The sequence below is a fragment of the Gobius niger genome, assembly GCF_951799975.1.
Source record: "Gobius niger genome assembly, chromosome: 10".
Lineage (NCBI taxonomy): Eukaryota > Metazoa > Chordata > Actinopteri > Gobiiformes > Gobiidae > Gobius > Gobius niger.
In genome coordinates, this window is record NC_136861.1 from 19,210,887 (window position 1) to 19,315,696 (window position 104,810).

Below are 104,810 nucleotides of genomic sequence, written 5' to 3' on the forward strand. Positions count from 1 at the left end.
TTTAGATCGTGTTCTAAATAGTTTAGCTAGAAGGTTTACAGCGGGTACGTGATCAGATACGATTATATAATTGGCTATGGCTACGTGCAGACGCATGATAGACATTCATAGAACTCAATAAACGGCTATGGACAATCGTAAATCACACCTCTCCTACGAGAAAATGAATTGGTGGTCCTCAGACTAAATAATAAGTGATATTATCACTTGTGATATTTAGTCTGGCGATAGCCAGGCTAGTAAAGCCCTAAATACAGTGCAAAATTACAAATCTGACTGCAAAATTTGACAGAAAAACACCTTGAAATCACCCATTTCCAAAAACTCTTCAACCCAAGTCCAGATTATTGTTTAGGTCAGGTTAAGTTTTCAGGCAGTGGGGCCCGAAGTGGCACCATCGGCCAAATGTGGTCCTTCACGGGCTTTCATTTAATTTATTTGTATTGAACAGCAGTCTGTAAATAGATGATATGGTGAAGCTAATGCTTTCAAGCACAATTTGGGGAAAATCCGAAGGAGTCTGTTTACAAATGATACATGCAGAACATCGTGACATCGACAGTTTGTGACCTTCCATGGAAATGAGCTTGGCCACATCTGTTTTCGGGGAACCTGCGCCTCTTTAACATTGAAAACACTCACTACTCAAAGAACAATTGAGATACAAAGAATATTTAGCCTTTAACTTTAACTGAACCTGCTCAGTCAAGGCTTTTCAAGAAAACAAATCCAAGACTTTAATAGACTAATATGCTGTTTCAGTGCTCTATAAACACCACGCTGCATGTTTCATTTTCTCCCATTGTTACTGTAAGCTTTTGGGGGTTAAAAACACTGTTTAACTCAATTCTGCAACTTCACCAAACATGTTCCCATGGCAACAATATCACTGGAAGAAAATAAACCCTCATCGAGTGTCAGTCTTTGGGTTTTTGAAAGTTCCCAGAGCGCATTTGGGCATGGGACCTGATGACTGATACGCTCATATTAGCATCCCCCCAGAAACAAAAAGGGATGACAAGTCGAAGGAACAATGGGCGCAGGGGGCGGGAAGACAAGGCAGGTTCTTGGCACGGTTTGTCGAGGCGGGGATTACCAGTGCTACTAAAACTGCCACTTTGACGGGAACATCGAGTGGTAAAAGAGACGAATGGTAAAACAAGCAGATGACTATTCAGATTGCAAATAAAGACTTTATGTTGCTCTTGGAAAGGGAGTCTCAAACTCTGGAACACATGGTACTAATGATACTGTGCAGAGCTTGTTTTCATTCTTTTTAATTCCATTAACCCCAGCAATGCAGCCTGACAGTCCGCCTCAAAACCATGGCTCAGGATACGAGAGATTGCAAGAAAAGTTCTTGCAAACCTTTTAGAAAATACAAATATTAACCGTTTGAAGGCACAAGAAAGACCATGTGGTAACTGCTGACCATGACGGGAATATCTTTTTTACACATTTTCTGTTTTTAAAGTTTCAGACCAATTATCAAATTGAAATAGTGGGCCAAATCTTCTGCCTGGCGCAAGGACAGCGCTGCTCTAAAAGTGCAGGTCATCTTCCATGGGTGCAGCTGTTGTGCTGTGAGCCTCAAGCGGTCGACTGAGGCGTGGTTTAATACACTGAGAGCGGTGCTCTGATGGGAGCCTCACATTCTTTCCTCGTTTACGTTACACTTTCTTGTGTTCTTCCTTAAAGCAATACTAAGTAACTTGTTTACCTTAATAAATTCTTTTCGTAGTCCCTCTGGGGGTAATACAAGTGTTAACAGAATGATTGGAGGGGTCTTTCATCTCCCCTTGGTGCCACAGGACCGGAGCAACCAATACACACTAACAGAATCACGAAGAAGAAGCTAACTGCGGGCTAGCACCACCTAAACAGTATTTACAGCCAAGTGAAAAAAGAGTGAAAAAAAAATATTTCCATTGTGTAATCGGATGTACAGTATCCCTTTCTCCCTTTGCTTTTTCTGTCAGTGTAGTTTTTATTTTCACGGACAATTAATAAGTTAAGAAATGGCAACTTGCTATGACACCTGCAGTTGCGCTTATGGCCTCTAGGGGCGAGAGTTACTTAGTGCTGCTTTAAGCATTATTGTCTCTCACAGGTCAAACTAAAAACTTTATCCCATCGTGAGTTGAATGATGTCCATGTCCCGAGAGCAAGAGATGTACAGCTGGTCCTGGTGAGGGTCAGCACTCACTCGGCTGTAATTGTGTTAACGCAACCCAAACAAAAGCACACGTTCACCCCAACCTCCTCCCCTCTCCCTTGCCCTCGCCCCTTGCTGGTTGCAGAGTCTGGGTGGAGGAAAAAGACAGTTCTAAATAACAACACCACTGGCCATCGGTGTTTCTCCAACCCACGTACTTCCCGCTTAACTGCGCCGCCAGGTCTGGAGCTGCAAGTTTTCACAGGGCGCTCCCACTAACCGCAAAAAGTGACGCTATAGTCTGCGTTTAGAAACACAAGATCAGGCCCAGTGTGTTTTATGGTCACCAGTTACCACGTAGCTGTTTAGCCTCCATCATTCTAAATTTCGTTTCGTCAAAAAGTGAATGATAAAAGCTATTACTTCCGTACCTGTTTCAAGCTGCTGAGGTCCATTTGGCCACCGCCTTAACCCTGGTGCAGACCCTTATAACCCCTGTGATCCTGTGGTCTTTAGGTTGGTTTTAGTTTTTCTGTTCGGTCTTGCCTTGGTTTGGTCCTGTCTTGAAACTTGTTTGAACAGTGTGTTTAATAAGACCGGTTAATCAGACATGCTCATTTTCTCTCATTTTAAGATGGCAGTCACTCAAATCCATGTTAAATTGAGAGGTATTTCAAGAGCCCCATTTTCAAGTATCGTGTAGTTCTTCTCTCTGTGCCCGGGGTGGTTTCAGTGCGAACTCCTCATTCTGGTTGAGGCTGTGTTCATCCAGATGAGGTCCTAAGCAACTTGTCAGTGATTGAGCGAGTGGCTTCCCCTCCGTCTGAGCTCAGGTCACATGGGGGTCGATCGGCAATGGGCCAATCAAAGACCAATTACTTTCTACTGCTTCTCTACAACAAAAGTCACTCTTCTTTTCCCAATAGCTTTAAAAGGCTATCTTGTCTCAAAATGTCAACTATCATCAGGCCAGTTTGTACCCTAAATCATTAACAAAGATAATTAAGATGTATAGATGTCATTAGCAAGTCACTTCCATTGGAAATCGATAGATACAGACGGCATCTCTGGAATCGCCCATATATGGTCATTTTTTAAAACAGTTCAGGGGGAAAACAATTTTGAAAACATGTTAATTTTCTCGAATTATTCAAAAACGACTGTAACAAACGCTGAATTATGAATATAGTTTTCTACTAAATAATGATACAAACACATGGGGAGGAGCAAAGTGGTTCAACAGCCCATAAATACATGAATAACGGAGAATGCTAACTTGATGCTACATATTAGCATCGGGCTAATGCTAACGGTTAGCTAGCGCTTGCTACAACTGCCATTTTTTCACTTCCACTGAACAATCTGCTGTGAGAAAATATCCATATGGGCCCGATTTACACTTGACTTTATTTATGTGATAAATAAGTTCATATTCCACCAGAAAATGGCTAAAAAGAGGGAAAATTGTGTTTCTCTAAAGATTCTATTTTCCCCTTCGGCAAAGCCACGCCCGCTTCTATGACGAGATGCCGTCTGTATCTATAGTATAAAACTAGCACACACACACTGAAGATTTAAAGGAACAGGCCACCGTTTTTCCATGCTGAGATATGTTCTTACCTGAGCTTAGACGAGTTGATGCGTACCTGTCTGGTCTTTGTGCGTGCCAGTGGAAGAGCTTGGTTGCTTCTAACTTCACCCCGTTTGGAGCTATAGGAATATACTGGGAATATACTAATAATAATAATAATGCATCAGTTTTATATAGCGCTTTTCTGGACACTCAAAGACGCTTTACATTGCATTATTCATTCACTCCATACTCGGTGGTGGTAAGCTACTACTGTAGCCACAGCTGCCCTGGGGTAGACTGACGGAACCGAGGCAACCAGTCTGCGCCATCGGCCCCTCCGACCACCACCGACCACTCACTCACAACATTCGCCAGGCTTCCTGGTGTTCCCACACGGTCTCCCATCCAAGTACAGACCAGGCCCTGCCCTGCTTAGCTTCCGAGGTCTGACGGGATTGGGCAGAGCAAAGGCGGTATATGGTCTTTGGTCTTTTTGCGTGACTGAAAGCACACAGTTCTTCCATACTGTGACATGTTCTTACCTGAGTTTAGACAAGTTTATATAAACATGGTCTTTGTGCGTACCCGTGGAAGAGCTTGGTCACTTCCAACTTCAAAACCGTTTGGAGCTATAGGAATATGCTGGGAGAGGCCAAATGCTAACAACATCGCTGGTCTTTTTGCATGACTGAGGGCACCCACAAAGACCAGACGTATCAACTCGTCTAAGCTCAGGTCAGAACATATCTCTGTGTGTAAAAAACGGTGGCCTGTTCCTTTAATGTGAAGTATGTTTCCTGTCAACTGGAGTAAGCCATTGTTTTCTTCCATTGAAAATGTACAGGTTTGTCAAGCAGCAAAATGCCCTTTACAAAACACGCATCTTGTAGCAACAAAGCAAGAAGAACTTTCCATTGATTTGTGCTTAAAGTTCAACACACTGAATTAGTTGCATTGTGATGGTCCAGTAGATGAAAGACCAATATTAAACGGCCAAGACTTTCTGTTTCTCGCATCTCTATAAAATTATGTAAATTGCTCAAACAAACACAAACTCTAAATAAAGTAGATTTGTATGATTTGAGTCATATGCTTTTCCATTGCTTGTGTTCTTGTTTTGTAAATAAGAAGTAAGCCACCCCTGGAATCTAAATAGCCCCCCCACTCCCATCAGGCCATCAGGCCCCCAGTAAAAACAAAAATAGCGTGGACATCTGGATTTAGGCAGCATAGGTTTTACTAACACCCTTTTCATTCAATCAACTTTGGAACATGCTCAAACCCTATTGCTTCAACATTGATTAATCCCAAAAATGTCCAACTCTGTATGTCCAGCTTTTGTTTATCCCCAAACTTTCAAAGCATCTTCAAAGTGCTGACTTTGACTTGAAGTGAACTTTTTTTTTCTCTTGTAGCAAACAGCACAAATGGTAATGAGGCCTAATATAAGCCCTCCAGCTGTGAACTTTTCAAAAACTCCAATATTTTTCCAGACGCATTCATTGGGCTGAATAAAAACTAACCCAGGGGTGGAACCGGCCCGGAGGCTGCGCTTTGTTCATGCTGCCATACCATCGTGGATGTTTATGTGAGTCGTGCATGAAGGCGATTCATTTTGGCCAACGCTCGCAGCCTTGAGCCAAGCACAAACTCGACCGAATCGACATAAATGTGATTGTTCATAAAGCCTGTAAAGATGATGCATACAGCTGTGAGCAAGCGGCGCCAGGGCCAACTATATAGCCAGTTTAATAAGCGAATATCAGCACAACGGCTATCCCTCTGGCCTCCCACTGATATGAAAAAGTGATAATAAAAAGCAAGGCTATTGCCGTCTGAGCAGGCTAGAGGGTCAGACTGTATCCCACTCACTCAACGCATGCAACAAACACTGCCAACAAGCTTCCATTTTTAGCAGCGTGTAGCATCCGCAAACGCCGCTGATGCTAACTTTGTGTATCCTCAGAGCTTGTAAGAATCAAATTATCTATATCTCCTCTCTCTCTCCCTCATTTTCTCCATGTCCTTTTCTGGTTAGCCGCCCACAGAAGGGAAAAGGCCAGGCAGAGTATCTCTCCAAGTGCACTAAAACACTGGAGAGCTCGTTCCAAGCGTGTTACAATTCAGCCCGGCTTCTTCCAGTCCCCTGCACTTGGACCCATTCCCAGGGGCTTCTGATGGATGCAGGCTGTGGCATGGAAGGGAGAAAAATAAAAGCAAGAAAACAAATGATTGCGGTAAGAAAAAAGAAAGAAAAAGGACAATAGCCCCAACAGTCCTCTAGAGACACTGCAGCCGCCCGGGGATGTACTATGTTATTACTTGATTAATCGCTTGTGTTAACGGGAGAAAAGGTGCAAGGAGTATTTGACCCTTTCAAATAGATGAGCAGTGGAGTGAAGGACAAGATATAAATCAGTCCTTTTTATTTCAGTTTTAGTATTTATTTTGCTTTGTTTTGTGTCTCTTTAAAGATCATTGTCGTACATCTTCAATAGATTGTGCTCACAGACAGTTCCGTTTCGACAGTGAATGCAGTGGTAGCTTCCTACATAGGGGGTGCCAGGCTGCCGCTGTGCTGTCAAAATGTGCACAGTCTGCACACTGTACAGCGGGTATTTAGCTTCATAAATTCTCAAGTTTGCCGTCTACAGGAATTGTAGCTGTGCTGTCTTGTCACTGCATTTCTATTTTAACAAGAAAGTCTTTTATCATTGCTTCAGAATTTGGTGATAGAGCGCCATTTTAAAGGGTTAAAGATGCTAACTCCATCCACGGAGGCGACCGGATTCTGATGCAAGAGGCCCAGCAGGAGGTCTCTGTATTCATGCTCTGGCCCAGTGCGTGGCAAAAGTGAGGGCAACATTTCAGTCAAAAGAAGTGATGGATCAGATTATAAGAGCAGTAAACTCTGAGGTCAAGTCTGTCTCTTGTTTGAGTCCACGTCTGTACTATATATTTAACACTGCGAGATACGACTGGTGCCATGATGGGGGTTGAGTCTGTATTGTTGGACAAAATTATCTACTACTTCTCTGTTTTGTGCAGCTCAAATACCGATTTTTCCCCCCACTCCTTTTATTGGTCAGCCTCAGACATGCTCTGAGTGAATGTGTTCAAATTAACCAATCACAATGGAGAGTATCCTACTGTAATGTAACGATACTAAGTCCACGTGAATTGCGATACCCTGAGGGGAAGTCCATTATTCTTGTACTGTCTTAGCTTTAGCCTCAGTCAAGTGAATTAGTGCGAGGGATTACGTGGGTATGCGAGCTACAAAGTTTCACTAAGCCTTTATAAGAAACACCTGGGGACAGTGGGTCACAAAAAGGCTACAGAGGAAAAAGAGAAGCACTTTGGAGCTGTAAAGTCTGAGCTAAATGTAAAACTATCCCTCTGTTTATGCTGAAGAATCATTTGCTTCATTTTGTTTAGAGAATAAATGGGTCCATTGTTGGGTAAAGGAAACGTAATACTATTCTCAAAACTGTATCGTTCATGACTCATTTAATCAAAAGGTTCTAATCTGCATGATTAACATGGTTTGTGTAACTTGATTTACGTGCGCTCTTGTGTACGTGTGGGTGTGTGTGTGTCTATTTGTGTATAATGTTCTCAATTTTCATCCTTTTATGTGAAATTCAATACAATGGCTGCACTGCCGGGTCAATCCCAGCCCGTCTAAAGTCAAAGACGATAATACTTAATACAGTAATGCTTTGAGTGCAACATATTGGCAAAATATGGGACATTTTGTTCACAATGCTGTCACACTGGGGGGAAACTAAACTGCTCCTAACTTCATCTAGGGGAGCATGATGGAACAACAGGCAGCTTACAAACATACACATTGTATTGTAAAAAATGGCTGATTCTAAATTCATGATGATTAAAATTCATGAATACGTTTGCATGCAGTGTTTTGTCTACTTTTGTCTGTCATGCACGTTCAGAACATCCTTCTATATAGTACATTTCTCCATTGTGAGATTATTAAAGTCTAATCTTATGGTTGTCTTTTTTTTCCCTTATGACAGTTTACAATTTGCAAACACATTTATCAGAGGAACAGCCCCTTGAGGTGAAGCTTGTCGTTTTCAAGGGGGACTCTTGCATTTACAAATCAAAATCATTAAAAGTCTTGGAAAAATGTGTGAGGTCAAAGTTCAGATGAAGGAGAATAAATGTTTGTCCTAATGGCACAGATGTCCCTCTCCAAACATACATGAGGTGCACGCTTCAGTGCGCACAGAAACGTTTGGTGCCATTAGAAAACCAGAGTTTGTTTGTTTTTTGTTTTTTATGGTGGAACATAAAAACCCGGTTATAATGGTACTGACAGTTTACGCATTGGTTTAAGTGGGTGGAATGATGTGCGCTTCATCTGGAAGAGTCTATCCAAAGACGCATAACGCATGAGGCAACCAAAAAAACCCACGCGTCCCACCTCCCCGTACAAAAGTGTTTAACCCTTTAGGCACATTGCATTATTACGCATTCATTTAAATGCACATCCCCTGTGGTTTACGTCTTGTGGGCTGTGCAGAGCTATTATTGGGATGTTCTTACCGTTTGTGCCCAACACAATTTCCAATGGATGTGTTCGTGGTGCCGTGGAAAGATGACGGCCAGGACATGCGAGACTTCTTCAGCCCGGGTCTGTCGCTCGTGTCCACGGCGTCCGAGCGCTCCATGTGCCGGTGCCTGTCCGTGTCGGAGTAGCCGCGGTGCTTGATTTTGATGGGGGTGCGCGGCTGCCTCCACAGATGCTGCGGAGGCTTGAGAGTCGCCTGTCCTTCCCTGGGAACCGGCAGCGCCAGGGAAAGGCTTTTTTTCGAGCATGGTGGTGGTTCCATCATAGTGCAATAAAACCAACAACACTGTGTTTATTTCTCCAAACTTTTGACAAAATGATATGGCTATTTGTTCTCAACGAAAGCAGAACGTCTCATGTCTCTTCGATTTTTGAGCGTATAATCAAAGTGACCAAACCCCACACAGTCCTCGTTTGAGTCGAGTTTTGATCAGCATCAAAAAATGTCACAGTGTTTGCCCGTCCTGTCATCCATAAAGCTCTTCTTTGTGGTTCATTCATCAGTTTGAATATTCTCTAGTCCTGGAGACACCAGTCCTGTTTCTCCTGAAGTTTGCCACCTCGCCGACCATTGCGCACGACCGGGTCTCTCCAGATGATTAAAGTGAATGTTTCTTTGTCGGCCACTTATTGTAAGACACGCGGATCTGCTATTGGAGCCTCCCTCTACTCTTATCCCCTCGCTTCTGTGTGAATATTATTGCTGGCAATATGTCTCTCAGTCGCTCTGAAAATCCCAAGCAATTTACATAAAAGTGCTCAATCTGTCAGGGTTCGTAGATTTATGGCATCCCCGCACTCCGCACATCTCTCCAGCATTTCCTTCACAGAGATGTGATCATTTTAGTCCAAATGTGAAATGTGGTCCAATAAGCCTCCTCAATGCTCCAGATCATCACTCAGAGAGAGGAATTCCCACATATTCACGCGCTTTGTTCTTCTTTGCTCGGGATGCATCAGGAGAGGGGGCGCACGGTAATTGCAGATGTTTTGTGCCATTATCTGCTCATCCTCGCGTTTGGAGTTGGAGCTTGTCTCCAGCGCATCTCCCTCTGTTTCTCTCTCTCCTCTCGTCCGGCGCAACTTGATTCTACTCTGTGGTTGGACGCCTGTTCTCCTCACTGATTTGTCAGCACCGGAGGCTTCTTTTGAACTATTCCGTGCACTCGGTTTCACTGCGCATTTCTTTCAGCATAAACAAATAAACACATAATGATTATAAATTGTTAAACGATGGTGCAGCGTTTGTTGGGAAGATGCTATATGGGCTGCGATCACATTTTATTGAACTTTTATGGTCGTAGCGCAGAGTATGGCGTGTGATGCATAAGCCTTGAACTGTGTGACACAACTGGGACATCAAAGAATTGATAAGACGAGCTCGAAGATTAACGCTATGGGGATCTGACAGCCCAATACAGACAGATGGGCACGTTGGATACATTTGACAAGACACATGACAGTGAGCTGACCACTGTCACTCCGCTCTTGGATCTTGGCTTAGTTTAGTGCTTTCAATTTGCATCGAAAATATGGCCATTTAAAGAAGGAAAAGTTTGTTGATCTTATTTAAACATAGACTTTTTCAAACAAGAAATATATAGGATATATCATTTTGTTTCAATGCTAAATTTGTGTAAATAGCTTACTTAAGAATTTCCACAAAATGTATTTTGTCTCCTTGGCACAGTGGCGTTTATGCTAAACTGATGCTTTTGTACATCAGTGTTTTTTTACTGGCCATGAAGAAAACAGCAAACAGCTAGCTGATGATCTTATGGTGGTCTTTGAGCGGAATTTAAGACCTGCAAATTCTTCTGAAACTCTGAAGAGGCACCAAGAGTCTAGCCTGGCATCCAGAATGATACCCCTCGGTATATTTTATACACAGGGGATATCAGTCTGGGCAGGGAGCTCGCTGTTGCTGCTTCTGCCAAACTCAAACCGATCCTTGCAATCAGAATCGTTCATCTATGGTCAGGGGTCACGTGTTGCTAGTTTTTTTGTTCTTCTTATCAGCAGTAAATGAGAAAAACACATCGGCAGTTGGTGCGTTTTGTGATTCATAATTGTGTTTGAATATTAACGCAAAATCATTAATAACGCCATTGACTGCCCTTCGCTGATTGGTTCACTCCGCTTCCTGTTTGCTTGCGAATGCTACGCTGTAGAAATCAAGTTGATGCAGAGTCTTACCAGAGTCACACCCTGGTACAGCGGTGAGTCTGGATTTTTCCAGGCTACCAAGAGTCCCCCATATCTGTAGTACAGTGGAGGCGTAACAAGAGGCGCTACAACAAAGAAAAACAGGGCAAACGAGGAGGTATCCGGGCAAGAATTGCAGCCAAGCCACATGATGGTGGGAAGGAGCCTGGTAGCCTCATCGGGAGTAAATCTTGTTTCTCCTTGTAACATCAATGTCAAGCTGTGAGACTTGATTGTCTGGAACTTGGAGTTTGCATGTCCTCCTAATGTCTGTGTGGGTTTCCTCCGCGGGTAGCCTATACCTCCAAAAACATGCTGGTCAGGTTGCCCACAGTGACGGCGCGCAGAGTCGCAGAGGCTCAGGACTAACCTAACATCGGATCTACACCATTTCGTTACACAATTCATTTTTTCATTCATTCATAAATACATTAAAACAATGCCTTACCAAAAGCACAACATTTTATTCATTATCTCTCCATACTTGGCAGTGGTAACTTAAGTTATTCTTGTAGCCACAGCTGCCCTGTGATAGACGTGACTGCAGTCAACCTCTCTGACCCTTCTCAATCACACACCAGGGTCAGACAGAGAAAAGGAGGGTGAAGTGTCTTGCCTAAGGGCATGACGACAGTATCGAAGATGGATTTGAACCCTCATAAACTATTCATAACCTGCTATTTCTGTTTTTATTGACTTACACTGAAGGGGATTGTGTTTTTTGATTAGTTAATCGGATGGTCACTAATGGGATGCTGAAAATGTCATGTAAACAACTGGAAAACGTTTGCTTATGAATCATTTATTGATATTTCATTACTTCAAAGGTCACTTGGGCTAAAAGTAGTGAGCTGTGCTAATGTATCGGTGCTGCGGGTGCTTTGTAAGAAGTTGATAATGGAAGCGTGTATTTAATGTTGCTAATGCTTCCCAGTTGTTTATAAGCGTTGGGCATTCATAAATCCTTTATGAAGCTGCCTGTAAAGTGGTGCTGCATCGATCAAAGTTACTGGGATTTATTCATGTTTAATTCATTTTGCAGACCAGATTTCATTGTTGTGCTAAAAGTTTGGGAATAGGCCATCTTTCTACTTGTTCAGTGACAAGAACCAGTCGCTCATGTTATAAGTGTTTGTTGCTGCGAATCCGCCTTATTTACTAAATGGTGCACTCGAATATAGGCAGTTTAAAAGTAAAAAGCAAGAAGTTCATTTATTTCAAAAGGTTACGTGTAAATGTTACTGAAAACTACTCGCTCTCTGCTCTTGCTCAAACAGTTATAATGCACTTTCACAGGCAGAGCTCCATGGTCACATCTCTCCAACTGTCTGTGTGTTGTTTTTTTGCTCGTAGGCTGCCTAAAATGGAGACTTCCTGAGAAGAGGGTGCTGCTGGGAAACGGGACATCTGCAGACCACGACACAGATAAGCAGCTTAATAAACAAATACACAAGGATAAACACAAGCGGATGTTTGGAAGAACTGTAAACACGCTAACACCCCTGCGCGCGTGCACCTCCTCTAATTAGGTCAAAAACAGTCCCTGGTGCTTGTGTGGAGGAGGAAGCATTTGTGACAAGAGAAATTAACTAAAGTTCACCTTTCTCTCGGGGTCAGATCGGCCTCGTTTTGCGTCACACTCGCGGTGACTGTAAACGACATGAAAGGACGTGACCTGGAGGAATGGCAAAGGAAACTATACGCGTTGGCTTTTCCTCACTTGTCTTTCTGGAACATGTCATAACACAGCTCGTGCGCAAAGAGTGAATCTCCAGATGTGAAAGGCCCTTAAAGCTCAGGGAAGGAAGGCGGGGAACTGACAATGTCAAGTTTGGACTAGAATTCACACTGTTTCAAAATGTAAATCTGACGAAGTAAGCTTGTAGACTTTCCATTTACTCCAAAGGGGACAGCGCCTTTCCTGTGGTCGGCGCCTAGACCCTATAACGCCCCGCAGTGGAGGGTTTTAAGTCTCGTCTTAAGAGCCACTTTCACCCCCTACAGGCTTCTAAAACCATGTGAGCTGTGGGGGCCTGATGACTTGATTTAGCCGCACTTCATGCTTTATGTTCAATGCCTGGATAAATGGCGTGAGAGAGGACATCTGATATAACAAAATAGATGACAAATCAATATGCAGCCTATAAAGCTCCTGGGGCGACTTGACTTGGGGTTGGTTTAACCTTTTTTGTCCCACGTACACCTTGAGGCATTCATTTATAGGGCCCGACCAATATATCGGCCGGCCGATACAAGGATATGTTAGACTTATCCTCTGCTAATTTCCATCTGTAATCCCTACATCGGTTGACCAATATTTCTATATATTTCTGTGATAGAAATCTTTACTATAATAATAAATGCTTAGCTTAAGGCTATTTGGGAGATTTTTAAAAACAACACATCAAATTAAATTACTTAAAATATCGGCCTTTATATCGGCAATCGGCCATGCCAACCCCCTTCATATCGGTGTCGGACCCTGAAAATCCATATCGGTTGGGCCCTATTCACTGGTTCTGTTCATTACCTTTATGGACAGAATTTCTAGGCGCAGCCAGGGGCCGGAGGGCGTCCGGTTTGGGAGCCTCAGGATCTCATCTCATGCTGTTCGCAGACGATGATGTTCTGTTGGCTTCATCGAATCAGGAGCTTTAGCTCTGGGGTGGTTTGCAGCCGAGTGTGAATGAGGATCAGCACCTCCAAATCCGAAGCCATGGTTCTCAACAAAAGAGCAACAAAAAAGCAACAAAAGAGTGACAGAAAAGTCACGAAAATTTTGAAGAAAAAGTTACAAAAACGCCACAAAAGAGCAACAAAAGCTTTCAAATTAGGCGTTACACTGGCCCTGTAGGCTATAAACATTCAGATTTGGGTAAAGCCCAAACTGGAGAAAATGCACTAGGCGGGGGATAAGAGTCATGTAATTCCAAGCACCCCCTGCCAAGTGCCCCTGGTTGAGAAACACTGGGCTAGAGCATCCACAAGGCCTAAGGTCAGCGGTTCGAAAACTGGTCCAAACTGTTGTGGTGCCCTTGAGCAAGGCACTTTCTCCACCCTGCTTGATTTAATAAGGAATGTGTGTGCGGTGGCCGGTGTGGCCATCGGCATCAACAGGGCAGCTGCGGCTAATAATGGCCACAGTGTAGGGATTTGGAGAAGCTTGTCAACTCAGGCAGTGATCGATTGACTCAGACGTATTTGTAATAAACAGGTTGGATGAGAAGAGTTTGTCTACAGTACAAATCCAGCCATCCAATCTCTTCCACTTTATCTGGGGCACAATACAAATGTGAGCCTAAAAAGGAGATGGCTGTCGAGGCAATGGAGGGAAAAGCCTAACTTACACTGTATTTATATTTTGAAATTAGGAAAACACTTATAATTAGAATTTCATGAGGGGAAAAAAAAGAAATTTTCTCTTTTCTTATACACTGCTCACAAAAACTTAGGGCACACTCAAAAAACACATCCTAGATGTCAATCAATTAGATTTTTCGGATGAAAATCTTTATTCATAGTGTAGGGCAATGTGTTTAGAACAAAATAACATAAGAATGATTAATGGAAATCAAATTCTCAGCCCCTGGAGGTCTGGATCCAAAATTATAGTCAAAATCAAAGTGACAAATCAGGTCACTGGTTGATCCAAATTCTGTAGAAATTCCTCAAAACGAGTCTGTATCATCCTCAGTCGTGTGTGTGGCCTCCACGTGCCTGAATGCACTCCCTACAACGCCTGGGCATGCTCCTGATGAGACCACGGATGTCCTCCTGAGGGATCTCCTCCCAGACCTGGATTAGAGCATCAGTCAGCTCCTGGACAGTCTGTGGTGCGACGTGGCGTTGATGGATGGACCGAGACATGATGTCCCAGATGTGCTTTATTGGATTTAAGTCTGGGGAACGGGCAGGCCAGTCCATAACATCAATACCTTCATCATGCAGGAACTGCTGACACACTTACAATAGGTCTGAGGATCTCATCCCGGTCCCCAATGCCAGTCAGGGAACCTCTGGCTCGCACATGGAGGGCTGTGCGGCCCTCCAATGAAATGCCTCCCCAGACCATCACTGACCCACCACCAAACCGGTCATGCTGGATGATGTTGCAGCAGCAGAACGTTCTCCAGGGCGTCTCCAGACTCTGTCACGTCTGTCACATGTGCTCAGGGTGAACCTGCTCTCATCCGTGAAGAGCACAGGGCACCATTGGCCAATCTGCCAATCGCTGTGTTCTCGGGCAAATGTCCATCGGGCTGCACGGTGTTGGGCAGTAAGCACCGGCCCAACTTGTGGACGTCGGGCCCTCATATCACCCTCATGGAGTCAGTTTCTGACCGGTCCTGCTGCTGGGTTGTTGACCTCGGTCGCCCCCCCCCAGGTCTCCTGGTGTACTGGCCTGTCTCCTGGTATCTCCTCCATGCTCTGGACACTGCCCTGGGAGACACAGCAAACCTTCTTGCCACAGCACGAATGGACGTGCCATTTTGGATGAGCATCACTCCCTGAGCAACTTCTGTGGGTTGTAGGTGCTCCTCATGATACCTCTAGTGGTGAGAACACTGGACAAATGCAAAAGTGTTCCAAAAATACGGTACAAAGGATGAAGACAGGGAAATGGTCTGTGGTCACCACCTGCAAAACCATTCCTCTTTTGGAGTGATCTTGCTAATTGCCTCTCATTTCCACCTGTTGTCTGTTTAATTTCCACAACACCAAGTGAAATTGATTCACAATAAGAGTGGCTTCCTAACTGGACAGTCTGATATCCCAGAAATTTGACTGACTTGGAGTTACATTGTGTTTTTTGAGTGTGCCCTAAGTTTTTGTGAGCAGTGTATTTCATTTGAGAAATTTGTGACGGCCTCCATTGACCAACCCCATGCATGCACCAAAGTGAGCATATCCCAGTTTGAGTAAGAGGAGCAGCAAAGGTCTACTACGATCATTTGCAGCATATTTTCAACGGCAAAGAAAAATCCTAGCAGAAAGAATGGTTTCTAATGCAGCATTATGAACTAAACCAATGCACTCTCGAGCCGACTTTGACCTCGAACATGCACGATAATGAGTTTGTCGAACTCAATTAAAAGAACCTCTTCATAGACCATTCGATTTGTGTTGGTTTTGTGCCCAATTCAGTCTTTCACAGTATTACAGGACTCTCCCGAAAGCAGTAAGATTAGCCTGGGTTAGCTGAATAGGAACTTGTTCAAAATTCACAAGGTGCAATTTACAGTTCATAATGGCTTCTTATTAGAAACTTTTCAAGCTTTTTTTCTTATTTATTCAGAGCTTTGCTGCTGACGTTAGGGCAAAGTGGTGCGCACGAAGCATTACAGCAGCTAAACACCAGACCATTCATCATTTTGTCTGTCCTTAAAGCCTTTAATTTAGAAGTGTGTCCTCAGCTGATGCTAGTCACACACTGGCAGTTTTATAATTAAAGGAAACTGAAAATGACCAAGGCACGATGAACATGATGCATCAAACAATATGTCAACTATTAACTCTAATTCAGCCGTGCAGTGACAAAGCCCTTTTGATTAATTATGTTGATCACGGCGGCTGCTTTTGCACAAAATCCATTGACCTCAGTTTCCTTGGGAAGGAATGAATAGTATGTATCTCCAGTGAAGGAGATAAAAGCTGTCTGTAAATAGCCAACGAGACACGGGTTTTCTTTCTACGCTGTACAGAGAACATGGTCTGTTCCCTGTCCTACACCGCGGCTTCGTGTCCAGTCCATTTGAACAGTGGAACCAGGTTTATTTGTTTATTTGCAGTGACGCATGCTTCGTGCAGTGCGTCACATCGAAGTGGAATAAACATACAAAACACTTTCTTGAAATAAGTATATTTTCCCCTTGATTTGAGTCTACTGCGCTTAAAATAACAATAATAGATCTTTTACTTGAAATAAGATGTTGTTTTCTCATTCCAAGTGCAAATGTAATTGTTCCTCTGGTAGATTTCTTCCCTGGGCGAGTCAGAATTCCTCAAATGAATATTGTTAATTCCAGGTATCACTTTGTAATTCAGTTTGCTTTGTAATTTTTAGTTTGCGCACACTGCTTAGTCTGTTTGCTTTCGTTTTCAAATTGTGTTTCACCACTATTTAGTCTTACTCAGGGTCATCTGCAATTTTAGACTTTATTCGTTCTGATTAGAGATAATTTCATTAATGATTTAGTAAGGCATAATTTAGTCCAATTCAGGTCTGTTTTAGAAACTTTCACATTGGTTTTAGTCACTGATTTGATCTTGATCTCAGGGGAAAATGTTGATGGTACTAAAAGAAAACTATTGATTTTGTCAATCTGACAAGGAGTTCTGACAAGTTAGTAAATACAGTTATCAAAAAGCTTCACACTTTGTCTCTTTCTTAGGTAACGGTGAAGAAAACCAATGGACCCACTGCATATCTTATATCTTCTCAAAGGAATGTATGTTTTAATTCACTGACGCACTGTTCGAGCAGATCTCGCAATTTCACCTTTAATTGAAAATCTCCATTGGCATGTATCCAATACAGCAAACATTTTAGCATTTAATGAAAGAAAAATACCATGTTTTAGAAATGCGCCCTGTGAATGCACTGGCCCAAGCAACTGCATATATAATGTTTCCAAATCTGGAGACTGAGGCAAAATGCCTGGTTCATTGGTCTATAAAAAACATATATCTCACATCATTGCCTGTTCTGATCCCTTGCGGCATCCTTGAAAATGGGCAGTGTGCCTTTTGAAACGGACAGAGAATCAAAGGAATGAGCAGAAAAACACATTTTTCAGAAGTTACAATGGAACAGAATATTGTTTTATTAAAAGGCTCCTCGGAGTTAAAAACATCTCCAGGCTGTTTATCATAATCACACATTAGAGAGTTGTTTTCCTGTGGATTAAAAAATAGGTATTTTTAGTCGCCCTACAAAGAATCCATCTCCACCAACACGAATTTATGCACAATTAAACACCTCGTTTAGCTGCTCCGGAGTCTGGGGGGGGAGCCTGTGGCGTGATTTCTGTGGCCAAAGAAATAAGTCTCTGCGTTATGTTCATTTCACTGTGGCAGCACCGTGTGTTTCACCTCGACACAAGAGCCGCTCCCCGGGAACAGCCTTGACCAGCAGAATAATAACCAGCAGACTGTGGGAATGTCTCATAACTGTAGACACGAGTTCAGCATATTTTAACGTGCTTACTCATAACTACACAGATACTGCACAGAGGGCGCTTCAATCTGTTAAATAGACGTAGAATTTAATTTTATTTAATTACGTTTTCCAACATAGGGATAGTTCGCTGTGGATGGCACAATAGTGTGGCGTCAGTGAATGGAGGATCGTGTCAGAAAGACATTTAAAGCAGAACTAAGCAACTCATGCCCCTAGAGGCCATAAGCGCCACTGCAGGTGTCGTAGCATGTTGCGTTTTTTTACTCATTAATCGTCCGTGAGAGTAAATACTACCCATCTCCAGATATGACAAGTCTAAGGTGGCGATGGTGGCGCAGATGGTAGAGCGGGTCGTCTTGTGATCGGAAGGTCGGGGGTTCCAAATCCCACTTCCTGAAAGTGCACACTGTCGTTGTGTCCTTGGGCAAGACACTTCACCCACATTGCTCCCAGTGTCTGTGTGCATTGGTGTATGAATGAGAGTATGAATGGGTGAGTGGATCCTTGCTGTAAAGCGCTTTGAGTGCCTAATGTAGGTGGAAAAACGCTATATAAGTTGAGACCATTTACCATAAGGTACATGTTTTTTGTGTGGATGAGGGAAACCAGTGGTAAAATCGGGAATGAAACCTGGGATCCTTGCTTGCCGTAAGGCAAATGTGGCAGCCATCAGTCACTATGAAAGAAAAATGATCTGGCAAAGTCCTGCTTCAGAGCTGATTTAGTCCTGGTTTATAGACGGCCTCTAGTTTTAGCCCTGGTAAAGTCCACAGTAAAAATACAAGCTGAAATCGATTGACTCTCTTTACTCTCTTTCGAAATTTGTTGTAGCCTACATCATTTTGAAGGGCAGAACCTGGAGAATTCAATCGCTGAGTTGTGTGTATTTTGTAACGCTGCGCAAAATGCCGCAGCTAGCAACAGTATGCTAAAGCTAGCGGGAACATGCTAATGCTAATGGAGGCTAATCAAGGCTGGGTCAGAAAGTCCATCCATTTTCTTCCGCTTTAGAAAGTATGATAGAAAAACCTATAGTTTGTGTTTTAGTTTATGAAATGCTGATGTGAGTAACTGACCTAACATATTAGTAATGCACAAGCTGTGATCAGATCACTTTATGTGAGCTCTTTATATTAATGTAAAATAGCCTGTCCCAAGGATCCTTGTTAAAACTGATCTCTAGCACCATAACATGAAAAGATAAGACTTTGTTGATCTCACACTGGAGAAAAGAGGACCATTCACTTTTTCACTCAGAGAAAAACACTTTTAAGAAAGTGTCTTGGTATCGGTTAAAGGAATAAGCCACCGTTTTTACATACTGAGATTGTTCCTACCTTAGCTTAAACGAGTTCATTTGTACCTGTCTGGTCTCTGCCCTCAGTCACGGACGCCGAAGTACTCCTGATATTATTGCGGCATACAATATAGTTTCCCTTTTAATCTGCTTAGAAAATCCACATATGTGTAAGCACATATCTCAGTATGTAAAAAACGGTGGCCTATTCCTTTAATTTTGGATATTCAAACCTCCGGTATCGGTATCAGAAGCAAAAAAGATAGATTGGCGCAACTCTAGTTTTGATGATGCATTTGCAGCTGGAAGTAAGGACAAAAAGCTTTATGTTGTAGGCCTATTATGTTGCAAAGGGTGAGCTGATGTTTTGATGGAAACTAATGCCACTGCAGTGCCCTTCGCCTGAGCTCATTTGTAACAAGTTATCACACAAAGTAGAACAACCTAAAAAACTTTCATAAAAATGCTTTGTCGGGTTAGTCTATAAATAATAAGCAACCTGTGTGTGTTGCTCGCCCATTTTCGACAAAGTATTTAAGCACTTTTTATTATTGTTGGTAAGTGGTTCACTGTAAATAACAGTATTAATCTTTTCGCTAAATTAAACACTGTCTTTTTATAATTGAAACCGGAAGCGCGTCCATCATGTGACCTGTTGATGCTAGTTTAAAAGAGCTAGGCCCACAGCCTCAGGGCAGAAGCTGTGGCGCAGTAGTCGGGCCGTGGCCTAAGCCTTGTTACATCTGGGACGTGTAAGTGTCGTTTTATCTGTGTATCCATGTTAACTTAATCCATAGTACGCTAAACTATTTTATTCTTTATTCACAGGGGACCTATGTTTACCTTTTCTTTTCTGTAAATATTTGAGCTCGAAATAAACTTTGAAAAGCCAACTGATTCTCCCTGGTGATTTCGAGGGGGCAACAAAATCTTGGTGTTTCTGCCCGGTCGGATTAAGTTTGTGGATGACCTGGATCGCTACCGTGGATTGTGGCTCCGGAGCGCGTGTGTGGACTATATTCGTGAGTGGAATACGCTACGAGAGACGCCAACACAAAGCTATCACGGAGCTAATGCTAACGGAAGCGAGGTCAAGGAAGACGACACAACCCACCGCAAGTCACGATCAAATCCAAGGTAAAAGACTTTCCAACCATGCCAGACTTTAACGAACAAGTGTCTGAATGGGAAAATATGCTGGAAGAAATCGAGGGAAAGCTAATTGCCTTACCTGCTTCGGAACTTCTTAAAATATGCACTACACTTGAAATAAATGTTGAAGATGAAGATAAAAACTCACCTCGCAAATTGAGAAGGCTAATTCTGCAGCATTTGGAGTGTGAGGATGTCACGTCGCTTGAAGATGGAGGAATGTCATTGTTATTGAAAATAAATGACAGAATTGATGAGCTGAGAAAAACGCTGTCTACGTCTGGTCCCACGTCGCCACGCCGCCCTCTGGCGGACACAGCTGGTACTGCGCCCAGCAACACGGAACCTGTGGTAAGACCACGCACCTCTGCCACCACGCTTACTGCCGTTAATAATTTGACTGAAAGAACTCAAACTGTTGTTCACCCAATGTATAGAAAAGACTTTAAAATTAATGGACAAATTGGTGAACATAATCAAACGGATAAGCTGGGATATGCAAGTCTAGAAAGACAAATTACAAAAGCATTAAAGAAGGGATATGATGAATGCGAAATTATTGATGCAGTCCTTCAAGCTATTATTCCAGGAACAAAACTGCGAAGTTATCTGGAAAGTAGAGATGATTTGTCATTGAAAGCTCTGAAACAAATATTGCGGACTCATTTTGTTGAAAAAGATGCTAATGAGCTGTACCACTCCTTAACTCGTGATGCACAAGATCACGGAGAGACTCCAGTCCAGTTTCTAGTTCGAGCTATGGACTTGAGGCAACAGATACTCTTTGCTTCAGAAAGAGCAGACACTGGCTTGAAGTACAGCCCAGAGCTCATCCAAAATCAGTTTTTGCAAACCATACTTACCGGACTTCAAGATGACACCATCCGTATTGACTTAAAGCCATATTTGCAAAATCCAAGAATAACTGATGAAGTTCTGCTGGAGAAAATGACCACCGCCTATAACCTGGAGATGGAGAGGAAGGGCAAGCTGTCAAGCAAATCCAGAGCCAAGGTGTTAGCGGTGAGTAATGATTCACATTTCACTGATTCAGAGAGCAGCAGTTATGACAGTAACTCTACCAGTTATAAAAAGCAAAAGTTTGAAAAACGTGACACATTGATGGAGAAAGTAGACCAGGGGAACAAAGCAATCTGTGAAGCCATTCAGAATCTCACCACTCAGCTGTCAAGCCTGCACCAGCCACCCGGACAATCACCACCATGGGGACAAGCCAGCCACAGCTACAACAGACCACCGCCAAGGACACGCCCCAACCGGCAGTGTCACCAGTGCCAGCGGACCAATCCAGGGGGGAAATGCGACCACTGCTACAAGTGTGGGAGCATAGACCACTGGGCCGTTGGTTGCCGCAGAGCGCCTAGGAACACCACAGCCTCCACCAACAAGATCGAAACCAGCGTACATCTTGGTAAGAACACAGACATATTCTGCACCACAGCGCCCCTCACTGGTAAACAACATCAAACTGCTAAGCTGGTGGGGAGGAGGTGCCTTGTTCGAGCCACAATGAACAATGTTGACACCAAAGTGCTGTGGGACACTGGCTCACAAGTGTCCATTATTGGAGATGAGTGGAAGCAGAGACACTTACCCCATGTTACTGTGAGGCCTGTAGAAGAGTTACTGGAAGAAGGAGGGCTGGATCTGTCCGCAGCAAATGGGACAAAGATTCCATACCAGGGCTGGATTGAAGTGAAGTTTGCACTGTCACAAGATGCTGTTGCTGGGATGAGTGATGAACCAGTAGTTGTTCCTATCTTAGTCGCCTCTACAGATCTGGAACGTCCTATTATTGGATTTAATGTAATTGAGGAGCTGGCTTTGGCAAATGAGGGTCTTGGAAGCTGTTTTCCTTCTGGTCACATGGTAAGGAGATTTTGTTCAGCACTTGATGTGGGTCAGGAAACTGCGAGGGCTGTTCTAACTGTTTTACAGAAGCCGTCACCTGAAAACAACCCCCACATTGCTCGTCTGGGAAGAATGCCAGTTACTGTCCCAAAGAGGAACGCCATCCAAGTGCAATGCAACTACCTACAGCAAGGTTTGCTCTGTGGAACTCACGTCGTGTTGGAGCCTAACCCGGAGACACCGTGGCCCACAGGACTCAAAGTAAGAGAGCAGCTCATTCAACATCAAGAGAATACGAGGATTAAGGTAACTGTTGAAAACACAACAGACTGTGATATTACTCTTTGTGGCCGCACAACGCTTGGCTGGTTACACAGTGTTGATGCTGTTTATCCACTAGAGCCCAAGTCACCAGAGGGCAGTGCCACATCCTCACTGGAGCAGCCCAGTCAAGCACCACAGAGGGAGCCCTGGGTCCCGCCTGTAGATCTGAGTCACCTCTCGGCAGAGCAGCAGCACAGAGTTCGTCAGATGCTGGTGGAGGAGGGTGACGTGTTTGCCAGAGACGAGTGGGATGCTGGTTGTGTCACTGGTTTGCAAATGGACATTAATTTGAAAGACTCTGTCCCTGTCCAGAGAACATACAATGCCATACCCAGACACCTGTATCAGGAAGTCAAGGCTCACATTCAGGATTTGTTGAGTAGAGGTTGGGTTCAAAAGTCCTATTCCTCTTACTCTTCACCGGTAGTCTGTGTCAGGAAAAAGGACGGCACTCTCCGGTTATGCATTGATTACAGGCTGCTGAATGAGAAGACCTGGCCAGACCGTCATCCCATCCCCAGGATCCAAGAAATCCTGGAAAACTTGGGTGGAAACTCCTGGTTCACCGTCCTGGACCAGGGCAAAGCATACCACCAAGGCTTCATGAGCGAGAAGAGCAGACCATACACAGCCTTTATTACACCATGGGGACTCTATGAGTGGACCAGGATCCCTTTTGGCCTCTCAAATGCCCCGGCTGCTTTTCAACGCCACATGGAGGGATGCCTGGGAGATCTGAGGGATGAAGTCTGTGTGCCCTATCTGGATGATGTCCTTGTTTTCAGCCGCACATTTGACCAACATGTGGAAAACGTCAGACAAGTCCTGCGGCGACAGAGAGCCTGTGGGATGAAGCTGAGAGCCGAAAAATGTGAGTTGTTTAAGCCACAAGTAACGTATGTTGGTCGTGTGATCTCTGCAGAAGGATACAGGATGAACCCAAGAGAGGTGGAGGCAGTAAAGGCGCTCACGTACCAGACCCCAGCTACAGTGAGAGAGGTGAGGAAGCTCCTGGGATTCTTGAGCTACTACAGAGCTTACATCCAGGACTTCTCCAGGACTGCAAAGCCACTGTATGAGCTGCTGGCAAAGCCCAAAGGTGAGCCAAAACACTGCCACAAAAAGGGGACAAAACATTCAGGTGCTCAGCTCCCACCCTCCTCTCCGGTTCAGTGGACAGAAAGACACAGAGCAGTTTTAGAGACGCTTGTGAACCAACTTACAAATCCACCTGTTATGGCATATCCAGACCTCGAGCAGCCTTTCATTCTCCATGTTGACGCCTCAGAGCAAGGGCTCGGTGCTGTGCTGTACCAGCGACAAGATGGCGCACTGAGAGTCATTGGCTACGGATCCAGAACCCTGACGCCTGCAGAGAAGAACTACAAGCTGCACTCAGGAAAACTGGAATTCCTCGCACTGAAATGGGCCATCACAGAGCGTTTCCGTGACTACCTGTTCCACGCGCCACACTTCACAGTCTACAGTGACAATAACCCACTCACTTACGTTACCAAGTCGGCAAAACTCAACGCCACGGGTCACCGCTGGGTTGCAGAGCTGGCAGACTATAGATTCACACTCAAGTACAGACCTGGAACAGCTAACACAGATGCTGACTTTCTCTCTCGCAGACCTAAGCCCATCAAAACCATCATGCAGGAGTGCACGGAAGAGTGTGAGCCGGAGGTCATGGACAGCATCTGTAAAGCAGTCAAAAGCAGCCAAACAGGTGAGATCAACTGGATTTCTGCTGTCACCTGTAATGTGGATGTCCTACCACCAGATGGCAGTGCTGTACCACCCCTTCAGCCCTTCTCCATCCAAGACATCCAGGCCCAGCAGAATGCAGATCCAGCCATCCAGAGGGTCTCCAACCTGAAAAGAGAAAACACTTACCTGAAGTACAGAGACAAAGCTGCAGAGAGTGAGCAAGTCAGAGTTCTCCTGAGAGAATGGCCAAAGCTGCAGCTGGGTGAAGATGGACTCCTGTGGAGGAAGACCAACAACAGGCTGCAACTGGTGGTGCCAGAGCCCTTGAAGCCCCTGGTGTACAAGTACCTCCATGAGGAGATGGGACACTTGGGTGCTGACCGGATGGTGGCCCTGGCCCGAGAGCGCTTCTTTTGGCCAAAAATGAGGCAGGAGATGGAGCACTATGTCACACGTGTCTGCAGCTGCATCAAAAACAAAAGGCCCAACAGAGTCACAAGGACACCACTTCAAAGCATTGAAACTTCTGCACCATTCGAGATGGTCTCAATAGACTTTTTACATCTGGAGAAAAGCAACGGAGGGGAAGAGTATATCCTGGTTTTAGTGGACCATTTCACTAAATACGCTCAGGCCTACGCAACCAAAGACAAGGCTGGGAAAACTGCTGCCAGAAAGCTGTTTGACGAATTTATCCCACGCTTTGGGTTTCCATCCAGGATCCACCACGACCAAGGGAGAGAGTTTGAGAACCAGCTGTTTCGGAAGCTCCAGGAATATGGTGGTATTCAACACTCTCGCACTACACCTTACCACCCCCAAGCTAACCCTGCCGAACGTTTTAACAGGACTCTGTTGAGTATGCTGCGGACACTGGAGGAGACACAAAAGGCCAGATGGAAGGAGCACCTCAACAAAGTAGTTCATGCCTACAACTCCACCATCCACGAGGCGACAGGGTACTCCCCTTTCTTCTTGTTTTTTGGACGTGAACCAACCCTCCCAGTTGACCTCTTGTTTCCCAAGAAGCTCGGTGACGCAGAGAAACAGACCCCTGCTGGCTATGCGGAGAAGTGGAGAGAGGCAATGCAGGAAGCCTATGCCATTGCCCTGACTAACATGAGGAAGTCTGCAAAAAAGGGCCAAGATTATTACAATCAGCGCGCCTGGAGCTCTACGCTGAACCCGGGTGACCATGTATTGGTGAGAAATCTCACGCCTCGAGGTGGTCCGGGGAAGCTCCGCAGTCACTGGGAGGACACTGTCCATGTGGTGAGGGAGAGCAAAGGCCCTGGAAGCCCTGTCTATGTGGTTGAGCCTCTGAATGCTGTAGGGAGAAGACGGGTGCTGCACAGAAACTTGCTCTTACCTTGTCCTTACCTGGTTGAACCAGCGCCTGTCGTCCCCAACCCTAAAAGGAGAAGCAGGAGAACCAGAACGTCGCCAGGAAGAGGGACAAGTGTTAAGTGCAACATCCAGCCTGCAGGTACAGAGAGCTCTAGTGAGGAAGACTACCATCTCGTCCTGCCACCCCAACCCGCTCTTCAGCCGCTCAATCCAACTGCCAGAGAGTTCCAACCTAGAGTCCCCACTCCAAGACAGCCGGAACAGGGAGCTGCACCTGCTGAGGAGAGAGCTGAAGTGGTGATCCTGATCCCAGAGGTTGACCCTGAGCCGGAGCCAGAGCCAGTGCAGGAAGCGGATTCATCTGAGCGAGAGGCATCCTCCTCAGACTCCTCGGAGGGATCTGCAAGACCTGTCAGAACCAGACGGCCCAGGCGCTTGTACACCTACGACCAGCTTGGTGAGCCCACGGTCCTGGAAGTGCAGACCTGTCCTGTCGGTGTGTCCAAACCAGCGAGGGTCCGAGACGGCTTCTTCAGCACCTCGGCCAACCTATATCCTTTTTAATTCCCAGTCGTAATGCAGTAGTAACATGCACTTTATGTACCTGCTAATTGAGTTGCACTTTGCACTTTGCACTTTAAAGTATGTGGCTTGTGTGCAATAGAGATATGTGCAATAGTAGTAAATGTACTTTAATTATTGTTTCAGTAGTACATGCCATTTGTTTAGTTGGTTTGCTATGCTGCTACAAAATCTTGGGTAGAAGGTATTTTCCTTGAGTCAATTCTGAAGATTCTGGGGCCCACCAATGCTTCAACGGACTATCTACCCAAATACGGAAATGGACCTTTAAACCTGCGCGTACCGCCGTGCCAAAGGACTCTTGGATGACGGACACTATTCATTTAGCCTGGACTCTTTTGTGAAGTATTGTTGTGGTTCAAATTGTTTATTTACTACAATTTATGGTTTAAGTCAAGTAAGACCCCCCAGTAGGATTAAGGGAATGTTGGTTTAACATTATTTTTAGTGGGGGAGGGTGTTGCTCGCCCATTTTCGACAAAGTATTTAAGCACTTTTTATTATTGTTGGTAAGTGGTTCACTGTAAATAACAGTATTAATCTTTTCGCTAAATTAAACACTGTCTTTTTATAATTGAAACCGGAAGCGCGTCCATCATGTGACCTGTTGATGCTAGTTTAAAAGAGCTAGGCCCACAGCCTCAGGGCAGAAGCTGTGGCGCAGTAGTCGGGCCGTGGCCTAAGCCTTGTTACATCTGGGACGTGTAAGTGTCGTTTTATCTGTGTATCCATGTTAACTTAATCCATAGTACGCTAAACTATTTTATTCTTTATTCACAGGGGACCTATGTTTACCTTTTCTTTTCTGTAAATATTTGAGCTCGAAATAAACTTTGAAAAGCCAACTGATTCTCCCTGGTGATTTCGAGGGGGCAACATGTGCGTGAAGATAAATGTTCCCGTACCCACCTGCTGCTGCTGCTCGCCGACATAAGTTTTTTGATTTACTGAAACACTCCTCGATAGGAAACAGCCCGTCCCGCAGCTTTTATGAATAGTGAGCGACCACATGACCAGACTGCAGCTCTCGCCTCTGCTTCATACAATGCCCCAATCTGATTTATCTTTCCCCCACAATCCCAAACACCTCTGTGGGTCATACATACATATTGCGGGGAATAATTGGAAAGGCCGAGGCAATACGTGGATGTGAGTGTAAGGGGGGACTGTAAGTGAGCCTTTTGCAAATGGTCAATTTTATTTACTTTTTCCAACTACGGCTTTCCCCCTGTGGTTAAAATCGTGAACAACACTGAAACATGTCTGGAGCGCTGTCCATCAGCCGCTGCCTGTTCGCCCCGCAGCCCCACGCCGACTCCCCGACGGCATGGGAGGGGTGTGGGGGAGGCTGCTGGGAAACAGATCCACTTTTGAGTCAGTGGAAGGTGCATGAAATATTAATTGACACCTCTTTTCCCGACAGAGAGGGAGCATCTACCTGACAGCTAATGTGTGTGTTAGCATGTGTGAAAGTACAGGAGGAGATTAGATGTGAACGCTAACAGATTTCCAGAAGGATACAGTGGGTCTGGGCAAAAAGAAAAGAAAGAAAGAACAAAAACGTAATTTCGTAGAGTAGTAGAAACTCCTGTACGACTGAAGGCCAACACAAACATGTCCCTGAGTCTGGTCAAATGACTGTTGCCAAGTAGTTTAGATCATAATTATGAGATTATCCAATGCTTAATAGTAAAAAGAAGTGTGTTTTACAAGACATATTACATATTAAGTTCTTATTTGGGTCATTGTTTGCCTCACAGGGCGACGGCTGGTCCCGACGTCATGCCACCAGTTGAGAACCACTGCAGTGAGCTATATGCTGAGTTGGAATTAACAGGCTTCCTAAAATAACTCCAGGTTGTCTCTTTCCTTTCTGTGGAGGTGAGCTCGTGGGGGTGGACCGAGCTCCTGACCATGTTTAAAGAATGACACACTCTGCAAAAATCCTCTGCGTTTTCGACATAGAATGAAAAAGAAAACTTATCTGAGATGCGATGAGAGCAGATGGCCAATGTGCACTGGTCAACCATAACATTGTGATCCTATGTGTTTTCAAAAGACTATTCATTGCAGCACAAGCAACCCACAACCTATTCAGTTCTTCAGCTTTTAAGGACCAAAGATGCACATGCCTAAAATGCCATTTCCCATCTCGGTTGTTGGAGGAGTCATGCACGGAAAGTAAAGAAGCCCCCTTTTTGAGCCCCCTGGATCGAAAAACGGTGCAGTGAAAAAACGAAAGACAATACAGTTGATCTCCCTGAGGTTTCTTTTTTCTCCCACTGGGTTTTTGAGTTTTTCAAGGACAAGGGACACTCACGCGGCTCGTCACCACCTGCTACCAACGCTTATTTCGACGTTATGTTTGCCTGGATACTTAATTTGCCTGAACTTTACATTGTTTACACTGTTTATTCTTTTTTTTTCATTGCTTTAAAGCAGTGCCAAGTGACTCATGCCCCTAGAGGACATGAGCGCCACTGCAGGTGTCGTAGCAAGTTGCAGTTTTTTACTCATTAATTGTCCGTGAAAGTAAATACTACACTGACAGAAAAGACAAAGGGAGAGAGGGATATTGTTCATCCAAATACAGAATGGAGATATTTTTTTTCACTCAAACTTGGCTGTAAATAATGTTTAAGTGGCGCTAGCCCGCAGTTAGCTTTGCCCATTAGCCTGTTAGCTTCTTCTTCATGATTCTATTGATGTGTATTGGTGACTCCGACCCGTAGGCAGTGAAGTTGCAATTGTGGTTTTCTGGACAGAGGCAACAGGGGGAGATGAAAGACCCTCCAATCATCCCATTAACACTTGTATTACCCCCAGAGTGACTACAGAAAGGATTTATTAAGGTAAACAAGTTACTTAGTACTGCTTTATAGCAGTACTAAGTAGCTCTTGCCCCTAGAGGCCATAAGCGCAACTGCAGGTGTCGTAGCAAGTTGCGATTTTTTAACTTATTAATTGTTTTGGAAAGTAAATACTACGCTGACAGAAAAGGTGAATGGAGAGAGGGATATTGTACATCCAATTACACAATGGAAATATTTTTTTTCACTGAAACTTGGCTGTAAATACTGTTTAAAGTGACGCTAGCCCGCAGTTAGCTTTGCCCATTAGCCTGTTAGCTTCTTCTTCGTGATTCTTTTAGTGTGTCTTGGTTGCTCCGGTCCGGTGGCAGTCAAGTTGCAAACATGGTTTTCTGGCCAGCGACACCAGGGGGAGATGAAAGACCCTCCAATCATCCCATAAACACTTGTACTACCCCCACAGGGACTACGAAAAGGATTTATTAAGGTAAACACGTTACTTAGTACTGCTTTAATGTTTGGTGCAGCCTTGTGAGCCTTGTGGTGATATTGGGCTATACAAAACAATGGATTGATTGAATTGTGCGGATTTAGTCTTTCTATTTTTTTTTTGCAAAACATGCAAACTTCACCTTGAAAGGCCCTGTCCGATTAAACCAAGGACCTTGATGTTGTAAGGCAAGAGCGTGAACCACTGCGCCACCACACTACTTTATCATGAGTTATATAATGCATTAGTCATGTATAGCGCTTTGCTCAGCGCTCAAAGTTACTTTACATTAAATTATCCACTCACTCCCCACATGAGGCACTGCTGCCCTGGGGCCGGCTGACGGAAACATGACTATCAGTCTGTGCCAATGGCCTCTCCAGCTACTACCAATTACTCACACACCACATGGAAAGACATTGTGGGTGAAAAGTCTTGCCCAAGGACATCCAATAGCCCTGCTTTGTTTTAAGACAATTACTCTACATGTTTCAGTGCTTTTTAGAACCTTTACATTAAGAAGGTTTCGAAGAATGTGTTTCATTTATTTTACATATCCATCCATCCATCCATTTTCTTCCACTTGTCCGTTGCCGGGTCGTGGGGGCCTAGGACCTGTTTGCCTGTTTGAGACCCTACCAGGGGCATGAAGCCCCCGACAACAGAGCTCCCAGGATCATTCGGGTGCTCAAACCCCTCCACCACGTTAAGGTGGCGGTTCCAGGATTTTATTTTATTTTATTTTACATATATATTACTTTATTTAATTCAATACTTCTTTGTGTTAAAAGTTAGTTATTCTTTCCAATAAACATTTGCTTTTTTTGTGTGGTGATGGCTATTCTCCTGAAGTATAGAATTACAGAATATAAAACCGGGTGAAGCTGAAATCCTTCCAGTGCCTCGCTTGGAGAAGGACAGCGAGGCAAACTGCATGAAAATAGCAATTGGTTAGCGGCAAGCAGCAGACAGGCTAACGAGAAATGTCAAAAGTCAACACAAAGCGGGCATCTGAAATTTATGTGTTGTTTTTTGCTGAAAATTGCCTACAGTTAAACTCCAGCTCAGCTCTAAGAAATCGCCTTGACTTGTGCTCAATCAAGCCTGTATGTGTGAAGAAGTGTGATTACATTGTGCAGTTTGGATCCGTATCTTTAAATGTTGGCCAGTAAATTCAGTAAACTGAAATTAGCAGCCATAAAAGCATTGGGTCATTGTTGTGCACTGAAAGAGGAGGAGCTAGACGGGAAAGCGTGTTGTTCTGTGGAAGTCGGGCAATGTTTCACTGCTGGGCGACGCAGACGACCAGCGTGATCTCAGATGATAGTGTAACTAGATTTGGGAGAGTCTAAAATATCCCACAGATAAAGTTGTGGAGCCGGAATGGCGATGCAGGCCGGGGTTGGATTTCGGAAAGACCAAAATGTGTTCCTAATTTTGCACAGGCCCAAAGAGTGGTGCAGGGCTCATATATTTCTGTCAATTGATCTTCAAACCTAAAACCAACCACTTGTTCCTTTAGCAAGCGCTTCCTTTTTTCACTTTTTTTCTTGTAGTGGAAAAGAGCACCTGGACATTTTTTTGACACAAACGGTTGACATTTGTCCAAATCGGTCCTTCAGAGCCAAAGTTAAAGATAAGATAAGTCTCAAAATGTCAACCTTTTGTGTCAAGGGACGTCCAGCACTTTTGATTTACTGGACTGATTATTTACCAGTATTTGAGCCTTGTTGTTTGTTGGAGTCCAGTTTGTTTGTCCTTCAGTATATTGTAAAAAAAAAAAAAAAAAACAGACAAATCTTATTGTAAAGCATTTTTATCGCCCATGAACCAGCTGGTTGGTGGCATTATTGCTCCCTGGACACTGTGAAACGTGCTTCTAAAGTCATCCATGCGGAAAATTGGGATTTTATTTTAGAAATGTGTTTTGAAAGTTAGGAATAAGTTGGACCACATTTAATAATTGAAAATGTCTACACTCCCACTTGCTTGTGTCCACTTGATCGTAAACCAAAAAGAAAAGCAAGTATAGAGCCTTTAAAACAGTACTTGTTTACCTTAATAAATCCTTTTCGTAGTCCCTCTGGGGCTAATACTGTACAAGTGTTAATGGGATGATTGGGGGGTCTTTAATCTCCCCCTGGTGTCTCTGGCCAGAAAACCACAATTGCAACTTTGCTGCTTACAGGTTGCCGGCACCAATACACACATACAGACGGCATCGCGTCATGGAAGGGGCGTGGCTTCGCTGAGGGGGAAAATATAATCTTCTGGGAAACACAGTTTTTTCACAGTTTTTACTTTTTAGCCATTTTCTGGTGAAACATTAACTTATTTATCACATACAAATAAAGTCAAGTCTAAATCAGGTTCATATAAATATTTTTCCTACAGCAGATTATTCTGTAGACGCGGAAAAAAAAACGGCAGTCGTAGCTAGCATTAGCAATAGCCCGGTGCTGACATTTAGCATCATGTTAGCATTCTCCGTTATTGATGTATTTATGGGCTGTTTAACCACTTTACTCCTCTCCATATCTTTGTATCTTTATTTAGTAGAAAACTACATTCATAATTCAGCATTTGTTAAATTCGTTTTTGGATAATTAGAGAAAGTTTAGATTTTTCTCAATTGTTTTCCCCTTAACTGTTTTCAAACATGACCATATGTGGGCGATTCCTGTCTGTATCTATGGAATCTCGAAGAAGAAGCTAGCAGGCTAACGGGCAAATCTAACTGCGCCCGAGCGCTACTTAAACAGTATTTACAGCCAAGTTTGTGTGAGAAAAAATATCTCCATTATGTAATTGGATGTACAATATCCCTCTCTCCCTTTGTCTGTTCTGTCAGCGTAATATTTACTCTCACGGAGAATTAATGAGTAATAAAACGCAACATGCTACGACACCTGCAGTGGCGCTTATGGCCTCTAGGGGCACGACTACTGCTTTAATACACAAATTGCTTCGAAAATCATTTTCTTTCTGGGAAAAACACAATGTCTAACTGAGACGCACAAAAGATGAATCAAGTCTTGGATGCATTTACGAGGAGGCATCTTGTAACATAAAATTGCTTTCATGTCAAATTGGTCAACAAATGGAACCTTTCATCCATGGCCTATTTTTATTTCCGACTTAGGGCTTCAATAGAACATGCACATATTAGGAATAATGATGTTGACATGAGCCTTTTATGACCATACTGAGTACCATTTATGGCCATTGTCTCTATGTAAATGTATGTAAATGCCACAGAGATGAAATTGCATAGGAAAAGATTGGCAGGTTGTGTGTCATATGCTGAACATAACGTTAATTGTAATAATATTAAACTTGTCTGGGTGTGGAATATTCTGCAAAGGATCTTTTCAGCTTCCATGTTTGTTATTTTTTCAAAGATACAGGTTAAGAAAAAGGCCAAAGACTGGGTAGCTTTTTCATGGGCTAGCAAGACATTTTATACTTGGTTTGTTGTGGGGGGAGTGGGCTGCTATGACTAATCCAGCTATAAACGGCGCTTGTGACAGACTCGATTTAGTTACACTATGTTGGTTCTGTGTTGAAATAAAAGATGGATTTGACCAAACACTATTTCCCTCATTGCACTAGTTCGAATGCATGTAAGACTTTTATCTTATTTTTAATTTTAATTGTGGGATATGTGACAAATGGTGCGACAGTGATGTGCTGTCCTCCTCCTGGTGCTTATACAGTCTGTTTTGGAGAATTGCAGGTTTCGGCAGTGTTCACAATTGGCTGCGCTGGGTGACCGTGTGGGTGGAGAATGAAAGGAGGAAATCTAAATGTGCGCTACACCAGAGCTGCGGGGATCCTGTAGAGGGCGCTGTGGAGCCTGGAGCCTGGAGATGTTCAGCAGCATGTTCGAAACATAATGTGCAAAATAAAGACATGACACTCCGACATAAGTATGTGACGGATATTAACACGGTATTTGGCAGTGAATAATAATCTGTATCTTTCACGATTGATGGAATGAATTGCAGTGAAGAGCTTTTTCCACTCAAGATACAGATGCTCTAGCTGTGCAAAGAATTGAAGCCGGCGGCGTAGCATTTCATCAAACATATAGAATAAAATACTAACAATTTTAAACTTCGTAACGTTCATTGTGTCTACTTGTGTTCTAGTATCACTTTTTAGGTTCCTTTTGCCAGACACTAAGGTTAGAGATCAAGATCTTTTACCTTTAGCCTACATGTTTCAGCCGCCCTCTGCAGGCCGTCATCAGAAGTATCTCCGGCGTGCGGTGACGTGTCACTTATCAGCTGTTCTTCCGAGGCGTGACCAGTCAGGTCCGACAGACTGGCCACGCCCCTGCCGCCCGGTGGATTCCAATGGCCGCTGGCTGCCCTGCTTTTTGACCACAAACGTGGGGGCCGCCATTGCTCCGCCGTTGCTGCAGTACCTCCATATCGCCGCTAGGCCCCCATTGAAAAGCATTGGACTTTAGACACGTTAAAAACTACTTTAAAGCCTGGTCTCAATTGTTTCAACACTAGACTAGGCTAGATATTCCTCCTGAGATAACGCTGGGTTAATAACAATATATGAAACCAGGCTGGTTTTCGTAATATGAATTTTTGAAATCTCGGACTTAATGAGGCTCGGACTGTTAGCATTGGAGCAGCGCGAGCTACACGTCACGCAAGGGCCGAGTCTACGGTGAAAATCCCGCCCGTATGTCCTTTTGAGGAACATGCTTCGTCAGAGCTGGGGAAGGGGAGCCTGTAAATCCGCCATGAATTGCCCCACGGCCGTGGTCAATCTGGTAAACGGGGAGGAGTGAGCATAAGACGTCCATTTTTTTTTAGAGTCTATGGTGGATTCAGGGCGACAGGGGGCGTAATCATTGGAGGAGGGTGTCCCAGGTGTGGGACAGGAGAAACGCTCCTTTGTCACGGTTGATGGTGTCGGTGCTCCGTTTCCTGATTTCTATGGCTTCTTTTATCCAGCGTTTGAATTTATTGGTTTCCGATCCAATGACCCGAGCCTCGTCCCAGTCCATGATGTGGTTGTTTCTTTTGCAGTGGTCCGAAATAGCCGATTTTAAATTCTCCTGTTCTGAATCCACCGGGCGGCAGGGGGCATGGCCAGTCTGTCGGACCTGTTGGGACCGTCAGACTGGTCACGCCTCGGAATTAAGAACAGCTGATAAGTGACAGTCACCGCACGCCGGTGATACTTCTGATGAGGCCTGCAGATGGCGGCTGAAACATGTAAAGGTAAAAGATCTTTAACATCTCTAACCTTAGTGTCTGACAAAACGAACCTAAAAAGTGATACTAACAATTTTACTTTAGGTGTAATGTTCCGGGAGCGGGACATCACCTGTTTGTCTGGATGTTGCTTCTTCCTTCAGCGCCGGCTCCAGAACAACCTGACTGAAGAACGGTGCATTTAAAGTTTGTGAAGGAAGTGTCCATCGTAGAAAAGGTTAAATCAGCAACTGGACTGGGTTTAGGTAAAGCTGAGAACGTTTCGCTTCTAGTCACAGAAGCTTCTTCTTCGCTCTTTAGGTCATAAAAGAATAGCACAGCACCGCAGGGAAAACAACAGTGGTCCACAGTCAGTGGGCTATCTCCATCTCAAAGCCACTAACCACACTTTTGAAGACAAAGAGGTAAAATGCTAGTGAGGGAAGAGATGATACGAGAGGGGAATAAAGGAAGCCATCCTTGTAAAACACAAAATCTCAATCTCAATAGAGAAGGTGGATTATAATGGCCTATTGGAATCAGGTGAACGACCCTCTTTTGTTAAAGGAACAGGCCATCATTTTTTACATGAGCTTAGACGAATTGATGCGTAACTGTCTGGTCTTTGTGCGTGCGCTCAGTCCCGCACAACGACCAAAGATGTTGTTAGCATTTGGCCTCTCCCAGCATATTTCTATAGCTCCAAACGGGGGTGAAGTTGGAAGCTACCACGCTCTTCCACAGGCACGCACAAAGACCAGACAGGTACGCATCAACTCGTCTAAACTCAGGTAAGAACATATCTCAGTATGGAAAAAACGGTGGCCTGTTCCTTTAAGGCTAATGGGACGTCTACGCCCATTGACTCAGCAGCAGAGCAGAACAAAGACCTGTCAAGTGATACTGTAAACAACTTGAGCATAGGGAAGTTTGGCAGTTTTGGTTCCCTCCTCGTGGGAGGAGCCTGGGTCCTAAATAGACCACTCCAGTTTGGGAACAAGTGTCTTTTATGACCTAAAGAGCTAAGAAGAAGCTTCTGTGACTAGAATCGAAACATCCTAAACTTTCCCTAAACCCAGGCCAGTTGATGATTTAACTTTTTCTATGATGGTGCTTTTAAAGGTGCATTGTGGAACTTTTTATGCAAAAAAAAAAGAAAGGTTAATATTAATGCGTATTTGACCATCCAGTGACCCCGCAGCTTTATGGGTGGTCAGCATGGTGCCTTTACTTCACATCCCGGTGGCCCGCAGAACGCAGGTTTCTGGTAGGTTTTCACTGCTAATGGAGCTGTCTCCATGGTTACATATACATTCCATCCAGAAAACTAAAAACCATACAAAATGAAATTGATCCTGTGGCATCTGATGCCACTGGGATGGAAAGCAAACGCATACAACCACTTGAGGGTGAATATAGAGATCCTCATCATTAAAATACATCGATGTTGCAACTGTGTGTGTGCTGTTATTATGACAAAGCATCATATATCCTGGATTGCTTTAAACAACATAGACATGAAATAGAACTGCTGCATTTCTTCATTTCTAATTTCTTCTCAATGTAAAAATGCAGCCAGTGTTAAATCCTCCTAACCCGATATCTGATCCAGTATATGCTTTGAAAGGAAATTCAAAATCAATACAAGTCCGAGCCAGGTCACGTCAAAAAGGAGTGAAGCAGGCGTCATAATTCTGTGGCATTTTTGTTGAATAAATCACCTTTTAGTCTGGATCATTATAGAACTCTGTCTCCTGTCGGTCTGGACTAAAAAAAGGGAGATCTATGAGTGACGCCACTGACAGAAACAATACGATTTGAGTGGGTTTTTTTGTGTCAAGGGAGTCTCCAGCAGCCAGGCCGAGCGCTCTCCAAAGCTCGGTGGGACCACAAGAATAACATCTAATCAAAACCTTTCATCCTGATGGCAGCTCCGAGGAGGAAGAGCACCACTTGGCCCTTAGCACATCAGTCTGAGCACCTCTGGTTTGCCTATTGCAGATGCAGGTGACTTCTGAAGGCATTTGGAGATTAGAGGACCCCGTCTGACCTGCTATCGTTAAGGGAGGAACGAAAAGCAATTTCAGTCTCTGTGGCAATTACTTGTAAATTGTATGTTGGAAAAAGAAAGACCTATAGGCTTTTATATTCAACATAGGCATGTATATGGCTGCTCCTTTTGGTTCTTTTGATCAGTATAGAATGGGTTACTATAGACAATATTGTTTACTTAGTTTTCCTTGACTGATAAGAGAATAAATGCCATTGACCAAACCAAGCCACCAATTTACAGATTTAACTCATTTCTCAAATACTTGAACAAAGATAAGTCTGGGATAAGTCCCTTAATCTCTTAATCCCCGCCTTAAAGGGGCTAGATGCAAGTTAGCCATTTTATGCTCACTACTGCCACCTCAGGTCACAGGTGTAACTGCAGCTTCTATATTAAGCTTGTGCATGACGGCACTTCGGACCCGAATTAACACCTTTTTGAGTGACAGTGCAGGATTTTAGAGGCAGTTGTGGTGAACAGGTCTGAGCTCATTCTACACCTTAGGACATTGTTGAAACATGTAGGGGAAGGAAAATACTTAATGTTAACATTTTTAAACTCCGTATAGTCCCTTTAACCAAGTGCATTTTCTTTACCCAAGTTGCACACTATAGGCCAGTGTAACGCCTCATTTGAAAGCTAAGACGAAATTGTCACTTTTTTGACATTTTCTTTCCATCACTTTTGGTTTTCATCACATTTTTGCCACATTTGCATCACTGTCACTTTTTTGTCACTTTCTCATTTTTCATCACATTTGTTGTGACTTTTTCATCACATTTTTGTCCATTTTTTGTCACTTTTTCTTCACATTTTTTGTCACTTTTTCGTCACATTTTCATCATGTTTTTGTCAGTCTTTTGTTGCTTTTTTACGCTCTTTTCAAAAAAACCTTTAGGTAAAGCCAAACTGGAGCAAATGTGGGGGTCATGTGAGGGTGAAGAGGTTAATCTCACTTTACACACTCGATAAAGAAAAAAAATCACAGGTTTATTTGCAATTGCAGTTTCATTTGAAAACACACTGAATGACTGATGTGTTTTTTGCTGTGCACCGTGTTATATCTGCTCTGTGTTCATAATGCAGGGTTTGATGTCAAATTCCTTTTGATTTTGTTTTCTACAAGAAAGTGTGATTTGGACCCAAGAGTGCAGCGTGAATATTATCCTAATGAAGAAAACAGTATGCAGCGTTTAGCCAAAAGTGTTTCATGTGACAGGAACAGTGTATTATCAATTGAGCAAAACTAGAACTTTGCATTGCCTTTCGCTCATTATTATAAGAACAAGCCCAGAAGCATGCACTGTGGTGTTGGCGGCCTCAAACTGGCAACATTATAATAACACTATAGGCTTATAATTATTTGTGTAGGCATAGATGGTAATTTCCGTTCTTCTAATTATAAATAAGCTGAACCAATGAGACATAAAAATGTGGGGGTTGAGGTCCGTTCCTCTTCTTAAACCTTAAATTAAGCATTAGTGGCTGCAAGTTGAGCCATTTTTAGTGCGTATAAAAATCAGAAGACATCATTTGAACCGTATACCATTCAACAGAACTTGAAACTATTTTTACTTAATACAACACATGAGAGAAACGCCTGAGAGATGTCCTTGAATACTAATCCATGACAGTAATTCATATTGGCAGCTTTAATTGCAGTAACCTGTGTAACCTTTGTGCAGGAAGATTAGACTAATGGACCTGGTTAAGCCATTGGAGCAACTATAGTCTAGGCTTTGTTTACGCGTTGTTTCCCCGCATCAGTATGCAGAGAGGTTGCCTTATGGTTGGCTAAACACACGCAACAAAGTGGAGAAGAAAATATTAGTGTAATGGGAATTGTCAGGAGCACTGGGTTGAGAAACTGGAGTGCCGACGTTAAAATGTTAAAATGCTTGATGCAGTTTCTCCACATGCATTTTTTCCCAACCAAGAGTAGGCGCTTTTTTAGTTTTCCTGAAGGAAATCTGCATGTGTGAAGCTCAAGTTTTACCTGTTTTTCAGTGTTGCTGTGAGTCACGTTGAGTTGCCTTGTGCATGATATGTGCTGGATAAATACATTTGCCTTGTCTTGCCTACTTAATAATCAGTGGTCGAAAGTAAAAAGTACAAATTACAGGTACTTTTACTTAAATTGTAAGATGAATACTTTTCACTTTTACTTTTTACTCATGTCCACTTAATAAAGGACTTTTAACCAGGTGCCTCGGGTTTTTCTCCTTTTGTTGCCTTTACTTTTTGCTTTTACTTCACTACATTTTAGAGCCTGTGTCTGTACGTTCTATTTTACTGCATTTTTTAAATTGGGTTAAAAGTAAAAGTATTTTATTTTCAAAGTGACCTCTCTACGATGAACTGGTTTAGCCCCAGTTTAGACTTGGTTTAGTGGTTTACTCCTGTAGACCTTGTTTAGATCTGGTTTAGGTCCTGTTTTTTTGAGATAGTGGTTTACTCGTTTAGACCTGGTTTGATTCAATCCTGCACATTAAACTCTTAAAGGGACAATACAGAGTTTAAAAATGTTAATGCCCTACATGTTCCAGCAATGTCCTAATGTGTAGAATGAGCCCAGACCTGTTCACCACAGTAGCTTTTTTGTATCTGCTTTTATCGAGAGAAAACAAACATAAAAAGAATGGATCTTTTTTCAAGACGATTGGTGTGGGAGGAAAAGACTAGATTAAATATTGAAAAGCAAAAAAGCTAAATGTGTCGGCCTCATAGCGATCAGCTAAAAGGCCATCTTTGGTGTTGAAAGGTCAAAGGTCATCTCATCTCGGGAACTCGGGCATCAAAATGATCTCCCAGTTTCCCAGTGGAAAACACGAGGTGAGGTGGTGTTGGTAAATACGAGACCAAATGAAGGCAGCATCAGCCATCGAAAATACAAAGGAACAAAATGTAAGTCTCATCCTCCATTTTTAACGGCATGTCTCTGTTTTTGCAAATTAATTTTGTAAACATGAGGTGGATTTAATGAAACACTAGGAATTTGTGTTAACTAGGTCTACTAAGTTAAATCCAAGTGGGTACAATAACATATCCTTACACAGAGAGTTCAGAATACTATACGACGGACATTCTTAAAGTCTGCAGAGTCGAGGCGCCCTTATTAATTCAAAGATCTCACTAATACTCACCCCTATTTTATAGAATTTGTGATGTTTTATAGCTTATGATTACATATGAAATAACAGTGACTGTATGGATAGTTACTTTTACAGTCCCATTCAAACTTATTTTTTGCACAATCTCTTGTGTGACACACTGGACACAATTTTTGCCAAAACATACTTAGCACGATTATATTTTAGATTTTGCTAAAGATTGTACCCAGTTTCCTTTAGTTTTGGCCATTTTTCTGATGTTTATAGTTTCACTTCCTGACTGGACACCAACAGGAAGTGACATAGAAGAAGGTAAACAATTTTAAACTGTTGCCGTGCCGACCATGTTATGTCAATGGGAAATGAGTCAAACTGCTTTGGAACCTTCTTCTGTGTCACTTTCTGTAAGTGGCTTAAAAATAACTTTTCTGCCCAACATTTCAATAAAATTGGATGGATGGATAAATAAGTCATATTTTCAAAAGCATTAAAAACGGTCATATGCACTTTAACCTCTTACCCCCCGCCTGGACCGAGTGCATTTTTTACCAATCAGCTTTACCCAAATCTAAAAGCTACTCGACCGGAGAGCAACTGTAACGCTTCATTTAAAAGCTAAGGCCAACAAAACTGATGATCATAACTTTGTCCCGTTTGTCTTTTTTTTTCATGGCTTTTTTGCTGCATTATTGTTTCCTTTCTGGCACGTTTTTGTTGCTCCTTTGGTGACATTTGTTGCTTTTTTTTTCATTACGTTTTTGCCGTGTTTTAACCACGTTTGTGTTTCATTTTCATCCTTGTTTTTGTTGCTATTTTGACACTTTTCTTTAACTGAGAAGCTTTCAGGTTTTTTGTTTGGGTAAAGCAAAACTGGAGATAATGTGCCGTGTTCAGGTGGGGGTTAAGAGGTTAAGGAGCACTGTACACAACAAGGCCGCTTGTTCACGATCAATAAAAAGGCATTATCAATACATGAACAGCATCACAGACGAATGAAGAACCAAAATTTGATTTCGCTATTGGAGTAAATAAAATATTGTGTAGGGCCTTTAAAATCAGCCATGTATAACGAAGCTCCCATGACCTTCTTCTTCTTCTTACACTTTTCCTCAAGCACAAATTGCTAATCACTGCAGAATAAAAACCGAACATGCACAAGTCCATGGGGTTTAAATAACATTTACTAGCTCACACCGTCACACATACAGAGACAACCATGGCGGTACAGAGAGAGGATACGCATCTCGTGGTCCATACACAACATGAGCGGTCTACTGTGGCACGCCTCCCATTCAAAGACAGCCAAAAGCACGCACAAATGAGCAGCAAAATTATTTTCCAAGCACCAGACCAGCGGCAGGTATGATCAAGAAAACAAAGGGGGGGAGGGAAGAGAGAAAAAAAAAAAGCTCAAGACTCCAGGAATATAGTCAAACTAAGTTACACGGCAAATAATACTGTTATAGGAACCGATCACAAAAAGAAAAAAAAAAAGAAAAAAAACTGTAGCTGCATTTTTATAGCAGAAGTCAGAGGTAATGGGTTATCACAATCAAACTGTCAGATAATTAAAAAGGGAAAAAAGGGGGGAGAACTACAACGTCACAGACCAATTATGAGCCAGTAGCTTTCATTAGCGTCTCAATGGACAGACACGTTACAGGACGAGTTCAAACATGGCCAGTGCCAAACAATGTAGCTGCCATATCCACTCATCCACAGGAACAAATTCAAGCCAGAGTGCTTTTGTTGACATTTGTAGGCAGATAAAAAGAGTCGCAGACCCTTCAGAATCCCGTCAACATTTATCAAAACTGTATCAACAAAAACATGGAAAAAATTTAACTCCAGGATTTTTTTTTTTTAAATGGTGACCATGGATGTAACCAGTGCATCGTTCACCAGTGTCAGACTAAACATTAGGATGGTGTGATTTGACTTACAATGTGAAAGAAAAAGAAAAAAAAAGTCTTGAAAATACGTCACAATAAATAGCTGTCTGTTTGTGGATGGAAAGCAGTGTTCTGAACCAAACTTAAGACTTGAACAACATCTAGAGAAAACAAAAACAGTGGAAGGAGGAAACACCCAAAAAGACAACTTCACACAAACTACTGAACTTTTTACATAGACAAGACTGAAGGGAGAAAAAAAAAAAAAGTAGAGCCCTTTTTCTATTAAAGCTTGGTTTAGACAGTGTCCCTTTGCCATGAGTAAGAGAGGATCAATTTAAAGAACAGGTTAAAACAAAAAGAGCAACCGTTGGCTGCTTTTGTTAACTGGTCGAACCATTGCTCTGAACAGAGTCAAACATAAAAAATAAAAAGGGTTAAGAAAATACTTAATCCAGTTTACCATTTTTTCCAGCTGTACATCTTTTCCAACAGAAAATAAAATGATAAAGTAAAAACTTAAATTACCAATACACTAAAAATCATATTTACACAAAACACACAGAGTAATACCAAGTGTTCCCATAAAGTGACAGCGTCCAGTAAACTCCACAGCGCCCTCCGCAGGTCACAGCACAAACTGCTCCTTTGACTGATTCCACACACGTATCCGGTGGATAGAATTCAAGCTCAGAAAATGCGCTTGCGCTTCAGGTAGGAGTCGGCATAGTGGCCTCCAAGACCCTGAGAGTGCTGGCCCACGTAGCTCCCCTCCGGGCTGGGCTCTGGAGACGGGATGAGCCGAGAGAACACGCGCTTGTGGCTGCCAATAGGAGTCTGGTATGAAAGAAGAAATTATTAATACAATAAAACACGCAGGAGTACAGAAGACTTCGAGACTGATGTCTGCGGTTACCTTAGGGATAGCTCCCAGACCTGGGGGATAGTTTGTGTGACTATTAGGAGGCATCCCCACTGCCTGAGGAAAACAAAACCAAAAGACTCTTTAATGAAAAATAAGTTAGGTGATTAATATCCTCAGTTCTGTATCACACTTGTTGAATTAAGAGGGGGGAAAAAAAGTTTAGCTGTACCCTATTGAGATGCGAAGGGCCACTGTTGCTGACCGTCTCAGGCCCTGAACTGAAGAATGAGGCCTGTGTGGGGCTTAGCGGGTAACCAAAGTGGGAAAACCTCTCATTGTAGTGCTGAGAAACCTGCCAAAACCCAAACGATCTAGTTGAGCCTACAATTTAATTCCACGTGAATATGGAACATCAGAATATACATGTGACTCATTGAAACCCATTACCAACTACATTTCAAAATGAGAACCATATAATCCGTTGCCACCACACAACACTTAGTAGATGCGACATTTGGTGCTAGTGGCGTATGTACCTGCTGTCCAAATCCTAACACCGCCGTGTCCAGATTCTCTTGTTGTTCATATAAACAGGTCAGAGGATCCTAAAAAAAAAAACAGCAAAGGATATTACTTCATGTAATACAAGGACATGCTAGGCCATATAAACAAAAATCTTACGGCCAGCAAATGGGAGAATTCTTGGGCGTAAGGCTCCTGGTAGTGAAGGTTGAAATTTGGCTGCATGTTCTGCACCGTCTGGTTGGACAGATTACTTAATGTGGGTCTCCTTCTGTACGGGTGAGGCCTGCCATTCCCCGCTAAAAAAAAAAAAAAAAAGACAAAGCATAAAATCAGTTTGAGACACTGAGAACTTTACATCGACTCAAAAGTAACAATGAGCACCTGCAGCAAACACGTTGGCATTCATGAAAGGACCCTGGGGAAGGTTCACATCTTTAGGTGGTTCTCCAAGAAGAGAAGTCTAGGAGAATAAAAGTGATTATTGCAATAAATAAAAAGAGCAAAAAAAAAATGAAAATAGCTTCATCCTTACTCCTTGGGGCGAGGAACTATCTGACCCCATCGCAGCGCCGATCAGAGGCATGGATAGCCCCTGCAGAGTGGGAGAGGGGGTCTGAGGGAAAACAGTCGGGGGAGACTCCTGTTCCCTGGACAAGGCTCTGCCCACAAGAGGCTTTAGGGGCGCAAGCGGATCAGCCTGTAGCCCGAGACCTGCGATCACAGCACCTATGATAAACACACACAAAATGTAGCACCGACCAAGATTGCATTGCAGAGATTTATGAACCAAGAAGGGATTAGCTGAAAATGTAATTACCTATATAGTTTTGGTTCAATACAAAATGAACTCAACATTCAACAAGCTAAAAACTACCCAATGTGACTGTTATTTTGAGATGAATAATGTAAAGAAAGCACAGTGCGCCAGTATCTACACAGAATATCAAGTTATTAAACAGCACTATGTCAAGCACACACACATACACACACACGATGCAGTTGTTAAATAACGCGATTAAAAAAGGTTACAGATGTTAAGCCTCGAATAAGAACTAAAAACCATGTGGTGTGTGGCTTTAGGTATGACTGAAATGGATGCCAAACCTTGGGGCAGGTCTCCGAGCAGATGGACTCCCTGCTGGCCGGGCAAAGATGCCAGAGGACTGTCCCCGATGAGGCCCGGTGCCTGCAGCCAAAGGACAGGGCAGAGGGCAATCAATGGGGTGGGGGGGTCACACATTTAAAAAAAAAAAGATGGCAAGAGCGGCTGCACTCAAAAACACTTAAATACCATCGTTATACTTACCAATGTAATTATGTGTTGAAGTTTTAGTATAACTACATCACCCCAAACCATGCGCAACAAATAGAGTAAAAGCCTATACATAAAGTCATTGGTTTTAAAATGTAGGGTTAGTTCCATATCATTGCACACAAGTCTGAAGTCTGTTACCACTCACACATGACATTAGAGGGGTATCTTTACTGGGCAGCACCTGAGTCCAAAGAAGAGGATTTCCCAAGAAGGCTTGCTGACAGTGACAAGTGAATAATCGCAATTAACTAAAATACATCAGCAGTACAAACACGGGAATGAATGAAGTACCTGCGGGGCCTTGGCTTGGTTCTGCAGGAGGATTTGTAGCAGAGCGACTGACAGGGCGGGGTTGGTCAGCAGAGGCATTGGTGGAGCTGCCCCCAGGATACCTGTAGAGACTCTTTTTAATTTAAGGATCTTCAACATTGCGACAAATATGGTGGACACTTGTACCTTGTTTTGGTCCCTGAGAGAGTGGGTTGAGCAGCATTTTAAGCGCAGCAGGATTACTGAGGCCAGTGAGAATCTGCATAGCTGTGGGGTCTGGAAGAAGACCTTTACCCCTGTTCACAGCCTACAACACAAGATACCGCACTAGTGAATAAAAAAAAAAAAAAAAGACAAATGTCATTAAAACCAGTGTGACTTTACATACCATTGTCTGGGCGGCAATCAATGCAGCCAGCATACTCCGCCCCGGAGGTCCAGGAGCACAGAAGGAAACTCTGATGTGTGTGCCACAAAGGAACCTGCCGTCCAACAAACGCTGAGCTTCCTCTGCCATCTCAGAAGTGGAGAACTCCAGAACTGTGAACCGCCGAAAACTCCCATCTTGCCCCTGAGCCAGCTGTAAAAATAAAATTAAAATATAGTTGGTATCCACATAATGTTGTTCTAAAAGAAATGTAACCCCCACCACCCCAACCCCTTTATTGATAGTGTAGGCCAGGGATAATGACGCCTATAAAATCAACAGTTAATGCTGAATATTGTGTCTTTTTATTGACTGTGACTTTATTGAGAGTGTTTGTGCCGGTTGTGCTCTTCTCTCCTGCTCTCATTCCAGAACAGCACAGTGGAAGTCAGGTGGTCATCACCATGGAAACCAGAAAAGCTCATGCTATTGAAATTTTGAGTGGACACATAGAAAGTAGGGTAAAGGTAAAAGTCAAAAAGTGTGACAGCCAAAGAACTCCCCATTTTCAAAAATGTTAGCCATTAAAAACAAGCTTGTTTTAGTAGGGCTTATATTATTAACATGTGTATAATGTTAGTGCATGATGCAAAGTACTAGGATCCACTGTTTTGGCAGGACAGTGGACCAAAGTAGGATGCACTATTCTGGCATATGTTTACCTGGCAAAAGACTGGTACATGGGTGTCAGAGAGGGCATTGCGGAGGTCCTGCGCTGTAAACAGACTCTGGGGCAGGCGGTCCACGCACAGACATTTCGAGTGCAGAAGTGGGTACGTGAGGGATCCCACCTCTGTCCAATGGACGTACAACATGCGGGATCCAAGCTGCTTTCCCAAGAGCTCCGACTTAGCTCTGGCAGCTGAATCTTTCTTCATGTATTCTACAAAGCCATAGCCTTTAGAGTGACCAGTGGAGGCACTATACACCAAGAAGCAGCGCTCCAGGTTGCCAAAGGGACGCACCAACTCTTCAAACTGCTGCTGGCTGAAGGCACGGGGCAGATTTGCAATGCACAACAAAGCATCTGTAGGCTGAAGCTGGACAGAGATTTCCCGGTCACGAAGCACATACTGGTGGAAGTCTTTGATGGCGCTTTGGGCCTGTTCTCCATTAAGCAATGTCACAAATGCTGTAAACAAGTGGACATCATTAGACAATAGACAAATGAAACAAAAATAATATATAAAAGCTGTCCGCATGTTAAGGTTATACAGGTCATTTAATGTAAGGCATTCTTGTGTAAGAAATGTAATTAGCAAAATGAATTTGGCTTAGCAACAGTGTATTAAACATTACTACAGAGGAGCTTTCACAGGTTTTCTATGCCCTTTGACTTCCAAACAATAGCTGTCAGCAGCACCACAAAATTCAAAAGAATGTCTCTTGGCTCTCTGTGCTCAACTGATTTTGCCAAAAAGTCAAGGAAACCAACAGTGTTATATAACAAAATGCCAACCTGTGCCCTTGTACTTGTCAACAAAGCAGTACTTCAGGTCATAGTTGCCCAGCAGCTCATGGACTTCCTGGAAATAAAATTCAACACTGGATTAGAAAAGCTCACGAGTTATTAAACATTTTTGAGAAACCAAATGCTTTCGCCATTTGGTTTATTGTTACACTATCTGTACCAAACAGGCAACAGCGTTTAAGAGCAGAGCTGACCCAGAACACCTGTGAGGTGACAGAGGTGAATGAGTCTTTGTTGTTGAGAAATTGTTCTGCGCTTTTACCCATTCACAAACGGAATGGTGATGCTGTCTAGCATTTTCTGAAATGTTTTGTCCCACACCTTCCAGCTTTTGTTGCAACATGGCTCACATCTCGAACTACCACAGCTCCCCTCGAACAATGGTACAGCCCAGAGCCACAACTCCCCACGAGTCAGACAAATTACCAAAATCTGGCGTAGGGAGCAACATACTGACAGGGCCACAACTTTATATTGTGTTTGAATAAAATGGTTGAGAGTACACACAATACAGACTGTATATATTAATTTTGATTTGCACCATCATTCTGGCAACGGAAACTAAACTGAGCAACAGGAAGGCCAAAGCAGCTGGCCTAACAGGCCAGGGCTGATAACTCACTGACAGCAATCAGACACTTTTCACACATGATGTCAAATTCAAACATTTTACATCATAATAAATACATTAGTTAGGCTCATCTGGAAGATGCTACCAGAATATTAATCATTACAAACTGTTGTGTTGTTCCCAATTAAAATATGATGTTACTGTGAGCTTAATCTTACATGCAGCAACAGACAGGGGGCAATAGCAAAGCTAGGCTAATGTTGGTTACTGAAGTTCACACACAATGCACAAGTTATTAAAAAAATACCTGGTTGCTAACGTCAGATGGGAGGTTCTTAATGATGATCTTCCTGCGGTTAAAAAACTCCCGACGAGTTCTTTCTAAGCGACTCTCGATCTCTTCGTGGCTCAGGGATGTCAGGTCCTCGTCAACCCTCCGCTGACACTCGTGTCCCGCTGTGGCGTCCTCTTCTTTCGCCTCGAGGTCTGAGTGGCGACGATCTACACCGGGCATCAACTTTTCGTGTTCGGCCAGCGCGTGGTCGTAGTCTTCTTTGTGAGGACGAGAGGCAAACCTGAGTCCTGGTGTGTCTGTGGTTTCATCTCTGGAAGTGGTGCTTGCAGACACAGCGGCCGCCATCACTCGTTTGGTGGAAGTTTTTGCTGCGTCCGAAGTGCAGGGGATTTGAGCAGTTTAAACAATACACACGTGCCCCCAGCGACGCCTCTGATTGGACGAGAGCAGGACGCAATCTCCATGACGACGACAAAGTCGGCTGTATGGGCGGGGACTCGATTAAAGTTAGGCATTTGGCAAAAGTTCATCCATTAACGGGATTGGGTTGGCCGGGTTGGCCTCACTGATCCTTTCATGTATCTTGGTCATTTTTAATAATATTTTTGGAGATTATGATAATCTATACGAGTTTAATTTAACTGGTTTAGGTTAGGTTTATCCGGCAGAGCTGGGTCAGAAATTGTGAACATGTTCGAATAAATGCTTTTCTTCTTATTCAGAAACAAAACGATACAAATATAAAGATCAGAGACAGCTGTGGTTTAGTTTCAGGCTGTTTGGATGGTGGTGCTGTTTCTGATAGACCCGCCCAGGACGAAATGCCGAGCAAGTCTCGTGCGGGCGGGGCAAATGTTAGATTAGCCAATGGTTGCTTGAGACAAAATGAGTTTTGGGGGAGTAACTAAATACATTATTTAGAATGCTCATTTTGATTATTGTATTCTGGTAAAGTTACTTTTATTTGAGAGAGAAAAATAAAAATAAAAAAATAAAAAAAACTTTCATTTGAGAGTATTTAGAATACAGTGACTTTCCAGATATCAAGGGAATACATCCCAGTACTCATCATAACATTTTAGCTCCATATTGCACATTATTAAGAACTCAATGTTGACCCGTTTCTCCTCCTAAAATAAAGATTTAAAATGCTTCATGTTCATACAAACACTGCATTTGAGTCACATGATGCTGTGATCTGCTGCTCCTGTGCATTTGCCAAGAGAGTTTTTGAGTTTCTCATTAATGGTGAGTTTAAACAAGTGTTCCAACAATCGTAGTCTTAATTTTTGTAGTTATACACACTATTTATACATAAATATAATGACAATCAATGTGGAAGCATTCTAGTATTCAGAATACAACAATCGGAATACAATACAAAATACATTTTAAGGCAAGCGTTCAGTATTTAGTAATACAATTTCAAATTATTCTCCCCAATAGTGGATGTACCTGTGGCATTTTTCACACTTCAGTAAAGTGTCACTGTAACTTAATTTACAACAAACAATAAAAGTAAACTATAACACAGCAAATACTTAAGAACAAAGATATAGACATAGTTACAGAAGAATAATTACAGAAAAACATTCAACATTAAGGCGTGTTTTTTGCACCTCTCGTATGACTCTTCCCATAATGCAAATATATTGTTTGTAACATTTAAAACTAGGTTTGATTATGAAGTATCAAAAACAAAAATTAAAAACATATAGACATAAAAATCTGATGATTCAAAGACTTAGCAAATCTGAGCAAGAGAAAAGCCGTTTGTGGGCTGCCAGAATGTTTGACGAATAGCCTCAAATCGTTCAACAAGTGAAGAAAAGCTATGTCGATCAGAGCACTCCGCGGCCCAGCATTCATTCATAATAGTCCTCACCTGGTGTGCATAAAATGTGGAGTTTTCAACTTGTAATTCTACAAATAGAAAACAGATTTTTGGTATATTTACCTCATTTGGACAGTCTCTGGGGCAAGGCAGTCTCTTCTGTTTCTCCAACAAGTGTATGAGTCCCATCATTGTCAGTGGTGGATTCTCTGCCCCATTCATTTCATGATATTTCTTAAAAGGAACATAAAAAGTGGGATTTTGGGATTAGAATAGATGGTACACCATTATGGTATACAGTGAGATACTTACTGTCGGGGGACTTTGACGAGGGTCACAGCGAGTCAGTATTTCATATAAGGTAACGCCAAAGGACCAGACATCAGATTCAAAAGAAAATTTGCCCTCCTTCAGGCACTCAATAGCATACCTATGTACAAAAAAGTGCCATTATTATGCTTTATATTTTCACAGTGCAATACTTTGATTTTTTTTACATACCAGTACACTGGACTGTCTCCATCCTCACGAACACGATAGTACACTTCCCCCTCAGGGATGTATTTTGACAAACCAAAGTCTCCAATTTTTACCAATTTGTCATTTTCCACCAACACATTACGGGCAGCAAGATCACGATGAATGTAACGTTCTGAATGTAAGTAAGCCATACCCTGTTTGAAAGTAACAATCATTTATGCATTTTCTAAATGAAGATTGAAAACAATTTTTCAGTGATGTAATGTACAATATGCTTACCTGACAGATTTGCTGAGCAAAGAGAAGACAATGGGGAATACTCAGCTTACGTTCACGCACATACTTTTGCAGACTTCCCTTAGGAACATACTCCATTACCAGTTGTACTAACTGTCCTCCTGTGTGACGAAAAAAAAAATGTTGTTTAGCTTGACTAACAGAAAAAGTATTTATCAACCAAAATCATACAGTGCTTGTTACAGCACTGCGACAACCAGTAAAAACACTGAAACGTTAAGTTTGACCCTTAATTCCATATTAATTGCAAAACAAACAAACATAGGGCATCTAATACAGACAAATTTAACCTACATTTGTTTCTCAATTGTAAATCAATTCGCAAACATTCGGGGCACCTATATTGTGTTAAAATTCTATGATCTTATCACATATTGAATATTGTATTACAAGTCTTTGATATAAAGCCAATGTCCTTCATATTTAGAACAGTTTAAATTCATTTTAAATATGCAAGTTTTGTTAACAAAGTTTTCCATGCATTAGTTCCTCCTCCCATGTCGGTGCCAGGACACGGGCCTCCTCAGAACTGACTGTGGTGCCTTAAAAAAGACCTGCCTTTGAACAAAAGGTTCTGTCTGAGTTTTGGATCAGCCTCCCCCTCAGGGAATATCTCACATTTCCTATATTCAAAACTCAACTCAAGGTGTGGCTTAAAGCAAACAACAATTAAGTATCTGTTTCAACATTTAATTTGCTGTACTAGCTGTACTCTGTACTTTTGCCATCTGCCTATGGACGACTGATGTGAGTAATTCGTCATGTTTACGTCCGTTTTTGTTGTTTCAGAGCAGATGTTCATAAATGTGCACTCCCTAACAAATAATTAAATAAATAAATAAAATGGTGACATAAAAAAGAAATTGATATCAAAAGACTATTATTTTCCTGAAATGCAAAATGTAAAAACAACCATTTACCTAGTTCAGTACAACATCCCTTGTACTTGACAATATTATTGTGACAAAGAGATTTCAGAGTCTCAATCTCCTTCATCCAGCCGTCAGGCACAATCCCACAATCTTGTTTCAAGGACTTTACAGCCACAAACTCTCCTGTCCCATCATTAGAGGGATCATACTGATACAGGGTGACCTTTCCAAAGTGACCCTACAGTGACACAACAGAAACATACATGTAACACGAAACATTTCAGCCAATAAATACATATGCTTAGGCTTTCTATGGTACGGTTCATCCTTTAGTTATTCCATTTTAGCTCAAATCCAAAATGAGCAAATAAACGCTTTTATCTGTCATTTAGTTATTACAGAAACACCAAATTCATAAATGAGCAACAATGCGACTGATATTGAGATTATTGAGTAACATGATCAGAATTTCAGTTTTTTTTGTGTATTACTGTAATCAGTGTCACATATGACCGATTGAGAAGAAAATTCTGACATTTTAGGATCATACTTCTACATAACAAAATATAAATGATTTTAAACAGCATTATGACACTATGTGTGATGCCCTACCGCTCCCAGTTCTCTCATCTCTTTCATGTAGCGTTTGTAATACTCAGTCGGATCCATGTCGTCCCAAGGTCCAGGCTGAGGAAATCTCCTCAGATCTTCTCACATAGAATCAAGAGGATCAAGTTTACTATTAAAGTTGAATAAAAACAAAAAACTTCTGTAAAAAAATAAACTCACCTGTGATGTCAGTGAGGTCTCTCAGCACAGTCCTGAAGGAGGGCCTCTCTGCAGAATCGTAGGTTAAACACATCCGGATCAATTTGGTCAGCTCCTCCGAGGATGGCTCAGCTAAACAGCCTCTTTGTTGGTAAAATCGCTCTTTCTGTTTGAAGAAATCACAATTCAGGGGACAAGACTGCACAAGAAAACTTCAAATTATCAGAACACCTGTGTCAGCAAATACAATGTTCACATCAAAATAAGCTAAATGTTTCTTGTAGACATCATGATCCAGATATTTCAACCAGTTTTTAAAATCTAAATGAAAAACAAATCCAATTCCCACTCATATAATGATGTTAGGCCTGCAAATACATGTGTAATTTGGGGCTAACCTCAGACAATTTCCAGGAACTCATTGGAATATTGCCATCATTGCAGATTTCAAGAAGTGTGACCCCAAAGCTCCACTGATCAGCAGACGTGCCAAAAGATGCCCCGCTTTCAATGCACTCAGGGGCAATCCATGGGATGCGCTCCACTCGCTCTGCAACAACATAACAAAAGAAATGAATAAAGTGGCAGTTATATAATAGTTATATAATATTAGATTTTATAGTAGCCTAAACTTTCACATGTCCATTTTCTGACATTTTGACCCGTCTTATGGTTAATATCTGTAATTATTGGGCATATCCAAAGTGCTGCAATCACTTGGCCAATCCAACAAAATCTGGTATAGTGTTTAATGTCAACATTGTCTGCATAAATGAACAAAGGTGAAAAAATCAGCAGAGTGTTGGACCAGGGGACCAACGTGCAAAGATAGCTATTTGACCATAAAGGCAGGGGGCCGACATTGCTGCAATACCACCACCTAGTGGCGAGGTGCGAATTCCCAAAAGCCAATGCAATGTGGAAATCAATGGGGACTTTACACATGCAAAAAAAATGACGTTGACCTCTTATCACCCGCCTTAACGAGTGGATTTTCTCCAGTTCAGCTTTACCCAAATCTAAAAGCGTCGAAAGCCTAAAAAACTGATAACGGATCTTTTTCCTTGCATTGTTGTCGTCACTTTTTTTTTTACGTTCTTTTTATCTAATTTTTGTCACATTTCTGCAGCACTTTCACTGCTTTTTGTTGCTGTTTTTAAGCTTTACTGGGTGAGTTTTTGATGATTTTTTTTTTGCGTTTTCATGGTCGTTTTGTTCTCGTTCTTGTTGCTACACTTTTTTCTAAGAGGCTTTTAGATTTGGGTAAAGTCAAACTGGAGGTTAAAAAGTAAAAGCCTGGTTTCAAGGAACGTTAGAGTTTCTAAAGCTAGATATTCCTCCTGTGAAACTCTGTGGTGGGTACAGTTGTGAAACCACGGGGGTTTTCGTTTTAGCTTTGGCCTTTAATTGGCAGGCCCTGGACAGCTGTGGAGGTTTGTCTGGAGAAGACTGGCAATGTAAATAAGCAGGGGTGAGAAATGACAGTCTACTAATAATATGGCGGGGACTCAAACCTGCAATGCTCTGGATAGGACAGTGATCAGATAAGATGATGTAAGGTAAGATGAGCCTTTGTCGTCTACAGGCAGGAGAAATACTTTTTGGACATCACGGACATCAGTACAAACACATCACTACCAGAGCGTTCATTTCTCACATCCGCATAATTGACCTCAGTATTAAACAAGCCAGTGCCACCATTATGTGCGGCAGTCTTAACAGACCACAAGTCAATCGGCTGCACATATCAGGCAAAATTTGTCGCTTGAAACCATAAGATTAATATGGAAAGTTTGTCGATAATGTCAGGAGATGTTCCTGGCATTACAAGGGCAATGTCCTGAGGAGGGAGCATGTGTAAAAGTGTTGCATAATACACAAGATGACGGATTTTTGTGTTATGAATGTTACATTTAAAAACTGTACCCCTCCATTTGATATATTAGCCCCTGTGCTGCATCCAAGATTTAGAAAATTTGAGAACACAAACCCGATCTACTAGCATTTACTATTTGGACATTGAGGACTAACTACGACAACAGGAAGTTAAAGGAAGTAGGTCGATTATAGCTTCCTGCGCTTTTAATCTCACCAAGATATAGGACAATATTGGTTAAAAACGGAAACGAGACTTCTATAGAGTCAAACATACCAATAAGAATACGCACATCAAGATACATGGGAAGCATTCAAAGGATGTGCAATATGGCCAAAATAATGAAAATGTATTCTCACTTTTATCAATCTCCATTTTTGGTTCTTTGTCACTTACCATTAAACACACACACAAATCTACAGAGGGCTTTGAATCAGCACATCACGGCAACAGCCATCTTGTTGCCATGTTATGACATCACACGCACAACCTTTATTTTACCCTTCCAAACCTGGCGCAGTAACTGTTGCAGGAGGCAGTAATCTGATTATAAGTCCTCATGTTGACAAGTGGGATTGACCATAGTGGAGATTGTGATTTGATGAGAATTTGATTCATTACACAGCCCTTAAACAACCTCAATTCATGTGTCACTTTTCGTGTAATTCTGACCTTGAGGTGAAAGAGCATTTAGGGCGATTCCAGGATCACTCAGCTTCACAACAGGAGCGGTCCCAGGCTCCAAACCTCGTCTCGCAACAAGAATATTCTTAGCACAAACATTTCCATGAATCAGTTGCTTGGTCTCCTGTATTTAATCAGAAACAAAGTTGAATACTGAAATTAATAAGTTGTGAAACCAAGCTGCCAGATAATTCAAGGATAGACACAGTATTACTACAGAATCAAGCAAAAGTAAATAGGGTTTCAACTCACAAGGTAGCTAAGAGCACTGGCAAGTTGTTTCGCAACAATCAATTTCCAATGCGGAGAAACATGTGCCTTTTCTTTACGAAGAAAGACATCCAGAGGTCCAAACTCCACATACTCTTCAACTAGGATGTCTGTTAAAATGCAAAAATAAAGCAGTATTATAACATATTGAAAAAATGTACACTTCTTGGTTGTACACTGCACACGGCAAACCACAAATAAGATGTAAAGTGCTTTTACTTTCAGATCCTTTAACGGCTACACCGTGTACAAACACCAAATGTCTGTGAGATACTTGACCCATGAAGCTTGCAGTCTCAAAAAACACCTAAAAAGGTGTAGAGAGTTATCAGATATACAGAGATATCAGTAATTATACAATTATATATTATTTTGATGATATGATTAGTACAACTTACAAGTGCAATATTTTTGTGTAATTCGTCCAGAATCTTAAGAACAACTTTAATTTTATTGCTGTCATTCGCTTGTTTAGTCGGCACCAAGAAGCCAGAGTAAATGTTGGCTCTGGTTCCACGACCAAGGTGTTTTTCCTATTTCAGTAACAAAACAGAAAAAAATAAATTGTAATTGTGTGAATTATATGAATGTACAGTGCAATGATCTAAAAACTCGTAAAAAATACCTTCACTATTTCTTTGTCCTTGATTTGGTTAAATCGTACTTCAGATAGGTCTGCGAAGCGAGGGTCCAATTCAATGGGTTTCCTTGACACCAGAAGATTGGATATCTCTACAAAACAGAAGTTGAGACATTCAGAATACTCCCTTAATTCACCGAATTCAACTGAGTGACGCACCGCGAGGCTTGGGTTTGCAGCATTTCTTCACAGTAAAGTTGTCTTCTCCCGATTGAAGGACAAATGTTTTTAGACTGTCCGAGAGCTCTTTTATGCTGGAGTATTCATTGTCCCAACCCTCAAGACAGAACATTGACCCCTTTTGCTCAATCCGAAACTGCTTGTGACTGGCCGAAGAGCCGTTCTATGTAACAAAAAGTGTAAATAACCACAGATGTAAAACCATCAATATTTGCATTTGTTTGTGACTGACCAAAACAACTAGGAGGAGGCGATGATAGTCAATAGCACTCCAGCGTACAAGGAATACTCCCTCCTCCACGGCCTCTCTTTTGAGCTTCATTAGCACAAACTCATCTCTACAATGACACCTCACATTATTAGTATAATGCACTTCTTCACCTGTACAAGAGGAGGTCGGCATAATATGAAAACTCACTGTATAGGTCCATGTAGTCCATTAGCTTCACTCAGCACTGCCCTTGGGGGTGCCACTTCACGACAAAGATAGTGGTGGGCGTCTGCAGTTAGTCTGTAGTATCCATCCAGAAGGGAGACGAAAGACTGAGCCTCCCGGGTGGAGTTCATGTAAACAATCTAAACATACAAGCAGTAACCGCTTAAAATTAAATGGAGTTTTCAAATCAGTGTATGTCTACATTACACTTAAAGTCTGAGCGCAAAGCACAATCATTGTTATCGCAGTTTTAGATGACACAAAGCCCAAAGTGCAAATCACTGAGGTCTTTCATCTTTGGCTAAAACAAAACGTAAACTACAAATGGTAATAGCTACATCTTCAATACTGATATATAACGTCATGTAAATACTGGGTCAATCTAAATTAAACAAAAACTTCTGTTAGCACAAATGAACTAAATAACATGATTCAATAATACGCATGATTATTGCAATTTAAAAGTGGTAAGCCACTACTTGAATACGGCAGGTTTTGCGTAATAAGAGAAACCCTTTAAGATCATTTTCAAAAGACGATAACATTCTCATAGAGTTATATAACCCTCTAACCCCTCCAAGAGAGAATTGATATCATCAAACTCGAGGATAAATGTTGCCAATTAGAAAACAATAATATCCAACAGGCTTAATGCATCTCAAGAAAAGATGTTTTACGGCTCGTAAAGTGGTAAGAGGACACTTCTCACCATGCAGCGGTTGTCAGTGCTAATGCGCACATTATCTTCTTTGATGGTTATATGAGTGATTTCAGGGAAATCACAGAATGGAGTCCATGTGTTGGAGGAAAGTCCAGTCCCTTCCATGGAAGGCTGTTTTGTCTTCATATAATCACTCCTCAAGTACGGGTTACACTGAGCCTGGGAGTAAATATTTCAAATGATAATAAATCAACTGCACAGTGATTTAAGTTCCTTCTGTCGGACTCAGGACATACTTTCTGAGTGAACACCTTCCGCCACTGGATGCCTTTCACACCACAGACCATTATTTCATGTGTGACTGGGGTTTTGTAGTCGTCTTTTGGTTCTCCTTGGTCGTGATTGGATTCAGGATACAGACTTCCCTGTCCATCTTCCTGTAGGTCCATGCGTGACACAATGTAGATTTCTGTGCCGAAGTTTGGAGCCAAGTGTTCAAGAGTTGAGATGTACTTGTACATTATTTCTTGAGCACCAAGTCTGCCTTTATCCACAGTTTGCTGTTGGAACGTCTGAATAAAATTTGTAAATATTCGCCTCATCCTGAATTTTGTCAGAATGTTGTCTCTGGAAATTTGTCTGGCAAAAGATTTTGGTATGCAATGATGGAACCTACAAAACAACAACAACATGTTTTAAACCAAGTCATTTTCTATTTTTATTTTTCAACACAATCATTGCTGCATTTACCCATACTTTTCTGCAGTTTCTTGTAGTTTTTTGTTTGTCTGCATTGCATAATGTGAAAGATGAAGAACGGCCATTCCCAAACTCTCATTTTTGAAGCGACTTATCTCCTCCTCCGACTTTATACCTTCCACATGTACTACTTCATTCACAAATTCATACTTGGCCTTGAAACGACAAAGAAATGACGACAGAGGTGAAGACAACAATTACAAAAATATGTGCTTCTTCTGAGAGATCAAACTTCAACATTTAATTGGTTAAATTTGGGGTATCCCTGACTCAGAGAATGACAAGACAGACCGATAGGAGAAAGTGTGTGGGGGAAAGTGCAGACATTAATCACAATATAATCTTTACAAGGATCAGATCGTTTTTATCGCCCAGCCCAACATAATAATAAAATAATAAAATAATAATAAAATAATAATAATAATAATAATGATAATAATAATAATAATAATAATAATAATAATAATAATAATAATAATAATAATAATAATAATAATAATAATAATAATAATAATGTATATGACTGTAAAACCTGGCAAAACAAGTACTCCAACGAAGAAACTTCAAGCAAAGGAGAACCCTTCTGATCCGTCTCAGACCGGGGACAATGACGGAATACTTTTGGCTCCTTCTCATTTTGACCATGCCAGTTCCGGAAATAAAACCTTATTTTAAGAAAACAGTTGTTCAGACTCACACACACTTGCACAAATCTTGATCAAAAATGCAGTATGCAACCAACCTCATCCAGTAGTATAGAACGAGATGTGTGTTTTCCTTCAAAGTGAACACATGGTTTGGACTGTACCAACAGGAGGATTGTGGTTCATAAAGACCATACAGCATGTAGCACAAAGGACTGATGCCTAGAAGAAAAATGAGTCTCATAAGCGGACAACAACATTACAGGGTATTATTGTACTGGTTGTAATGATGGCCCTCACCTACTGCCTTGGCAGCAGAGGTGCACAGCTCCTCTGCTGTGACATCTCCAGATGTGTGGGACATGTACCGCTCCCCATCCGGAGTCCAGAACAGGTAAACGTGCACTCCTGGACTCTGAGGAGGCTCCCCCACATCTGAAAGAGCCAGTGGCCGTGGACGCTCTTTTGATGACAGATTTCTTAACATTGCAAACTTGGCATCACTAAAGAAAACACAAACACATTTTAAATGATCAGAATCAGGATTGTTTTTTTTGCCATGGTTATGAACAGGTTCACAACTAGGATTTTTTGGGTCATTTGTGCAACATGAAACACAAAACATATAAATTAAGATAAATAGAAAACTACAAAGACTTTAAACTATAAGGCTATAAGGGCATGCGTGAGAAGAAAACATTTAAACTATGATAAAAGACAACAACAATTTGACATAGGACAACAGTGTAAGTGTGTTTACAGGATCAAGGAGTTCCTGCTCATTATACAGGTAGTTCATTTTTTCTTAGCAATAGAATAATTCATGTCGATAACCCCCACAGATGTGAAATGTACAATAATAGGGTGAGTTCACAAGATGTCACAACATTCAAAACAGCCTTTACTTCAAAACTGTTTCTGCCACTAAGTTGTATAGGGCCCTGCGGCCCTCCCACTGAAAATAGGACATGACATTAGAGAAAGCTGTGAACGCAACCAGGCTGTTATCTTAATTTGTGTTAAACCACTTCCGGCTTTTGCTCCTTCTCTTCAGCTTCTTTGTAGTAGTTACATTTTCCTTTTTGATACGGTGCAAGATCAAAAGTCTTACGTGTCTATAATTATGTTCAACAGAAAAATAAAAATCCAAATCCACATTTTTTCTAAATCAATAAGTTACTTCTTAATGTTAAAATCACACAGCATGTTTCTCTTACGTTGTTTACAATCGCCGACAAAACAACAAACATGTCAAACAATAGGCTCGTCTTACCCATTTACAGCGCGGTTTGGACGGTGCGACATGATAGCGAACACTACCAAACGGAAATCACTTTAGTCTTTTCTCTTATGAGCGTGTTTCCCCATGGTTTCCCCTTCGCTTATTCTTATGTATTTCAGAGATTGTTGTACTTCCCGAAACCAGCGGCCACGCCTCCAACAGCGCGTGGCCTACGTGCGCGCGAGCCCTGAACCTGAACCTGCAGACTGGAGCAACAGCAGATTCAGGACCGCAGTAGATTCACGACCGCAGATTTAGGACCCCCGCTTTAATGGATTAATGGATGATGGATGAAAGGATGGATCGATTAATGGATGAATTAATGGATGATGGATGGATGGATGATGGATAGATGGATGGATGGATGGATGGATGGATGGATGGAGGGATGGATGGATGGATGATGGATGGATGGATGGATGGATGGATGGATGATGGATGGATGGATGGATGGATGGATGGATGGATGGATGGATGGATGGATGATGGATGGATGGATGGATGGATGGATGGATGGATGGAGGGATGGATGGATGATGGATGGATGGATGGATGATGGATGGATGGATGGATGGATGGATGGAGGGATGGATGGATGGATGATGGATGGATGGATGGATGGATGATGGATGGATGGAGGGATGGATGGATGGATGATGGATGGATGGATGGATGGATGGATGGATGATGGATGGATGGATGGATGGATGGATGGATGGATGGATGGATGGATGGATGGATTGATTGATTAATGGATGATGGATGAAGGGATGGATGGATTAATGGATGAATTAATGGATGATGGATGGATGGATGGATGATGGATGGATGGATGATGGATGGATGGATGATGGATGGATGGATGGATGGATGGATGGATGAATTAATGGATGATGGATGGATGGATGATGGATGGATGGATGGATGGATGGATGGATGGATGGATGAATTAATGGATGATGGATGGATGGATGATGGATGGATGGATGGATGATGGATGGGTAGATGGATTCAGGACCTGGACCTGGACCTCTTTGTAAACGGGGTTGGGCTGTCCACGTCGCACTGATCAACTGAACAACACAAATGGCATTTATGAATTGTTTATTGTGTGAATGATCAGGTAAATAAACATAAAGCAATAATTATTCAATGTTCATAAATAACTAAGGGTCCTTGGTTCTGCTGAGATGAACTTAATCAAAGGAACTAAATAAAATACTACACTACACTAGACTTAAATGTAGCCAAATAAACTAAGAAACTAAATGATAAAGAAGACGGTAACACTTTATAATTCCTACACCTTATTCAGCCTTAATAAATGACAAATTAACACTAAATTCATCAAGAGCATTCATTCATCATTTATTAGTGAAGTATGACTAATAATAACTAAACCACTACAGTTAATGCAGTTAATGCCTAGCTAATAATGATTAGTTCTCCACATACTTTACAAATATATTGTTAAGTATTTATGAAGTGTTAGTCCCACTAAACTAATGAATGATGAATGAATGTTCACGATGAATTAAGTGCTAACTCATCATTCCTTCAGGCTAAATAAGATAAGATAAGATAAGATAAGATAAGATGGTACTTTATTGATCTCACAGATGGAGAAATTGCATACGATGAGAGAGCATCTGGCAGCAGCACCCATTCAGTGCGCACCACTCTTTTTTTTCTTTTTTTTTTTCTTTGGTGAAAGATCGTTGTGTCGCGGCTGCCATCTTCACTGTTTTGGTCACAGGAGGAGCACTGGTTGATGGGAAATCCGTAGACGATGACCACGGCGGTGGAGCTCTTGCACTTGGCCACGATGTTCTTGGCCACACAGGTGTAGTTGGCCGTGTCGGACAGACGCGCCTGCTCGATGATCAGGTTGTGTCCACGGTGATGTAGAAGTTCCTGTCCTCGGCCGGGTCGATGATCTCGTTGTCCTTCAGCCACTCCACCCGCATGACCTTGGAGGATGGAGAAACTGTAGCTGCCCTCTGTCTCCTTTGATCATCTGAAACGGTGCACCGCCTCCTGGGCTTGTCCCCGTCTCAGAGCGTGGTGTCCTGCACTGGTCAGCTCCACCTCGTCCTTCCTCTTCCTCCTGCACAGCTCCCTCCACAGTCTATCACCATCTCCTCGTTGGTCCCTTTTGTTGTTTCCTGTAGCTCCTCTTGTGACGCCTCCTCCGTGCTGCAGGTGTGGGGGCTCTTGGTGCCTCTTCACTGTTCAGTGTCTCAGAAGAAGATGTTTGTAGATCTCAAATGGGTTTAGCTGATAAGCTAGCAGTTTGTTTACCTTCAAAAAGCTGCTTTCTTCAGGACCATTTTGGACTCTCAGAGTAAACAAATCCACCAAACCTCCACAAAAACACGGTAAAGACGTACAAAAGTATCCAGAAAAACAACGTGGCTCGCTGAAAAAGGCAAACAATTCACTGAAAAAGGCAAACAATTCAGCTGCACCAGGAGAGAGGGAGGTCACTTCCTGTTTTTCACGTCGCCAAAATAAAAATAAAAAATAAGGTTAAGGTTGATTATAAAGTGTCAAAACTCAGAGAACACAGGGTTAAGTCTCCCCCAAGTCAGTAACTTAAGATCCCTGGATCTGACAAAAATTAATGTAACCAAAGAAACTAGAACTAAAAGAAAAACTACACTACACTAAACTAATAATAAAGAAAGCCTCAGCAGAGACGAACCAAACCAAATTAAATGAAATAGTAGAGTTCCTCCTGGAACTCCAAGGTCTTCGTTCCCATGGCAGCGAGCAGAACCTCCAGGGAACCTCCGTACTCGTACATCAGGTCCCGGGCGGTGGCCTTGCCCAGCTCCTGCACGTTTTCCGGTTTGAGGTGGACTCCTTCAGGGACTTTGAAGTGGTCCAGGGCGGCCTTCACCAGCAGATCCACCAGCTTGTCATGGTAGGACCTCAGGTGGGCCGGCCGATTCTTGAGGAGTTTCTTCACCATGACACGAGCACAAAGTTCTCCAAAGTCTCAGGAGCTTCCGTGAACTCTGGGACTGTGTGTTTTGAGTCTTCGTCACACAGATCTTCTCTGGGATCATGTAGGATTTTGGACTCAATTTGATTTTCTGGGGCTGGATCTTGGCTCTCATCCAGGTTTTGGTGGCCCTCAGAGCAAATGTCATCAGGGCATGAAGGCTCCTTTGGACTTTCGAAAGAGTCTTCATAGATGTCAAAGAAGTCATCCATGTCCGAGAGTTCTTTGAGCTCTGAATCTTCACCTGGATCCTCTGTTGTGAGGTTTTCATCCACATCTTCAAGAGTTTCAGCCCACAGTGGACTGTTTAATGCAGTCCACTGTTCTTACCTTACCTCTAAGCTCAGGTAAGAACATCTCAGTATGTTAAAACCGTGGCCTATTCCTTTAAATCCAAGTGTCGATAGCACACATCATCATTTGATTTCAACACTATAAATGTTACTGGTATATATCAGCATGTGGCAACAGAATCCACTCATTATTATTCTTTATACACAAAGCTCTTTCATGGTGTCCTGCCTGAATATTTTTTTAATTTACTAAATGTCAGGTCAAATGCGTGTTGCTTACTAGTTCATGTCTAAGGATATTTTGACTTGTTAAGGCAAATTGGGGGTAAGAAGGCTTTGTGCTGCTTTGCACTGAGGCACAGAAGGCTTTGTGAGTGGACAGCCTTATGACCCTTGAACTCCTTGTGAACGCTCTTGTTTTTAAGTTGGCTAAGTTATAATTGTTGTGTTAATGCTGTTGTAATTGTTTTAATTGTATGTTGTTCCCATGTGCAGAGATGTCACTTGATACTTACAAAGTAGGCTATAGTAAAAAAGAGAGTAGAGTAAAAAATACTCCGGTAAAAGTATAGCCTGGTATGCAGAATGATAACCCTCTCTATATTTCATACACAAGAAAAAGTACAAAAATGTAGAGTAAAAACAGTCCATTTAAAAACATTATCCAAGGAGAAATGTCATTACATTAGGCTCTTATTTATAATTTAATAATTTTGACTTAAACCATAACTGCAGCAAGTGGGTTGGGGTTGCATGTGTTGTTGTTTTTCCTGCCTTTGTCCGGGTGTAGCCAATGCTTTAAAAAACGCTATTCTATTCTATTTATTTATTTATTTTTTAATGATTAAAACATGCCAATGTAGCTGTTGAAGTGTTTGAAAGTCTCTCTTGTAAATGAGACATTGAGCCTCAAGGGACACTTGCTGGGACAACCTCCGGATCCTCCAAAATAGTTACCCTGAAAAACTGAGAGATGGGGAATTCGGGTGATCAAATTAAGCCCTGAGCTGCGCCTAATACAAATAAAAGTGCCCCAAAATCTCTGATATCGGCACCGGCCTATATTTGTGAAGCAGCTTGATTCATATTTACAGAAGAGACCAGCAGATTTGTCTCTATTTCTGCTGTTTGGGGTAAACAGCTGTTTGGACCAAAGCAGCTGATCTCACTACATTAGGCTACAGAAGGACCGCGCCGGAAGGATCAATATGACGTTCATGCTGACTGTACCTGCACCGCAGTAGGAGCACGAGGACGTCCATCTCCCGCGTTGAGCCTACGCTGGTCCCTGTGTCTGTCTGTGTCTGAAATCTACATGTTTATTTCAGCGGATGCTCCCGCGAGGCGGCGAGGCCGTGCGTTACCGACATGCCCTTTGGCACGCGCGCTGACGAGACGGGCGCGCGCGGCTGCGTCGGAGGAAAGAAAAAGAAAATAAGGAGTAGAAAGTACAGATTCTTGTGTTTAAAAGTAATGAGTAAAAGTAAAAAGTCGCCAGGAAAATAAATATACGCAAGTAAACAGATACCTGAAAAATCTACTTAAGCACAGTAACTACTGTACTTCCCACCCCTGCCCCTTTGGAGCCAGGACTCCCCTGGAAATGAGATTCTTGATCTCAGCGGGTCTTTCCTGGTTGAACAGCCTAAAGGATACATAAATAATATAGATAAATAATATATAGGCTAAATACTGTATATATTCAGTTACTATATGCTTTTTGTTTGGCTGCCACCACTGATACTTCAGTATTTCTGCTGATTTTGATTAGTTTTACTGATGAACTGAGTATTTAGGCTGGAGTGCCTTCAGATAATCCTGTCAAATTTCAAAAATGTGAAAATGACAAAAATAATAATATTCTACTACTGCTCTGGTCTGCGCATTCACCTTTCTCAGAGATTGTACACAAAACTGGATGGGTGTTTTCCTTAAACTACATACAACACAATATCATCGCACAGCCAATTGGTGCAACAGTTTTATTTTAAGTTTAACATTTCATAGTTTACAAACAACCTCTTCTGCAAAAAATGGAGCAAACACCAGCCAGTACACACGTCTTGCTAAATGTAACTACCATCCCTGTTAAAAGCAAATGCAATATTTTCAGGAGTCCCAAGTGTATGAAATAGCCAAAGCATTAGAAAGGTCACTCAGATACTGCTCAACACTGAATGGGCAGTGCATCCATTTATTTTTAGAAGTAATACCTGGATCAAAAGCTAATTACACAGTTAATCTAAAAGGAATGAACTTTTGAAAATGTGAATGTGTCAAACACAAACTGTGAAGGGAATGAAGTCCAAATCTCTATTGTGTGAAGCGCTTTAGGTGACATGAAAAGCGCTATATACATCCATTCCATTCCTAAACAACCACATAAATATATTGGCAGGAGGGACATACATTATATCATCTTCGCCAAACAATGCGAAAAGGATAAAAAACAAAAATATATCTAAAATAATAGCGACAGTTCAAATGAGTAAATCAACAAAACGGAGCTCAGCAGAAAATATATAGATCTAACTATAAGAAAGTGATTTCATTGTTCATCATCCATTGCTTGGGCAACCTATGCATACACGTGGTAGAGATGCAAATACAGTGATTGAGTACATTTGGATTACAATTTCAGGCTAGCACGGTTGGTCACTCATTCTTCGCTTCCTCTTGTTCTTGTTTTACTTCCTCATATGTGGGATCCTCCTCCTTTTCTTCACTTTCATCTGTCTTTGAATTTGGAACCCACAGTCCAGACTCTATGCATCTCTTCATGTGAATTTTCGCTTCCTGTAAAAAAAGCCAGATTAGAATTTACTCAATTGAATGGTTTGTCAACTGTATTATAATAACGTATAACTGTATAACGTACTGTTGGGTCCATTTTGCTTATTACATCTTGCAACATCTGAATGTCCTTCTCGTCAAAGCATTTTTGCATTTCCTGCAAACAAATGAGCCACTTTGTAAAACACCTTCCAAGATTAAAAAGCAGAGGGAAGCTCGGCTATCAAAACAGTGACTTACAGCTGGGAGAGACTCATAAACGTCAACAGGGTCGAGTCCACCAGGTCCCAGTCGTTTTTGTTTCTCTTCTTCTTCATACTCTTTCATGGCCTTTTCAATACGGATCTTTGCCCTACCACGAACGCGCTCTTTAAACGACTCGAGCTCATCATTGAAAGCATCTTGGTATTGCTGATCCGCGGTCTGTGGACATAGAATGCAAAATGTGTTAAGTTAATCCTATTATTCTTTTAAATTTAAGGAGTATGTTCCAAATACCTTAATTTTGGCAAAGAACTGACGGAAGCAGCCGCGAGGATCCACTTTAAGACTCTTGGCCAATTCTAAAATGAACTGCATTACGATGGTCTGATGAGCCACCTGCTCCATTAGGGCGCGTTTCTGAGAAGAGAGAATTAGATTAAATAGTGTGACAGAAAAAAAGAGCAAACCCAAGATGCTACGTTACAATGTTTACCTCCTCAACTTCAAGGTCAATACACATTATAACCAAGTAATTTGCAGTTTCCTCACACACTAGATGTGGGTTATCAGACAGATACTTTTGGCTGTCATCCCAACGCCGTAACATTCCTATCAAAAAAACATAAAAACAAACTTAATTTCATAATCATCTCAACTTTTGTTTATAAAAAGAATGAAACTTCAACTCACCAAAATGCTTAATCTGTTTCTCATGTTTCTCAACAAAGGTTTTATGCTTTTGCTCCTTCTCCTCCTCAGTTTCTTCTTTTTCAGATTTCACATTTACAATGCTCTAGAGGACATAGAATAACATGACTGGTCATACATTTGCACAGATTGTGTTATGGCCTAGTAACATACAACATTTCTTGTTTAAATTGAAGAGGCTTTAAAATGCAAAACAAAAACATACTTCTTCTCCCATTTCAGTTTGCTCACCTTGCTGAAACCTTCTTTGCTGAGTGTATCAACATTCCAGGGCATTTTCTTTTCTTCCCGGTTATGCTCCTCCACTTTTTTCTCCAATTCTCGTTCCTCTTTTTTAAGTTTTTTCTCCTCAGCCTGGATTTTGCCGATTTCTGCTTTTGCATCGTCTGTTGTCGATAAACTCAGCTCTTTCAATTTCTTCTGTGTCTCTGAAAGCTTGCGTCGACAGTCACTGAGCGTTTTATTCATTTCACCACCTTTTTGCTGGAAGTCTTCCATTCGCTCGACCCGTGCCTGTTTCAGAGATTAGATGTTAAAAAAAAAAAGCAAGCCAATAAGTTGAATGTGACCACAGACCAGCGCAATGCAGCCATACACACATACACACATACACATGTACTATGCAGAATGAAGGATCAGTATTCTGGACTTTAAAATTAGGCACAGTCAACAAATAAGCTGACACATCACCAACATATAACAAAATGCAATGTCTCGAGCATAGGCTAACTGTTAAATGTGAATATTTATTTATGAACTGGGAATTACAATCATAACCATTACATCACAAATTGATAGTAATCTACAAGAGGAATCAGACACTCATGTTGACAAAGCTCCATTGTTTCTAAACATCTGAGAGCAGAACGCTTACCTGGTGTCTCCATCTGAACAGGCTCGGGGTATCAATGTTGGGGTGGGTATCATCTTCATCGTCAGACACTTCAATGTGGTCCCAAACGCTGTAATCTATTCTGGACATTGTGCTAGTACGACTCTACTACAACAATATTAGCCCGAAATAGAGAAGTTTCAGTGCTTGGCGTGGCTTACCAGCGTCGCTTGTCGGCAATGCACGTAGATGACACTATTTAAACACTAACCTATGTGTAAAAATGTGTAGTTGGTGTTTAACTAAAGGCGACTTTGGGAAATCCAGCGAGCATGAGCTAGCATTCGTGCTACAGGATTCTAGAAAGAATCGCTGTGGGTTTCCGCTGACGTCAGAGCGTAAAGGGGCGGAGTGGCGGAGGGGAATTAAGAGAAAGAAAAAAGAAAGAAAGAAAAGTGGAATAAATAAGAAAGTAAATAAGAAAAAAAAGAACGAAAATTGCTCTTAGATCATCTGAACACAATGTCAACAGTTCAGGACTGTGATGTCATATCGTTAAGCATCATGGGATAAGCAGCAATTAAAAAGGTAATAACTGGAGCCACTGTCCGCATTAAAACACTACAGCGAGTAAGATGTCCTACTTACAAGTGGTGACTCAACAGCTAACGGAGTTGTTCCCATCAATGGTTGTTCCACGGCTGTTTTATACTGTTTTTAGCTCATGTTAAGTCTATGGAAAATGTATGCTAACAACCACAAACATGGCGGATCTCCATGGTAACAGTGGATTTCCCCGAACGATACAACAAAATTATACATGAAGACATATATTTTTCTTATAACATGGGTGTGTAGACTCTGTTAGAAAACAGGAATACAAACAAAATACTTTTATTAATAAATAATTTATCAGTATTTACAACCACGAAATGCTCATATGTGCAAACATCTATGCGCGCGAGTTGCACCGAAAGCTTCCCAGAAGAATCATGGGTTATTTTTGTTTTCCGTGGGCGCAGAACCCTTGAATCCTGAGCAGCAAATGGAGTTAACGGCGTGGGTTTCGCAGCAGCGGCGCATCTCCCTGATGACATCCTCACACATGCTCTCCAGGTATTTGTTTGCTGCAAAAGGGGGGGAAAGTAATTTCTACATATTAGGTACCGTTTTAACATCGTATCGGAACAGCGTTAATGTTCATACCTTGTAAACACGTTTGAATTGCACATGCTTGTTTTTGACACGGATCCTTCTGTTGAGGCATAGTGGGCTATATCTGGCAAAAAAGGCGACGCACTATGATGAATCAGAACAATTACACAGAGCATTAAGCACCACTTGCCGCTGTGTCAACAAACAATTTCTCACATTAGGATAAAGTTCAATGGTAGAGACAACAAACTAAATAAAGGTCATCAGCTGAAGCTACTTCCTCAGCACGAGCATGTCTTTGTCACGTGATTCTATGGCCGCTAATGAAATTCCTTCGAAGTACAACAGTGCCATCTTGTGGTTTATCTACAGTATGCAAACAACGGAACAGATTATTTGAGACCGCAAAGTGGATTTTTTTTTTTTTTATATAACTTTTATTAATAAAGATGATGCTGAAACAATGCATATTTACACCAGGAGTTCGAGGTTACAACAGTTTTTAAATTCTAGTCTTTATTTGCATTGAATTTGATAATGCATTCATTCTGAGGTTGCTCATAAACACGTAGTAGCCTATTACAATGAGCATAGTCAGTACAAATGTGTTAATGAGTGATACAAACAACAATAACTGTTAATCTACTTCAGGTGGATCACAAATTAATACTGAGTAGGCTACATAAATAGTCACCAATGTGCCATTACAACAGCAAAAAACAAAACCTTTGATAAAAAAAAAAAGAAAAGAAAAATGTTCATGTCATGAGAATGGTCATCTTTTTCCATTTCTTGCTGGCTTTAAACTCCTAGTTTGAAACAAAAATAAATCTATTAGAGGTATCAGTATATATGCCAAAAACAACAACAAAATTAATTACTTCTTACCTTTGGTCTTGGCCTTAACAACGAAATTCTTGGTCTTTTTCTCCACTGAGTTTGAGGCAGTACACGTGTAAGCTCCAGGTACAAGTGAGGAAGACACAAGGATGGCTTCATCACCCACTGACTGTTGAGTGGGAGACGGTAACTGCCAAGAGTACACTGGGGTAGGATGTCCTGTAGCAGTGCAGTTTAGGACTGTCTCAGCACCAGCTATTAGCTCTACCACTTCGGTTTCTGGCCTTATGAAAGTTGGAGAAACTGGGTAGTAATTAGAAAAAGTAATTAATGTTCAGTTATCCAGTATTGACCGTATAAAAATATGAATGACTCACAGTGGACTGAGACATTGAGAGAATCAGATGCCACACTCGGAAGTGGCTGTGGTCCCTCAGGTCCCAGCTCGAGTTCAGCCACACAACTGTAACTGGCTCCGTTTTCAGCTCTGGTTGGTGTAATCTCAAGAATTGAGGACACTTGGACTGGTGAGGAAGATGTCAGGTCGGAAAAGGAGTGGTTGTGGACCATGGCTTCTCCTCTGTACCATTTCAGAGTCAGATACTGGACCGGAGCAATGTTCTGCACCTCACAGAGCAGCTGGTACTTCCGTTTCTCCACCATGGGGCCAGTGTGGTCTACGTGCCTAATATTGACGCTATCTGGCTTCTCTGTGCAAAAGACACAACATGCAAATGTGGAGCCCTTGATTGTAGCTTGACATCAACTTCAGCCAACTGACCACACATAAGAGGATTTCAAAGTTGAATTTGAGCTACCACTGGGAGAGCATAATTCTACACAGAACTATAATATTCATCAATTTATGTCTGTTAACATAGTTTAAGGATCAGTTATGGAACTGTACATATAAAAATAGTGAACATTCGGAATTGGTTCAGAATTCAGAATTAATTTATTTTAAAAAACATTTAAATTGTCCTGGTGAACTCAGTCTCCAGCACAATATATTTATTGCTCATAACTAAATTTACTGTACTTACTGTACAATACAAGGTTTAGTTTCTCCTCGCATTGTCTAGGTGCTGTGTGAAACACTCCATAACAAATGGGTTCCTCAATCCAGTCAATAAGGCTGTCCACTTTCCACTGCACAACCTGCTCCTGCTGAGTGTGTGAAGCGCCAAGGGTTGACTCCCAACCCAGGACACGGACCGGCCGAGTGGCTTCACAGCTGACGGACACAGACTCCCCAAAGCCCACTACGACCCGGGAGGGCTTTAGATTAAGGGAGCACCCCTCACCTGAAACTGAGACAGCATCAAATCAGTTATACAGTGGTCTACATGATACATCCTATACAATTCTTTGCACAAGCCTCCTCTTTGTGCACTGGCACTTGATGTTATATAACTTAGTAGGATGAATGTCAGATAACTACTACATCTGTTTTGACTAGACTTGACTACTACTGATAGCAGCTTTGTGAATATCATGATGTAGACTAGATCTGTCATTGCACCTGTGTGCACATAAGTGTGTATGGCATTTTTCCCCTTGTAGGCTCTGAGGTTAAGTCAATAAAATGTATTTTATAAACAGTTTTGTCATGCATTTTATTATAATTATTGTAGGTATACAGACACAGAAGTTGGTTGCAGTCCTGATCTGATGCATGTGGCATTACAATTGAGGAAGCCAGAAAACTAGATCTAGGTGTAGCTTTTGCTATGGCTCATTAATTGTAGTCAAGTGTAGTAAATGATCAACGAATAAATGCTAGGTTAGTTCATAACTGCGTCCCGTAGGCTATTCGGATGCCTAAAAACAATTACTTGCAAAACAGCATGATTCAGCTCTGCACAGCAACCGTGCGTAAAAGTAACTTTGACAAGTGCGCAAAAGGGAATTAATTTGCGAAAACTTACCCGAGTAGACCATGCAACACAAAATCAACCTGGCCGGAGTGTAGCTATCCATCTTATTCTTTTTGCAGTGAATAGCCGTGGAATAAGAGACGAAGTCAGTTCCGAGTTCCGACGTGAGAAAACTTGGTAACTCTGCAGGGAACTATGTTGGGACAAAAGGGCCCCCCTTCATCCCAGATGACTTTGGGGGTGGGGGGTATAAGAGCAAGGGGGAATTTAACAGGTGGCAGGCCTCTGCATCAAAGAGTATTTCGTGCACAGAACAACATCAAGCATTTTCAGAATTGCTAAACGTTTATAACTTTAAATATTCTTACACGGATGTAATCTTCGGAATATGTTTTTAGTGTTATCTGGCTCAGAGGGCCAGAGTGAGTAATCAGATGTAATCAGATGTTTATAGCTTATATTTTTGGTTAGTACAGCTGGGAGTGTCAAATAACACATTATGGTGCTTTATAGAAAACAGTCCAAATCCCATGAACAACTGAGCAATGTTACAGCAAGTTGCTATAGCAGCACAGAGGATACACAAACAAAGCTTTCTGGCAGGACCTCTAGTTGGAATGACCAGGGCCAACATAAGGAACACGCTTTTAGAAATAGCACATTAGAATTGGCAGGCCTCTAGTGATCCTCTTTACATCGACTGCTCTCAGCTAATTAGTATGGCAGGCTTTGCACTGTTTATGTAAGCCAGAAATGACCAGTCCATCGGCCAAATGTGACAGACAACATGTTAAAGATACATGTCAGGTTTTATCGAAATAAGGATTCTGAACCAGGATGTTACAAAGTTAAAGCTCTTTATTTCAACATTTATTAAGCTGGCACTGACACGCACACACATTGTAAAATGTTAAAAGGTTTTCCCCCTCATATGTATAAAGCTTAGAGTACCATTACCTTGCATTGAAGTGAATGTAAAAACATTTTTTTAGTGGCTCACATGCAAGCATTTCCAGTAAAGCATTTAAGAAACAACATAATCAAAGAACAATCACAATTTCAGTGCAAAGAGTAGGTGTAAAAGAATACAACCTTACTCATAATACAGTATTTTCATTTGAGGGTGTTTGGTTTTGTAGTTGTAGTATAAGTATAAAGTACCGCACCAATGAAAAGGACAAAGCAAAGATTTGGCAAAGTATAAATGTGTTTGCATCTGTATGTGAACTATAGTCGAGTACAGTTTAATGTTTAGTGTTATGTTTCTTGACTGATATGAAAGCAAATAGCACTTGCATGAAAATGGTGAATCAAATCAGGAAGAAAGGCAAAGTGTTTCCAGATGCTGATCAAAAGTGTCAATTGACATTTGCGTGACAGTATTATTGATCAAAACAACTTACTGCTTAAAGACAGCTGGTAACATCACACATGCAAAAATGCTAGGTTGGCCAATGGCCATGCATCGCAAAGAACCACACCCAACAAACACTCAGAAAAGAGCATGTCCTGTGAGACAGGATTAAAAAAATGGAAAAACAAAGCCCTTATACTGGTTTGCAGGCCTGTCCTGCGCTGTAGCCGCCTTTGTTGAGTGAAAAAGTCCCATCTTTTGTCACGATAAATGGTCCGCTGATGAGGAGCAGGACCCCGAGGGCAGCCGTGACTCCAATCACAGCTGCTAGCACTGTGTAGTCCCCTGTGGGAAATGGCAGTTTAGTGTCACCGTGTATCCAAAGACTTTCTCTGTCCGTAATACACTGCACATGCCAAAATTGCAATTAATACAAAAAACAGGGCGACTAATATTCCTGCAGTAGTTCCGGGAGCGCTGCCTAATTGGGAACAGTATAAAAAGGCATTATACAGCTATAAACGATGCGGATAAAAGAAAAGGAAGGAACAGTTATCTTACTTGGTGCATCTGTGATAACAAACTGCTTGATGCTGGAGCCTTGGGAATTGGCCGCTGTGCAGTTGTAAGTTCCTGGGAATGGCCCCTTGAGGTCCAAAATGGGTCCGCTCTCCACCTTCTGAGTGGGCTGCGGGACCTGCCAGCGGTACTGAGGCGTGGGGTTTCCTTGGGCAGTGCAGTCCAGTGTTAGTTTACCATTGGCTGGCACCTCCACCATTTCCACGTCCGATTTCTCAAAGAATGGTTGGACTGAATTGAAAAAAAAATTCAAACCATGTTTAGATAAAGATGTAAGACAGGCCTGAAATACAGAATGGAAACTGTTCTATGTAGCTGAAAGTATTTTCTGCACTTAACTTTTAACCTGAGTGTATTGTTGTGTTTTAAGAAGAAAAAATAGAAAAGTTTTCAGTGTCAGATATTGTCAACATAACATAGGAATAAATACTGATGGGAATGACTACTACTGATGTAAGAATTAATTAAAAATCAAAAAATCTATTTAAATAGATGTAATTTTTAAAATGTGAACTGTAAAAAAAAAAAAAAAACACAGTCAAAATTAGTTCATTTTCATGTAATGTTTTTTGTAATGTAAAGTTCTCTTACTGAGACGACAGTACAGTTTGTTACAAGGACAAACATTTAGATGTTAAAATAAAAGAAACATCTTTTGGTTATAAAATGAGTTATATTCATTTTATTCACCCCAAAAACATAAAAAATAAATAAAAAAATGTTGAGTGCGTCATTACATCCCTACTGACTCCATTGCATTAATGCCTAAATTTACAGACAAGGTCAAAATACTTACATAACACTTGGAGGTCCACCCCAGGTGATCTCGATGGTTGAAGATTTGGCCCCATTGGTCCAAAGTCAAATTTTGCCTCACACCTTAGTTTACCACCATTATCTGTTTTCTGAGCACTTAATGTGAAGACAGATGTGCAGTTTCCTGGTTCCTCATTAGACTCTTCAATAGTAAGGCATTCTTTCACAATACTCATATTATCTTTGAACCATGTCACAACAACTTTCTTCACTGGTGCCACATTTGCTACAGCACACTCAAACCCATATTCCTGTTGCTCCACCAGGGGTTGTGTTGTATTTTCGTGCAACATCACACTATCAGGCATTTCTGTAGAAAAAAAGGGGGGGAAGGTATTCTCAGCAAATTTTCTATTGTTCCTTATTTTTTAAATCTCAAATATCCTGACAAAATATGAATACATGCACAATTGTATAGACCAGTGGTTCTCAAACTTTTCCCACCAAATACCGGCCCAAAAAATGTTTGACCAAAGATTAAATCGGGACTAGGTCTAAAATAGTCTTGAACTACATTATGTCTAAACTGGGTGTACACCACGTCTAAACAAGAAAAACACGTAACATATGTGCATTACAAAAGCATAAATGAAATGATCTCCAAATACATTTAATAAGGTCTAAAGTTACAGATGAGTCGACCCAAGAAGCCCAAGTACCCCCAGTGGTACAGTTTGAGAACCAGTTATATAGACTTATTGATCAAAAACAAATGAATAAAGACAACAGTGTTAAAATATACCAGGACAAATCATAAATTCATACTCAAACAAATGAAGCCACAACATAACTTCATATCATAATTTAAAGAAAGATAAAGCAAGTGACACCAGCAGAAGCCAGTGTACCAGCATGGGCATCTGTACCACAGTCTAAGGTCAATGTAAAATACAATATTAGAGGTTACTTACTGTAAACTGTGATTGGAAGGTGTTTCGAGCACTGTGTACCGTTAATTAAATTTGTGAAGCATTGCGACCGTATAGCCCATCTGTCCACTTTCTTAATGTTTAACTGGACGTGATCCTCTTCGATGAGCCCGGTGCCACCGTAGTCGGACTCCCAGCCCATTCCTTCTCTCTGGTCTGAAGTTGAGTTGCACTCGACAGTAAACGCATCTCCATATTCCACTACAACACTGGATGGGGTCATCACCAAGGGGCAAGAGGCACCCACTGTCTGTGCTGTGGAGAGCATCAGCAAAGGTTTATGCAATATAAAAAGAATAGTCTGAACAGTAGGCGCAATGATCATTTGAATATTCAGATTTTAAGAATACGTAGTTAATGAAAAATCAAAAACTAATAGATAGACTTTAATTGCCTAAACACAATATAAAAAGCCACAACATAGCTGCAATTATTATTGTCTTTATCATCTTTTGTGGGCCAGATTGAAGGGATAGGCGGCCGCATTTGGCCCCTGGGCCTTAGTTTGCCCACCACTGGTCTATATCGTCTCGGCGTGGCCAGGAGATGGCACAGGCCAAGGAGCCACCCCACTTTTGGAGAGCCAAAGTGCTAATGTTTAGGTGTAGGCTACAATACACATGCTTAAATCCTAAATGTTGATTTCCGTGCCACCCACATGAAAAAGTGTATATATACTCATATCTAATCTTATAAAAAAGTATTCAAAAGTATTCAAAACAGCAACACTCCTTATACTTAATCTTATGGACCTTTTATGATGCATATCGGTTTCATTTAAAACGTTGTAACATACAGAATTACTGTAAATGTGTTTTTTGTTTTTTTGCAACTGAACAAAGCTTGAAGTGAAAAGCGATTATATTTAGAAGAAAAAGCAGTTTCAAGATTAGGCCAAAGTTTCACACATGGTTAGACTGCACATAGTAACGGAACCAAACAATGGGCGTAGGCTGATCACGCTCAACTGAAAAAAGTGATATAAAAAGGTCCTGGAAGATTAGACTACATCGATCTGCAAACACCACAAGCTAATGGGACGTACCTTTAGATAAAAGGAAACAGCTGCACACCACGAAGAGCACGCTTTGATGCATTCTTAGCCAATGTTGGCACACAACAAATGTAGAGTGAAAGTCTTCCATGTGTTGAGTTCCGTGGTTTCGATGTCCATTGATCGCGAGACGCTACTGAGTGGCTTTCATTTCATTTGGATCTAATACCTGCGAGACTTTCGAAAGTAAAAGTGTCCGCGTTGCCTTTAAGTGTGCCTCGTAAATAGCCACTGCCGCTCCGTAAACAGTAGCATGCCCTGACCATTTTGAGTGGCTTTAGTGGGCGGGGTACGAGGGGTGATAAAGAAAGCACGCGCAATGTGCCCTCAATGAACATGATATTATCATTATAACAATATTTATACACATTCATCTAAATGTGCATTTTCCAGCGGAACTGAAGGCGGCACAAGCGAGTAAAACCAGCTATTATGTTTTGATTATGAGTCATGGGTTTAGAGTAACTGCGACCTTGTTGATGCGTGTTTGTGTGAAATCCACTACAAAACAGTTTCCTAGTGAGTCGGAAATTATACAAAGCGTATTTAGTGTAAAAAGTCACATTTTAATATAAAAAAAGATTTACAATCTAAAATATTTACAGCAATATTAACACATTTCCGGCATGTTACTCCAGTTTTGTCTGGCACTAGCAGCCCTGCAGTTGTTTCCTTCTATTCTCTCTGCTACCATTAAATATAAATTATAAATAAATACTTTACATCTTTCATAACACAGAAAGTATTCAGAAAATACAATCAAGAATTCATCAAACAATTAAAATAAGCACAGTACAGTTTTGGCATGTCAAAAGGGCCTAAAGCTCATAACGATCGACAAGTGCATTTTGACTAAACAGAGGCAACACAAGGCAATGTGCTCAATGAAAAATGTACAATACAAAATACCGTGGGTTAAATCTTTCACACATTCAAAGTCACACAATGAGGAGATAGGCATTAGATTAAATATTTAACAAAATGCAGTAGTTTCGATTTAGATCTTGTTCAAACATATGATATAATAACCATCAACTTAACTGAATGTTTCAATTCTAGACAAGGTTCATCACAAAACACTGTAGTTAAGAAAAGTAACAAGCCTCTTATTACATTGTCCCTTATATTTAAAGAAAGCCTATATGTCATAATGTTTAAAGCAAGAGTCAAGATAAGCTTGAACTACCGTGATAAAACCTAGATTGATAATAACTGACTGGATGCAGCTCAAAGCTAAAGGTTTTCTTTTAATAATTATTCACAAATTCCTTCTTTTCATGTCCGTCTTTGCTCCAGTGAAGTGGTCAAAAGCAGTAGTAAATAGCACTATGTATTTCAAATGCACAGTACTATGCAAAGTTGGGTATATGTGAGGGTATAGACAAACACATAAAATCTTCAATGAAAGCAGCTCAAATAAAGGAATTCCTGTCTTGTCAACGAACAATGCAATAGCTGCCAGACCATCGGAAACTGGGCTTTGCACTGTGCCCTCATACCTTGCACTGATCTAACACAAATCAATTTGCCTAGTGAGTCAAGTCAATTTCTTCAGACAATTTCTGTGACTTGAAATGGTGCAAAATCACATTATGCACATACACTAAATACTATCCCTTTTATCTCACCAGATTCAAAACCTTTCCACAGTTGTGTGTTTGTATGAAACTTATGAAATATGTTGAGAGCCAGTTCATGTTGAGTGGTCGGCTTCTGTTTTCAAAAAGGGCAAAGTGCTACGACAGTTTTGTCATCGGAAGCGGCAGATCCCACCCGTTGTGAGCTACGTTGCCATTGTGGGTGCTGAGTTTGGGGTTCTTCAGATTGTAGCGCCGCATCTTAGTGTTCTTGTAATAAATGGAGTAAATAAAGATGAAGATGACAGAGATAGCCACAACAGTGACAGCTACAAATCCAGCTATGAGTGGCAGGTAGTCCGCTGTGAAAGATAAAATCAAACATTTAACTCAGAATGATTACACAGACGAGTGTATCTATGTTGTCCAAACAAATCAATGAACCTTTGATCATACATGCGCTTTAACTTGGGTGTAGTAGGACAAGCATAAAGAGTACACTGATCTATGTACTGTAGTTAAAGCATACATACTTTTTTCAATAACCTCAACTTGGTGATCGTCTGATCCATAATGATTTGTGGCATTGCAGGTGTATTTTCCTTCCTGGGTCACAGAGAGCACGCCATCGGAGCGCTGCAGTGGAAGATCAACTTCAGAAATCCATCTTATTTCTGGACGAGGGTTTCCATCGGCTTCACATTTTAGGTCTTCAGCAAAGCCGCTAAACACCGGGACAGTGCTAGAGAGCTTTGTTTTATTAATAGTGGGTGGATCTGTGAGCAACAACAGTATTGCCAGTAAAGAGATGAATACAGGATTTTACAATTACCATATATTTTGCTATGTTTAGCAATAAGTAGTACTTACAATGTACTGTGATGTTGAGTGGGATGGACACGGTTGAAAGTGTTTTTTCGGGTAAGTCCAATGAAGCAGCACATGAGAACTCCACTCCATTGTGCGTCCTGTTTACAGTGAAGTTGGTGCTAAACCACATGTCCACATTGCTCTTGGTCTCATCAACGTTGCATCTGTTGCAGCCAACATGAACTATGGAGGAACAAAAAGAGGAAATTGAGAAAAAAAAATAGTAGTAGATTATGAAAAAAAGAGATTCTTAATCTCAGTGGGACTATCCTGGTTAAATAAAGGTCAATAAATAAATAAATAAATAGTGATGATTTTAAAGTTCTTTTAATGGTTTTTAAATGTTTTAATGGTCTTGGTCCTTCTTATCTTTGAGAACTGCTTTTACCTTATGAATCTTCGCGGCCCCTTCGCTCCTCCGGCAGAGGTCTCCAAGTTATTTTTAAAGTCAACAAGAAGACTCATGGCGAGGCGTCTTTCCAATATTACGGCCCTCGCCTCTAGAACGACCTGCCGGAGGAGCTCAGGGCTGCAGAGAACGTTCATGTTTTTAAGAGCAGGCTCAAGACCCACCTTTTTAGCTTAGCTTTTAGCTGATATTTATTTTAGTCCCATTTATTTATTTATCTATTTTTTTATTTTAATAACTTGATATTTACTGATACTTTTTGATATTTCGATATTTAGTTTTAGTTTCTTACTGATTTTGACTTTGTTTTTAAACTTTTTATCAATGTTTTTATACTGCTTCTTATATTTTTAGAATCTCCAGTGTTTCCTCTGAAGGAGCCCTCTGCCTCGGGAGCGGTGACTGGCTGTGTGGGTGCTGTCCTGTGGGTGCCCAGGTGGAGGTGTGGTGTCTCTGCCGCGCCTCCTGTGGGGACCCTTGTGTCGGCGCCCGGGAGGCTGCAGCCGGTCTGCTGTTCCCGGGGAGGACGGCTCCTCTGATGGTGCTTCCTCACCTTGGTCATCTGTACCCAGCCTTATGTACTTGATTTTGATTCTGTGTGTGAGTGTAGAGTAAAGGGTAGGGAGGTAGGTGTGTGTGGGTATTGTGATAACTGTATATATTGGGAGGGTTTGATGGGCGATAATGTTTTTAATGTCTTTTTAAATGTCAAGCACTTTGCGATGCACCTGTGTATGAAAAGCGTTCTATAAATAAGGATTGATTGATTGATTGATTGATTGATTGATTGATTGATTGATTGATTGATTGATTGATGCCCACTGTCCAAATTTGTTGTCACATGCTTGTTTCTTACCTAACCCAGACATGTTTCCTTCTTGTTCCTAAAAGCTGATAAATTAAAACCCAAGAGAACTTTATAGTAGTCCCTATGTCAGTCTTCTCTCCGATAATATTGCTCCTGGACATGTTTGAAATGTGCCCAGAGAACTGAATGTACTTACACTTATTGTAATCAAAATCTCAATATTTGTCATTTAAATGTTCTTTTCCCAAAACATGCAGCGCTACATTGGACTTTACCTACCTTTATTGGGTGGTGGTGTGAAGGATTCATTTCCTTGGAACCAGTGCACGATGACCTTCTTTGCAGGAGCAACACTCGTGATTTCACAAACCAGGGTATACACATTATTCTCCTTCAGTGCAGTATGGTCTCCTTCAATACCGATTGAAACACTGTCCGGTTGTTCTATAGTAAATTCACAAGAAGTTAAAGTTGTTTCAACAAGTTTTGAAAAAAAGTCACATATAATGTCACACATACTGTAAAGAATGATGTCCAGCGTCTTGTTACATGGCCCTAATCCCTTAAAAGTTCCATAACAGACAGGACTTGAATCCCAGGTACCAGTGTCAGCAACCCATTCCAGACTGCTGTTCTTTATCCCTCTATTGTCCAGCCAGAACATTTCTAGGACATTTGTGGATGTAGTTAGTGCTTTACATGTAGCACTCTTCCACTCACTGTTGTACTCCAACACCATTTTCGCTGGGCTTATTTGAAGGGGACATTCTTGCTTAGCACCTGAAGGATTAAAACAAACAGGATGTCATTTAGACCATGATGCTAACACGCCTTATCTTAGAACAACAGTTGGAAAAAAAGAAATGTTTCTACAAAGCGCACTATGTCCCAGAGGTAACAGGAAAGGGCTCAGGAAGGATATACCCCACCCCATACCACTCAAGCATTACACTTGCTATGCGCCACTCTTTGTCCATATCTTTTGGCTACACGCCTAATCTAATGGGGAAAAGTATACACACTTTTAAAAGGTTATTGTGCAAAGTAAAGTTTAAATAATAATGTCCAGCTACAGCTTATACACAAAAAATTGCGCACATTGCCATATGTTCATTCCCTCATCAACATGAACACGACCCTCATACGCAGCGTTGTTTAAAATAGCTTTCTTATCACTCAGCACAAAAGGCCAGCCACATTGCCTGTTCCCCAAAACCACCAGCTGACATCAACCATTTGAAACCAATCAAAGTTAATGTAAAGACACAAGAGGACCTTCAATCTTACCAAACACAGCCCCATTAATAATGAGCGTCGGCAGCGTAAAAGTTACCCAAACTGTCAGGACGCATAAAGAGGCGTAATAATCCATTTAAGAAGCAGCCAAGTAAAATGAAAAGCGTTATCTATTGTCGCCTAATGTAAGGTCGACTGACTAACTTCCTTCAAGACTCACAAAGGTAGTTGGGAAATACCTCTAAACTTTGGGATAAGCCCACAGCCCTGTCTAAATAGCGGGCACTGGGCAGGGAGAGCGCAGTGCCACATTAGCGAGAGGAAACGGCGCTGGCCCCGCCTCCAACAATGACGCACAGGACGCAACTCTAAATGTGCAACAGCTCGATGTACTATATTAAAATGTGGTATTTGGGCATTAAGGACACCATTAAATAGCATTATATTTGACTATGCTTTTGACTATATAACTTTGAATGATAATGTTTTAAATGTCTTAATGGTCTTGGTCCTTCTTATCTGTCAGAACTGCTTTTACCTTACGAACCTTCACGGCCCCTTCGCTCCTCCGGCAGGGGTCTCCTAGTTATTCCTAAAGTCAACAAAAAGACTCACGGCGAGGCATCTTTCCAATATTACGGCCCTCGCCTCAGGAACAACCTGAGGAGGAGCTCAGGGCTGCAGAGAACGTTCATGTTTTAAAGAGCAGGCTCAAGACCCACCTTTTTAGCTTAGCTTTTAACTAACATCTATTTACTTTGTCCTAATATATAATATATATGGGCGGTTGTGCCAGGCGTATTGTTTTAAATGTTGTAATCTGTAAAGCACTTTGTGATACCTTTCGGTGTGAAAAGCGCTTTATAAATACAGTTTGATTGATTGATTGATTGATTGATTGATTGATACAAATGATACATTTATGGAGTGTATACAGATTTTTTGTGTATTTTATTCAAATATTCTTCTGTGTATGCTTGTGATTCCTTTTTATTTATGTATTTGTTTATTTAGTCGAGACAATGCATGAGCACACAAGGCACTCATGCAAACACCTTGCTGCTCAATAGAATAGCAAAGACTATTATGTTCACGTTATTCGAGGGACCTTACCTTCCACAGAGAGTCTTGCTGTTTTTGATTCACTTCCGTGCTCATTCCATGCAAGGCACGTGTAGCTGCCTATGTTGTACGTTGTTGCATTCCTTATCACCAAACGAGACACCCCGTCATCACTCTCCTCTGAGACGTTTGTAGCATTGAAATACGTCCAGTTATACTCTGGTCTTGGGTTTCCAGTGGCAGAGCACTTCAACGACACAGAAGAGCCAATAGTGAAGTCTGAGTCTTCAAGCTCAAAAATCTGTGACGGAGGATCTAAAAACAACAAATTGAAGGTTGAGGTAAAACGGAAATCCTTAAACAAAAAGTGTTGACTAAAGAGGTAGTAACCTACAATGAACAATTATCTCAAATGTTTGGTTGACACTTCGGTTTCCTGTCGAGGCCACAATTGTGTAATAGCCTGCTTCATTTCTTGTGATGTTTTCTAGATTTCTGACCTCTTCATCATCTTTATAGAGAGTGACGTCTGGTTGAGGATAGCCCCTAGATGTGCAGGTGAGGTCAATAGAGAAGTCTTCAAGTGCAGTATAATTGTCTGAGCAACTTATTTCTGGTCCATCTAAGACAAAACAAGGAAAAAATGATTAGTGTTCTCGAGGAACAACCTGGAGGGTGGGACACTCACAATTCACATTTCAATAAATAGAACAAAATACTTGGAATTATTCACTTAAAGTTGTTTGGACACTACCATGTATTAGATGTGTTTACCAGTAGTGGATTTGTTCTAAATGTTTTTTATATTGTTTTTAGTTAGAGTCTGTGTCTAGTGCTTGCTACTAATCCCAAACATGAATGAGTCCCATGGTAACAATTCAATTCTTAGTTATTGATCCTGTACTCTATATTCTGTGGTAGAATTGGTGTGATGTTTTGACCTGGTGTATGAGTTATATATTTGGACTTACAAGGCCTATTGAAAGGCCTGCATGAAACAAAAACTGACACCAAGTTCAATGTGTACTTTGGCGCAAATTCACTAGGCAAAATTATGCCAAAATAGTATCAAAAAGTGATAGCCTATAGAGTTCAGGAAAATCCACAGTTACCATGGAGATCGGCCATCTTTGCAGCTGTTAGCATACATTTCCATTGACTAACTAAAAACAGTATAAAAAGTGGAGAAAATAGCCGTGGAACAGCTCTGTTAGCTGCCGAGTTACTGCTGGTAAATACATCTAACTCACTGTAGTGTCCAAGTGTTTTAATGTGAACAATAACTCCAGTATTTTAACTTCTAAAATCTCCATTAGTTTACAATTGCTGCTAATCCCATAATGCTTAGCGATATGACGTCACATTCCCAAACTCTATAGATCAGGGACAAATTATGTTTAGAGACATATTGGCCACCAGACACCAGAAAGAACATGCAAGCACAAAAAATAATTAATTTAACTTACATAACACATGAACAAGGACATCTTTTTCAATAGAAGAAAACCCTTCTGCCTCCAGTTTGTAAGAGCCAGCTTCTTCACGCCTCAGGGCTACACTTGAGTTTATCTCCTCTCCATTTTTAAGCCACTTGACGTGAGGGGCGGGGTTTCCAAGTACAGGGCATTTACTATCCAAAGTCTCGCCTTCAGCTATTTCGATAGTTGAACAATCCACATCTGGACCAACTGTGGAAAGGCAACAATCAATACAGATAACGGAGAACATTCAATTCTAAGTTAACATTATGATTTACTTACACCGGACATCTATTTGGAAAGTTTGTGATGACACGTTGATGTATCGCCCTTCAGGGGTCAAATCCAAATGTGCTTCACATCTGAACTGGACTCCGTTGTCTTCTCTTGTTGGGGTGAAGTTGATCTCGCTTGCGTTGGTAAATTCATCCAGGTGAAAGCGTATGTCGTCTTTGTACCACATCACGGTCAGATTTTGAACAGGTGCTACATTATGCACTTCACATAAAAGGTAATAGTCTTCCCCTGCTTTCATGAAGCCACCACTGCTATTAGAGACGATCTGGACTTTTTCAGGGACACCTGAACAAAGGAAATACCATTGAGTGAGAAACTATTTAGAAGTCTGTTAAGTAGCCAAACTTCAAGTAAGGCTATTGTTGATGTTTTACACCTTAACATTCATGCATAGTATACTAATAAAACTAAATTAGTTATGTGCACTTTTAACTAATGCCTTGCAAACTGCCCATTACTGGCATTCAAGTTAGCTCAAATATCAGAAGTCTCACCCAGGCCAGGTAGAATTAAAAAGTGATGGTGTTGTTATAAAATTAGTTAAAGATACACTTGGAAGAATATATATTTTATTAAAAAGAAACACTTACTGTACAGAACAATAACAGGTTGTTTCTGACACTGTTCATAAGACACTGGGTTAATGAAGCAAAAAACATGCATGGACGGGTCTATGAGATTTGCCCCGGTCCAGGTCAAATGGTTAACTTCCATGTTTCCCGTGCCGTTTTGTGGAGCTTCCCAGCCCATTCCCTCATGTTCTGCCTCCGCTGTACAGTTGATGGACACAGTGTCTCCATGTTTCACTACAACCTTTGCCGGGTCAATTGTAATGGGACAGCTGGAACCTAAAGAAGGAAAAACATGATTACAGAATACAGTCTATATACAATATACAACACAATTCTTACCTCTATTGCATTTGATAAAAGCTAAGTTGTAAAGGGACTAGTCGGGCCCACCCTACACCCAAGCAATATTGTGTATTTCGTAGACAAACTCAACTGTTAAAACTTACTATGAACTCTTTAACAATCAGGCCTTTTAACCTCTTAACCCCCACCGGAACCAAGCACATTTTCTCTGGTTTGGCAATACCCAAATCTAAAAGCTTCTTGAAAAAAAGTGTCAATATAGCAAGGAAAACAAAAAATGTAACCAAAATGCGAAAAAAGTGACAAAAACGCAGTGACAACGCGACGAAAAAAAAAAAAGTTAAGATCAGTTTTGTAGGCCTTAGCTTTCAAATGAGGCATTACACTGTTGCTCTCCAGTCCAGAAGTTTTTAGATTTGGGTAATTCGTGGTAAGATGTCAACAATGTGAATAATGAGTGTACAGGTACTTTCTGCTGCATAATACTAAATAAAATATTCGAGTAATACTATGGTGTAATAACATAGCTATGCCAAAATTAAATAAGTTTGGCATTGATGCAGTCTTAAAATAAAAATAAAATAAAAAGAAGAGTAAATAAGGAAGAAACATCGCGAGAATTTGTGTTGCCATTAGTTATACAATAGAGGGCGCACTTTCGTATTTCTGTGGTTGATGTTTGCTGACAGTTGCACTCTCCCTCGCTACTTCAAATTATGTTTGGCTTCATATCACAACTTTTGAATTAAATATTTTAAAGTTTTATTTGGCAACAATACATTTTTTCCCTCTCACAGTAACTTCAGCAAACACTTCTGGACACGCGAGTGGAGCAGCCGTTAGCATACCGTTACCTGCCGCTGCTTCACAGGGTAAGCATTTTCGCCACTTTCACTCTACGTATCGTTTATCCCAACAGTAGTTAAATCACCAGTATAATTTTCAGAGTATGCAACAGATTGAGGTTTGTGTACTTAAAGAAAGAATAAAAAGTGAAACAACCTGTCACAATGAGGATAAATCCTGCGAAAAGTAGAAGAAACACGCTGGTGCCAGTCATTTGCCTTGTTTTCTCCAGTATTCACCACAACAATGTCTTCCTTTGTGGTGTATTCCAGCTCTGCTCAGATTGTGCCCCCGATACTGAGTCGCTTTGGTCCGCTGTAAACCGATGAGACTGAGCGAAGGAGAGGGAGGGAGTGAGGAGATCCAGCCAACGCACTGTGCGCACTCACTGACCAGTGTGCACTCAGAGATTGATATTTCTGGCGCCCGTCACGAGATAGTAGGTAGGCCTATGAGTATGACTTACTGTAAGTTCCCCTATTTCCGAGATGTTTGTCCTATGCGACCTAAGCATTGGTCCTAATTCAATCCAGTGGCTACTATTTTGTACAACTGGTACGGTGTCAGGACCCCTCCAAAATCCTTGGACGACAAGCCACGACCCAAATAGGAATGGAATTGAATTGAAATTAAAAACTGATTCCCTGACATATTGTTGAATTGAATTAGTCCACAATGATCAAAATAACTATAAGATGGTGTTTCTATTCTTCAGTAGTAGATACATATTTGAAAGAAATGTCTGTGTAGGCTCTCAGTCTTACAGGAGTTGTCCATCTTCAGTGAAGGTTCTTGCGTCGCCTTCTGTACTCTGTTCGACACTTCAACAACAGAATACAGAAGACGACTCAAGAACCTTCATTGAAGATTTGAAAGAAATGTTTACTGCTTTTGCGACCCACTGGTTGGGTCCCGAACCATCCATTGAGAACGAGCGGCATTGTGTATTAACTTTGAGATATATATACAAATAATCGACCATAAATAGACTGTTGCAACTCAATTCAGATTCATGCCCACACTTAATATATATGCAGTCGGCTCGATGTTTACTGTACATTACACAGTTTGTCTTTACATGGTCACTTACTAAAATATAAACTCCATCACACATAACTTTACTGTAACCAGCCGATGTCTACTTCTCAAGCATTTGCTGGACCTGTGGAATTTCCATTCAGCTTGTCAGCATCCTGTTTTTAATAGATTCAGGTTGCGTAAGGATTTGCCAGGATACACAGCGCAAGAGTTCTAGAATATGATTAAATAAAGTACTAAATCTCTGTCAAGAATAATGCTGTTTCTTGAAACATGTAGTGTAATCAGATACTTCCTTGCTGTCATGAGACACAGAATAGAAAAAGAACAATGCGCCAACAGAGAAAGTGAGACAGCTGAGAATAAACAGCTGCGCACAGCAAGTTGTCTCGAGGTCAGAGGTCATCGGTACAGTTCATCAGATGGGAGCACGAGGGAGGCAACCCGATGAAATTTAACAAGGGAGGTCTTTAAAGACAAACAAGGAGCTTCAGTAAAGAAAACAAGCATTAAGATTCCAGTCATGTTGCTGTTAAACTCCACACTCAGTAACACATAGCAGCACTAAACACAATCTCTTTCTCCTAATCTGGCAACAGGATGTATGCGCAATATCAACTCAGCCAACACATTTGTTTAGAGAAATTCCTTTCTCTAATTGTTATTGGTATTAATCCAGTAATCAGCTTTTATGTACTTTCACTCTTTGACCACTGTTTCCTGGCAACAATGTCAGAGGAACTGAAAAGGAAACAACTCTCAAACACAACTCAAATGTCAATGTTTGTTTGACATTTGATTATGTGATCATTATCATAAGGTCCCAGCAGTTCTTCCTGTCAAGACAAAATATCCCAAAACTGCTTCAGGGAGCTCCGTTTGATAAAGCGCCTTTAGTGGCTCAGTAGTATCAGAATTACTTTGTTGATCCCAAGCAGACATCTCAAACAAGAAAGATGAACCATTTTGAGATAGAATGAAAATATAACGGTGAACATTTTTTTATTCATGACCCCCCACATTAATTCCAATCAAATGAAATAGTTTGAAAAACACTTTATTAATGATAAGCTATTATAGTTGCCTTACCTATGTTTTATGGGGTAACCCGTCTGGCACTGTGGTCAAGCAATGGCAGCACTTGGGGAAGACAGTGGCTCAAATGGTAGAGATCAATTAACCGAGAGACTGGCAGTTCAAATCCTGGTGGAGACTATCATTGTGTCCTTGGGCAAGGCACTTCACCCTCTGCCTGAGTGAGTGAGTGAGTGAGTGAGTGAGTGAGTGAGTCGGAGGGCCTGATGTTGCAGATTGGCAGCCTCACTTCTGTCAGTCCCTAGGGCAGCTGTGGCTATAATAGTATCTTTCCACCACTGCGTAGGGAGTTATTGAATAATGAGGCTTATTAAGTGTAATACAAGTGTCAGCCATAATTACACATCTCCAGATATTGAGCTAGTTAATAAAGTACCATCTTATCTTATCTCTTAGTTTCATATCAAGTGCACCAAGCTGTAAGATATGACTTAGCATCTAAGAATTTATTTATAAAATAGTAAAATGCCTTTCAACATACAAAAGGATGTTAGTGTCACATAAGTTCAACTTAAATTACTGTTTTCAAACCATAATCAAATTGTTTTAAATTGATGTATGTACTGTTTACGTTGTGTCTGAAGAACATGAAGATCATGAGAAATTGAGATTCAGGATCTTCATGGTCTGAGCCATCATCCTCAGGTTAGTGTTTAGTTTAGTGGAAATGGCTTTATTCTAAATCATAAAACTGTAAAAGTGAAAGAAAAAAATGAAGGACAACCCTGTTCTGCCTTTTAAGACAATGACCACTGACTGCATATTGGGCATTTCCCCTTTACAACAATATTGAAAGTGAAAGGGATGTAAACCAGAAGATGTAATTTTTTCCCATTTCCTCTGAGTTCATTCCCAGTGGTGCTTGTCTATATATATAGTTTCACTTTGTGCAGTTGCCAAGACTAGAACAGGAGGCTCACATGACTGATCAGTGTGCTATGCAAGCAAAACGTATCCAGTGCTTCCCAGGAATGACCTGCCTGTTGACTGACTGATTTACCTTGAACTGGAAGATTAAAAAGCTGCGTCATCCTGTCACATCCAGATGGTCTTTCCCATGTTTTTAATATTTAACTCTTTGAAAACACAGAAATGACTCAAGGGACCAGACAGTAACAATATCAGTGTTGTTCGTTCTCTCACTAAGGCGCATCGTGTAATGCGATCATGGAAAATGCATGAGTTTTATCAAAGGGCCCCTGTCTCTGCTGATTCTTTGTTTCTCTTCTGGCATTCATAAGCCATTTTCTCCTGTCTATCTCAAGCGATAAACAATCCCCCTGTCAAAATGGCTGTAATGTTTTAACATGTATGAAATCATAGATGCACCTCTGCCCTGAAAACCCCCTGCAATTTATCAAGGGAATATGTGAAAGCTCCAGCTCACTGAAATCCCATCTTTGCCAATAGGTCTTAAAGTTATTGTGCAAGAAAATAAACTCTATTTGTGTTTCGTGAGAAATACACAGTGTTTTTCCCTCCTCTGCGAGACCCCACATACCACGGTGCTGAGAATGATAGATTTTTCTGCCAAACACTTCTTTTCTCTTAACAGTAAAGCAAGCCCGGGTCATTTCTGGTATGCATCTGTGTCTCTCTAACTCAGGGGTCACCAACGTGGTGCCCGCGGGCACCCAGGGACCCTTTGGGGCATGTCCAGTAGCCCTTGGGACTTTTTCTAAAGTGTAAAACACTTCATTTTCTTGAATCTAATTCTTAAAATTACAGTTATTTTGGTTCTTGTGACTCAGTATGAGTTTAAAATAAAGCTATTTTAATATAATATGGGGTCAATATCCTATAAGTGAACAGTGTACGTTTAAGCCTTTAGGATTTGTTTTTAACTAGTAGCCCTCGAACAACTTAATGCTCTTAAAGTAGCCCTCAGCTGAAATAAGGTTGGTGACCCCTGCTCTAACTGCAGTATAGACATATGTGCATCATCCCCTAACTTAAAAAGATTCTCATAACCCTCTTCAGTTCATATGAAAACCTTTTTTATGTAATGTAAGTACAAATTTATTAGAAAAGTGTTGTGTTTAAGTTCATAATACTTAAGATGACAATTTAAGTTGACGATGTATCAGGTATCAGCCTAAAATATAAATATTAAGTGGCAATGTATTCATGAACTGACCTGTGATTTGTAAAACACACACTAAAATCCATAAAGTTACTTCATTTGACTTATATCGTAAGAAATAAGGTTTAAAACAGGGGTGTCAAACTCATTTTGGGTCCTGGGCCTAAATTCAGCTCTCATGGCGGGTCGCCGGCTGCATATATTATAGGAAAATGTTTCCATCAAATGAATAATTATGAGCTATGATTTGGTCAAAGTCCCAACTTGACTGTAGCCTAATCAATAACAACAGCTTACACTTGCTTTGCACTTTACAAGCCTGTGTCACAAGTTTCTCAAAGTACTACATTGTAGTAATTATTCACCACACTCGGTGGTGGTAAGCTGTCATTAAAGCCACAACTGCCTTGGGGCAGACTGTCAATTTAATACGTGTCTGTAATGTGTTGTTCCTATCCTGATCTCTTATTATATTAGTGCCCTCTGCTGGACATGTGTGAAAATCTTGTATGCTCTACAGTGCAGGGGATGTTTAAATTATCTCGCGGCCGGAATAAGGCCCTAAACTGACATAATGCAATGTCAATTTACAACATACAGTATGTAAGTATGTTGTCAGTGAAAAACAACACATATTACTGCTGGCCTCCTAGACCAGAGTTTGCTCTGACAGTGTTGTTAACTGAGAGTCACCCTGATAGATAATTTGGTTCATGAGTTTACAATAGATACAAATTATATATTTGTGGAGTGTATACAGATTATTTGTGTAATTTAATCAAAGTGTATAGAATATATTTTTTATTGTCTACCGAGGTAGAAATTCATCTTTGGCTCACCAACATATAAAAACACAAGACTAGGGGCAATACAAACATGCAAGAAAAAGACATAACAAAACAAAAAATATTACAAAAAAAAAATATTACAGAACAGCTCAGCCCATTTCTGTGGCGACCATGTTTAAGTGGCTGCTTCATTCAGAATTCCCACAGCACAGGGGACAAAAGACTTCTTAAATACAGCCTTTGTAGCCAGTGGAACTCTGCATCGCCTCCTAGAGTTTAGAAGCTCACACTGAGGGTTCAGAGGGTGAGTGGAGTCAGAGGCAATGGCTCGAGCTTCCGTCAGTGTCCTCTCCTTGTACAGCTCACTCAAAGTCTCTGAGGTCTCCCCACAATCTTAGAGCCCAGTGACACCACCCTGTTCAGTTTGTTTTTTTTTGTTCTGCAGGTCATGTGATTGTATCGTGCAGTGAGGTGGAATGTCAAAACACTCACCAATTGATTTGTACAGATTCTAGAATTTGTGGACTGACCCCGATACTACTGAGTTTTCTCAGAAGGTACAGTTGCTGAGAGTACTTTTTTTTAAAGTTGTGATTGGAGAAAAAGATGTTAAAACAAGTTCCTTGGTTTTGGCCACATTAATTTGACGCTGTTACACCAGTTTTGTAAGGCCTTGGTGTGATCCTCCTGTGACCAAAACAGTGAAGATGGCGGCCGCGACACAACGATCTTTCACCAAAGAAAAAAAAAAAAGAGTGGTGCGCACTGAATGGGTGCTGCTGCCGGATGCTCTCTCATCGAATGCAATTTCTCCATCTGTGAGATCAATAAAGTATCATCTTATCTTATCTTATCTTAGTTCGACCCCCTCAGCTGACGAGTTGTTTGAATGCAGGAGACCAATGTGCATCATATCATCTGCGTATTTTAACAATTTGAATTGGGTGTCATTTATTTTAAATTCATTTGTAAAAAGACTTATTATCTATAATATAGAGTGCATGTTATGAAAGATTTTGAGCTTTCCTTAGAACTAAACTTATATACTGTATTAGAGCTGACGAGCACCCCAAAACAATCTGGCAGCACACTGAATAAGTGCAGAATATTACAGTGAAAGGTCCTACTGCTTTCTCAATAGAATAACAAAGAATATTATGTTAACATTATTATTTACTTTCCATAGACAGTCTTGCTGTTTTTGATACAATTCCGTTCTCATTCCATGCAAGGCACGTGTAGCTGCCTATGTTGTACGTTGTTGCATTCCTTATCACCAAACGAGACAACCCGTCATCACTCTCCTCTGAGACGTTCGTAGCATTGAAATACGTCCAGTCATACTTTGGTCTTGGGTTTCCAGTGGCAGAGCACTTCTACGACACAGAAGAGAAAATAGTGAAGTCTGAGTCTTCAAGCTCAAAAATCTGTGACGGAGGATCTAAAACCAACAAATTGAAGATTGAGGTAAAACCGAATTCCTTAAACAAAAAGTATGGACTAAAGAGGTAGAAACTTAGAATAAACAATTATCTCATGTATGGTTAGGGTGCCGGATGTTCTTAAACTTTTTAATATTGTTTTTAACTTGTGTTTGTCAACGGTGCTTGCTACTAACCCCTAACATGAATATGTCCCATGGTAATTATTAGTTATCGATATATTCTGTGGTATAATTGCCCTTTACAGTCAAAATACTGATGTTTTGACCTGGTTGTGTCTCTGTAATTACTCGGCATATTTGCATGAAACACAGACTGACACCAAGTTCAATGTCTACTGTGTTGTCGCAAATTCACAAAGGCAACATTTTGCTGGAATAGTTTAAAAAAAGGGGTGAAAAAAAGCTGATTGATCAGGGACAACATTTATGTTTAGAAACATACTGGCCCCTACTCTTTATCTGAGATTTTGACACAGAGTCTCCATGTTTCACTACAACCTTTGGCGGGTCAATTGTAATGGGACTGCTGGAACCTAAAGAAGGAAAATCATGATTACAGAATATAGTCTATATACAATATGCAACACAATTCCTACCTCTATTGCATTTGAAAAGCTAAGTTGTAAAGGGACTAGTCGGGCTCACCCTATACCCCAGCAATATTGTGTATTTCGTAGAGAAACTTACTATACTCTTTATAGCAATCACCTACAGACCTCTTAACAAAGTGAATTATGAGTGTACTTTTGAATATTAGATACGATATTATAATTGATCAGTGAAAAACAGGAGGCACAAAAAATATTCATTTAACTTACATAACACACGAACAAGGACATCCTTTACAATATAAGAAAATCCTTCTGCCTCCAGTCTGTAAGAGCCAGCGTCTTCACGCCTCAGGGCTACACTTGAGTTTATCTCCTCCATTTTTAAGCCACTGACGTGAGGGGCGGGGTTTCCAAGTACAGGGCATTTACTATCCAAAGTCTCGCCTTCAGCTATTTCGATAGTTAAACAATCCACATCTGGACCAACTGTGGAAACAGTCAATACAGATAACGGAGAACATTCAATTTAAAGTTAGCATAATGATTTACTTACACTGGACATCTATTTGGAAAGTTTGTGATGACACGTTGATGTATGGCCCTTCAGGGGTAAAATCCAAATGTGCTTCACATCTGAACTTGACTCCGTTGTCTTCTCTTGTTGGGGTGAAGTTGATCTCGCTTGCGTTCGGCAGTGTGTGGATGAAGTTGGTAAAATCATCCAGGTGAAATCGTGTGTCGTCTTTGTACCACATCACAGTCAGATTTTCAACAGGTGTTTTATCATGCACTTCACATATAAGGTAATAGTCTTCCCCTTCTTTCATGAAGCCACCACTGCTATTAGAGACAATATGGACTTCTTCAGGGACACCTGAACAAAAGAAATACCATTGAGTGAGAAACTGATTAGAAGTCTGTTAAGTAGCCAAAACTTCAAGTAAGGCTATTGTTGATATTTGTAAAAAAAATAAAAAAAATAAATGTTTGCAAAAGTAAGAAAAGGCCATGGAGAATTTATTTTTCTTCATTTGGATTTTTACACCGTAACATTGGTGTATAGTATAATAATAAAACTAAACCAATTATGTGCACTTTTAACTAATACTTTGCAAACTGCCAATTACTGTCATTCAAGTTGATTAGCTCAAATTTCAGAAATCTTGCCCAGGTAGAATACAGTGATTAAAAAGCTGTTGTTATAAAAGTAGCTAAAGATTTACTTTGGATAAATAAAACTAGAAGTTAAATAAATATATATTAAAAAACATAACAAAAAACACACTTACTATATAGAACAATAACAGCTTTTTTAGCACAGTCTTCACCGGACACTGAAAGAATGAAGCAAATAGCATACATGGACCGGCCTATGAGATTTGCATAGGTCCAGGTCCAGGTCAAATGGTTAACCTCCATCATTCCCGCGGCGTTTTGCAGAGCTTCCCAGCCCATTCCCTCAATTTCTGCGTCCACTGTACACAGATGGACACAGTGTCTCCATGTTTCACTACAACCTTTGGCGGGTCAATTGTAATGGGACAGCTGGAACCTAAAGAAGGAAAATCATGATTACAGAATACAGTCTATATACAATATACAACACAATTCTTACCTCTATTGCATTTGATAAAAGCTAAGTTGTAAAGGGACTAGTCGGGCCCACCCTACACCCAAGCAATATTGTGTATTTCGTAGAGAAACTTACTATACTCTTTATAGAAATCACCTACAGACCTCTTAACAAAGTGAATTATGAGTGTCGAATATTAGATACAATATTATAATTGATCAGAGAAAAACAGGCAAGCACAAAAAATTATTCATTTAACTTACATAACACACGAACAAGGACATCCTTTACAGTATAAGAAAATCCATCTGCCTCCAGTCTGTAAGAGCCAGTGTCTTCACGCCTCAGGGCTACACTTGTGTTTATCTCCTGTCCATTTATTATAATTGACCGGAGTTTACGGATGGCTAAGGCCAGGCTAACAATATTAGAGCAATACTATGGTGTGATAACATAGCTATGCCAATACAAAATAATTATATTTTGATGCAAAGTCTTAAAATAAAATAAAAGGACGAGCAAATAAGGAAGAATCATAGCAAGAATTTGTGACAATAGGGGGCGCACTTTTGTATTTCTATGGTTGATTGCTGCTGTTGCACTCTCCCTTGCCCTTCAAATTGAATTTTGCTTTATAACACAACTTTTGAATTAAATACTAAGCAGCCGTTAGAATAACATTACCTGCCGCTACTTCACAGCATTTTCACCACATTTACTCTACATATTGTTTATCCCAACTTAAAGTAGTTAAATCACCAGTATAATTTTCAGAGTATGCAACAGATTGAGGTTTGTGTAGTCAAAGAAAGGAAAAGAAGGGAAACAACCTGTCACACTGAGGATAAATCCTGCGAAAAGTTGAAGAAACACACTGGTGCCAGTCATTTGCATTGTTTTCTCCAGTATTCACCACAACAATGTCTTCCTGTGTGGTGTATTCCAGCTCTGCTCAGATTGTGCCCCCGACACTGAGTCGCTTTGGTCCGCTGTAAACCGATGAGACTCAGCGAAGGAGAGGGAGGGAGTGAGGAGAACCAGCAAACGGATATTGATATTTCTGCCGCCTGTCACGAAATAGTAGGTAGACCTATGAGTCTGACTTACTGTAAGTTTAATGTAAGCTATTTCTGAGAATTTTGTCCTATGCGACCCGAGCATTGGTCCTAATTCAATCAAGTATCTACAGTGCCTCTCGAAAGTATTCATACACCTTGAACTTTTGCACATTTTGTCATGTTTACAACCCTAAACATAAAGATTTTATTTTTGTTTTTTTACTGAACGTTCACACACAAGTAACCGACCAACTGTGAAGTGAAAGCAAAATGATACATGATTCCGTTATTTTTCAAAAAATAGAAAAGTGAAAAGTGGGGCGTGCGTAAGTATTCATACAGAATACTTTGTGGAACCCCCTTTGCTGTAATAACAGCAGAAAGTCTTTTGGGATCTGACTCTACAAGATTTGCACATGTAGAGACTGACATTTTAGCCCATTCATCTTTAAAAAACAACTCAAGCTCTGTCACATTAGAAGGAGAGTGTTTGTGAACAGCAGTTTTCACATTATTCCACAGATTTTCAATAGGATTTAGGTCAGGACTTTGACTGGGCCATTCTAACACATTAATTTGTTTTTATTGAACCATTCCATTGTAGATTTATCTTTTTGTTTAGGGTCATTGTCCTGCTGAAGGTGAATCTCTGCCCCAGCCTCAGTTCTCTTGCTGACTCCAGCAGGTTTTCCTCCAAAATGTCTCTGTATTTGGCTCCATCCATCTTCACAACTATTCTTACGATGTCCCCTGTCCCCGCTGAGGAATGCAGCCCTACAGCATGATCCTCCCCCCCGTATATTTGACACTGGGGATGGTGCACTCAGGACCATGAGCAGTGTCAGGTTTGCTCCATACATAACGTTTTGCATTTGGGCCAAAAAGTTCAATTTTTGTCTCATCTGACCAAAGCTCCTTCTTCCACATGGAGCTGTGTCCTCCATATGACTTCTAGCAAACTTCAAACGGGATTTCTTATGGCCTCCTTTCAATAATGGCTTTCTTCTTCCACTCGTCCATGAAGGCCAGATTTGTGTAGATACGACTTATAGTTGTCCCATGTACAGATTCCCCCAGCTCAGCGGCAGCACTTCACAGCTCCTCCAGAGTTACCTTGGGGCACTTGGTTGTACTTCTGACCAATGCTCTCCTTGTTCAGTTTGTTAGTTTACGTGAACAGCCGTGTCTTGGTAAGTTGGCAGTGGTGCTTTACTCTTTCCATTTCTGAATGATGGATTGAACAGTGCTCCATGAGATGTTTAAATCTTGGGAAATCTTTGTGTAACTTAATGCTGCTTTAAACTTCTCCACAGCTTTATCCCTGACCTCTCTGGTGCTCCTTGGCCTTCATGATGTTGTTTAGTGACCAATACACTCTGACCACAGCTCTGAGGGCCTAAAAGAACAGCTGTAGTTATACTGAGAGTAGATTACACACAGGTGCCTCTATTTAACCGTTAGGCCAAGGAGTGAACATTCTGGAGTCATGAGGAATGTTATAAAGGCAATTTAATGAACTCATAAGATGCTGTATGAATACTTATGCACGCCCCACTTTTCACTTTTCTATTTTTTGAAAATTAACAGAATCATGTATCATTTTGCTTTCACTTCACAGTTGTCTGTTACTTGTGTGTGAATGTTCAGTAAAAAAATCAAAATAAAATCTTTATGTTTAGGGTTGTAAACATGACAAAATGTGCAAAAGTCCAAGGTGTATGAATACTTTCGAGAGGCACTGTATTTTTGTACAACTGGTACGGTCTCAGGAACTATCCAAAATCCTTGGACAATAAGCCACGACTCAAATAGGAATTTGTTTTATAAACTACTGATTAGATAGATTCACACCCACACTTAATAGAGATGCAGTCGGCTCACTGTTTACTGTACATTACACAGTTTGTCTTTACAAGGTCACTTACTAGAATGTAAATTCCATCACACATTTGATTTCCTACAAAGAGTGTAATTTTACTGTAACCAGCCGATATCTACTTCTCAAGGATTAATTCGCTGGACCTGTTGAAATTTCATTTTGCTTACTGTCAGCATCCTGTTTTTAATAGATTCAGGTTGCGTAAGGATTTGCCAGGATACACAGAGCAAGAGTTCTGGAATATGATTAAATAAAGTACTAAATCTCTGTCAAGAATAATGCTGTTTCTTGAAACATGTAGTGTAATCAGATACTTCCCTGTTGTCATGTGACACAGAAGAAAAAAATAAAATGAAAAAATAACATAAGACTGTTATAAGACTGTTGCGACTTCTGACCAAACCTTATAGCCGCGGAGAGGATGAGGCTGGGTCCTATGGCTTAACATTGTGACGCGCAAAGAGGCAATGGTGACAAATGCGCTGAGATCCGCAGTTAAGTTTTTGTGCATTTATTGCATACAAAAAGGACAAAGCTATTACAGCGCATTAAGATTAATATGACAGAATCAAAGAAAACCAGAAGGATAACCGGACAAAGAATGATAAATGGAATGGGTGCTATGTGGTCAACAAATATTGTGGCTACCCAGACCAGAGGTGAGTGCGTGTTTTTACACGCTTACACTTCCGCATGCACACGCCCATGTGAGTCCCCGCCTCAGTAGCACACAATCGCACCGTGCACATACTCAATCACAGATGCGTCTCCTACAAAGACAATGGCTACTAAGATAAGATAAGACTGACTGCATATTGGGCATTCCCCCTTTACAACAATATTGAAAGTAAAAGGGATGCAAACCGTAAGATGTCATTAATTTACCCCACAAGTTCATTCCCAGTGGTGCTTGTCTATATTGTTTCACTTTGTGCAGTTGCCAAGACTAGAACAGGAGGCTCACATGACTGATCAGTGTGCTATGCAAGCAAAACGTATCCAGTGCTTCCCAGGAATGACCTGCCTGTTGACTGACTGATTTACCTTGAACTGGAAGATTAAAAAGCTGCGTCATCCTGTCACATCCAGATGGTCTTTCCCATGTATTTAATATTTAACTCTTTGAAAACACAGAAATCACTCAGCCTTTCTTTGTGGAGTTTGCATGTTCTCCCCGTGTCTGCATAGGTTTCCTCCAGGTACTCCGGTTTCCCTTACCACTAAAAACACACAAAAAATATGTACAATAGGTCAGGATGTATGAGAGTGTGAGTGTGGGACAACGGATAGAAATTAGGCTACAATCCGGTGTTGTGTGTTTACTTGTATGTTCATTAACATGCACTGTCCCGATCAAATAAACCAATAAATACATTTATCAAGGGACTATGTGAAAGCTCCAGCTCACTGAAATCCCGTCAATAGGTCTTAAAGTTATTGTAAAAGAAAATAAACTCCATTTGTGTTTAGTGAGAAATGCACTGTGTTTTTCCCTCCTCTGCGAGACCCCACATACCACGGTGCTGAGAATGATAGATTTTTCTGTCAAACACTTCTTTTCTCTAATCATTAAAACAAGCTCAGGTCATTTCTGGTATGCATCTGTGTCTCTCTAACTATATACATATGTGCATTAATTCCCTAACTGTTTGAAAGATTCCCATAACCCTCTTCAGTTCATATAAACTCAAACTCATTTTGCGTGTTGGGCCGAAATTCAGCTCCCACGGCGAGTCATCGGCTGCATATAATGATGAGCTGGGATTTTAAAATAAAAGTTCAACAGGACTGTAGCCTAATAAATAATAATATTGGCTTACACTTGTATTACACTTTACCAGCCTGTGCCACTACATTGTAGTCATTATTCATTCACTCACTTGGAGTGGTGGTAAGCTACTACTATTGTAGCCACAGCCGCCCAGGGGCAGACTGACCATTTACCACGTGGCTATAATATGCTATTTATATCCTGTTCTCCTATTATGTCAGTGCCCTCTGCTGGACACTTGAAATTCTTTCCTTTTTAAATTTAAGCTGCCCCCTAGTGGCTGGAGTGAGCACACTGGGCATTTCTTCAAAAATTCATAACTCTTTTTTTTTTTTTTTGACATGTTGTGTTTTTGCTTTACTTCCCTTGTGTTAATTGCCTGCCCCACCCTGATGTGTTACACCTGTACCCTTGTGTTTCCCATGTCCTTTGTCAGTTCATTGTCTACGTCAGCCGTTTGAGTGTATATAGTTCTATGGAGTTTTGTTGTCTCTGGATTTTGTTATTTTGGTTTTCGTCATTCATTAAACATCACCAGTTTTGTTGCAGTCCTGTATTTTGGGTTTTATTTTCTTCGCACCACCACAAACCATGACAGAATGACACGGCCACTGGATGAGCACCCTGACCCTGTTCCTGAACCACCGCTGGACACGTACCTCCGTCCAGGGTGGTCATCCCCTTCTCCTGTCCAGAGCCACCGCCGGACACAACTTCAGTGTGGGGTGGGCTCCTTTTGTCCAAGGGCCACTGCCGGACATTTATCTCCGTCCGGGGTGGGCCCTTCAAACTCCTGTCCCTGCTCGTCTACCAGGGTTGTCTCAGCTGCCTCCAGTGCCTGCGCCTCATCTGGAGTCTCACCTCAACTCTTCCTGAGCCACTGCCAGACAGCGACCTCCCTCCTAGGTGGGCCCCAGTCCCGGAGCCACCGCTGGACACAATTTTCCGTTCAGGGTGGGTTCCTTCTGTCCTGGGGCCGCCGTCAGCCGAGACCTCTGTCTGGGGTGGGCTCATTGTGTTCCTTTCCCTGATCCTTGCCTGATCTCCACCCGACCTGCCTCCGCCAGCATGGCCCTCAGCAGGCCTTCCGACCTACCTGAGCAATATCCTGGGCCTTCTAGGGTCCCTCCGGACTTTGACCTGCCAGCTCCCTGACCTTCATGTCCCTCCTGCTCTTACCCTAGTTTTGACTCTGTTTGACATTTTTTGGTCATGATAAACATTGGGCTTGTAGATTTAGTTTAAAACAAATGTACTCTAGCCACTAGGAGTCAGTAATGTGGCAAATGAATGGATTTTATGTTTACTACTACTGAAGATTGTTGATCTCTTATATAGACCCTTAAACTACATCAATAAGTCTAAGTCTGGGCACATGTCGGTCATGGTTTGGGTGGGGATTGGGTCAGCAGTTGTTCAGCATTATGTGAGTTTTACATGCTAGGACTTTATGCAGAATCAAAATAGCTTCTTCCTTACAACAAGCATTAACCTTAATTCCCTTTTAGCAGCTTCTTACAACGGCATGAAACATAAAACAGTGCACTGTATTTTATTATTTGCTTTATTGCACTAAACTAATGGAAAAGGGCAAGTGTGAAGCATGCAGGAACAAGATAACAAACAGGAAGCTGCCACTACAGTTTAGTCAAAAGGACAAAAGACAGGAAGAGATTTTAGAGACTGAGTGCGTCCCAACCGGACAACAGTAAATAATCTTTCCCAGGTCATGATGAGGAATGACCTCTTCTGATTTGGACATGATGTCAGCTAATAAGACTGTGCTTTTCTTGATACAAAAATACAAAACCAAAAATTTCGGAAAACCCCCGCTCTTATCATTACCTTTTTCCTACACTTTAACAGACATACTTTGCCTTTTTTCTGGCTGCTGCTTTAATGGTCAAACCTGTCACACAGGGATTTTGCAAATTTGAAACCAGCCACATTACTGTGAAGTGGAGACAGTGTGTGCTCCGGCTTTACTTGCCCCGGCGGCTTTCTGACTCCCAAAAAATATAGTTATAATTTCACTTGGGTCAAACATACATTTTTATTATGATGTGTGTGTTTTGGGGAATAAACTGCAAACTATATGGTTGGACACAGTCATTTTTAAAAGAGCTTGTTTCATTTCAATCCCTATATATTAAGCTTCTTCTGACATGTTTTAGTTAGTGTTAGTACAGTATGTGCATATTCTTGTTCCTGGACCATCCTGTGCATACATGAAAGTTTGGTAGATTTTGGTGCATTTCTGAAGTTAGTCATCAGCAAAACATGCTATCAATTTCCACTTTGTTCTATGGGTGGTCAAAACTTTAAACATTTCTGAACTACTCCAGATAGAGCCTTATAATTTTAAGGGGACACAAATAAACTTTTTCTTTTTGTTACCCCACCCCCACTGACGCTGTAACATTTTTGCTTTCTCTTTTCCCAGAATTCTCTTTGATATGCAGCAACTCTCTTCAGCTGGAAATGAGGGAATGTTTAGTCCCGATGGCAATGCAGCTCGGCAGAGACCTCTTTTCATGGTAATTACACTGTATTGTTTTATTGTTTCAACAAAGGGAGGCTTACTTCTGTCCAGCTGAGTCAGATGAGAAAGCCTCTTAAAGAAGAACGCCGTGGCCCCTACTACAGCACCCCTCCCTCCTGGTTTTTACTCTACTGTGCACTGATAACTATCTCCAATGAATCATAGGAATGTCCACAACTTGGCATTCCTAAATCTGGGCCAGGCTAAACTTACAACACCTCAACAATGTTCAAGCAGCATTCATTATCTGTGACAAGCACCAGACAGTGGATTTTTCAACAATTTTACAGAGAATAGAGTTAACCCAGGCACCGCGGTCCCGTAAACAGATCATCCCACTGGCGCACAAGCTAAAACCTGACATCATCGGCATGTGGGAACACTTTGCCGCTGGCTGCAGGGAGGCATATAAAAATTTGGATGACGTTTTACTTTTTAAAGCACATTGTTATATTTTTTATCATTTTTTTTGAAGAGTGTGTAAAGTTTTCCCATCGCTCATATGTGTGTTGCGAATTTTGTGTAAGGGCTATATAGGTATTGTGTTAATAGAGACTACTTGCAACCTTTTAGCTAAGGTCTAAATTTGTGGCCTTGATTATTTTGAAACATTTTTGCTTTAACCCCTTAACCAAGTACAGTTTCTCCAGTTCGGCTTCACGTAAATCTGAAAGCTTCTTGAAAAAAAACATTAAAAAGGCAACAAAAACTAGACGTAACTGAGGATGGAAACGCATTAAAAAAGGCATCAGAAGAGTGACAGGAAAGTGATGAAAATGCAACAAAAACTCAACAAAAAAGCAACAAAATAGCAGCAAAAATGAGACAAAAATGAGGATGACAACGCAGGGAAAAAAAGCATCAGAAGTGTGACAAAAACGTAGCAAACGGGCGACAAAAACTCATTATAAAGCTGGAAAAAAACGCAACGGGTGACAAAAAAGCAAGAAAAATCTAATGAAAAAAGCAACCAAAAAATAGAGGACAACATGAGGAAAAATCCTAAATGAGTTTTGGCCTTAAAGCTCTAAGCTCAAGTCAAGAAGCTTTTAGACTTGGGTAAAGCCAAACTGGAGATAATGTGCTCGGTTACGGCGGGGGTTAAGGGGTTAACCATTATAACATGTTAAGAATCTGTCCAAGAGCCTTTGTGCAAATGAAAGACACTTTGGCCTGAAACAATGAATCTTTTTCGAACTTGTGTGACCCACTTCTGGCCCTAACCCACAATTTAGGATCTGCTTTTACCCATAAAGTGGCACAGTCTTGTAGTTTGTAAGTACTAGACTGCTCATTGGTTACATAGTTTGTAACCAATGAGCAGACGTTGAAAGTGTGACTAAAACACAGTCTGGTAAATGTGTTTGGCCTGCTGTTCCCATCATAATCATTAATCCTATCTATCAAGTGGGTCAAAGTTCAGGCTTGATATGTAATACTTTCCCAGCTTGTGTTTATTAGCTTCAGTGGAAGACGAAATGAAAGCATGTGTCAGGGCTTCATCCTTTGCCATATTTTTTTCTTTTTCTTTTTCAAGATCCACAAGAGTTTACTTCAGTTCTTACTGGAGTCTCATCCTCTACCGCCCCCTTGTGTTCAGGGAAACAAGTCATCTTGGTAGGTTGCTGCCGCAAAACACATACAAACAACCATTAACAATTTCCTTTTAACCCAATGATACATGATGATAAACAACTACAGCATGCGCTTTAACCGCTTAAGCCTCGCCCAAGCACATTTTTTCCAGTTCAGCCTTACCCAAATCTACAAAACTCATCTTAAAATGATAGTTTGTAAGTTTGCAAAGTAATGAGAGATAACATTTTTAGAGTAAACAATCAAATTCCTCCCCACTTTAACCAGAAAGCCGGGCTGGTTCACAGGAAAAGCTCGTCTCATTGGTCAGTGCGGGAGGATACTAGACTCTGATTAGTTACTTTAGAAACTTTAACGGATCATTTTCCTCGCATTGTTGCCACATTGTCATCACTTTTGTTTAACTTTTTTTTTCATTGCTTTTTTTTTATCGTCACATTTTTGCTACATTTTCTGTTGCTCTTTTGTGGACTTTTTTGTTGCATATTCTTCACACCTTTTTTTCACTTTTCATCACTTTTTGTCACTTTTTCATCGCTCTTTTGTTGCATTTTCATCCTCGTTTTCTTCTCGTTTTTGCCACGATTTTGCCACTTTTTTTTCAAGAAACTTTCAGATTTGGTTAAGGCCAAACTGGAGAAAATGCGCTCAGTTTGGGTCGGGGTTAAGAGGTTAAGTTACGATGAAGAGCTTTGGCCAACTCAAGGAAAACAAATATAACCCCCATCAATTAAGTTGGGACTGAGGGCTGAGGGTTATACGTGTACCATGTGAAATACAAAATGCTTTATTCTCCCACAAATTATTGTTGAGTAAACATTAGATAAGCCTAAAAAGCTAAGGAAGTGATCATTCTTTTCAGTACATTTTGAAGATAAGATTTGCAACCCACAAGCAACATGACGTTTTTATAACTGTCTTCAACCACTAGGGAGCAGTATAATATAAACTCTCCAGTGCTGCTCTGTGTATGAAATATGGACTATCCAGACAGAGTGCTCTGCTAGGGGGCCTCTGCTAACATGAAGGTATCATATGGATTTGGGAAACCTCAGCTTTGTAACCACAGTGACCACATGCGCTCACACTGAGACCATAACAAAGTCTAAAAGAAAATCTAATAAGGCAGAACAGAGGCAACTGCCGCAACTCCAGCAGTTTCCAATTAGTAATATTTGAATTGTTATTAATACTAGCCTAAAACAGTAGTCAATGCGCCTCTAAAGCTGCTTTGGTGTAAAAAAGAAAGAAAGAAATCTGCTCAGTAAGTGTAAATTTAGTAGTTTTGTACTTATTTTTTATTATTTGTTTTTGTCGTTGTACTGCATGAGATTCAACATTCTGTTTGTTTTTCATTGATGTAAAAGTGATTCTGTTGCGCAAGTTTCAACTGGGTTTTCCTCAGAAGAGGCTTACCAGTCAAAACACGTCAGAAACAACTCAAGGAAGAAATTAAAAGTTGATTTTGATTTTAGGTAGATGACGGAAGAGGAAGAGACGTTGGTGAGTCAGGACCCAATAGTGGGTGGCTAGACCATTTCCAGTCTGTTGCAAGTGTATTTTTTTGCCGTACGGTTTTTGATAAGCGGCCTTCTGGGTAATTCAGACAGATGCCGATATATACTAGGAAGATAGGCCCAGAAAGTTAGGTCCCTCTGAAATGTACAGTGCACTATGAAATGTTTATGGTTATTGTCCATCTATGTTCTCTCTGTAAAGTTATTTTACACGGTTCGCTTGGCAACATTAAAAAAGAGGGGCACTATATCATGAGGGGAAATTATAACGGGCTGTGCAGCAGTACCACCAAAAGTAGGACAAGCCGTCACCCTACACGTACACATTGCATTTTTGTTTCATGTTTTGGTTTGTTTGAGGTATGATTTTCAATTCAGTACTTTTGTAGAGAAGTGCAGAATTTCCTCCGTTGCCTGGCACTGTGCAATCTGGGGATCTCACAAAACCTTTATGATGATGAAGATGCTCCAACTTTAGCATTATCTCACCACTGTACATTGTGAGGCCCGACTGCGGTGTAGTAGCTGCACTGATTATTGGTTGTTTTGTGGCCAGACCAGCCACTAAACTGACAATTCCTAGACATTTTCATCACGGTAATCCTTTGTTTAGATGTACTTTAAACACCATAGTTGGCTGCCGTTCTCCAGTTTAATTTTAACTTGTTTGTTTTGGGCCTTTTCCAAGATATTCTGCAGATGGACACGTTCTCACAGCGCACCACTCCTTTTTTTTTCTCCCCCCCTCTTATCCCTTCTCTTATGTGAGCAATGTTGAGGTCTCAGATCCACTAGCCGGCCAGAATGTTGTTATGTCGTCTAGCCTTGTGCCCCTTTATCTAAGTTGAGTTAGGGCTGAATATTTTTCTGAAGTGTGGCTGATGCCATATGAACGGAGCAGTCCAAAGCTGTCACTGACCTTGTATTTTATCATCGGGCCATACGTCACAAACGAGAAAAGAGATCGCACTGTGGTTTTATTG

The 104,810-nt window shown here is 41.2% G+C and overlaps 8 protein-coding genes and 1 long non-coding RNA gene across 14 annotated transcripts in view; all 9 read right to left on the reverse strand.

Moving 5' to 3' along the window:
- pde4a (phosphodiesterase 4A, cAMP-specific) overlaps positions 1 to 9,378 on the reverse strand; it is an 85,114-nt gene extending 75,736 nt beyond the window's left edge. Inside the window, exon 1 of the mRNA XM_079564416.1 lies at positions 8,301 to 9,378. Coding sequence (XP_079420542.1) covers positions 8,301 to 8,590 — 290 coding nt within the window. The 5' untranslated portion in view covers positions 8,591 to 9,378. The remainder of the gene's footprint in view (positions 1 to 8,300) is intronic.
- A 32,507-nt stretch (positions 9,379 to 41,885) lies between these two features.
- Positions 41,886 to 47,940, reverse strand: raver1 (ribonucleoprotein, PTB-binding 1). Its single transcript, XM_079565100.1, has 14 exons — positions 47,323 to 47,940; positions 46,433 to 46,499; positions 45,636 to 46,105; positions 44,935 to 45,126; positions 44,733 to 44,853; positions 44,568 to 44,668; positions 44,066 to 44,147; positions 43,494 to 43,687; positions 43,343 to 43,421; positions 43,118 to 43,257; positions 42,973 to 43,041; positions 42,666 to 42,788; positions 42,488 to 42,550; positions 41,886 to 42,408 (listed from the first exon to the last, which is right to left on the reverse strand). The coding sequence occupies exons 1-14, from the start codon at positions 47,653 to 47,655 to the stop codon at positions 42,262 to 42,264; spliced, it is 2,181 nt and encodes a 726-aa protein (XP_079421226.1). The 5' UTR covers positions 47,656 to 47,940; the 3' UTR covers positions 41,886 to 42,261.
- A 1,099-nt stretch (positions 47,941 to 49,039) lies between these two features.
- tyk2 (tyrosine kinase 2) lies at positions 49,040 to 63,640 on the reverse strand. 3 transcript variants are annotated; one of them, XM_079564247.1, is made up of 24 exons: positions 63,524 to 63,640; positions 58,012 to 58,214; positions 57,810 to 57,933; positions 57,600 to 57,732; positions 57,059 to 57,222; positions 56,605 to 56,980; positions 56,357 to 56,527; positions 55,630 to 55,787; positions 55,444 to 55,549; positions 55,191 to 55,374; positions 55,017 to 55,123; positions 54,790 to 54,924; positions 54,611 to 54,698; positions 54,374 to 54,501; positions 54,110 to 54,245; positions 51,960 to 52,111; positions 51,583 to 51,727; positions 51,406 to 51,500; positions 50,842 to 51,031; positions 49,904 to 50,022; positions 49,646 to 49,818; positions 49,457 to 49,574; positions 49,268 to 49,378; positions 49,040 to 49,195 (listed from the first exon to the last, which is right to left on the reverse strand). In XM_079564247.1, exons 1-24 carry the CDS (start codon positions 63,553 to 63,555, stop codon positions 49,055 to 49,057), a joined length of 3,489 nt encoding a protein of 1,162 aa, XP_079420373.1. In that variant the 5' UTR covers positions 63,556 to 63,640; the 3' UTR covers positions 49,040 to 49,054. The 3 variants fall into 3 exon arrangements, with proteins under 3 accessions (XP_079420373.1, XP_079420374.1, XP_079420372.1); XM_079564248.1 differs by lacking the exon at positions 63,524 to 63,640 and adding an exon at positions 58,985 to 59,141 and having other exon boundaries at positions 57,065 to 57,222; XM_079564246.1 differs by lacking the exon at positions 63,524 to 63,640 and adding an exon at positions 58,985 to 59,141.
- A 1,095-nt stretch (positions 63,641 to 64,735) lies between these two features.
- On the reverse strand, positions 64,736 to 67,211 carry cdc37 (cell division cycle 37 homolog). Its single transcript, XM_079564894.1, has 8 exons — positions 66,873 to 67,211; positions 66,230 to 66,511; positions 65,981 to 66,083; positions 65,784 to 65,899; positions 65,585 to 65,707; positions 65,327 to 65,509; positions 65,172 to 65,243; positions 64,736 to 65,089 (listed from the first exon to the last, which is right to left on the reverse strand). The coding sequence occupies exons 1-8, from the start codon at positions 66,978 to 66,980 to the stop codon at positions 64,949 to 64,951; spliced, it is 1,128 nt and encodes a 375-aa protein (XP_079421020.1). The 5' UTR covers positions 66,981 to 67,211; the 3' UTR covers positions 64,736 to 64,948.
- A 536-nt stretch (positions 67,212 to 67,747) lies between these two features.
- Positions 67,748 to 68,389, reverse strand: cmc4 (C-x(9)-C motif containing 4 homolog). The gene is made up of 2 exons (XM_079564224.1): positions 68,037 to 68,389; positions 67,748 to 67,957 (listed from the first exon to the last, which is right to left on the reverse strand). The coding sequence occupies exons 1-2, from the start codon at positions 68,095 to 68,097 to the stop codon at positions 67,821 to 67,823; spliced, it is 198 nt and encodes a 65-aa protein (XP_079420350.1). The 5' UTR covers positions 68,098 to 68,389; the 3' UTR covers positions 67,748 to 67,820.
- Positions 68,390 to 68,473: 84 nt separating this feature from the next.
- On the reverse strand, positions 68,474 to 70,912 carry LOC306968740 (vascular cell adhesion protein 1-like). Its single transcript, XM_079564223.1, has 5 exons — positions 70,754 to 70,912; positions 69,869 to 70,135; positions 69,203 to 69,535; positions 68,874 to 69,128; positions 68,474 to 68,794 (listed from the first exon to the last, which is right to left on the reverse strand). Exons 1-5 carry the CDS (start codon positions 70,803 to 70,805, stop codon positions 68,787 to 68,789), a joined length of 915 nt encoding a protein of 304 aa, XP_079420349.1. The 5' UTR covers positions 70,806 to 70,912; the 3' UTR covers positions 68,474 to 68,786.
- Positions 70,913 to 71,632: 720 nt separating this feature from the next.
- Positions 71,633 to 75,663, reverse strand: LOC306969445 (hemicentin-1-like). The gene is made up of 5 exons (XM_079565065.1): positions 75,426 to 75,663; positions 74,363 to 74,635; positions 73,432 to 73,761; positions 72,618 to 72,866; positions 71,633 to 72,401 (listed from the first exon to the last, which is right to left on the reverse strand). Exons 1-5 carry the CDS (start codon positions 75,523 to 75,525, stop codon positions 72,250 to 72,252), a joined length of 1,104 nt encoding a protein of 367 aa, XP_079421191.1. The 5' UTR covers positions 75,526 to 75,663; the 3' UTR covers positions 71,633 to 72,249.
- An 840-nt stretch (positions 75,664 to 76,503) lies between these two features.
- Positions 76,504 to 91,865, reverse strand: LOC306968662 (vascular cell adhesion protein 1-like). Of its 4 annotated transcripts, none has more exons than XM_079564115.1 (11): positions 91,839 to 91,865; positions 83,762 to 83,984; positions 83,157 to 83,456; positions 82,863 to 83,084; positions 81,791 to 82,018; positions 81,448 to 81,711; positions 79,618 to 79,878; positions 79,378 to 79,542; positions 77,882 to 78,064; positions 77,545 to 77,787; positions 76,504 to 77,373 (listed from the first exon to the last, which is right to left on the reverse strand). In XM_079564115.1, exons 2-11 carry the CDS (start codon positions 83,919 to 83,921, stop codon positions 77,171 to 77,173), a joined length of 2,229 nt encoding a protein of 742 aa, XP_079420241.1. In that variant the 5' UTR covers positions 83,922 to 83,984; positions 91,839 to 91,865; the 3' UTR covers positions 76,504 to 77,170. The 4 variants fall into 4 exon arrangements, with proteins under 4 accessions (XP_079420241.1, XP_079420240.1, XP_079420242.1 ...); XM_079564114.1 differs by lacking the exon at positions 91,839 to 91,865 and adding an exon at positions 85,049 to 85,257 and having other exon boundaries at positions 83,762 to 84,019; XM_079564116.1 differs by lacking the exon at positions 91,839 to 91,865 and having other exon boundaries at positions 83,880 to 83,993.
- Positions 91,866 to 92,209: 344 nt separating this feature from the next.
- On the reverse strand, positions 92,210 to 93,242 carry LOC306968663. The gene is made up of 3 exons (XR_013793271.1): positions 93,181 to 93,242; positions 92,445 to 92,765; positions 92,210 to 92,377 (listed from the first exon to the last, which is right to left on the reverse strand). It is a non-coding gene; the product is annotated as an uncharacterized lncRNA (long non-coding RNA).
- Between the last annotated feature and the right edge of the window lie 11,568 nt (positions 93,243 to 104,810).

What these genes read in the sequence shown, in the direction of transcription:
- cdc37 (XM_079564894.1), bottom strand. Translation starts at nt 66,980, where the DNA reads ATGTCCAGAATAGATTACAGCGTTTGGGACCACATTGAAGTGTCTGAC. An exon ending in TGTTCAGATGGAGACACCAG is followed by an intron (nt 66,512 to 66,872) that starts GTAAGCGTTCTG and finishes TCTCTGAAACAG; the next exon opens with GCACGGGTCGAGCGAATGGA. An exon ending in GAAACAGATTAAGCATTTTG is followed by an intron (nt 65,900 to 65,980) that starts GTGAGTTGAAGT and finishes TTTTTTTGATAG; the next exon opens with GAATGTTACGGCGTTGGGAT.
- LOC306968740 (XM_079564223.1), bottom strand. Translation starts at nt 70,805, where the DNA reads ATGGATAGCTACACTCCGGCCAGGTTGATTTTGTGTTGCATGGTCTAC. An exon ending in GTGTTGCATGGTCTACTCGG is followed by an intron (nt 70,136 to 70,753) that starts GTAAGTTTTCGC and finishes ATGCTGTCTCAG; the next exon opens with TTTCAGGTGAGGGGTGCTCC. An exon ending in ACTAAACCTTGTATTGTACA is followed by an intron (nt 69,536 to 69,868) that starts GTAAGTACAGTA and finishes TCTTTTGCACAG; the next exon opens with AGAAGCCAGATAGCGTCAAT.
- tyk2 (XM_079564247.1), bottom strand. Translation starts at nt 63,555, where the DNA reads ATGGACGTCCTCGTGCTCCTACTGCGGTGCAG. An exon ending in TACACAAAAATATTGCACTT is followed by an intron (nt 54,699 to 54,789) that starts GTAAGTTGTACT and finishes ACACCTTTTTAG; the next exon opens with GTGTTTTTTGAGACTGCAAG. An exon ending in CTCGTCAAAGTCCCCCGACA is followed by an intron (nt 49,379 to 49,456) that starts GTAAGTATCTCA and finishes GTTCCTTTTAAG; the next exon opens with AAATATCATGAAATGAATGG.
- cmc4 (XM_079564224.1), bottom strand. Translation starts at nt 68,097, where the DNA reads ATGCCTCAACAGAAGGATCCGTGTCAAAAACAAGCATGTGCAATTCAA. An exon ending in AATTCAAACGTGTTTACAAG is followed by an intron (nt 67,958 to 68,036) that starts GTATGAACATTA and finishes CCCCTTTTGCAG; the next exon opens with CAAACAAATACCTGGAGAGC.
- LOC306968662 (XM_079564114.1), bottom strand. Translation starts at nt 85,106, where the DNA reads ATGACTGGCACCAGCGTGTTTCTTCTACTTTTCGCAGGATTTATCCTC. An exon ending in ATTTATCCTCATTGTGACAG is followed by an intron (nt 84,020 to 85,048) that starts GTTGTTTCACTT and finishes TTCCTTCTTTAG; the next exon opens with GTTCCAGCTGTCCCATTACA. An exon ending in TGTCCTTGTTCATGTGTTAT is followed by an intron (nt 82,019 to 82,862) that starts GTAAGTTAAATT and finishes GTTTTGTCTTAG; the next exon opens with ATGGACCAGAAATAAGTTGC.
- raver1 (XM_079565100.1), bottom strand. Translation starts at nt 47,655, where the DNA reads ATGGCGGCCGCTGTGTCTGCAAGCACCACTTCCAGAGATGAAACCACA. An exon ending in TGATTGCCGCCCAGACAATG is followed by an intron (nt 44,854 to 44,934) that starts GTATGTAAAGTC and finishes CTTGTGTTGTAG; the next exon opens with GCTGTGAACAGGGGTAAAGG. An exon ending in TGCCAACGTGTTTGCTGCAG is followed by an intron (nt 43,258 to 43,342) that starts GTGCTCATTGTT and finishes TTTTTTTTTTAG; the next exon opens with CGGGGAATGGCAGGCCTCAC.
- LOC306969445 (XM_079565065.1), bottom strand. Translation starts at nt 75,525, where the DNA reads ATGGAAGACTTTCACTCTACATTTGTTGTGTGCCAACATTGGCTAAGA. An exon ending in CTGTTTCCTTTTATCTAAAG is followed by an intron (nt 74,636 to 75,425) that starts GTACGTCCCATT and finishes TGCTCTCCACAG; the next exon opens with CACAGACAGTGGGTGCCTCT. An exon ending in CCTTCCAATCACAGTTTACA is followed by an intron (nt 73,762 to 74,362) that starts GTAAGTAACCTC and finishes TTTTTTCTACAG; the next exon opens with AAATGCCTGATAGTGTGATG.